We start from the raw sequence: 144,179 nt of genomic DNA, 5'->3' as shown, positions 1-144,179 counted from the left end.
TTTCCTAACACATTATCCAGTCCATATCTATATAGATATCCAGCATTATATTTTTTTGCCCAGTGAGACCTGATGTGTTTTCAAAGTGTTCCTTTAATTATATATATATATATATATATTTATATTACATTCACATCAGTCCATAACCCTCAAGTACTATACTATCTAAGGTTCCAATTCAGACAGGAACCAATTAACCTACGAGCATGTCTTTGGAGAGTGGGAGGAAACCCACACAGGCACAGGGAGAACATGCAAACTCCAGGCTGGTAGTGCCATGGTTTGAATTCAAACCAACGACCCTAGTAATGCCAGGCTGAAGTGCTGACCATTTAGCCACTGCTTGTTCACTGCCAGTTACATAGGCAAGTGCCAGGAAAGTAGTATTTTTGGAAGGAGGCAATATCGGCAGACATATTTCACCCAGTACAGCTTTCTTTAACACACTTTTTTCCCTTTTTTATAAATGATCGCATACCCTGTGTTCTAGTGTTCCAGGTTGCACATATAGTTTGGGGAAGAGAAACAGCAGAATACTGATTGTCCCAGTGAATGGCTGTGGGGGGGTTATGAGCAGATGTTTGGATTATTGGAGTAGAACAGAGTTCTTAGCAAAGCTAGAACACTGACCAAGCTGTGCTCTCCTGCCTAGTGTGGTCAGTTTTTAATAGGAAAGCAGAGGAACTGGCAGGAACACCAGAGATTTCACACAAAGGAAGCAATGCAAAGAGAACAGGATACTTTTTCATATAAGTACATGGTACAGCGGGCACATATCAGGAATATTAAATGTTGGGTTTACATACTCTAAGATGCTGTATGTCCAAATGGTGGTTGAGCCATGGTACTGCCTATCAAACTCACCCTTTCAAATTATTATGGCCACAATGCAAGTTCATGCCAAAGGTTTAGGTACATTCAAAATCACCACACAGCAAAGACAAAAAAAAAACACAGACATTCAGGAGACAGCAGGATCACAAATAGAATGTAAAAGTCTTCCTAATCAGTGACATTTCCAGAGAAAAAACAGGAAAGAATGAGATAAGGACAAGTATTTATAATATTTCTGCCAAACTATGCTCTGTTACAAACCTAGACGAAGGGAGTAGGCTTAGTTTACATCTCAGCACATTCCTTTCTTTTCATGGCCTTGCAGTTTCTAGAACACTGCAATAAAAAGGACATGGACTGGCATTTCCAGTGGTATTAGATTGACTGTTGAAGATTGATGTTTTTTTAATACACTCTTAAAAGGATATTCTACCTTACAATATAACCTGCTGTAACAAATTTGTATTTTTTTTTTAATGCAACTTTTGTAGGTTTAAAGGTGTACTCCTTTATCCCTTTCACTGCCAGGGCTGTTATTGTGTCTTTTGCACACGTTTAAAAAAATAATTTTAGGTCTGAAGATTAGTCAAAACCTCTAAACAGTATATATTTTCTGAAAGTACCGTACCTTTCACTTCATAAGACTCATCTGACAATAAGACGCACCTAGATTTTAGAGGAGGAAAAAAAAAAAATTCTGAACCAATGGACTGCAGCTATAGTACAGGAAATGACCAGAGACTGCGGATGTATGTACTACAGTAGCTGACCAGAGACTAAAGACATACTACAGTAGCTGACCGGAGACTGCGGACATACTACAGTAGCTGACCGGAGACTGCGGACATACTACAGTAGCTGACCAGAGACTGTGGACATACTACAGGAGATGACAAGAGACTGCGAACATAGTACAGGAGATGACCAGAGACTGCGGACACAGTACAGGAGATGACCAGAGACTGCGGACATAGTACAGGAAATGACCAGAGACTGCGGCTGTACATACTACAGGAGATGACCAGAGACTGCGGACATAAACAGGGGATGACCAGAGACTGCGGACATAGTACAGGAGATGACCAGAGACTGCAGACATAGTACAGGAAATGACCAGAGACTGCAGATGTACATACTACAGGAGCTGACCAGAGACTGCAGACATACTACAGTGGCTGACCAGAGACTGTGGACATACTACAGTAGCTGACCAGAGACTATGGACATATTACAGGAGATGACCAGAGGCTGCGGACATAGTACAGGAGATGACAAAAGACTACGGACATTTTACAGGAGATGACCAGAGACTGCGGACATAGTACAGGAGATGACCAGAGACTGCGGACACAGTACAGGAGATGACCAGAGACTGCAGACATAGTACAGGAAATGACCAGAGACTGCGGATGTACGTACTTCAGGAGCTAACCAGAGACTGCAGACATACTACAGTAGCTGACCAGAGACTCTGGACATATTACAGGAGATGACCAGAGGCTGCGGACATAGTACAGGAGATGACCAGAGGCTGCGGACATACTACAGTAGCTGACCAGAGACTCTGGACATATTACAGGAGATGACCAGAGGCTGTGGACATAGTACAGGAGATAACCAGAGACTGCAGACATAGTACAGGAGATGACCAGAGGCTGCGGACATAGTACAGGAGATGACCAGAGGCTGCGGACATAGTACAGGAGATGACCAGAGACTGCGGACATAGTACAGGAGATGATAAGAGACTGCGGACATAGTACAGGAGATGACCAGAGACTGCGGACATAGTACAGGAGATGACCAGAGACTGAGGACATATTACAGGAGATGACCAGAGGCTGCGGACATAGTACAGGAGATGACAAAAGACTACGGACATAGTACAGGTGAGGACAAGAGACTGCGGACATAGTACAGGAGATGACCAGAGACTGCGGACATAGTACAGGAGATGATCAGAGACTGCAGACATTTTACAGGAAATGACCAGAGACTGCGGATGTACGTACTTCAGGAGCTAACCAGAGACTGCAGACATACTACAGTAGCTGACCAGAGACTGCAGACATACTACAGTAGCTGACCAGAGACTCTGGACATATTACAGGAGATGACCAGAGGCTGTGGACATAGTACAGGAGATAACCAGAGACTGCAGACATAGTACAGGAGATGACCAGAGGCTGCGGACATAGTACAGGAGATGACCAGAGGCTGCGGACATAGTACAGGAGATGACAAGAGACTGCGGACATAGTACAGGAGATGATAAGAGACTGCGGACATAGTACAGGAGATGACCAGAGACTGCGGACATAGTACAGGAGATGACCAGAGACTGCGGACATAGTACAGGAGATGACCAGAGACTGAGGACATAGTACAGGAGATGACCAGAGACTGCGGACATAGTACAGGAGATGACCAGAGACTGAGGACATAGTACAGGAGATGACCAGAGACTGCGGACATAGTACAGGAGATGATAAGAGACTGCGGACATAGTACAGGAGATGACCAGAGACTGCGGACATACTGTAGTACAGGAGATGACCAGAGATTGCGAACATATTACAGGAGATGACCAGAGACTGCGGACATATTACAGGAGATGACCAGAGACTGCGGACCTACTACAGGAAATGACCAGAGACTGAAACATAATAAAAGAGATGATGACCAGAGACTGCAGACATAGTACAGAAGATGATGACCAGAGACTGCGGACATAGTACAGGAGATGATGACCAGAGACTGCAGACCTTTGGGGAGCGGAGGGGGGGAGTGGGTACCCGCTCCCACTTGTGCAGAGTTGTCCTCCCCCTCCCTCCCCGTAGTCTTGTGGGACACGTGACAGGTCCCAGAAGACTACGGAGCCATTCACAAAGCGCAGCGCTACTCGCACATGCACAGTGGGCACCCGGCTGTGAAGCCGCAAGCTGTCACAGCTAGGTGCTCACACTGAAGTTGCCAGCACACGGGAGAGAAGACGGCCGATGGAAGCAGGACACTGCTTGAACAAGGAACAGGTAGGATGGGGAGTGAGTTCTTCTACACAGTAGAGCCAAGCTGCCCAGTATTCTAACATGGTGGCGGTGGAAATACTGGGCCGTCCGCTCCATATGGCACAGACATTTTCCCCCATCTTTTTGGGGGAAAAAAGTGCGTCTTATTGAGCGAAAAACATGGTAGATACCCTGGAGAATAAAATAGTAGTAGTTCTAATTTTTTGATGACACACAATAGTTGTCCATCAGTTTATCAAGTGCAGATTTTTAGTTAAAGATACACTAAAACTAATTTTAATGCACACAAGCGCAAAATGTCCCAATTTTTGTTGGTAAAGTATAAAAGAACTGTACATGACAAACCTTGGTACCCCAAATTTTCAGCAGGCAACATTTTAAAAGTTCCTACAGGACATCAGTTTGGTGTTAACTGTGAATATTGACCCTAAAATTATCGTTGTTTGCATATGTAGGCATGCTAACAAGTTTGTTTATGTTCATGTGCGTGGGGGTGGGGCAGGATCTTTTTTTTTTTTTGGGGGGGGGGGGGGTTAAGTGCTTGGATGTAACATTATTTTTTCACAATGTTTTTTCCACTAAAACTTTATTTATATCACACCAGGGAAAAGTTTTGTTGAATCCTTGATTCTTTTTGTTCATTCACACTCATTATTTATTTATTATATGTATCTTTACCTTTTCCTATTGGCCCTGTAATGCTCCATGTGAACCCATAATGCTCCACAGAACCAGGCTAACGTTTAAGAAAAATGTTGGGCCTTATTTGTGCAAATAATTTATTTCATGGTGACATACAGTACACCCATATTAATGTAACTACCTCATAAGTCACTGACCTAAAGCAAGGCAGGAAAATTCTCCAAAGCAAACATCCTTCCTCTCTCTTCATCTTCATAACACAAAGGGAGGTGTTCTATAGCCCACGGAGCTGAACTGGTCAGGGCTGATAACACTTTTTGAGATTATAGAACAGCAGAGGTATTATGTTTTCATTACAAACAGCAACACACTGGATTTCTGGCAAATCAATTGTTTTTTGTAGTTATTGAACAGATATAACAAAATATATATGTATATTGTAAAGCGCTGAGCAAACTGTTGGCGCTATATAAATCCTGTATAATAATATTCAATGGAATATTCAAAAACTCCAAAAGGTAACAAATAAGCTCATTGTTAGCATTTACATGCACTTTAAGCAAGAATAAAAATTACAGTTTTAACATAAAACGTCTAAAACAAATTCCACAAATGAAGCTTCCATAATTCTGTGCAGACAGATTCCCATTACATACACCCCTGGTAAGTACAGAAGAGATGATTTCTAAGAGTTGGTGCAAATAGCTTGTAAGAACAAGGATATAAATAGCTGAAAATGGTATACACAGAAAAGAAATAAAAGAAAATAAGTAGAATAGAATCAGAATAAAAAATAAAATAAGAAAAAAAAAGGCGGATAAAAAAATGAGATTAAGAGATACTCAGCTAAAGAACAATGTGCAAATGCAATCAAATAATAGAATTGCAGTCAAACTTTGCCATCTAGTGGTAATGCTACAAACGAAAAATTTGGAGGTCAGCTCCATAGCACTGCAAACAGCCCAGGATTTCTGAAGCCAAATCTCACACATCTCGTTACTATCAGGAACACATCCAAGATAATAAAAGGTTCCAAGTTGTCCCCCTGTCTGCCAGTACCATTTGGCCAGGTCCCACTGCTGCTTTGTCTGCATGATTTGTGCTTTTAAATTGGTAGTATAATTGGGGAGAATTTATCAAAACTGGAGCAGACAGAATCTGGAGCAGCTGTGAATGGCAACCAATCAACTTTGTTCTTCAGCTTGTTCAGTTAAGCTTTGACAATGAAAGATACAGGCTGATTGTTTGTTGTGCAAAACTGATCCAGATTCTATCTGCTTCAATTTTGATAAATTCCCCTCAATGTATACTTATGGTTCATCCACTTTGAGTCCATAGACCTAGAACCAAATCGCTAGCAGAGTAAATCAACAGTTTATATTCCAGTGATAAGTTCTAAATGTAACGATACTGAGAGGGCTCACTGCGGGAGATTTACTAAAACTGGAGAGTGCAAAATCTGGTGCATAGTAATCGATCAGCTTCCAGGTTTTATTGTCAAAGCTTAATTGAAGGTGAGGTTTCTACCATGCACAGCTGCACCAGATTTTGCACTCTCCAGTTTTAATAAATCAACCTAAAGATCTCTTTAGTGCCTTTAGAGAATAAAATGTCTGATTAGTGTGATGCTATGAGTAGCCAGTTAACTGTGATAGGAAGGGAGATGACACACGACAAGTTGATTGTATTGGGGTGGAGGGAACACCATGAGGCTGTCCAAAACCAAAATCAAACTCATTTTTCTAAAAGTATCCAAAGGCTTTACAGCCTGCCTTTTATTCAGAAAGGGACAAAAACAAAAACATATAGGCTTTTATTATAATTGGAGAGTGCAAAATCTGGTGCAGCTCTGCATGTAACGATACTGAGAGGGCTCACTGCGGGAGATTTACTAAAACTGGAGAGTGGAGTGCAAAATCTGGTGCATAGTAACCAATCAGCTTCCAGGTTTTTTTTTTTTGTCAAAGTTTAATTGAACAAGCTGAAGTTAGTAGCTGATTGGCTATCATGCACAGCTGAACCGGATTTTGCACTCTCCAGTTTTAGTAAATCAACAATATAGCAAACTCCAAAGTCTGTTTTTTTTGTTTTTTGAGTGTGCAGGCTGAAAGACAAAAAAGGAGAGGTCAGCAAAGTTTATGACTGTAGCAGGCAATGAAGCCTGTCCAAGTTGTGTCCTAATGTAAGCTCCGAATAATAAACTAGGGATTACATACAATTGTAAACTCAGTATGGTAAATACACTGAATGATACTGAAGACTTTATTAATGAAAATATATACAAAGTTACTTCATGTCAGGACTAAAAATAACATTTCTAAAAATATAGGTACATATGAAATATGGTATATGTTTCATTTGTATTTTACTTTTGAGCCAATAGGTAGATCTTGCATATCTTCAAGGTGGCCATTCATCTTTAGCTACATCTTCAGACCAGTTAAAGTATATCTAAACCCTCACCTTGTAAAAAAACCTAACATTTTAAAATAAGTAATCGCATACGCTCTGGTTTCAGCTGCATAGAGAGGTGATGGTGGAGAAACAGCAGCACACTTGTCTTCTCAATGAATGGCAGTGGGGGGATGTTTACAAGTACATGGTACAGCAGACACATATCAGGAATATGAAAAGTTGGGTTTACATATTCTTCTTTACATATTCAGAAAATCATGTGTGAAAGCATAACTGTCCAAATATATTAAGTGATAAAATTCAGTCTGTCTAATGTACCAAAGGAAAAATGAAATTATACACTGTACCAAAGAATAGGTAAATAAATTATAATTTTGACTTGCAATAGAAGTCTGTTTTAAATGGGATCAACTTTACCAACAGTTCGGTGGCTGCCTTAGCCGTACCTCTATGGACAGAAAATCCACCTCCACCATGACCATAATTATGTATTGTAGGAAGCTGTTGCTTATTTTTGCAAAGGATCTCTTGTTCTATTCTCACTGCTGCCCTTGTTGGTCTCAGACCTACTTTCTCTTTGATTACTGCAACACCATGCAGAGAAGGTTCAAGATTAGAGCAGCGATGTATTATCTCTTTGCTGGTCTGTGCAACCGGTAAGAGACTCCAGTCATCTACTTCTCTGGTTCCACCAAGAGTTACACCATCTTGTCCAGGATAAATGTAAGTGCTGCCATCCACATCTCTGATGAAGTGTTTAAGCCAGGGGGCATGGACCTCCAGTACTTGTCCTCTTACAGGAAATACTGTCATATCACCAATCAGATCCCGAGCGCCTAGCCCAGTGCAATTCATAACCACATCATAACTGCCATGTAGCTCCCAGATATCATGTACTTTCCTGGTTTCTATATGTCCACCGTTCATTTTAAATCTATGACAAAAAAGCATAGAGAGAAGAAGAGTTTGATGTACAGCACATTTAAATGATCAGACCTCCAAAAATAAATATTTTGTTTGGGCGTGGCCTGAATCAGGTCTGGCATCTCATGACTCAGGGACTCCAGGGGCAAGATCTAATATCAAAATTTGCAGCTCTGACAAAGACCAATTACAACATAAATGAAAACTCAAAAGCACAAGAGATCAACATTTTAGGTGCTTTAGGGCTAGGACAAGGGTGGGGGCAGAATGGCAATTGCCCTGGGCACAATGTTGCCATGTGTAGAGGGAGGCACTGAGAACTTGTCAGCACCCTATTATTTAGCTGCTTGAATAACAGGAGTGAGGCTGCGGTCACTCCTGTCATCGAAAACGGAGCACAGTGCAGGGGCTGAGATAGCTTCTCAGGATTCTGCTCTCTACTCCGTCCAAACAGCGGTGTAAAATGGGCAGGATGGGGCAGTGCATGTACTGATAACACAGATATCCCCTTTTCGGCACCTGCTGGTCAGTATCATTTCACATGACAGGGAGAGGGGAAGAAGACAACATTTTATTCCCAGGCAGGTGCTGCACTTAAGAGGTCTGAACAGTACAGAGGAGCAAGTTAGCTCCAGAGCTCCCCTCTTCCTCTTATAGTCAAGCTACTTCTCTCAGGGTTCACTTAAACTTGTGGTTCGGAGGTGGTAAAAACATGCGGTTCAGACACGTTTACTGCCCCCCTACTGCTCCCTTTTACGCTGCAAAAGCAAAGGCAAGGAATAAACCTCCTGTTACTTTCGATGGGCAGTAGCACCTGCAAAACTAAACCCATTCACTGAATGGGGTCACACTGCACCTGCGTGCAATGCATGCAGTTGCGCTGCGTTAGTGCAGGATTTTAGGGGTTAAAACAGGCACTGAGGAGACAGAATGCCTCTTCACTGCTGGCCAACTGTCCTCTGAAAAGGGATCTACTGTAGATCACTGTTCAGTGACTCTTCAGCGTCCCTCAGACTCCCTCTTCCTCAGACTGATACTATATATGCAGAGAAATGTTCCCATTAGTGACACCACCAACACAGAGATATTTTCTCCTTTTAGTGCCACCACCAACAACGTTGCAATTTTTTTTCTTACAGTGACACCATGGACACAGGGACATTTTTTGCTTTCAATTAAACCATTGATGCAGGGAAATATTTCCTTCCAGGGACATCACTGATCCAGAGAAATCTTTTCTTTTTAGTGACATCCCCAGTGCAGGGGCTTTTTTCCATCCAGTGACACCACGGACAAAGGGGACTATTTCTATTCAGTAACAGCACCGGCACAGAGGCATTTTTCACCCTCGAGTGACACCTCTATTGACAGTACCGGTGCTGGGACAATTTTTTTTTTTTTTTTCAGTAATACCACCAATGTTGGGGCATTTCTTCCCCTCACACTGATGCCGGGGCATTTCTTTCTACAACACTGTTAGCTCCATATTTTACTGCACGGAATAGAATATGTAGGAATCCTATAAAGCATTACATCAAATGCATGGGGCACAGTGTTTCATCATTGCTAGAGGGGGACCTGCACATGCTGCACAGTCCTGAGACAAGGATGGCTGCTCACTGTCACCTCACGCAACATACCCAGCTGACTTGTCACCAATCTCCCTTTGGCTGCTTTAACTCATCACTCCCTGGCCTCCTCACCCCTTTTCCCCTACTGACACATATCACCTATTCCTCTCTGACTGTCTAACACATACCCACCCCCCACCCCACCCCTGTGTTTCGACTCACATCCCTCCTCAGCCATGTAACTCTGCAGAGAGAAATCTGATGCTGCCCAACCTCCCTATATTGAATGCTTTCTGAAAGTACACAGCTGTGCCACCGATTCCCACTTCGTGCCACATCTAACACTGCACAATCCATCTCCTCAGCTACACATACTGACATACAGCACATACCCTCAGTCATGCCCTCTGAACATCTCTCCTGTACATACTACCTGCTGTCACACCCTGCATACTTCTCTCCTGCACATACTGTCTGCTGTTCCACCCTCCACACTCCTCTCCCACATATACTGCCTGCTGTCATAATCTCTATACTCCTCTCTTATACATACTACCATACCCTCCACATTCCTCTGGAAGGTATGACAACAGGCAGTATATGAATCACACTCCTATACATAGTGCCTGCTGTCATACCGTCCACGCTGCTCTCCTGTACATAATGCCTGCTTTCATATCCTCCACACTCCTTTCCATTGCATAGTGCCTGCTGTAATATTCTCCACACTTCTCTCCTGTACATACTGCCCACTGTCATACCCTCCACACTTCTTTCCTGTACATACTGCCCACTGTCATACCCTCCACACTCCTTTCCTGTACATAATGCCTGCTTTCATACCCTCCACACTCCTTTCCATTACATAGTGCCTGCTGTAATATTCTCCACACTTCTCTCCTGTACATACTGTCCACTATCATACCCTCCACACTCCTCTCCTGTTCATACTGCCCACTGTCATACCCTCCACACTTCTTTCCCGTACATAGTGCCCACTGTCATACCCTCCACACTCCTCTCCTGTACATAATGCCTGCTTTCATACCCTCCACACTCCTTTCCATTGCATAGTGCCTGCTGTAATATTCTCCACACTTCTCTCCTGTACATACTGCCCACTGTCATACCCTCCACACTTCTGTCCTGTACATACTGTCCACTGTCATACCCTCCACACTCCTCTCCTGTTCATACTGCCCACTGTCATACCCTCCACACTTCTTTCCTGTACATACTGCCCACTGTCATACCCTCCACACTCCTCTCCTGTACACAGTGCCTGCTGTCATACCCTCCACACTCCTCTCCTGTACATTCTGATCACTGTCATACCCTCTACACTCCTCTCCTGTACATTCTGATCACTGTCATACCCTCCACACTCCTCTCCTGTACATTCTGATCACTGTCATACCCTCCGCACTCCTCTCCTGTACACAGTGCCTGCTGTCATACCCTCCACACTCCTCTCCTGTACATTCTGATCACTGTCATACCCTCTACACTCCTCTCCTGTACATTCTGATCACTGTCATACCCTCCGCACTCCTCTCCTGTACACAGTGCCTGCTGTCATACCCTCCACACTCCTCTCCTGTACATTCTGATCACTGTCATACCCTCCACACTCCTCTCCTGTACATTCTGATCACTGCCATACCCTCCACACTCCTCTCCTGTACATTCTGATCACTGTCATACCCTCCGCACTCCTCTCCTGTACATTCTGATCACTGTCATACCCTCCGCACTCCTCTCCTGTACACAGTGCCTGCTGTCATACCCTCCACACTCCTCTCCTGTACACAGTGCCTGCTATCAGACTCTCCACATTCCTCTCCTGTACATAGTGCCTGCTGTCATTCCCTCCACACTCCTCTCCTGTACATAGTGCCTGCTGTCATTCCCTCCACACTCCTCTCCTGTACATACTGCCCACTGTCTACCTCCACACTCCTCTCCTGTACACAGTGCCTGCTGTCATTCCCTCCACACTCCTCTCCTGTACATACTGCCCGCTGTCATACCCTCCACACTCCTCTCCTGCACATATGGCCCACTGTCATACCCTCCACACTTCTTTCCTGTACATACTGCCCACTGTCATACCCTCCACAATTCTTTCCTGCACATACTGCATACTCCTTTACCAACTAAAACACATTGTTAGTAACATCCCCAACCTTGTCCATCAAATGGAAAAGAACACACTAGACAAAAAGACAGCAGTTGTAAAAAAAATTTCACAAAATGGTTTGACATACCCAGAACTGCAGTTTGAGCTCCTTACAATAAATACAAAAAACTCACCTTTTTTCCATCCATGGCAAATAAAGTGAAGATTGGCATTTTAGTGTGGTGAAGGCCTGCCCAAATGTATAAGATGGGAATTTTGCCAGCTCCGCCTCTGTCATCAAACGAAAACCCAAAACCACACTGCCCCAAAATGGAAAGGCATCCTTAGGAGGCATCTTGAATACTTGCCATCTGATGAAAATGATATCAAATATTTTTATAACTTAAATCCTGAAACACAGTTATATACAAAGTGCAAATATCTATATAAGTGCTGATATACCTGCCAAAAGGATTTGTATTTCTGTCCACCAAATTCTGTAATTTACACAGCTCTGCACAGCCAGCCTAGTGTACCAACTTTTTTGCTGCCATTAACCCCAAGCCAGGAATTCAAATGTAAAAACAGGTATCTCTGAGCACCCTGTGTTATCCCTGAAGTTGGGGTAACCATTTTAACAAGTTAATTTTGGGAGTAATGTTCGAGGTTAACACTAGGAGCTCAGGATAGCACAGTAGTGTTAAGGATAGCTGAGTGAAGAAAGACCGGCAAGCCTCCATTATCCGTTCCTCCCGCTTTTTTGTGAATTTGGAAGTACTCTTCTCTGGGCGCCACTGTCAAATTCTGGTAGCTGACAGTCAGGAATGTTAAAGCTGAGCACTGCTAATATTTGACTTGTTTGTAAGCAGTGTAAGGGAGACATCAGGGGTCTTATAGACTCCAGATGTCTCCAAAAACAAGACCTGTCACTGGACAGTGTATTCCATATGGGGGACTTGTAGCCCCCTTGTGATAGCAAAAAAGTGAAAAAAAAGTTGAATAAAATAACCTCTTTTGTTAACCTCTTGCCCACATAATGCGTACTGTATGTGTAGCGGCAACAATGGTGGGCTTTAGCACCCACACGCTGCACATACATGTTTATGAGTGGCAACATTTCTGTGCTGAGAACATGCTCAAAGACAGCTCTTGATCTGTACCAATGACTGGGAACTGGTAGGACCGGCTCCCGATCATATGACCACCACAATAGTCAATCACAGTGGTCACATGATTAAGCAGATCTTCCCGTTCGCACCCCCCTTCCCCCCAAGTCTATAAACCCAGTTAATAAGGATGGCAAGGCGGGTAGAAAGGGTTTAAAAAATAGAATTTGAGGGATCCACACACCCACCGCTATGCATTTATATAAACTTACATACTCCCAGGACGCACAAAAAAACTAAACAAAATTGCGTAATACATATTTGATATTGACATATGTGATATCTAAGTCTCATCTTTACATAAAGTAGTGACTGAAGAGCATATGACTTGTTCTGCAGATGATCACAGATCAAACAAATATTAAAGGAAACATGTCACAACAGAAACGGGGAGGCTGTCATTGACTTTCATTAACAAAATGTTAGTTTCTTGGCTATCATTCTTAGCTTCAAGAATGGCCATCTGAGTAGCTGGCCTGATTCAAGTATGTAAATCAGGAATTCCAACTTCAGTTAAAGAAGATTTAGAATCCCTGGCAATTTTTTTTTATTTTTTTTATTGCTGTGTCTGTGTCCTGGCTAGGTAGATTTAACCACTGTATTTGTCCAGGTGACCATTATGACTGGGACAGAAAGTGATGAAAAATGAAAAAAAAATTACAGTTGTCACAAAAACAAGAAGTGAAAGTAAAACTTCCAAAGGGGACCCCTGTTGCAGTAACAACAGTCTTAAAGGGAAGTTTCCCTAAGCCATCCTCTGATTTCCTGTAGTGTCTTCAGAACAGGAAGTGAAGGAAACTCTTTCTAGGGGTCTGTCAGGACCTGCTGGTTGCTCTGTTGTTCCCAGAGATGAGGAGCGCAGTTTTCGTGGTCACCGGAGAGGTCTCGTGGTCTCCAGCAGCCAGCAGATCCCAGTAATTAGACTCCACTTGCTGCTGGCTGCTGGTAAGGTATATAACTCCTCCCCTGATTTGCATAATTTCTTCAGTATTTTGCCTGTTAGCCATGTGTCCAGTACCCTGTATCCTGTTATCCCCATCTCTGCTCCCCTTGTTCTGCACATGCTCTGTGTATGTCTGCTCCTATCTATTTGTATTTAGTGTATATAGTCAAGTTGTTGGTTTGGATTTGCTTTACTTATGGTCTGTTGGTGTTGTTTTAGTGTTGTGTGCATTAATAAACTTTAATATAATCATACACAGTCTGGTTTCAGTTTCTTAAGTACAGCTACACTGAACTCAAATCATATAGGATTGGCAACAAGGTGAAGATGAAATAGTGAAAGCTTTATTCAAATGCGGAGTATAAAATAGTTCCAGAATACAAGCAACACTAACGTGTTTCAGTCAAACAAGACCTTACTCATAGTGTGTAAGGTCTTGTTTGACTGAAACACGTTAGTGTTGCTTGTATTCTGGAACTATTTTATACTCCGCATTTGAATAAAGCTTTCACTATTTCATCTTCACCTTGTTGCCAATCCTATATGAATTGATTTACTGGTTCAGCAGATGGAAACCGCAGGAGTCACACAGCGAGATACATACTCCCTTTGGAATATGCTATGAGGGTTGCAGCACCTATCTTCTGTATGTGTGACTTAGCTATGCTGAACTGGTTTGATCCTGCTGCCATTGGATACCTGCACTTGGTATCCCTTACAAGGTCTTTAGACTAGGATGTCCATCCACACCTCCTCAATTCACAGAAAGCCTTGCATTCAGTGAAAAAGAGTACAAGGCCTTTTCTGACTAGAGAAAGTAATAAGTGAGCGACCTCCTGTAATACCTGTACTGCAGCTGGAAATATGAGTTTTGGTGTTGGATGTTCAACACTGAAGAGAGACTGCAGGCTGATTAAAATAAATGTTTTAACAAACACTGTATCAGCCAAAAATGAGGCACACTTCATTGGAGGTAAGTTTCACTGTGAAAATATACAAAAATTGTTTCTAGCCATACCTCATCTTTAAGTTAATACAACAAAATTGCATGGAAAACACAGGCAAAACCATAGACCAGCGTTTCTCAATTGGGGTGCTGCAGCACCCTGGGGCAGCATCTGGGTTTCCCCAGGGTGCCGCGAGCATGGCACCCTGTTTGCTCTAAATCAGTGTCATGTGTTGCTATGGTGCCGGTGGACCGGCCGTCAACACCACTATAATAATGACGCGCTAGCGCCAAGACACAGAGTGTCATCTGTTGCTATGGCAGCCAGCACACCTGCACCATGGCAACACATGACTAATCCTGGGCAGGTGGCATGCAAGTTCACACCCACCAGCTATCAAGAAAATATGGAAGTCTGCTTTCTCCCAACCTCCTCTTCTCCCCCTCTGCCGTGCCACTGAAGCTCAAAGGTAGGGATCTGATGTGAAGAGGGGACTGTGTGATTGGTGGGCCTTTAACCCGATGGCATAACCCCTGATGCGATTGCTGTGGGCTCCTGATTTGAAGCTAATTCCATCATGGAGCTTGTTCAGCTTTTCTTATTGATAAGTTTCTTACAATTTAGACTGAGGTGCCTCGAGATTCTGTGTACTACTGAAAAATGTTCAGAAATGCTGCCACAGACTGACTGCGCAAGCACAAATTACAGTTAGGCAGTGACATAAAAACAGATTTTGCTTTTGTTGGAGTTTCTCTTCACAAATATTTCTTTCAAGAAAAAAAAACTCTATATTTTGCATACTACAGAAATACGCACTTAATATTTTGGAAGGTATTTTCTTACCCAGAAATTAAGCTAACACCAGCCACAGCAGCTTCTGGAGAGTTAGCAATTTTAAAAAGATAATCAAACGTCTCCTTGAACCAGTCTTTCTGATGATGAAGTGGGGTGTCTTGCAAAACAAAAGCATATGTTAAAAAGGCAATGTTATTTGCAGATTTGTGTTAAAAACAGCAGCAAAATAAAGTCTAAATATACTTACCAGGGTAAGTGTGAGGTATGAGACTTCCAGCAGCCACATCCCCAGTGGTGTTTGGAGAGAATTTCTCAGAAATGACAGTGACTGTACATTGTGGAAGGGACTCAGTGATGTACAGAGCCGTTGACAGACCAACCAGGCCTCCTCCAATTACTGCAACTCGCATATTTTGCGTTGACCTGATGAAAAATATGGTGCAACAGCTTTAGTGTGTAAAGTGCAGCTTTAACATTATTACTGTGATTTTAGACACAACAGGGAGAATGAACAAAGATTGGCGCCAAGTTCTATATGCATACTGGTGTTTCAGATTTAACAAGTTAATAAAAGTGGAACATGGCATGTCATGTTTTATATGACTGTTCATATTGACTGTCATATGCCTTTTAAGTGTTTTCTATATTTTGTCTCTGCTCCTCCTTTTCCTTTGGTTTAGTTAATGCTGTATAGATAGCCCACCCCTTTTCCCAGTAAGGCATTGCAGCTCTAGTCTCATGTCATGAAGCAGGACACATTGTGATCTTTTGACCTATCAGATGTTCATTGTTGTAAGATTCTCTCAGTTTATGGAATAAACTTCACAAGATCTACAAGATGTCATCTTGATTGCGCCACTGACTGTGGTATCCAAATGAGATTGGAGTTATCATTATCTCATCATAACTGTAAGTTATAGAGATCACATTTTCAATGCTTAGATTGGAGAGACAGAACACGGCACAATGGTAATGTGTTGCATGAAATAGAAATATGCTAATTTTTAAAATTTATTTCAGGTACTTATATAGCGCCATCAATTTACACAGTGCTTTACATATATATTGTACATTCACATCAGTCCCTAACCCACAAGGGGCGTACAATCTACGGTCCCTAACTTACATTCAAACCTACACATAAAAGGGCCAATTTAAACAGGATCCAATTAACCTACCAGCATGTCTTTGGAGGGTGGGAGGAAACCGGAGTACCTGGAAGAAACCCACGCAGCCAGAGGAAAAACATGCAAACTCCAGGCAGGTGGTGCCGTGGTTGGGATTTGAACCATCGACCCTAGTACTGCCAGGTGGAAATGCTAACCATTTTAGCCACTGTGCTGCCCATGGGCCAGATTCCTCTGCACAGTCCTCAAGTGTGCCAACATTTTGGGTGCAATTCTGACATACTCTTTTGCTAGGATCAGCCTAAATTTATTTAATGAATTTGGACTATATAGTCGATTGTGGTTGAGTATGACTGCAAATGCAACAAAATTTTAGTTTATTTCAATGTTCTGTTCCTGCAAACATGGTGGACTTATTTCAGAAATTTGTCAAAGCCCAACCCTGGAAATTAGACAAGATCTACCCCCACCCTGCAAATGGTAACTGCTCGGTCAGTCTATGGGTATAGGAATAAGCAGTAATGCTTATTTTATTCCTTGCTCCAGGACAGTCTCTCCAGCAGTGCGGCCAGCCTCTTGAACTCCACTTATCTAAGGTGCTCTTGGCCACACTTGCACTTCTACCTGCTCTACATACATTGCAGGGTTAACAGCCTTGCATTGTATGTGATGACACAAAAGGGCCGCCAACAGCCCAGAGCACTATGGGGAGAGGAGGAAAGAACTGGAGCTGGCCAGAGCGAGGGAAAGGTAAGTGTTATAGCCTATTGACTGAGCACAGTGAGGGTACGTTTAGTCTAATTCCTGGAGGTGGATTTTAACCACTTCACGTCTGGACACTTTCACCCCTTCTAGTCCAGGCAATTTTCAGCTTTCAGTGCTATCACACTTTTTTAAACAGATAAAACTTTATTTTGGTGGTATTTATTCACCACTGGGATTTTTATTTTGTTTGTTATATAAATTAAAAAGTCCAAACATTTTGAAAAAAAAATGTGTTTTTCTAATAAAATTTTCCAAATAAATAATCTTTCTTCATAAATCTTGGCTAAAATGTATTCATCTATCTTTTTAGTAAAAACAAAATAACCCAAATTAGTTTATAACCAAAAATTATTTTTCAAATTTTTTTTTACATTTTTATATTATCATTTATGTTTTTTTTTTATAACATACTGTCACCCTAGCAGTACATTGTCACCATAGTGACACTACTACTTATGAGGGGTGATGATGTTTTTTTCTTTTTTTACACTGATTGCTTTTACACCCATAAAGGCTGTAAAAGTAATCATTTCTCTTCCTCTCTGGCTGCATTCCTGCAGCCACTGAGAAATACTGTGAGAGCTGTGAATAGCCTTGTACCATGTGACCTCTGTGATCATTTACAGATTTCACAAGTAGTAAGCAATGATGTCAGGAAGTTACATCTTGTTTACTACTATTCATGTGATCACTGACTGGCCAATCAGTGATCACATGAATCGAGACCTGACACAGAGGTCCCGTACAGTGATCTGTGTTCCGCTGTGTCCTCCGGACACAGCGGGCACCTATCGTGGTGCCGCACGCTACCAGGGCAGCCACAGGCAATGGAGACGGGGGGAAGTTTAGAAACGTCCACCCGCTTCGGCAGCACTCCCGTCCGGCCGTTTATCTACATGGGCCGGACGGGAAGTGGTTAAAGACAACATTGCTATCAACCAATATAGCTGAGATTTGGAGGTCCTACAGAAGAAGATCTCAGCCAATGTTCATGTCAGTGTTGTTCCAGTTCTTTCCTGCAGTGCTACTCCTTGCTGTTCATCCCCTCTAGCTTCCTCCTGCAGTGCTGTTCCTATGTTTCCTTCACTTCCCTCTCTCCTCATCTGTCAACTCTGAGGCTTTATCTCTGTGACATTCTAAGCTTATTAACATATTATGATTGCTTTAAGTGGTTCTAAAAGCAGAAGGTTTTTTTTACCTTAATGTATTCTTTGCATTAAGATAGAAAACCTTCTGCAGGCAGCTCCCACCCAGCCCCCCCTTATACTTATTGGAGCAATCACAATCCAGTGATGTGCACAAAGTAGAGGCTCTCTGTCTCCTCACTGGCTCAGACATAGCAGAGGGAGCCATTGGCTCCTGCTGCTGTCAATCACAGCCAGTAAGAAGGAAGCAGGGGTGGGGCTGAGCCCGCCCCAATCTGTGCCTTATGGGCACACAGAGCAGGTTTGGGAGCGAACATGCACAAGTACCCCCATAGCAAGCGGCTTGCTATGGTAGGCACTCGGCAGTGGGGAAGGGCCAGAAGCACTGGCAGGGCACCCTTGAAGAGGAGGATCGAGGCTGCTCTGTGCAAAACTATTGCACAGAGCAGAGAAGTATTATATGTTTGTTTTGTTTAAAATATAAAATTTTAACCTTTAGGCCTCATGCACACTGGACGTTATAAAAACTCCAGCAGTGTTAGCTGTAGAATGCAGTGTTAAATATGCGAGTTTTGTTGCTTTTTTTAGTGTTTTTGCATTAATGTTTTTCAACAATTTTCAGCAAAACTACATGGCAACAAAAACTTGAATTTAAGCTTTCAGAAATGCCAGATAGCCACATTTTGCAGTGTTAGAACATTTTTACAGCTGAAAAACTCCTCTTCAAATGCAGTAGTTCTGGCTTTTTTCCAGCCTGAAAATGCCCCTGCCAAAAAACACTGATAAAAGTCTGTGTGTGCATGATCACATACTGAAGGATAACATGCTGTAGTTTTATGGCTGTGGAAAAACTCCTGATACCCAAAACAGCAGCTGTAAAAATGCCCAGTGTGCATGAGGCCTTGCCGTCATTTTAACCACTTGTCCTCCTGAGGATTTACCCCCCCTTAATGACCAGGCCACGTTTTGCTATTCAGTGCTGCACTACTTCAACTGATAATTGCGTAGTCATGCAATGCTGTACCCAAACTAAATTTACATCCTTTTTTTCACACAAATATAGCTTTCTTTCTGTGATATTTCATCGCCTGTGTGCTTTTTATTTTTCGCGCTATAAACAAAAAAAGACCGAAAATTTTGAAGAAAAACAATATTTTTTACTTTCGGCATAAAAAAATATATAGTAAACTCAAAGTTAGTCATAACTTTAGGCCAAAATGTATTCTGCTACATGTTTTTGGTAAACAAAAAATCCCAATAAGTGTATATTGTTTGCTTTATGTGAAAGTTATTGCGTCTACAAACTATGGTATAGATACTGCAATTTACAAAATTGTTTTGCTGTAGAGCTCTGCACTAGTTTAATTGACAATTGCGTGGTCATACAATACGGTACATAAATTAAATTTATGTCCTTTTTTCACACAAATAGAGCTTTCTTTTGGTGGTATTTGATTACCTGTGCACCTTTTATTTTTGGCACTATAAACAAAAAAAGTTTTAAAAAAAATCATATTTTCTCAATTCGGTCATAAAAAATATCCAAAAAACTCAAATTTCGTCATAAATTTAGGCCAAAATTTATTCTGCTACATGTTTTTGGTAAAAATCAATATATAAATATATCATATATAAAAATCAATCAATATACGCTTATTGGGATTTTTTTTTTTTTACCAAAAACATATAGCAGAATACATTTTGGCTTAAATTTATGACAAAATTTTAGTTTTTTGGATATTTTTATGACAGAAATTAGAAAATATTGTTTTGTTCAAAATGTTTTGTCTTTTTTTTGTTTATAGCGCCAAAAATAAAATGCGCACAGGTGACAAAATACCACCGAAAGAAAGCTCTATTTGTGCGAAAAAAAGGACATAAATTTAATTTATGTACCGTATTGCATGATCGTGCAATTGTCCGTTAAACTAGCGCAGTGCTGTATAGCAAAAAAATGGCGTAAATCGCAGTATCTATACCATAGTTTGTAGACGCTATAACTTTCACACAAAGCAATCAATATACACTTATTGGGATTTTTTTCACCAAAAATGTAGCAGAATACATTTTGGCCTTAGTTTATGACTAACTTTGAGTTTACTATATATTTTTTTATAGCAGAAAGTAAAAAATATAGTTTTTTTCAAAATTTTCCTTTTTTTTATGTATAGCGCAAAAAACAAAAAGCACACAGGTGATGAAATACCACCAAAAAGCTCTATTTGTGTGAAAAAAAGGCCGTAAATTTCATTTGGGTACAGCATTGCATGACCGCGCAATTATCAGTTGAAATAGTGCAGCGAAAAAAGGCCTGGTCATTAACCTTCTTAGCGGTGTTCCCGAGTGTAGCTCGGGGTAAAATTTCTATACCAAGAGCGGTAACCCCGAGCTACACTCGGGCTTACCATGCGGCGTTCTCTGGGGGTCCCTGCAGCACTTACCTTGTCCTTCGCTCCCGCGATCTGTCCCCTCCAGTGTCCCCGGCCATCTCCTCCGGCCGATGCCGGCATCCGGCTTCTGTGTTCCGGTCCCTGTGACGTCGGGACATACGGGCACCGGAACCGGCGGGAAATTTGAATTTTATAAAAAATTTCATTTTTGCTGTCATTGCTATTTCAATGCATTTCACATACATTTTGTCCCTAGTGCTTTGTCCTGTGCCCTGCCTGCATTTTGAATGTTCTTTCTGCCTGGAAACTTAGAAGAGTCCATGGCGTCCAAAAAGCGTCCCTTTACGTCAAAAGCGGTTTTAGAACAGCAATAGTAAATCAGAACCACTTGCAGAATTGAGTGATAATGATTCGTGGGGAAATTCGTCATCAGACACTGAAAACAATTTTGCGACTTTGCTCAGCGATGTGTGAATTTGCCTCTGTATTTCAAATTTCAGTGTTTTTGGTTTGATTATATTATTGAATTAAATTTATTATTTTTATATTATTATTTTTTATGATTATTTATTACATTATAATTTATGATTTTGTGTTTCAAATTTTATCATATCCGGAATGTTTAATAGATTCTTGTTCGGACAGATTTCAGTGAGTTATTCCTAAAAATTACAGCCTACAATAAAAAACTACATATTTCCATGCAAAAAAGGGTAAAAGGGGTAAATCCTCAGGATGGAAAGTGGTTTAACTCAAAAGCAAACATTTATTCTATTGCAGCAGAGGATCCGGTAAGTAAATCTTTTCCATTCCCCTCCAAGACCTAAAGGAACAGTTAACTCTTGCAAGAGCAGCACCAATACAAGAGGGAATTTTCAAGCTTCTCGGAGTTTGGCTCTAAGAAAGCTTGGTTTCTCCTTTACCACTGCATGTTCAGCTTATATAGGGTGGATGTGAATGAAAAAAATAAGGATATCTATGTATTAAATTAAAATAGAACCGTACCGTACGGCAGCGTCGAGTGTTTGTTCTCAGCAAAGTGTTCGTACCTGAAGGGTGCAGCGTGGCGAAAAGTGAGACATCAGACTTGGGCAAGGGTCAACCTGGAAATAACTGATCTACCATGGCACACATGAGTCAGAGATTTGCTAATCAACATCAACTGTTATTGTTTCTATCCTATGTCTGCTGTGCTGTGTGACAACGCCTGTTTAGATTTACAAATGATGATAAAATATAAATAAATAGGAACAGATCTCCCAGCACTAGAAGAGTAAGCACCTTCCTATTAAATCCGATTTAGCTGAGTGATGTCCCATGTGCAAATCCCAGCTCTGTGCACAATGTCAGGGGTCTCAGAACACCGTGTCCTCCTGGCAGCACCCAATACTTACATCATCCGAACAGCTGACAGCAGCCTGGGCCCCGGAAGTGACGAGCAATCAATTTTATCCGTGTGACCGCAGGAGCTGCCAATCATGGCGCCTAGGCAGTTCCAGTATCCTCATAGAGCACAAAATGAGACAGAGGGAAAAATAGCGTCAGTAACGTAATCCTCATTAACGGATCAGCGTTCAACGGTAGAAATATTTGTATGAAAGTGTAACTGGTAAGCAAATACGGTGATTCGTTCTTCGTAATATTTAATCGGTATTACTAGATTTCTACCATTAGGTGGCAGCAGATGACCAACTTACGAAGCTCGTTATGCAGATGTGGACATTGCAGTGCAGAGTAGTATAACGGTGCAGCTGCACTCACAGAAAACGGCTTATACTGGGCTGTTTACACTCCAGTTAATCAGTACACGCAAGGCCGCCATTAGAGATAACAGCCTACCTTGCAGCTCTAGTACACCACTATCAGCAGCCTTGGTTATCTGGCTTTACATTCCACCAGCACAATACCACATGCTGTGCCTTGTCTATCGTTTCCATACCAATCCATATCCCTGTTTATTCTTCCATCGTTTCACACTACACCTGTGTTCAGAAGTTTTCTACCTTCTCTGACACTTTCATTTCTATTTACTACTGTACATTACTTTGTCACACCACTTTTAAATCTCAAGTATGCCCCCCATAACTCACTCCAATTACACGTCACCCTGATCATGTCACCCTATTTATAAATCTCCTCAAGTATGCCCCCCATACTTCACTCCACTTATATCCCACCCTGCCCATGTCACCCTATTTCCAAATCTCCTCAAGTATGCCCCCCCATACCTCACTCCAATTACGTGCCACCCTGCTCCTCATGTCACCCTATTTCTAAATCTCAAGTATGCCCCCCATACCTCACTCCAATTACACGTCACCCTGATCATGTCACCCTATTTCTAAATCTCAAGTATGCCCCCCATACCTCACTCCAATTTCACGTCACCCTGATCATGTCACCCTATTTCTAAATCTCCTCAAGTATGCCCCCCATACCGCACTCCAATTACACGTCACCCTGCTCATGTCACCCTATTTCTAAATCTCCTCAAGTATGCCCCCCATACCTCACTCCAATTACACGTCACCCTGATCATGTCACCCTATTTCTAAATCACCTCAAGTATGCCCCCCATACCTCACTCCAATTACACGTCACCCTGATCATGTCACCCTATTTCTAAATCTCCTCAAGTATGCCCCCCATACTTCACTTATATCCCACCCTGCTCATGTCACCCTATTTCCAAATATCCTCAAGTATGCCCCCCCATACCTCACTCCAATTACGTGCCACCCTGCTCCTCATGTCACCCTATTTCTAAATCTCCTCAAGTATGCCCCCCATACCTCACTCCAATTACACGTCACCCTGATCATGTCACCCCATTTCTAAATCTCAAGTATGCCCCCCATACCTCACTCCAATTACACGTCACCCTGATCATGTCACCCTATTTCTAAATCTCCTCAAGTATGCCCCCCATACCGCACTCCAATTACACGTCACCCTGCTCAAGTCACCCTATTTCTAAATCTCCTCAAGTATGCCCCCCATACCTCACTCCAATTACATGTCACCCTGATCATGTCACCCTATTTCTAAATCACCTCAAGTATGCCCCCCATACCTCACTCCAATTACACGTCACCCTGATCATGTCACCCTATTTCTAAATCTCCTCAAGTATGCCCCCCATACTTCACTTATATCCCACCCTGCTCATTTCACCCTATTTCCAAATATCCTCAAGTATGCCCCCCCATACCTCACTCCAATTACGTGCCACCCTGCTCCTCATGTCACCCTATTTCTAAATCTCCTCAAGTATGCCCCCCATACCTCACTCCAATTACACGTCACCCTGATCATGTCACCCCATTTCTAAATCTCAAGTATGCCCCCCATACCTCACTCCAATTACACGTCACCCTGATCATGTCACCCTATTTCTAAATCTCCTCAAGTATGCCCCCCATACCGCACTCCAATTACACGTCACCCTGCTCATGTCACCCTATTTCTAAATCTCCTGAAGTATGCCCCCCATACCTCACTCCAATTACACGTCACCCTGATCATGTCACCCTATTTCTAAATCTCCTCAAGTATGCCCCTCATACTTCACTTATATCTCACCCTGCTCATGTCACCCTATTTCCAAATCTCCTCAAGTATGCCCCCCCATACCTCACTCCAATTACGTGCCACCCTGCTCCTCATGTCACCCTATTTATAAATCACCTCAAGTATGCCCCCCATACCTCACTCCAATTACACGTCACCCTGATCATGTCACCCTATTTCTAAATCTCCTCAAGTATGCCCCCCCCCATACCTCACTCCAATTACGTGCCACCCTGCTTCTCATGTCACCCTATTTCTAAATCTCCTTAAGTATGCCCCCCATACCTCACTCTAATTACACGTCACCCTGATCATGTCACCCTAATTCTAAATCTCCTCAAGTATGCCCCCCATACCTCACTCCAATTACACGTCACCCTGATCATGTCACCCTATTTCTAAATCTCCTCAAGTATGCCCCCCATACCGTACTCCAATTACACGTCACCCTGCTCATGTCACCCTATCTCTAAATCTTCTCAAGTATGCCCCCCATACCTCACTCCAATTACACGGCACCCTGCTCATGTCACCCGATTTCTAAATCTCCTCAAGTATGCCCCCCATACTTCACTCCACTTATATCCCACCCTGCTCATGTCACCCTATTTCCAAATCTCCTCAAGTATGCCCCCCCATACCTCACTCCAATTACGTGCCTCCCTGCTCCTCATGTCACCCTATTTCTAAATCTCCTTAAGTATGCCCCCCCATACCTCACTCCAATTACGTGCCACCCTGCTCATGTCACCCTATTTCTAAACCTCAAGTATGCCCCCCATACTTCACTTATATCCCACCCTGCCCATGTCACCCTATTTCCAAATCTCCTCAAATATGCCCCCCATACATCACTTCAATTACATGCCACCCTGCTCATGTCACCCTATTTCTAAACCTCCTTGTGTGCCCCCATACTTCACTCCACTTATACCCCACCCTGATCATGTCACCCCACTTCTAAACCTCCTCATGTATGCCTCCCATATGTAACTCCACTTATAACCCTACCTGATCATGTCACCCCACTTATAAACCTCCCTATGCATGCCCCCCATATATCACTCCACTTATACCCCACCCTGCTCATGTTACCCCACTTCTAAACCTCCACATGTATGCCCCTCATATGTCACCCCACTTATATCCCACCCTGCTCATGTCACCCCAGTTCTAAACTTCCTCATGTATGCCCCCCATACATCACTCCACTTATACCCCAGCCTGCTCGTGTCATCACACTTCTAAACCTCCTCATGTATGCCCCCCCCCCATACATTACTCTATACCCCACCCTGCTCATGTCACCCAATTCTAAACCTCCTAATGTGTGGCTCCCATATATCATTCCACTTATATCCCACCCCGATCATGTCACCCCATTTCTAAATCTCCTTGTGTGTGCTTCACATATGTCACTTCACTTATACCCCACCCTGATCATAACACCCCACTTCTAAACCTCCACATGTGTGCTCCCTATTTACACTCCACTTATACCCCACCCTGCTCATGTTACCCCACTTATAAACCTCATATATGCTCCCTATTATGTCATCCCACTTATATCCCACCTTGCTCATGTCACCCCACTTCTAAACTTCCTCATGTATGCCCCCTATACGTCACCCCACTTATACCCCACCCTGCTCATGTCACCACCACTTCTAAACCTCCTCATCATGCCTCCCATATGTAACTCCACTTATACCCAACCCCGATCAGGTCACCACATTTCTAAACCTCCTCACGTGTGCTTCCCATATGTCACTCCACTTATACCCTACCCTGATCATGTCAGGCCACTTCTAAACCTTTCCATGCATGCCCCTCATACGTCACTCCACTTATACCCCACCCTGCTCAAGTTACCCCACTTCTAAACATCCTCATGTATGCTCCCCATTACACCATCCCACTTATTCCCCACCCTGCTCATGTCACCCCACTTCTAAACTTCCTCATGTATGCCCCCATACATCACCCCACTTATACCCCACTCTGCCCTTGTCACCCCATTTCTAAACCTCCTCAAGTATGCCCCTCATACCGCACTCTAATTACACACCACCCTGCTCATGTCACCCTATTTATAAACCTCCTCAAGTATGCCCCTCATTCCGCACTCTAATTACACACCACCCTGCTCATGTCACCCTATTTATAAACCTCCTCAAGTATGCCCCTCATTTCGCACTCCAATTACACACCACTCTGCTCATGTCACCCCATTTCTAAACCTCCTCAAGTATGCCCCTCATACCGCACTCCAATTACACGCCACCCAGCTCATGTCACCCTATTTATAAACCTCCTCAAGTATGCCCCTCATTCCGCACTCCAATTACACGCCACCTTGCTCATGTCACTCTATTTATAAACCTCCTCAAGTATGCCCCTCATACCGCACTCCAATTACATGCCACCCTGCTCATGTCTCCCTATTTCTAAACCTCCTCAAGTATGCCCCTCATTCCGCACTCCAATTACACGCCACCCAGCTCATGTCACCCTATTTATAAACCTCCTCAAGTATGCCCCTCATTCCGCACTCCATTTACACGCCACCTTGCTCATGTCACTCTATTTATAAACCTCCTCAAGTATGCCTCTCATTCCGCACTCCAATTACACGCCACCCTGCTCATGTCACCCTATTTATAAACCTCCTCAAGTATGCCCCTCATACCGCACTCCAATTACACACCACCCTGCTCATGTCACCCTATTTATAAACCTCCTCAAGTATGCCCCTCATACCGCACTCCAATTACACGCCACCCTACTCATGTCTCCCTATTTCTAAACCTCCTCAAGTATGCCCCCCATACCGCACTCCAATTACACGCCACCCTGCTCATGCCACCCTATTTATAAACCTCCTCAAGTATGCCCCTCATACCGCACTCCAATTACACACCACCCTGCTCATGTGTCCCTATTTCTAAACCTCCTCATGTATGCCCCCATACCTCACTCCACTTAAGGCCCCATTCACATTTGCGAATGGAGTTGTTAGCGGTTAGATGTGGGAGACCCAGCAGGGGTTCCCAGCAATTAACTGTGAGTTGAAGCCCCATTGAAAAAGTAGGCTGACAGCTCCCACAGCTAATCATGGCTGGTCGCATGATTGCCTGGGAGGGTATGAGCATTCCATGCTGAGGATATGGACATATGGAGACACTCTGTCCCCTTAATCCTTCAGCATTCATGTTGGATACATATGGATACATTTTGAGACAATTTGCTAACATTTCATTGAACTGGTGTACTGAGTTTAGAGACTTGTTAATACCTGACTCTAGAGATGTGCACATTAGAAACATTTGTTTCATTTTGGATTCATATGTTAAGTTAATCATTTTGTTTTGTCATATTTGTTATATTAGAACAATTTGTTTTCAGAATTCGTTACGTATATTCATTATTCTGAATTGATATGTATTTCGGAAGTTATTTCAGAAGATTGCCCATATTCATTTTAATGTGTTAATTAGCTATTTCAGGAGATTATTTATGCACTCTGTTTGGGTTGGATGGAGGTGGATCCATCAAAATCTCCAAATAATTCCATAACAAATAGAACAAAATTATTTTGGATTCAATTGTTATGTTATGGTTCAGGTATTCTGATGGATGCACCTCCATCCAACCCAAACACAATAATTAGGAATCATCATCTTGTATTCACTTTTATAACTTACTGTATTTAATGCGCTATGTTTCCATTTCATGTGTAGTGCATTTTTTATAATAATGTTAATATGTTAATGCAAAATATAAACAAAAAGGATCTGAATTAGTTCGGAGCATTGTTATGTTGTTACGTTATTTCGGATGCTTCAGACATTAACAAAAGTATCAAACTATCGCATCATGTCATTCTAATGAAATGAAATTAATGATTACAAATTCATTTGTTGTTTTCATTACAATTTATTTTGGATTCATAGAAATGTGTTACTGTTTGTATCAGGGCAGACTGACAACTCATGGAGCCCCCAGGCAATAGGAAATCATGGGGCCTCCTGTGTCCCTGCCCACACTCAAGCCACACCCACACAATCCCCCATCTACATATTGCACTGCCCACATTACATGCATTTATCACAGAATTTCTCTACACTATGTTCAAAATAAATGGTTATTAAATTAAGAAAATATAGAAAAATAAACTGACATTAAAGAAGGACTTTCAGACTGTCTGTCACTCGCTACAGGTCTATGCAAGTATACAGGGTGTGCTGGATCATCATACAGGTATACAACACAAGATGTCATATAGACAATGATCAGATGTACATGTAAAGTTTCCTCACATTCCAAATAATACCCCTTCACAAGTAGCACCCGAACCAAAACAACTATACCACTCCTAGGTAACACTGGACCCCCTATACGCACCATTCCTAGGTAACACCAGATGTCCTGAATCCTCCACTCCTAGGTAACACCAAACCTCCTATACCCCTCACTTCTAGATAACACCAGACCTCCTATACCCCTACTCTTAGATAACACCAGAACCACTATACCCCCACTCTTAGATAACACCAGAACCACTATACTCCCCCATTATTCTAGCAACTATGGGGAACACGTGCCACCTTGGAAGGGTCCTCAGTTCCCCCATTGGTTAGTGCCCCCTGGCATTATTCTTTGTGCCCCCATTGGGTTGTGTGTGCCCCCCTCGCAGGGTTGTCAGTGCCCCCCTGGTAGCATTCTCTGTGCCCCCTGGCAGGTATTTCTGTGCCCCCTAATGGGTTGTGTGTGCCTCCTAGCAGTGTTCTTTTTGCCCCATTGGGTAGTGCCTCCTCTCTTGCAGAAATATCTATACAACCATTGGGTTGTGTGTGCCCCCTGGCAGGGTTTTCTGTGCCCCCATTGGGTTGTATGTGCCCTCTGGTAGGGTTCTGAGTGCCCCCATTGGGCAGTGCAACCGCCCGCCTCTTACTGTCAGTGTTCTCTCAATCACTGATGTGTTGCAGGTTACAGCTGGTGTCCTCCCTGCTCAAGTCCTGCTCTACCCTGTAGGACTCCAGGCTGGAGTGGGCATTTCTATACAGCTTGGGACTGGAGGAGACACAGGAGGATGTGGTGTTCCCCATGAGGGTCCCCCACCTTCCCTTACTGATGAGAGTGGTGATGGGGGGAGCCCCCACTGTGTACAGATCTTGGGCTGGGCCCGCTAGTGGGACATGTTCATCAGCTCAGATCACACAATGACGGCAGAGCACCCACAGTACATCCCACACCCGGCCATTCGCCCACGTTCACAATCACCATCTACCCAATCACTGTTCCCTGTACACAGCATCCCCTCCTACTGATCCTCCCCAGATCTCTGCACACAGCCCAGGGCTGTCACTGCTAAAATGTTCCAGTTCAAAGGGGGAAGAAGAGAGCCGAGTGATCATTGTGGGGGCAAACACATATTGTAGATACGGCATCAAAGTGATTGGGCATATCTGCCAGATGCACCCTATACGTCACGTCATGCAGGATCTGGCATCTCTACCTCCAGGCAACCTGCCTCTCTTCTGATCAGAAAAGAATCCCACAGCAATGCATGCTCTATGCATCCCCAGATGGAGAGCAGGTGGAGACAGTTTATCACCCTTGGATTTGATGAGAGGCTGCTGGCCATACCTACCTAGGATGTGCTACAACACCCTACTTACGTAAATGAACAGTATTGCTTTCTGAGGACAACATTCAGACACCTAAACCTGGGTTCGTAGGGACTTAATTTTGAGTGCTCCAATGCCAGATTTGGGCCTGAAAGTACTGACCAGTAGGGAAGGGTTTGAAAAAGACAGCTGAACCATTGTCATAGCATCGCCCTCTAGACAAGACCTTTCCCAGAATAGGGATTATGGATCAATCACGGGTCTGCTTGTTCATTACCAATTGTACTGTACAGTATACAGTATGTTAATATGCAACTGTTTCACATATATTAAATGTTTATTAGTTATTGTAGTATTGTGTAGCAACCTCTAGTGTGCCATTAGTGTTAGTGTAGGTAAATTTATTATGATATGACTCATGGTAACTGTGTGAGTTTATGATTGGGACGGGTTACTGCAGGTCAGGCTGGGTGAGTCAGCAGGTTGGGGCTTTATCGCCTCCACCTGGTTCTGGAGGCCCATGGAAGCTTCCAGAAGCCAGTGGGCGGAAGGGGTGGAGATGTAAATTTGTGATGTTTATGGGAGTCTGACCAATCCCAGGCTAACAGACCCTGGTAGTATGGTAAGGCTAGCCCATAAATATGGAAGAGCCATGCTAGTGGGGGAGCTGGGTGGAAGATAAAGTGCTGAGGAGGCTGTCTGGGGCCTGGGAGTGTTCCCTATGTCTAGGGAGGCTTTTGCCTCCAGGCTGGGCATGGGCTGTCTCAGGAAGATCCATTCAGCATTATGGTATGAACAGGATCATTGTCTGGGAGTAGTAGGAGCAAGAAGGACAGAGTGAGTACATCAGCACACCCATTCACAAGGGGAGAGACTACCACATGTAACAAGCTTTCAAAGGATGGCGCTGTGCTTAACACTTTATGCTTGTCCTGGGAGATCTTCAAAGCATCCAGGAAACTAGTAGAGTCTGCATGCTGTGGAGCTGGGGGCAGTTCTACAGGGGAGAGGAGATTTTACATGTAGTTTGCAACAAACTGTGCTTTCAGAGGGTCCTGAGAGCCCCTAGCCCTTAAGGGTTTTTGTTACTGATCCGTAAAGACTGACTGTATCCAAGGAGAAGAACAGTTCAGGATCTTTCTCTGTACACAGGAAGGAAGTTATTGCTGTGCATTTCTTCAGTCACGTTGGGCATGCCATAATTCCTATTACTGCATCCAAATTTTTTCCCCTAAAAAAATAACAAAAACACATGAACTGTTCACTCACTGTGGATGCAAGTGTGGAAAAATGCATGTTGCCTGGCTGTGAAAAGCTTAGGGGAACCCAGAAATACAACGGCCCTCAAGAGGGTAGTGCTACAATTGTATATATTGTTGTAATAAATATCCCCTCTTTAGCAAAGGTGTGTTGGAGAGGGTGGGGCTGCTTATAAAATTGTGAGCTCTGGGAACAGGGGAACTGAGAAAACAGTGGCTTTTTTGGGGGTACGCGATACATAATGTCAGGATGTTTGAACGATTAATTGAGTCAGCTATTGTTTAATCGAATGATGTATAACAATGCCTTCAATATAAAAATTGATTATTAAAAAGAATTAAAGTGAACAAATTATATTCACAACGCATTCACTCAATTTACCCAGCTAAAACATATGCATATATTTGATTAAATAAAATAATCAAATAATTAATTTCCTCTCTCTCGTAGATACCCTAACTAGTTATAACTAAACTTGGCCGAAAATAATCTGCATTTCACTGACTATGCCCGGTATTCCACTGTAGCCGGATTAAAGTGCAGAGTCTGTCTGTGAGTTATGCCAATACAACTAAAATATAATAATCTAATCTCTAGGTGTTAGGGCATCATGAGGGGAATATCAAATTATCCCCCTCTCCAAAAAAAACATTATTAGTTTCCCTCAGAAGTAATAGACCGCTTAGGATAAATGGATAGGGCCTTAAGATGGCTTCTGACCAAACCCTCAAAATGTCTGCCAATGGGTGGAACTGGATCAAGCAAAGAGGAGACTGTCTTTCCAAATGGAGTCGATCTCGGATGGATATCAATGGTGTACAGGAATGGTGATGAGTCCCCAGAGATGGATGAGATATTTTATATTCAATATGGAATATGTGCTCTTCTCAATGTGGAAGCTCCCCCTGTCTCCCTGAGCTCCCTTATTTATCTACCAGAGGGTGTAGTTTGTAATATTTACTCACTCATGATTTGTGGTTGAATGTATTGATTAACTATTGGTTTTGTATAGCCAATGCTTAACTTGACCACCTGGTGACAAACTGAGACTAGAAATCCCTATATTCAGGTTTTCAGCAGTGAATGAATTTGTTGGAGCCTATCTTTATATTATCTTATTTAGAGGATATATACAGTAGACATCTTCTTCTGACAGTTTTGTGGCATTATTAGTGATGTTTCCTTTTTTTTTATACATCAACATCTATGCAAGATCCTTGGCTACAGGGATGTAATTTTTTTATACAGTGATCTATTTTAAAATATTTCCTAAAATATTTTGTATATACTTTACTTTTTTCACTGCCATTCCATACATTGTATGGACCTGACAACGGGGTTTTACACACACTCCCAGTGGCTGCATCCTTTGGGAAAATTTACGGATGGTTGCCAAGCAGCATGGCTGGGAAAGAATGTAATGCAGTGGGATTTGTACAGCATTAGATTCAGTGTAGCACAGGGTAGATATCCAAGGTCTTTTAGACCTCCAATGTCTCATTAATAAGAAGTAAACATTTTTTTTTAAATTGTAAAATTATAATAACGCAAACGCATGTGTCCGCGGTGCCTACGCATGAATACATTGATTGCAATACGCATGTCACACATCACTGTACACACTGGAGTGAGAGCAATATTTCCAGCACCAGACCTCCCCGTAATGCTAAACTGATGGCCTATAGGGGGGTTTCAAAGCATTATATAGAATATTGACGTTTGTCGCCATTTCATGGGCACATGGAAATTTAAGGGTTGACGTGTTGGGTATCTACAGTATTTACTTGATGCACCCTGATCTTTTATATTCTATAAAAAATTGGTTTATTTATTGCATTTGTGTGCCTTAAAATTAACTTGTCTTAATACCTTAACCTTTTACAGTCTTCTTCTAATGTGTCCTATGAATATCAAGTATTTTATCTTATAAAATATTGCCACATTAAAGTAATTTCTCCTATAACTCTAGGATACTTATAGAGGTTATAGAGTGTTGAGGCTTTTTTTTAGATGTCCTTCACTTCCATGAAACAACAGAGGAGCTGTCAATGACTTGGGTATACAAGAATATCGACTCTCATTCACCTAGGACCTAGATAAACAGAAGGTGGCTTTTTCACAATAGGACTTTTGTGGCCTCTGAAAGCCTTGCAAACATGGAACAGGAGTTTTATTTAACTTTCACATTTTGTCCATAGGAAAGAAAAAAACATGTCCACCTGTCTGAAACTAATTCAGTGTATCAGGACTTATTCCTCTTTCAGGGTTATTCACTTATTAAACTCACTCCATTGTTTTGGGATATTGTACTCAGCAGTATCTCCTTGTTTTTACGAAGAATTCCTCAAGGTACTTTTATCACTAACTGGGATATTTCACTGACATTGGATTGCGCCCTATCTGACATTTCCCAGTTTCTTTCACAAACCCTCTTTTATAGTTCAAAAATAGAGAAATTATATATCATATAATTTTTAATTCAGAAAGGCTCTGACAATAAGTATGCAAAATACTTAAAGTGTTACTAAACCCAGGACCCTGCATTCTCTATATCTGGTCTCTCACAGTACACGGAACATGGAAATGCAATTATTTTAGTAAATATAAACGGTTAAATATTTTTTCTCATCAGCAGTTAAAGTTGTCTTATGACTTCAGTGTCCAGCAGAACACTCCTCCTGTAGGAGGAGTTTTCATTCTCCTCTCACTGTCCAATGAGACTGCAGGACCCCTGGCCTCTGTCTGGACTGTGCTGATCACATGCACTCTCCCAAGAAAATAAAATTTAGCAATACACACCAATCTGAGCATGTACAGCTTGCCCCCATGGCTCTGTTTTATCAGCAGATGGATAGGGGAGAGTAGAGGAAAGGGAGGTTTAGAGAAATCAGGATCAAACATCCTTTTTACACCAGGCGAAGGATTAACCCCTTAGGTTCCACATTGCATATAACAAGCATGCTTTACTGCATACACAGATTGATTTTACTGTTCTGAGTTTAGTAACACTCTAATTCCTGGAGTTCTGCTTTAATTTCTGTAAACATCTGACTTTTTCAGCATATGTAAAAGTAATACAATGTTTCACATAAGAAAAAGAAATTAAGTTTCTACCTGATGACTGGATAGATGACATAATATAACATAACATTAATATGCAATATTTTATATTTACTGGGCATATCCCCTGTTATAAATAATGAACTATTTACTGATACACTGAAATCTAACTGAGGGCCATAGTCCTCCATCAGTATTACTGAAGTTCCAAATCACATAAGCACATAAGAGGCAGGATATAAAAAGATACAAATGACACCAGTTTCAAATGTAATGTAGCTCTTCCTTAGGCCAGAAATAGATCTAATTACACTGTAACTAAATTAGCTCTTGATAGCCAGAAGTGTCATCAGTTACTAAGACGACAATATTTTATATAGTGTAACATTAGTGTTAAAGATACCATACTGTACATATTATAACCATGTCACATAGTACAATGCAAGACTTAAAGGATAAGTTCACCTTTGAGAATATGTAACATGTTCCCATAGCTGCAGCCCACCCCCCTCTGACAGATAATATGGGGAGAAGTTTCCCCATAATATCTTCCAAATTTGAAAACAGCGTGGCCATGCGGGGCTCTGCCCACACAGCGCGTCTTTCTTTCACGGCCTTAGCGGCTGTGGGCTTGTAGTTTTCAATTAACTACCACGCCGTCATGATAGTTCATTGAATTTTCCTGTCAGTGTATCTGCTTGACTGTACATCCCGTATGGCTAGCAGATATTCTGACAGGTCTGCAGGAGACCTGTGTGGTATCAGCGATCTACCAGGCTCCTGTATACAAAAATAATAAATGCACATTTTTTTACCTGCAAAAAAATGTGCATTTATTATTTTTGTCTAAAAGGTGAACTTATCCTTTAAAGGAGAAGTACAGCCAAAGCTCTTTTGGCTGTACTTCTCCTGTGGATCACAGGAGTGCAGTTCATTCTGAACGCCTGTGACCCGTTTTCAGCTGACAGCAGGCTGAAGCCCTCTGTCAGCTGACATCACTCAGCCGGTCCAGGCTTGGGAAAGATCCCGACTTTAAAGGATACTTTGTTTGCTAAAACTTGGTGCGGGGTTTCCCCTCAAAATCTGTATCAGACCCAAAAGGGCTTGTCATAGATAGGGGGACCCCACGCTTTTAAAAAAAAAAATGTAATTGCCAGGCAATGTTGACAATTCTTTTTACATTCAGCTTTCAGCAGGGAACCCCGCTGACAGCTGAAATATTAAAGAATGTTTTTAGCAGCTGTACGGCATCTTACCGCATGCTCAGATACGGTAAGATCAGGGGCAGACTGACAACTCATGGGGCCCCCGGGCAATAGGGGATCATGGGGCCCCTGTATCCTCACCCACACTCAAACCACACCCAAAAAAGCCTATGAAAGGTACCAGGGACATCTCATGGGGCCCTCTACTGACCCCGGGCCCTCGGGCAGTCCCCAAGTTCCCAAATGGTCAGTCCGCCCCTGGGTAAGATACCGCTTAGTTTGAAGTTCGCTGTCGAACTTTCGTTAGGTTCGAATGTTCGACTGTCAACTGAACAGGGGGGCAATTGTCCCGTCACTATTCTGCACATAATATAAAAAGTTTGAACCACAATAATGTGTACACAACATAAGCCTGAACAGTATCTTCATGTGTACAAATTCATTTTCACTTCAAGTCTCTGTATATTATCATAGACAAAGAAATATACATTTGAAATTGTGTAAATATGCATGTTTAGTTTAACTGAGTCTAATCTAATTTTTAAAGGAAGCCTGTGATCCCCAAAAGTTTCTAAATTGCTGATAGTTATTTTGAGATGCCTACATGCATTCTTACATAGCTTGCATTCAATTCCAGGAGAAGCTTTGGAAGCTTTATTAAGCACATTATAACTTAAGGAATTGAACTTTAGAGTGAGTTATCAACCAATAGTGAGGCACAGATGGGTAGAAGGTGGTGGAGCTAAATTTGGTTTTAGTACCTGAAGTTGCTATTTACCTAGAGCAGCCTGAGCTTCCAGGTTGCTCTATTTGCTACATTAAAGCCCAACGTGGTGGAACTTATTCAATTCAGTGGGGCTTCACCTGCACTGCTAGGGTTGACTGTTCAGTTAGATCTAAAAGTCTTGTTCAAAAGATTTATGTACCCGATCCTCTGCTCTTTCTGAATGCTATACCGATCCCTGCACGTCTACTTCCCTTGCTCCACCATTCTAAGGTCCTGACATCATCAAGACTAATGCATTGGACATGATGATGCCGAGGGAGAGTCCACTGCCAGAGCAGCTCCAGCTGTTGGGGGGGGGGGGGGGTGAGTTAAGTTTAGTGCTAGAATACCAAATAGGCAGAGAACACACCGACATAATGGCCCCACACCATTTAAGGGCCCCACAACAATGGAACAAAATAATATTGATTGATTAATGAATAATTGATTATTGATTGACCTTGAAAGAAAATTATAATGAATGTCTCTTAAATTGTTTACAAAAGATAGAAAAAATGAATCGACTCAAAGAAACTATGACTTTACATTAAAGACTGTATAGAGAAAATAATGTAATGTACCCAATAACAATTTAAAGTACATAAACCATAGACAACAGGTTCACATTATGGTTTCCTTAATAAAAGGCCATCTTTCAGCTCTCTGTTTGTAAAAAATGTTGGTGCAACCTACGTATGTGCAATGTGAAAACCTAAATGTATGCAGTGCCAAAAATGGCAAAAGTGCTTCAATAAACATATAACAATGTTAAAATAACATATAAAGTGACCTGTGAATAAGAAGGATTTATACTGTAATCCAAAGTGGGTTTTGAAAGCTCTTTAGTGCCAATATACACAAAAAAACTCACAAAAGTCCTTTAAATCAAAGTCCATTCAACTGCCTGCAAATTTTGAATCCTATGAATCCCTGAAGTCGTGCTATTGGGTGAAATGCGTCGGTAAGAGACGTGCTGGCGTCAGACCACTGCACAATCCTTGTTAGCAGTGGCTTTACATATGAGTGACAAGTGGTTCTCTGTTTTACTTACCTATTGTTTTTATATGGATATGCTATGGGACTGTTTAATAAAACTGAAGAGTGTAAAATCTGGTGCTGCTCTGCAAGGCAGCCAATCAGCTTCTAACCTTAGCTTATTCATTTAAGCTTTGACAAAAAAAAAATGGAAATTGATTGGTTTCTTTGCAGAACTGCACCAGATTTTGTGCTCTCCAATTTTAGTAAATCAACCCATATGTGTGATATATTTTGATAAATAAAAATACTACACTATTGCTGGATTTGTCTGCTCCTGGGTAAGCTTTATTAGCTACAGCCTTGATCGATCTTCTGGTACCAGAAAGAGGAGATGACTGTGGGTTAGCATATATAGTATCTGGGATGACTCTTACCTGAAAGGATATGTTGTATCTGCTACGCTTGTAGCATCCATTTAGTTTTTGGTGCTGCATATATTTCACTTTTCACAGTTCTCTTAGAGTTTTTATATCAGTCTTTCTTTACTATCAGCCACGTTCTCACCACAGCACAGACTAGAAATGTATATATTGTGAGCATATTGTGTACGTGTAATGTACAGTAGTGATGGTCATCTCCATCTATCGGCCGACAGGTACACTACTTATTTTAATGTTATACTACTTAGTTTAATGTTATTCTCATCATTTATAGGTAAAGTTGATCCAGGGAATATCCGTTTGCCTCTCGGGGGGGTCAGGTAGAAATTTTTTCCCTGCAGGAGTAAATTGGATCATGCTTAGCTGGGTTTTCTTGCCTTCCTCTGGATCAACTGTGGGTATAGGATTATAACTTTTTTTTTTTTTAGTGGTTGAACTGGATGGACTTTTGTCTTTTTTTCAGCCAGACTAACTATGTAACTATGTACTAGAGCATGCACATGAGAAACCTTCAGAAACCTGTGAGGGAGGCTCCAAGGTTTCACCTGCCAAAGGGGCCTTCACAGAGTTTAATCCAGCACTGGGTAAGTTAAAATTCTCCTCTCGCCTAGAGAGAGGGATAATATTAACATTTTACAGAGATAGGCTTTAACATATTGTATATGCAGGCATCTTTCAGTGCCTACTTTATAACCTCTTTCAGCAGTCTAGCAACTTTATGGTGATTAAAGCAGAAGTCCACTTAACCGCTTAAGGCCTGCCCACAGTATATTTACTGCTGCAGGGCAGGCCCTCTGTGAAAAATCACGTATACATACGTGATTGTGCATTTCCAGGTAGAGGGGGTGCGCAAGGTGCATGACCGCCCTACCCGCGCCACTGATCACAGCCCCGGGTATCACTCACCGGGTCCTGGCCAGTGATTACTTGCCGGCGCCTGGTGATTACCGGCGATCACTGACAGGGAGGAGGGCTGCATTGTTTATCAACAGCCCTCCTACCTGTCAGTTTGGGCACACTGCTCTGAATGGCTGAGCACAGCCATCCCTGTCAGTGTGCTTTACAGTGAAGCACACCCCCCCGCCCTAGTAAAACACTCCCATCACACAGTTAACCCTTTGAGTGCCCGCCCCAAATGTTAACCCCTTCCTGCCCAGTTCCATTAGTACAGTGTCAGTGTTTTTTTTTAGCACTGATCACTGTATTGGTGTCACTAGGGATGTCAGTAACACCAAGTCAGTTCCCCCCAGTGTCAGAATGTTAAATATTTTTACTGGACGTGTTTTATAGCAAAAAAGTCCAAAATATTGTTTTTTTTCTCAAAATTGTCGGTCTTTATTTTTTATAGCGCAAAAAATAAAAAAAAACACACAGGCGATCAAATACCATCAAAAGAAAGCTCAATTCGATGAAAAAAAGCACGTAAATTTAATTTGTGTGCAGTGCTGCATGACCTCGCAATTGTTAGTTAAAGTAATGCAGCTCCATAACACAAACCGCTTCTTTAACTGCTACCTGACCACCCTATAGCAGAAACACTGCTACAGGGCAGATGCGCAAAATCACATATATATATATATATATATATATATATATATATATATATATACGTGATTCGCACTCCCACCTAGATAGTATCAGATTGCTCGTCAGTACACAAGTAATCACATTGAACCCCTTGATTGTCAAGAACACGCTCATACACAATAAACCTCCATTGCTAGTATAGTGTCTGAACGGATCAATGTCTTTGATCAGATCAGCACTATACCAGTGTTCACATTAATATAGTGTCCCCCCCCCGTCTCCCCCAGCAAATGCAGTGTCAGTAGGTCACTGTCACTTGATACATTGCACACAAAACCGCAGTGTTCGCAGAATCAGGCCTGATCTCTGCTAGCACTTGCCGGTACATTTTGATGACTCTCATATGCAGCAGAGTGCCAGTACTAGTGCCTATTTACCTTTTGGTGAACTGGTGAGCACCAGCAACATAGTACATCTGATCTTTCACACACCAGCACTGTAGTATCACTTGGTGACGTGGCAAGTCCAATAAGTGCAGTACAAGTTGGTGCGGTGGTGAGCACAAGTAGTGTCCCACAGGCACCAAGAATTCGCACACAGGCCTGTAGAGCCCCTAGTATCCTTCCAGATGTGCTTGCAAATCCTGATTGGCAGCCCACAAATTCTGCAAAGCCCATACTTCCCCCATTCACTGCCCAACCCAGAATTCAGGTGGAAACAGCGAATTTAACTACTCCCCTTGATTTATTGGAGCTGTTTTTCACGGAATCTGTATGCATTGATTGTTGATGCATTGATTGTGGATCAAAGCAATTTATCACCGCCAACCCGAATTCAAACCTTGCAAGACCATTCGCATGGAAACCCATTACTGTTTATGAATTTAATTATTTTTGGGGCCTAACCCTCAACATGGCCATTACTGAATTGCGGTTGTATTGGTCCACAGACCTAATTCATCATATGCCCGTGTTCTCTGCTGCCATGGCCAGGCATAGATATGAGAGAATAATGTGTTTTCTGGATTTCCATGACAATACACTCTGTCGTCCTTGGGGTGACCCTGAATTTGACTGGCTTCAGAAAATTTGGCCCCTCGTAAATCACCTTAACCAAACATTTGGAGATGTCTATACTCCCCAGCAAAAAAATCTGTGTTGATGAGTCCTTCATTAATTTTTCTGGCCGCCTTGCATTCAAACAATTTCTCCCCAGCAAGCGTGCCAGATATGGGATCAAGATATATAAGACCCGTGAGAGGGCAACAGGCTATACTTATAAGTTTCGGATTTACGAGGGAAAATGGTATGGGCATTCCACACACTTTATCTGGCAGAAATATCTGCTCTTTTTTTCATTCAGCCCACAGGCTGCATACAAAAAAAAAAGAACATAGCAAATACACCCAACAAGGACCAGCAATGTACTGGTACATCACTGGACTTTGAATGGTTTTCAGGATGATGCCTACAGCTACAGGCATCATTCTTGTATCGTTTTTTTCAGCTGGAAATCAGCTTTCATGTAAAAGCAATCCTAGTGGCTAATTAGCTGCAGGGTTGATTTTACAAGCAGTGGGAGACGATGCTCCCCTCCCCCACTGCCTTCCACAACCTTCTCGGGCAGTTCTGTGCCATCGGGGGAACCTGAGAATGCAGCCGGTGTTTCTGCCAGCTGACCATAGAGCTGAGTGGAGACCAGAATGGTGCCAATCATCTCTATAGTCTAAGAAATCGGAAGCTATGAGCATGTCATCACTTCAGTTTCACAGGATATAAACAGCGCCATTTGTAAATTGGGAAAGCATCTGATCACACTGATCTTGGTGAGCTTAGATAATGCAAGGACAGAGGAGATATCTGGAGTCTGATAGACCCCAGATTTCTCAAAAAAGAATATATGGCAATGCCTATTGAAGTTATAGGGGATATTTGCATTCCCTGTGATAGCATTAAAAGTGATAAAAAAATAAAAAAATGAAAGGGACAGTGTAATAATAATTAAAATCAAAATAACTTAAAAAAAAACAAAATAAAAGCACCCTCGCTCACCTCCCCAACCCATCCTCTTCCCCCCCCCTCGTGCGCAAGGGTTGACCCTGTACCGGTATGTAAACAGCGATTGCACCATGCATGTGAGGTATTGCCGCAAATGTCAAATTTAGAGCAGTAATTCTAGCATTATACCTCCTCTGTAAATATAAAATGGTAGCTTGTAAAGGCTTTTAAAGCACTGCCTATGGATATTACAAATGTATGCAGTTTATCGCCATTGCACGGGACATGCAGTTTTAAAGCATGTCATATTTGGTATCTATTTACTTGGCATACCATCATCTTTTATAATTTACCAAATAATTGGCCAATATATTGTGTTTTTGTGCATTAAAAGTAAAAAAAAGTATTTTTTTTTAAAAATTGCATTTGAAAAATGACTGCGAGTACTATGTGACATAAAAAAAGCAGCACAAACCATTTTATTTACTAGGGTGCCTGCTTAAAAAAAAATATAATGTTTGGGGGTTCAAAGTAATTTCCTAGCAAAAAATACTGATTTTTTCATGTGAACAAAAAGTGTCAGAAAAGGCTTGGTCTACAGGTGATTAGAAGAGCGAATGATGTGTGGCATAGAATGCCCCCAAGCCCCCAAAAATGACCCCTTTTTGGAAAGTAGACACCCCAATCTATTTGCCGAGAGGCATTTTTTTTTTACCACAAAATTTTGGAAAATGACAAAAAAAACCATTTTTGTTTACACAAAATTGTCACTTAAATGATATATTGCTCACACATGCCATGGGTATATGTGGAATTACACCCCAAAATACATTCTGCTACTTCTCCCTAGTTTGGGGGTACCACATGTGAGAGACGTTTTGGCAGTCTAGCCAAGTACAGGACCCCAAAATCCAATAAGCACCTTCAGGCTTTTAAAGGGCTTTATTTCCTCATTACACTTCCTGACTACCTATCAGTTTCGGAGGCCCTGAAATGCCAGGATAGCACCAAACCCCCCCAAATGACCCCTTTTTGGAAAGTAGACACTCCAAGGAATTTGATAAGAAGCATGGTGAGTATTTTTCAGATCTCTTTGTTGCCACACATTTTTGGAAAATGAAAAATGAAACAAAAAACACATTTTTTCTTTTCTTTTTTTATATTTCAAAACCTTGTGAGAAAAACTGAGATCTGCAAAATATTTACCATGTCTCTTATTAAATTCCACGGGGTGTCTACTTTCCAAAAAGGGGTAATTTTGGGGGGTTTGGTGCTATCCTGGCATTTCAGGGACTCCTAAACTGTGAAAGGTAGTGAGGAAGTGAAATTAGGAAGTTACGCAACTTCAGGCTTTCAAAGTGCTCATTGAATTTCAGGCTCCTGTATGTGGCTAGGCTCCCAAAAAGTCTCACACATATGGCATTCCCATACTTGGAAGAAGTAGCAGAATGTATTTTGGGGTGTAATTCCACATATACCCATGGCATGCGTGAGAAACATATAATTTAAATGACAATTTTGTGTAAAAAAAAAATGTTTTTGTCATTTTCAAAAAACTTGTGGCAAAAAAATAAATCTTCCATGGACTCAACATGCCTCTCAGCAGATAGCTTAGGGTGTCTACTTTCCGAAAAAGGGTCAATTGGGGGTGTTTGTACTTTCCTGGTATTTTACCACCTCAAGAAATGTGATGGACAGTCAGAAAGTAAAAGCTGTGTAAATTCCATTATCTATACCGTAGTTTGTAGATGCTATAACATTCACACAAAGCAATCAATATACACTTACTGAGATTTTTTTTAACCAAAAACATGTAGCAGAATACATTTTGACCTAAATTTATGATGAAATTTTAGTTTTTGGGATATTTTTTATGACAGAAATTAGAAAATATTGTTTGTTTTTTATTTTAATTTTCTCAAAAACTTTTTTGTTTATAGCACCAAAAATAGAAAGTGCACAGGTGATAAAATACCACCGAAAGAAAGCTATATTTGTGTGAAAAAAAGGACATAAATTTAATTAATGAACCATATTGCATGACCGCGCAATTGTCCGTTAACCACTTGCCTACCAGGCACTTATACCCCCTTCTCTACCAGGCCAATTTTCAGCTTTCAGCGCTGCCGCACTTTGATTGACAATTGCGCGGTCATGCAACATTGTACCCATATGAAATTTTGATCATTTTTTTCTCACAAATAGAGATTTCTTTTGGTGGTATTTAATCGCCACTGGGCGCTTTACTTTTTGCGCTATAAATAAAAAAAGTGCAAAAAATTTGAAAAAAAAAGAAAAAGTTTCTTTGTTTCTATTATAAAATTTTTCAAACAGGTAATTTTTCTCCTTCACTGATGTGCATTGATGAGGCAGCACTGATGGGCACTGATAGGTGGCACTGATGGGCACTGATAGGCAGCACTAAAGGGCACTGATAGACAGCACTAATGAGGTGTCACGGATAGGCGGCACTGATAGACGGCACTGATAGGTGACACTGATGATGGGTACTGATAGACGGCACTGACTGGCATCACTTCTGGGCACTGACTGGCAGCACTGACTGGCACAACCCCCGGGCACTGACTGGCGGCACTGACTGGCACAACCCCTGGGCACTGACTGGCGACACTGACTTGCAGCACTGCTGGGCTGCACTGGTGGGCAGCACTGGTGGGTGGGCACAGGTGGGTGGCACTGGTGGGCACAGGTGGGTGGGCACAGGTGGGTGGCACTGCTGGGCACAGGTAGGTGGCACTTCTGGGCACATGTAGGTGGCACTGCAGAGTGGCACAGGTGGGTGCACTGCTGGGCACAGGTGGGTGCACTGCTGGACACAGGTGGGTGATCTGCTGGGCACAGGTGGGCGGAGCTAGTGGGCGCACTGCTGGGCACAGGTGGGCGGAACTTGCGGGTGGCACTGCTGGGCACCGATCATCAGGGCACTGATCATCAGTGCCCTGATGATCGGTGCCGATCCCCGCTCTGACAACTGCAGTACTTTCCTCACGATCTGACAGCGTGAGGAAAGTACAGCCGAGAACCAGCACTTGCATTTCCCTCTGATCAGCGTGTCATTGGACACCGCTGATCACAAGGTAAAAGGCCGCTGTGATTGGCCTTTTACCACATCACGTGATCAGCTGTGTCCGTAGGACACAGCGATCACGGAGATCGCCGGGCGCGCAGGAGAGCGCGTTCTGGGATGACGTCATATGACGTCCACTAAGAACTGGCCGGCCGCAGTGTAGCCATCATTCGGCTATCTGCGGTCGGCAGCTAGTTAAACTAGCACAGCGCTGTATAGCAAAACAATGGCGTAAATTGCAGTATCTATACCATAGTTTGTAGACGCTATAACTTTCACACAAAGCAATCAATATACACTTATTGGGATTTTTTTTACCAAAAACATGTAGCAGAATACATTTTGGCCTAAATTTATGATTAACTTTGAGTTTACTATATATTTTTTATAGCCGAAAGTAAAAAATGTAGTTTTTCTTCAAAATGTTTGCTTTTTTTGTTTATAGCGTGAAAAATAAAAAGCACACAGGTGATCAAATACCACTGAAAGAAAGCTCAATATGATGTTGTTTGTGCCACTATTGTAGAAATGATGTCAGTATATGAAAATTGTTTATGTACTCCATTATAAGCTCTGTCATATCATGTAGTTGTTATATATTGAGTAATGTAAAGGCTATAATGCTGCTTTTTTATCTTTAAACAAATCTTCAACCACTGCCACTGACCACTTTTCATTTGAAGGTCAAGGCAAAGGATTGTTTTGGATGCTCCCGAAAGAATCACAAAACGAACAAGTGAATATTCAACCTTGTTTAACTATAAGTGTTTTACTAAATAACTGATGTTGACAGGCTGAACAAGAGTTCTGAACTTTATGCTTGTAACATTTTTGGCTGGCCTTTTATCTGTTACCAAGATGTACCCAAGATAAAATTATCACATTGTTTATGTAAGTCTTTAATCATCTGCCCAACTCAGCCTTTCCAAAAGGACAAAACTAATTTGCAGGCTAAATGGGTATTTGAATCCAAATGTTAATAGAATACAATACATTCACATATAGAACTGTAAATGTATTGTATTTTTCTATGTATAAATTAAGGTATGAGAGTTCATTCACACTTTTTTTTTTCAAATTTTATTTCAATTGAGAATGCAACTCACAATAAAAAGGCCGCAACATTTGGCCAAAAAAATAACAATAACATTGCATCATAGAAAAGAATAATCCTGCTAAGAATGTATGATCCATTGAATAAAAAGATGATTGGTCATTCAAGTAAATCAACCAACCACTCACTTATATAGTTAATAAGAAGTGGTCAGTCTTACACTCAATTACACCTTAAGAGGAAGAAGCCTCAATCAAATGTTATTTTGTATGATTTGTGCGGAAAGTTTCAACTGGGGAGTCATTTATAAGAAGTCTAGCTAAATACCATTGAGTGTAGCAGAACAACCATTCAAACTTTTTATTGTGTGCCAAAAAGTGTAAAAGTTTGATCGAGCCTCAAGGTCTTTAGCACTTGAAATGTTAAAAAAAGGAAGGTAAATGGAAAGTAGTAAAGGATGAACCCAAGAGCTTTTTTTTTTCTCAAAAACAGTAAACTCAAGCATTTTAATTTTAATATTTTCTTCTTCCTGGAAACCATTTTATAATTTATCTTGGGAAAGTGCTTTTTTCTAGTACTTAGGCAGATTCTGTATTGCTTCTATTGCTGTAGTACGTTTGCTACTGGAGTTTAAGCCATACTGACCCTACGGTAATGCCATGGGTATTTATAATGATGACCAAATTTAGGGTCATTCTAGAGCAATCTAGATAATGAAAGTTGGCATATACTTGGATGCTATAAATAGCAGCCCTACTTTGGTCTAATCATTATTCCCTATTATCTCATAGCATGCAGTTACTGTCACCTATTATTTTTATTACAGGCACTTATATAGCACCGTCAATTTAACTTACTTACAATGTACTCCTCCCTAACCCTCAAGGAGTGTACAATCTAAGGTGCCTAACTCACATTCATACATACTTGGGCTAATTTAGACAGGAGACAAATAATCTACCAGCCTGTCTTTGGAGTGTGGGAGGAAACTGGAGTACCCAAAGAAAACCCACACAGACACAAGGAGAACGTGCACACTACAAGCAGGTGGTGCCATGGTTGGGATTCAAACCAACAACTCTAGTGCTGCCAGGTGGAAGGACTAACCATTTAGCCACTGTGCTACTCAGACTAAACTGGATGCTGATCTATTCATTAACTGCTCAGGCATTGGTACTGTTCAACAGCAGTCTTTTTTGTTTTGCACTGTTAATTTGTAAAATAATAGGGAATGTATATTATTATAAGGCCTCATTCACAATGACATATACCCATGGAGGGCCATGTTTGCTTGCACAAGGATGCACATTTGTTCCGTACTTCCACATGCAGGCAGTCCTATTCATATAAATTAAGACATACAGTTGTGATAAAAAGTTTCTATACCCTTGGAGAATTGGTAATATAATGCACCATTTTTATAATGCACATTTTTAAAGCAAACATGGGTGAGCAGGCAAAACACATTCTATATGGGATTCGTATTCAATTGTAGGTCATAACAGAATGGCACAATCCTAAAGCAAAACATGGCAACAAGTAAACAAATGAAATTACCCCTGTTCAAAAGTCTGCATACCCTTAGTCCTTAATACTGTGTTTTGCCCCATTTAGCATCAATCACAGTGTGCAGTCTTTAGTAATAGTTGTTTATTTGGCCCCAAATTCTTGCAGGAGGTATAGCTGTCCATTTGTCTAGACAAAATGTCTCCAGGTCATGCAAAGTCTTTGGTCGTCTTCCATGAACCACACGTCTGAGACCTCCCCATAGTGGCTCGATTATATTAAGGTCAAGAGACTGTGATAGCCACTCCAGAACCTTCACTTTTTTTGCTATGACCACTGGAGGGTCAACTTGACCTTGTGCTTAGAGTCATTGTTACACTGTAAAGTCTAAGAGCATCCCATGCGCAGCTTTTGTGCAGAAGAATGCAAATTATCTGCCAGTATTTTCTGATAACATGCTGCATTCATCTTGCCATCAATTTTCACAAGATTCTCCATGCCTTTGGAGCTCACATACCCTCAAAACATCAGTAAGCCACCACCATGCTTCACAAGGGGGATGATATTCTTGTTACTATAGACCTTGTTGTTCCCTCTCCAAACATAACACTTATGGTTGTGACCATAAAGCTCTATTTTGGTCTCGTCACTCCAGATTACAGTGTGCCAGAAGCTGTGAGGCGTGTCAAGGTGTTGTCGGGCATATTTTAACTGTTCTTCTTTCTGGCAACTCGACCATGCAGCTCATTTTTGTTAAAGTATTGTTGTATTGTGCTTTTAGAAACAACCACACTGTCTTTTTCCAGAGCAGCCTGTACTTCTCCTGAGGTCACCTGTTTTTCTTTGTATCCCAATCAATTCAGTGCATCCATGTTAGAAGCTAACAAACTCACTGACTATTTGTACAGAGACACTAATTGTAATTTAAAAAGCAACAGATGTGGAAAATTAACCTTTTATTGCACTTTTAACCTCTGTGTGTTACCTTGTGTGTCTGTACCAAGTCCAAACATTCCACGGTATGTAAACTTTTGATCAGGTTCATTTGGGTGATTTCTGTTATCATTATGATTTAAAAAGGAGCCAAACAACTATGTAATAATAAATGGCTTCATATGATCCTTAAATAAAAAACAGTTTTTTGTCATGAACTGTCATATATTCAATATCAGTGCGAAAATTTCACAATTACTGCCAGGGTATGCAAAATATTGAGCACAACTGTAGTAGCTGCACAGACACTACTTCTAATCAGACAGCCGTGCAGGTGAATGGCCTTTAACGCAGGCACTGTGTGTTCGAGGCGAGTTACTCACACGGCCCTCAAATTGGGAGCAGCGGCTGTATCCGTGCGGCTGCTGTGTCACAATTGACATGAATGGGACTGCCTGCACAGGGATGCACAGAACACCTATGCATCACCATCGAGGCAAACATGACCCTCACATGGGTGTAAGCTGTATGAATGGGGCCTAAATGTCTACTGGCATTATTAAAAGTGTTCACTGGTTTCACAGCTTCGTAAAACAGACAGCCATATGGCTCAGCAATTTTTTTTTTCTTAACCGTTTATATTCCCAGGTCTTTTTCTTCAGAAAATGCCTTTGAGTCCCAGAGAGTTTTTTAATTCTTTTTTTCCTTTAAGAGAGCTTTGTTTCTCTTTTGATGCTACACTGCGACGCAAGCAAGGGAAAAGACAATTTGCATAAATTGTTAACTAAACATTTAGATAACATTGCGTTAGGTTGACAAGGGCATACATTAGCACAACTTTGACTTTTTCACAGGTTTGTGATTACTAAGAATTCAAATTCCATTGCATTTACTTACAGTATGTTATTAGTTGATGTTATCCAGATCAGCCAACATAACTGTTGTGACATGAGAATAAGAGTCTGGATCTGTACAGTAGGGACCAGTTCCAGTCACCCATGGAGCTCTGCAGCAACAAATCACTTGTAACAGATCATCAGTCAGCAATAGATTACTATAGCAGTGACCTACTGCTGCAGGAAGAAGTTGGACAGAGCTCCAACAGCTATGCCTGATCCTCCATACTAACAAGATGCTCCGTGATGTCACTCGTGACACAGAGCAGTAGATTTAATAGTAGCGCATGTGTTTTCATAAACCATAATGGACCCACTTTGACCAGAAGATAGACATTTGCCATTAGCTCGCTGTGGCTGTCCCTGTTCTCACTGGTGCAGAATTGTCCTACCACTGGCCAATTTCTATCAAGCTCTCATTAAGAATTAAGAGACAGCAGAAGATGCAGCAGTGTAAAACTGGCCTATAGCAAGACATTTTTAATTAAGAAGATTTGGTAAAGAAAAATTACTAGAGGAAAAGACCACAAATAAAAAAGCAGTGTAAAATTGACAGGCAGCAGGACAGTTTTAAATAGTAAGGCTACGCCCCAATGCAAAAGCACAGATTGGAACTTTATGACAAAACCGATGATACTGCTGAGGATACAGCAGTGTAAAACGGGCAAGTAGCAGGACACTTTTAGTTAAAGATAGTGGGCCTAACTGGTGTATGCCTACATTTTATTTTATTTATGGGTAAGTTAAAGTAGATATGAGTGGTATATTGTAAGTCGTTTAGGATTTCACAGTTAATGAGGGTACCAAAAAGCAGGGTAAAAAAGACTTGCTTTGGCATTTTATACATTATTGGAAATGAGAGTGATTAGTAACCACTTACACAAAGCCCATCACTTTGATTAGCAACCTAGAGCTGATGTTTCAGTATTTAAAATATGTTAAATTAATAAAATCTTTATAAAATGTTGTGCGAAAATTGTCCCTTAGTAGGAGTGTTTGCACTAGGGATAGTACACATAACTGGTGTATAACTAACTTTCATTTAAACTATGGGCATAGGGGGAGTGGTGAAGGAGAGTGATAAATGTGATGTGGTTTAAATGCACACTGTTCTTGCATGTTGTGAACAAAAGGCAGTTCCAAGAAAAGATGGTCAATAACAAGTGAATTCACTTCTTTCAGAACATCTTTCCTAAAAAGCCCCTATTATCATAAAATAATAAAAAAAAACAACAAAAGAAATGAAAAGAAAACCCTCAAAAAAACAAAAGTCCACTTTTTTTTAAAGGAATCCTTGTAGCTTAAAAAAAAGTTTGCTATGGATGGGACAGTAGCTAAAAGTGACTGTCGACCTCAAATCATCCACAAAATGAAATGAAACACAAGAAAGCCCACAATATTAAGAAAAAAATATTGCTCAAAGACCTAGTAGCAATCAGAAATAACATAGTTTCCCAACTGACCCTAATCTCTCCATTTGCAGTTTGCCCATTTTTCCCTATGCTTTTTCTGTAACAGCTGCAAAAACCTTAACACTGTGGCTACTCTAAGCCCCCCCCCCCCCTTTTTATAGTGAGTGGCCTATCTTAAACAAAAGCCCCCTTATTGACACTTATACTGTAAGCCTGCTGGCCATAGTTCAAATTCCATGTGGTGTCAGAAACATTGTGACAGGCATCAGGCTAAGACTGTCTAACTAATGTGCTTGCGCATAAGTATAGGTGTGCACATTCCTATGAGCATAAAAGATGGACTGCATATTCGTCATTGCCCACATTTTTGAGCATGTGCACACGCATTCTTTCTTCTGTTACTGACCTGACTTCCTCTCTGACCTTGCTCTAGGATTACCCTTGCATGCTCATGTTCATTGTCTGCCCCAGTTACTGACCCTGGTGCAGACTACTGACCACACTTTGCCTAATGAATCTGTACCTTACTGCCTGATTGTTGCCAACTTCTGCCGGATCCTGACTCTGATTCTGCTTATGTCCTGTGTCCTTTCATCCAGCTCCCATTTGACCAGGAGTGGGACCTGACTCCGCAATCAACTGGACTTTGCATCTTCATGGTGTATCGCCATCTGTACCTCATCAGACACCAGCGCTCCCCAGTTCCTGCTCACAATGTCTACACTTCAGCATATTTGCTTTTCCTTTATATTTGCAGACTATGTCTCAACATCCAAGGGTGCTCAGACAGGAACTGTGTGAGAGGCCACCCTTGTCATCTCAGGCTCTGCATGCAGGTATGTGACATACAGTGTAATATGGTTTTCAAAAATTCTCCTGGGCGAGTCTGCACATACAGTAAATCTTCCACAAATCCTGAACTGCAGGATTTGCTTCAAACCCATGGTAGCAGCAAACTCAAATCTCATCTCTAGTCCTAGAAAATTATATTTGGAAAAGGATTGATTGAGCAACAAAATCACCTTATACACAGGAGGTTATATATGTTTTGTTCAAAAGAACATAATGTAGATCAAGTGTGTCAAACTGGCCACCCTCCAGCTGTTGCCAAACTACAAGTCCCATGAGGCATTGCAAGACTGACAGTTACAAGCATGACTCCCAAAGGCAGAGGTATGATGGGACGTATAGTTTCACAACAGCTGGAGGGCTGCCAATTTGACACCTCTGATGTAGATCATGGTTTAATATGTATTTAGCTAAGATTGTTACAGTTAGAAGACAAGCCAGATTTTACATAAAGAGGATTTGTTTGAAGAGCTCAGGAAGAATTTTTGTTGGATCATGGGCTAGCTACAGTTTTTCCTTCATAAGAAAACCAAACCAAATGTAGTAGGCTCCATCCACCAGTGTGAGTCTAAAAAGACAACTGTCCTGGCTGTCAATCAGATTCGAACTGTAAATTTTTCAAAGCAGGTATGGGATACAAATTAACAATCTGATTGACTGCTGTGGGCAACATTTTTTTTCTTTAGACTCCTTCATACATTCTAAGTTATTGAAAATTGTCACAATACACAATGTTCAACAAATTAGAACACAGGTAAATGTCTCCAATGTACATGATGTTGGAGTTGATATGCCCTAGAGTACAACACACATACACATTTCATAATACATTTGCTCATAGTATTTAATCAATACCAATACAACAAGCTGAGGTCATAGTTGGCATTTTCGTTTTCGGACATAAAAAAAGTATACATAATAAAAAGAATCTTACAATTTTGTGTAAGTGATTTTTTTAAGGCTTGTTGTTTTCAGCATCTATATGTTCTTTCTAGATCATTTTTAAAATAGTTTTTAATTTGCAATAATTTGTAAACACAAACCTACAAACTGAAAGAAGTAATATATCATAAGAAATTGAACTCCACTCCACAATATTTAAAATCACTAATAAGAAAATATTTTATTGGTTGCTACTTATGTTACTTTTATAACTATTATTCAATAATTCTTTCTATAATGATTTCACTGGGCATGCTAAGGGCTCCTTGTGACTGTAATAGCAATCAATGACCTGTAAAAAAATTCAAATGATGCAATTCTTCATTACTAAAAGCAAAAAGTGTCAGTACTAAAATAGGTAGATAATAAATCAGGAGAGTAACATAAATGTTGGCATTGGGGCCAAACACAACCAACTCATTCTTTCAAGGTAGGGATAGATTTTTTAGAATAAAGGAAGTGCACCATACATAGTGTGCCATGATGCCACAGTGATTGGTATGTATGGGTGTTCCTAAAGAGCATGATCTTTCTACATCAGCCATTTCTTCTCTCAGAATTTGGTAACATGACATCTCAGAACTGCAAAGTAAGTTGGTGCTGGAAGACTGTGCTCTGTCGAAAGCTGTGCTTATACGTCTGAAGAGGAAGCAGTTTGGTATACAATGCCCAACATGTCACTGTCTATGGATTTCATATGTGATGTCTGAATGGTGAGGTATCTGCTATCAGGGGCCACTAGCCCATCATATACTATTAGTATTGTTCCAGGGGCAATCACCCCCCTCCCCCCCACCACCACCCAGCAGGGGCCTCCCCTGATGGTGATTTAATTAATCATTCCATTCATAATCAAATACAGTAGTTTGAAGAAAGACTGTCCAGATTGACATATTATGCACTTTTTAAGCATAATGCCATGATTCACTATATAATTCTTTATTCAAGACAGTAGTATGCAGGCATCTCTGTATAGTACAAGTTATACTGATGGTAATCATTCCTGTAAACCAGGGTTTCTCAACCAGGGTTCCTCCAGAAGTTGCCAGGGGTTCCTTGAGCAATGAGCAATTTCTGCCTTTCAGATAAGTTCCCACTGACACCGTTGATCTTTTTAGCTTTTTGAAAGGGGGCAATTCTTCCCAATGACCACAAGTGTAAGGAGCATTATTCCCACTGAATATAACACTAATGTATCATGAGTTGTAGATATAGTAATTTTTAGTAGGGGTTCCCCAAGCCTGGAAAGTTATTTCAAGGGTTCCTCTGTGTTGAAAAGGTTGAGAAGGGCTGCTGTAGACCAAGAGAAATGGGTAAGCAGAGACTATAGGGGACTATTTATAACATTTTTAATTATCCTAACTTGACACTATGATGTGTTTCTTACCTCACTTTTCAAGTAATTTGTAATTTATAATACCTTAAAATGTAATTAAATATGCTATGATAAGTAAAAAATGGCAGTATAAATGTATAAAAGATGTTTAAAAGAGGCATAAATTGTGAAAAACAGAGTGGTGAAATTGGCTGATAAGTGAATTATACCACTTCTTCAGGAAATTTTGTTTACTGTTTCCATGCGTTGAAAATTAAAATCTATATCAAGTCCAACATCCTGAACCCTCCTGAAATGGAAAAATAACAACTTCCTTTATACATGGGATGGTATCCACTGTGGAATGGATTTCACAGTGAAATTGGACACACAAAAGTAGGGCCTGCACTATACTGTAGGTCTCTATGAAATACACAACAACGAAGCTTAAAAAAAGCTAAAACAGAAATGAAATAAAAAAAAGACTTTTTTTTTAAATATCTGGAATAGGGAGTGATCATTAACCAGACGCTAAAAGCTCATCATTCAATTGGTAACTTTTATAGTCTGGCATCATGGCCAATTTGTTTTTCAGTCTCTGCACTCCGAACTGATATTTCAGTATTTGAAATATGTTAAATAACTAAAATCTTGTATCTTATGGGAAACAAGTTCTGTAGCTGTAACATGGTCTTTCCACACTCCTTGATGAACTTAATTTATTATATGGAGAATGAGTGGGGACACTGCTGCTGAAGAAGAGGACATTAGACTGTAAAGCAAGAGCAGAGCTGTGGGCTATGGCAAGGAGATCTTATGGAGAGCTCATGGAGTTTCCAAACGATATCAGAGGCCATCAGATTGCTTAGCCAGCCAGGTAAATCTGTGCTAAAAAAAAAATCTTATCATTGGGTGGTTTGATTTGTTAAAGCTGCTACTTTCAGCTAGCTGACAGGTTAACTGACAGGTTAACTATGGTCATAATCTTTATGATATGCACTGATATCAACAAAGTCAAACAACATGATTTTCAGTGAATTTTCCATCTTTGCTTCCCTATAAGGAATAATATTACTTGATATTTTGCTTTTCTAAACATCAGGGTCATCTGTTGTGGCAGAATCTAATTTTTCCATGGCAACCCCATTGGCTTCTGCTAATGGTTTTCTTTTACGTTCTGTCTTTCTTGCCATTTTTCCAGCTTCCTCCATTGTGTTCATGAGTGGCTTCCCAAGTGTTTCTGGGAGCATAAGGGTTAATATTCCAGTTATTAATGCCATGATTCCAACTAGTAGCTGAAAATAAAAATAAAAATGTAAGCTTTCCTAAAAATAAAAAAAAAATATTTATAACTTGCAAGCATATCTCACTTTTTGCTTTTACAGCAGTGTGGAGATTTATAGGTACTATCTAGCGCATACAAACCCCATTGCAAACCAATCATTTATAAACAAATTCATCTGCACCTCATATGCAGAGTGTTAAATCATTATACTACACATGGTCATTTTGGTGCCCTCCCTATTTATTTTAAAATAATCTCAAATTTATTTTACACTGTGAATATTTCTAGTTTGAACAAGCAATGGAAGGGGTCTTCATTTAATAAACTACAAACCTTAGTTGATAGTGCCCAAGTGTTACCTACTTTATTAGTAGGAAGAAGATTGAGTTCGGTAATGCTCACCCCATTAGAAGAGGTTTTGAAGAGCAATTTTGTTTAGTTCAAAATGAAAATAAAAATTAAATTTTTTATATAATGTGGATAGATTTTAGTTTAATGGCTTGATCACTCTTTATTTAATTTTATTTGTTTCTTGATTTGTTACACAATTGTATATTCAGGGATCACATTTTTATGTCACAAAGACAAAGAAACGTGGGATGTGGGGAAGGTTATGACTCTAATGAATGTAACTTCTTGTTTTAAGATTAGTGTGCAACAGGCCTTAACTCATCTACGATGAATACTGAAAGCTGTATCACAGTCTATAAAGTATTAGATCTGAAGCTATCTCTAAAATATTTGCAGAGGTCTGAATTTTTAAAGTTTAACCAGTCCTGGTTTTTGTATTTGTCAGCCCTTTGAAGATTTGTTACTTATTAAATCAGATGTATCTTACCCACTCTCAGTATCCACTCTACCACTGATGGTGTTAAAAAGCTTTAAAATATTTCAGAATTAGGCTGGTAGGTATAGGAAAAAGGGATGAACAAGGTTAGAAAGACAATATCAGCGGGATGTCCAGCAGGTCCAGATGTTCAATCCAGTTGTGGAGCTTGGATGTCTAGCACTAGACAAAATTCCTGGGTAGGGTAATATTGTGGCTCTGCCTTCTTTGCGTGTAAGGAGGAAGGAGGGGTATGCCTAGAGGCAGGCGGCCCCCTGGTTGCAAAGTTTAATAGGGGTTTCCTGGCAGGAAATGTTTCCTGTACCACATCAATTTAAGGAATGCCTATGATCTTTTGGAGGATCAGTTCTGTCTTTTCATAGTAATGAAGGCATAAAAGGCATATCACTTGGTGGTAGCGGATCTTTCCAAGACGGTTTTTAATATTCCTTTGATAGTATCAGCTAGGTCAGAGTCTCTAGTAGATTCAGGTAAGAATCTGTTATGTAGGTTTTTGTGTTTAGACCAGTTTTCTTGATCCTTCATTTTGAATATAAGGGATCTGAGAATTGTTATTTGTTGACTTTTTGTTATGATTACTGAAGCACTTGGGCAGGTTGGTTTGGGTGGTTCCTATATCTTCAGTTCTTGATATTAGGTGCATCAGCTAATTTCTATTTGAGATTACTTCTGATTTTAGTGTGGGTTGATAAGATTTTGTTTAGTCTCCCTTGAATAGGTTATAAAGGGTATGTGTGGATGGAAATGACTGCCATGGCCTACCTTCTTTGTCTTCCTTCTTTGTCAGATCCCTGCATTGAGGTGTGTAGCCGATTGTCTCCTGTCCTGGAATGCCTGAGTATGCTCAGTGCAGGCTGTCAGTGGATGTATGCTGCTTTATCCATTCTCTACTCTGGTCTACTTCTGCCAGGGTTACTCTGGACTAAGACATGGTCTGTCTGCTTATACTGTAGCCCTCTGCAGTGAGGTATTGCACTGAGCCTGTTAATGCAGGGACAGAGAGAGTTTTTCTTGTTCTCCCCATGGTTACTCTGGACAAAAGTAAGGCTGCCTGCATTGGTGGGGAAGGATTTGATGTTCAGTTTGGCTGCATTTCAGAGTGGGAACGCTTACTACTAGTGCAACTCCACCATCACGGTCTGACCACACTCATTATTATTATTATTATTATTATACAGTATTTATAAAGCGCCAATAGTTCGCTCAGCGCTGTACATTACAAAGGGGGACAGAACATGTGACAAAACAATACCAATACAATGCAAAACATGAGGGGATTGAGGGCCCTGCTCTTTCGAGCTTACAATCTAGGAGGGAGGGGATGGTGGCACAGGAGGAGATAGCTGTGGGGGATGGAGTGGTAGGAAGAGTGGAGGAGGTTGGCAAGTTAGCAGGGGGTGGGGTAGGCTTCCCTGAAGAGATGGGTTTTCAGGGTGCGCCTAAAGGAGAGGAGAGTAGGTGATAATCTGATGGGTTGGGGCAGGGAGTTCCAGAGGATGGGTGACACCCTGGAGAAGTCCTGGAGGCGGGCATGGGAGGAGGAGACCAGGGAACTAGAGAGAAGGAGGTCTTCTGAGGAGCGGAGTGTGCGTGCTGAGCGGTACTTGGATATTAGGTCAGTGATGTAGTTTGGGGCAGTATGGTGGACAGCTTTGTACGTCAGCGTTAGGATTTTGAATTTGATCCGTTGCGCAATCGGAAGCCAGTGGAGGGATTGGCAGAGGGGGGTGGCGGAGACAGAGCGGTTGGAAAGGTGAATGAGTCTGGCTGCCGTATTCAGGATCGACTGAAGCGGGGATAGCCAGCGGCGAGGCAGGCCAGTGAGGAGGGAGTTGCAGTAGTCGAGTCGTGATATGATGAGGGAGTGGATGAGCTGTTTAGTGGTTTCTGGGGTTAGGAACATGCGTATTTTGGCGATATTGCGGAGGTGGAGTCTGCACGAGTTTGTTAAAGATTGGACTTGGGGTTGAAAGGATAGGTTGGAGTCCAGAATGACACCAAGTACTCTGGCCTGCAGGGCGGGTTTGATGGTAGCGTTGTTGGATGTGACGGAGAAGTCAATGGGGGGTGGTGTCCGGGCTGGGGGGAAGACAAGAAACTCGGTTTTGGAGAGGTTCAATTTAAGGAAGTGGAGTGACATCCAGTCTGATATGTTGCTCAGTAGGTGTGTGATTCGGGCTGAGACCAAGGGGGTGAGGTGGGGGGTTGAGAGATAGATTTGTGTGTCGTCGGCATAGAGGTGGTAGTTGAAGCCGTGAGAGTGTATGAGTTGGCCAAGGGAGGAGGTATAGATGGAGAAGAGAAGGGGCCCGAGGACAGAGCCTTGAGGGACCCCAACAGAGAGGGGGAGTGAGGGGGAGGTGGTAGCATTATAGGTAATGCTGAAGGAGCGTTGTGACAGGTAGGATGAGAGCCAGGAGAGAGCAGAATCTCTGAGGCCGAGGGAGTGTAGTTTTTTGAGGAGGAGGGGGTGGTCGACTGTGTTTTACATTGGGAAGTATTTGAAAATTGGGTTTAGCCACTTACACACATCTGCCACAATGCACAGCCAGAAATATTACTCTATTTTTTCTTTTATTTAAGTTTATTATTTCCAATGTCACCCACCTGCATAGGGGGCAATGAAACAGCAGTGTAATGATGCTGCTTCTTTATCATGTTAGCAGTCTAGAGCTAACATCGGAAGCTCCAAAGCTTAACCAGGAAAAACAGGTATGTCCTGCCAGACTGTGCAGTATAACTAGAGTATGAAGTCCAGGATGTATTAAACAAAATTACAAGTCCTCCCACAGGTAAAGCAGTTAGTGAATGTATTTTATGTAATGTAATTCTGAAAATGAAGTTATCATATTTTGCAGTGGCTGTCTAGATAAAATCACTTAAAGTGCTAGAGGTTTTTTGAAAGTGAACTGCATGATTTTCTGTCCCTTCAATTTATATTTACAGTTTATGAGCAAGAATCTAATCATGTTATTCAAGAGGCCCCGTATGTATAGAATTTGGTAAGAATTTATCTGGAAAAATAAAAGTACCTGTGGCATAAATATCCAAACATCCTTCAGGTACACACAGAATGGGGCAACCACACTACCGATTCGACACATCATACTGCCACTGCCAACAGCCAACGACCTAGAGTAGCAAGGGAAAAAAGTTAATGTCTGAGAAAATATGCCAATTCTAGCGTGGACAACTTTAAAAAAAATGGTCCCCCGCTGGTCCCTGAAAACAAAAAAGCAGCTAAGACCACTATACTCACGTGATCTTGGGTGTTGCTCCCCGCAAACTCACCACTGTGGTTCCCATCTGCCCTTCCTCTTTCAGACTGAATGATGCCTGCATCATTCAACTCACTTCCGGTGAGCCCAAGGCTTCAAGACTTTATCCCCCACACCCATAACTAACAGAAGGAATGCTGGGAGCATTTAGAGGAGGACCTATGCTGACAGATCAAAGTAAATAAGTCTTTTGTAGTGTAATTTTGATGCTCCATTGAGGAGGATGGGAAGGAATGGGGCCTTTGTCATGTCCTGAGATAAGTTTTAAAATGATTTCTATTAATCTGAAATAAATAAACATGGTTATGTAGCTTAATTTAACTTACCTTACAACAGTTGGATATAGTTCAGCTGTGTACAGGTATATCAGGCCAAAGGCAGTACCAATTGAGAACTTCCCAGCCATACTCATAATGATGGTTACAGTACCGTGTCCCTGGAAAACATAATGCATAGTTTAGTCTAGTATCTTGTACATATATAAATGTGCTGTTAAAACAACTCAAATGGTCTACTGAAAAAAAAAACTTAATGGGTAACTCAAAGCAAAAATGTTATTCTTCTACCTATTCTCCAGGTCTGTGTAACCCCCTAACAGTAAAGTTCTAACTGTTGTTTTAACAAGTTGCTTGAAGTTAGTCCAACCATGCTCTGCTTGTTTGCTTGCCAGCCTCTTATATATACAGTATGTATAAGTGGATATGATTGTACAGTAGATATACCTCAGGTATGAGCATAATCACAACACAAATAACAGTGCTTAGTAAAAGAAATGGAGCCAACGTATTTCTCCTTCCAAGATTGTCCATGCCCAGGCAACAAACTATATAGGAGGGAATTTCCACAGCACCTGTAAAATACAAAAAAAAAATAAAATAAATTTTTAAGTCAAAAGTGGCTGAGCTTACATTGTCTCTGAATTGCCATGTAGCCTTGTAGCTGCTTTTATACTCTCTACAAACAGAAAAAGAGACTGCATTCAGATTGAAATGGAAAACTTTTTTAGGCCTCTGATTTTAACTCAATAACAGTCTATGTGTCCATGTTCAGATAGGCTTTTACCAGTTTAGAAGCAGCAGAGTTTAGGGGCAGTTAAACATTCCTCTCCTGAAAGCAAAAGAATCGCATGCAGGAGAGAAGCATTTTGGCCAAAGAACACTAAACGCAGTAAAAATACATGTAAATGCATGTAAACACGTCTAAACACTAGCTGCATTTAGCGCTTGGGTGTTTATTCATGTCACTGGAAAATACTCTGGCCAATCAAATGAAAAAACATCCAATCGGTAAACATGGCTAAACATGGTTCTGCGTTTACACGCGGTTTTGCCTCCTTTAGCGTTTTTCTGCTGCCAGGAGAGCTAAACGTCCAGGGGAGTTCATGTGTACATGAGGCCTTAAGTCTACAGAATGAAACACTATCTTCTTTGGTATAAATAGTGAATACTTGTGAGCTATTATGAATGAGGCATTCAGTGGGTAATATAAAGTTGTCTGCTGATTTAATGTGCTTGGTGCTCTGGCACTTGCACAGACTCACTTGCTAGTGTATATACAATATTATAAATAAATGTATAGTGCCGCGCTCCTATTTACTTGTATATGTAACTTAATCCTTGAGGTACATGAATTAATATCTGAAACAATCCATAAATCACTGTGACTAGTGAATAAAAATAATCAATAGTAAATAATAAATAATGATAAATCGATTGTGAATCACTATGACTGGTGAAAAAAAATAATAAATAAATTTAGATATGAATAAATCAACAGCTTTCATAAATGTGACTAATGTCAATAAAAAATCCTTAATTAAATGTGACTGTAAAAGAATAAAACTCAGATAAATACAATCCTGAATCTGTGCCACTCTGATCTGATGTGATTAATCCATCTATAATGTGCAAAAGCATACATAAATGTGCAAGTGCAAATACATAAAATAAAATAAAATACAATAAAAAAAAGTCTTTCAAATAAGTGCAATGTGCAGGTGAATTCCTTATTCCCTCTCGCCGAGTGCTTAGTGGTCTCCTTATGCGCTCACCTTAATATTTGCCTAAATAAATTCAGGCAAATAAGCTTTTAATCCTTCCAGGATTGATGGGATGACACTCTTATGTAAGATGTTCCAGAAGACAGGTGTGGATCTATAGGGATTCTCCTGTACTCTCCTCTTTCCCCTTGTGCAGCTGCTCATAAATGGATATTTTGACCAGCTCTCTAGGAATCTCCTAATTCCCCTCCTGGGGTCACCACCTTCTCAAGTCCTCCTTTCACCAGCATGGGGAATGTGGGTCAGTTGAAAGAGAGAAGAAAAAATACCATGGTGCCTTATCCTTTTGTGTAAAGGAAATTTATTGCTGCCAGTTGCGGTATTACACAGCGGTATATGGCTCTTATGTGATCCAGGACAGCATAGATGATAACATACAGTGAGTGAGTAATACTCTGCCTCTGCCTCTGTTATGCTGCCTGCCTCCGTCTGCACTGGAATCACCGAGCCTCTCCGATGCAACGTCGTGACGTCAGAGCCCCTCCCCTACGCGTTGCGTCACAGGGTCACGTGACTTCATCAGGGGGAAATGATTGGATCCAAATTTCCTTTACACAAAAGGATAAGGCACCATGGTCTTTTTTCTTCTCTCTTTCAACTGACCCACATTCCCCATGCTGGTGAAAGGAGGACTTGAGAAGGTGGTGACCCCAGGAGGGGAATTAGGAGATTCCTAGAGAGCTGGTCAAAATATCCATTTATGAGCAGCTGCACAAGGGGAAAGAGGAGAGTACAGGAGAATCCCTATAGATCCACACCTATCTTCTGGAACATCTTACATAAGAGTATCATCCCATCAATCCTGGAAGGATTAAAAGCTTATTTGCCTGAATTTATTTAGGCAAATATTAAGGTGAGCGCATAAGGAGACCACTAAGCACTCGGCGAGAGGGAATAAGGAATTCACCTGCACATTGCACTTATTTGAAAGACTTTTTTTTATTGTATTTTATTTTATTTTATGTATTTGCACTTGCACATTTATGTATGCTTTTGCACATTATAGATGGATTAATCACATCAGATCAGAGTGGCACAGATTCAGGATTGTATTTATCTGAGTTTTATTCTTTTACAGTCACATTTAATTAAGGATTTTTTGTTGACATTAGTCACATTTATGAAAGCTGTTGATTTATTCATATCTAAATTTATTTATTATTTTTTTTCACCAGTCATAGTGATTCACAATCGATTTATCATTATTTATTATTTACTATTGATTATTTTTATTCACTAGTCACAGTGATTTATGGATTGTTTCAGATATTAATTCATGTACCTCAAGGATTAAGTTACATATACAAGTAAATAGGAGCGCGGCACTATACATTTATTTATACTATCTTCTTTGGACAAGGTTTCGGACAAGGTTTAGCAAGCCCTACACAGCAGCTATGTGCACGTGTAAAAATTGACAGGAAACAGAGTAGCAGGCAAAAGGGTATAAAAGGTATTCCTTAACAGTTAGAATAAAAGCTAAATGAAGACAATTTGTGAAATCAGAATCAATTTACATTTATCTTATTTATTTTACATTCATGTACCATATTTAATTCATCCAGAAATATAATATGCATTTAAATCATATGGTAAAAACATAAAGGTTGTATCACAAAACTGGATTTTTTTTTATAAATTTTATTTTTATTGAGGTAACAAGGCTTATGTAATGTAAGCTTAAAACAGTAAATGGATGTTAATCTTAGGCATCTCCAGATTATAAATATTTATGGCTTCACAAACGCGTGCAGCCTTCAAATCACCCAAAGTTTGCAAACCTAGGCCTGTTAATTTTTGTATTTTAAAGCGGTTGTCAGGGCTGAATAAAAAAAAAAGACATTTGCAGTACATCTGTGCAATACATGCACATTTCCCCATATTTTATATCTTTACTATGTAAACTGTGGCCAAAAATTACATCACTTTGGGATGTCTTCAATCCAAAAAGAGTAATTTTGAGGACTTTCATACTGTTCTTGCATTTTTATTTGATATGTTTTATAACAGAAATGAAGCAATTCCCCCTATAGTAAAATGACGGCCGGGCGGGACTTTCTTCAATCCGGGTGGACATCATATGATGTCCTCCCTGATCACTGCCTCATGCGCACTCGTAGGGTCGCTCTGTGGCTAGATCTGTCTATCAGGCACAGCTGATGATTGATCTGTGTACTGGCTCATTTCTAGTACCATATGACTACTGTAACCAATCACAGTAGGTCACATTACAATTGTAAACAATGGATGGCTTCCTTTCATGCCATCCATTGTATATAATTGTGTTGCTAGCTGTGATTGGTCACAGTGATCACATGGTATAGACTGGGCCAGTCACAGCCCATCTGTGTCATGCAAGCCTGGACTGGGACATAAATTAGGCCTGGGCATTTTAGACTGAGCAGCCAATTTTTCAAGGGGGGAGGGGAGGGTAGCGGGCATTCACGGGTGAGGTTGGTGACGGGATATTCACGGAGTAGGTCCTTAGGTCCTCCGCACTGTAATGTAAGGGGGCACTGAAATGATTAAAGGGCAGTCCCCTTTATATCACAGTGCCATTTGCAGCCATGCCCCTGCCTCTTTTTTCTGTCATCACTGTGTCCCTGTTATGGACCAACTGTCCAGGTTCGGCAATAGGAGATCAAACATACAGGATTAGACAGGAGAATGGTCAGGCAAGCCAGGGATCAGAGCAGGAGACAGTCAACGAATCAGGGTCAGGCAGGGTCGGCACCAAAGCAATCTCTCAGGACACAGGATACAGGAAAAGACCATACGGCAACTTGAGCATATTTAGTGTCTGCTTAAAGGGGCGCCCTGCACTCTCATTGGTGCCAGGCGCGCGATCACGAGTGCGCATGGATGACCGCCGTTGCCATCGCGGGTGCCCAGGTCCTAGTGCCCGCACGCTAGTGCGCCTCGGCATACCGTGCACCGCAGTACAGCCTGGGGTCCCTGAGAGTCCCCTTTTTACACTCTGCCTCCCCCACACAGTCCTGCTTCAGCAGAGCAGAGGCAGGTTTCAGCCTGTGTGTCCTCTTCAGGATCTCCTGCCCCTCCAACAATGTCATTCTATCAGCAGAGCAGGGGTGGGAGGAGCTGCAGATCTGGATCATATAATTGGGTGATAAGCTTGTGAATTTGAAAAGACTCCCACTCTCTGTGCAGCTCCTCCCACCCCGTGTTCTGCTGATAGGATGGCATTGTCGGCGGGACGGGATATCCTAGAGAGATCTCTTGAGGACTCCATATCAGATCTATTCAAGTAGATCACTCTCTCTCTATATATGGGATTCCTCTATATATATCAGATCTCACTCCTTCTATTTCTCTCTCCTCTTCTCTCTCTCTCCCTCTCTCTTTCCTACTCTCTTTCTCTCCTTCTATTTCCCTCTCCTTCTCTGTCTCCTTCTTTGTCTCCTTCTCTCTCTCTCCTCTCTCTACTTCTCTCTCTATTTCTCTCTCTCTCCTGCTCTCTCTCTCCTTCCATGTCTCTCCCCTATTTCTCTCTCGTTCTTGCTCTCCTTCTCTCTCCTCTTTCTCCCTCTCTTTCTCTCTCTCCCCCTCTCTCTCTCCTCTCTCTTTTTCTCCTTCTCTCTCTCCTTCTATTTCTCTCTCTGTCTCCCCCCTCTCTCTTTCTCTCTCTCTCTATTTTCTCTCCCCCTTCGCTCCCCCCTGTATCTGTTTCTTTCTCTCTCCTTCTCTTCCCCCCTTCTCTCTCCCCATCCCCCCTCTCTCCCCCCCCTCTCTCTCTCTCCCTCTCATTCTCTCTCTATTTCTCTCTCCCCCCCTCTCCCCTTCTATGTCTCTCTCCTATTTATCTCATTCTTGCTCTCCTTATCTCTCCTCTCTCTCTCCTCCCTCTCCCCTTCTTTCCCCCTCCTCTCTCTCTCTGTCAGGGCTCCCAGGTGTGACCAGAGGTGTGTGGCTGACGCAGGGAAACGCAGACCTCAGATATGTTATAAACAATATAATTTATTAACACTAACAATACAAACATAAACGCAGTGCAATACTAAAACATAATACAGTGCAACCAAACCAAACCAAACCAACCACCTACAGATAACAGTACATACAAGCAAGCGTCGTCAGGCAGGCCAGGTCAATATCAATAGGGCAGGTAGGTACAGGGGGAGCAAGCGGAGATTGGTCGGGGTCACAGGCCAGGTTCAGCAGGTAGCAAGCAGCGTAGTACAGAGGGTCAGGCAGAGGGATGGTCAGGGTCACAAGCCAGGGATCAGAACAGGTAGCAAGCAGCGTAGTACAGAGGGTCAGGCAGAGGGATGGTCAGACAAGCCAGGGATCAGAGCAGGGTCAGCAGAGAATCAGACAGGAACAGAGAGCAGGAACAGGATACAGGGCCCAAGAGAACACAACACCAAGGCAGAGTCTGCAAGTCTGGCCATCCCTTAAATACCCCAGCATAATCAGTTCCAGGTGTTAGCTGGCTGCAAAGTTGAGTCTCTGATTGCTGGGAGCCTCCGCTGGCCAGCCCTGGTACTGCAGATCAAAAAGGCAGGTGAGTCCCACCATTGCTGGCTAGTCCATTCCTGACACTCTCCTTCTCTTTCTCTTCTATTTCTCTCTCTCTCTCTCTCTCCTATTTATCTCTTCTTTCTCCCCCTCTCTCTCCTTCTTTCTCTCCCTCTCCCTCCTATTTCTCTCTCTCCTTCTTTCTCTCCTGCTCTCTCTCTCTCTCCTCTCACTCCTGCTCTTCCTCTCCTCTCTCTCTCCTTCCTCTCCTTCTCTCTCTCTCCTTATCTCTTTTTCTCATATATACATACACACACTTATTGAACTCTCTCACTCTCTCATGGGGGGGGGGGGGGGGGGCAACATTTTTGTGTTGCCTAGGGTAGCACAAAGTCTAAATATACCACTAGGTAAAAGTGGTTAAATATTTTTTTTTCTAAATGTTTAATCTTTTTTCCTTTATATAGTGAAAAAAAAACAATTTATTAACCAATTTTGTACCATTGTATGCTTTTCAGCGGTGGATTGACAGCCCTTTATTTAGTAAGTGTCATTTATGGACAGCACTAGATAAATAGCCAGGTGGCTGATCCAGCCAATGATCAGTATGTACCAAGCTGTCAGACAGCTGGGTACACAGAGACACTGTACCCAGGAGCTTGGTATCATGTGATCGCTATGATTAGTCATCACAGAAATCACATGGTACTGTTTACTGTGTTGAGCCCTACACTTCCCTTTACAACAAGGGGAAGGAGAGAGGTCATAGTAATTGTGAATGGAAACAGAATAAATGGATCAGCAGCTGCTGATCCACTTATTCTGTTTCACTGACACAAGGATAGTTTTTTTCATGTGACCTGTATATTTACCCTTCCTCTCCTCTGTGTATGACCTGTACATTTAATGTATCTGGTGTACCATTCTCAAGCTCCGTGTTTTACCCACTCGGTACCTGCATGTTTCTTCATTTCTAAAAAATTGTGGCAAAAATAAGATCACTCTGGGGTTTCCATTTTTTTTTAAAAAAGGGCCATTTCAAAGGTTTTCATACTATTCTCTTATTTTAATTTTAACAGAAACTAATGGAAAATGTCTTTCAAAATTTTTGGTTGTTTTTCCTCTTTATGGTCAAAAATAAAAAAAAATGTACTTATTAAATACTCCAAAAGAAAGCACTATCTGTCTATAAAAAAAAACCTGTTATCGTACACGGTGTTGCATAATGGAGTAATTATCAGTCGAGCTGTCACAGCACCTTTTTGTTAACAGGCCAAAAGGGAGCAAATTTAGGAAGTTAATTCTTAAGGTTTAAATACACTTTAAGTTTAAATTGTTGGTATTTAATTAATAAACATCAAGTTGGCATGCAGTACAAAAAGGTGTCTACTGTAATTACTAGAAATTGTAGCTTGCCATATACTCTTAGTAAAAAGGTTACCTGTACGTACCTGTAAGAAAAAGATTCAAGTATTCATTTCCTCCTAGATTTACAGAATTTAGGGCAAATACGTAGTATCCCAAACTACCGGTAAACCAAATGAGCCAAACAGTAATGGTCCTTCTTGCAAAACTGCAGTTGTGAAATAGGTCAAACACATTATGAGTTTTAGATAACTGGACATCTTCAGCATTATCACTTTTCGTTTCCTCTACCGGACACAGCTCAGAGAGTTTGCAGGGACTTTTTACTCTGTTCCACTTCTCCATTGTGGCAATGACCTTTTCTACCTCTTTGTATTTTCCCTGGGAATGCAGCCAGAAAGGAGTCTCAGGAAGCATCCAGCAGCATAGGAGAAAGGGTAGGGTGGTGACAGAAAGAATGATTTGGTATATCCACCAAGTGCGCACTAGGTAACCAGCCAAAGCAACGATCATAACTCCTATGGCAAAGAAGGCATGAATGTGCATAGAGGCCCAAGTGCGAGCTTTGATCCCTATATATTCTGTCACATATACAAACACTACTACGAGGTAGCCACTGGATACCTGGAAAGAAGGAGGAAGAGTTCAGACTTTTTAATTTACTATTTGCATTGTTCGTTTCAATAATACCTAGTAAATTTATGCCAACATTGCTTTTCTATTTAATGTATCCTATTTGGATTGGTGAGCAGCATTTTATCCCATATCAGTTCTTTACAGATCTTCAGGGCATCAGAAAGAGATATACCACCACCTTCACCATGTAAGTACAAATGAAGAATCTGCTAGAGGGTGAATAGTATAGCTTTCCATTGTCCTGTACCCCATAGTAGCTTTTCAATAGTGACATATGAGACATTCACTAGAAATTACAACTAACCATCATATGAGGTCTTTTAAAGCACAACATTTAATGGCATGGTTAATATTACAACCATCTGACAGGTTTCAGAAATAGGTATATTAGAGGTGCACCCCAACAACAGTAATATTCTTAATGCACATCATAGCTTTTCATGTGTTGTCTTTCAGCAAATGGCAACAGTACTTGTTGTAGACAGGTTATCCCAAAATCCTCATCCACCTGCTGCTGTAAGTAGCTCACTGGCCTTTTAAGTCTGTACATAGTGTAAATTTGATCTGAACTGTCAAAGCTATGTCTAAAAATGGCAAGAAGTGGACAAAGGGCCAGTTACCAGTACTGCATATAGACTAACTGAATCTGATCTTTTCCTATTAGTAATTTACCCTGGATTGTTCTACATCCTGTGTACAGTTGCAAGAAAAAGTATGTGAACCCCTTGGGATTACGTGGAGTTTTGCATGAATTGGGCATAAAAACTAAGAGGATATCAGGCACAGGTGTTACAAAGCTCAATAGCTCAAGCTAAAATTTACACACACAAGTGAATGCGTCAGAGGAGATCTCTGGGAATCCTTTATTAGCTATTGTGTTAAAATATTATATTTTAATGGTAAAAAAAACTATTTGTACACCTAACATAACATATATTTTTTTGTGATTGGACAGCATATAATGTACACACACACACACACACATATGTATATGCAGCCCTCAACATTTCCACTCGCCTCTCTAATTGAGTGAGTGGAAATAAGGTGTATGGGGGGCAGTGACAAGCAGCGATCTCCCTGTATGTCTTTCAGTGAAGCAGCTGAAAGCCGCGGGAGGGAGAGGATGAGAATCTGCTTGTCACTGCCCCCACCGCTGCACTGATCATCCTGATCATTCCGTTTCTTTTCTGGCCCCCCCCACTGTGTGCTCCTCAGTGCCCAGCCCCTCCACCCATCGTCTGCAAAAATAGAAGAAGGGAGAGGGGCTGAATCTGCTCTGCCTCCTCCTGTGCCCACCCACACTGCAGTCCAAGTAGCTTCTCAGAAAAGGATTTGTGAGCGGGAAATTGTACACAGAGCAGCTGACAGCTTTGATACTTCTGACTGAGCATGTGAGTGCGACCTCCCTTCCTTCCACCCACCCCTCCATTCCTTCCATCCACCCCTCCCTCCCTTCCCTCAACCCCTCCTTTCCTTCCTTCCGCCCACCCCTCCCTTCCTTCCTTACACCCTTCCCTCCCTTCCTTCCTCCCACCCACCCACCCCTTCTTTCCTTCCTTCCCTCCCATCCTCCCTTCCTTCCTTCCACCCCTCCCTTCCTTCTGCCCTTCCATTCAACTCCTCCTTTCCTTCCACCCCTCCCTCCCTTCCTTCCACCCCTCCCACCCTTCCTTCCACCATTCCTTCCATCCCTCCATCCCTTTCTTCCACCCTTTCCTTCCACTCCTTCTTTCCACTTCTCCCTCCCTTCTTTCCACCTCTTCCTCCCTTCCACCCCTTCCCTTCCACCCTTCCACCCCTCCCTCCCTTCTCCCTTCCTTCCACCCCTCCCTCCCTTTCTCCCTTCTTTCCATTTGATTTTTTTCTTCCCTTCCTTCATTCTGCATAAAACATTTAACAGTGCCATCTCATGAGATAATTTATGAGGGCCTGTGTAGGGGTGGAATTAAGGGTGGGGCAGGGTAGGGTTGGGTGGGGCAACTAGTGTCGAGTAACTCTTAAGTCCTGGCTAGTAGTAAATTATTTTTGAACTACATGCAGCTTCTTGCCCCACTTTGGTTTGGGGCATTGGTTGCTTGTTCTGAAGACCTGCTCTGTATACTACTATTAGTAGTAGTGTAAAGCTTTTTTTTAAAAAATAGCAAACGTGTCATACTTACCTGCTTTGTGCAATGGTATTGCAGAGAGTGGCCCCGTACCTACTCTGGAGGGTCCCCCACTTGCACTCTCTGCTTCTCCTCTAAGTTTGCCCCCATAGAAAGTCACTTCCTATGGGGGTGCACCTGCGGGCTTGCTCCCAAGCCGTTCTGGGTGTGTCTATAGACACATCCAGTGCAGCTTGGCCTCACCCCCCACTTCCTAGTCACTGGCTTTGATTAACAGCAGCACAAGGTAAGGGGGATACGCTGTGATGTAAGGGAAGGTGGGGAACTCTTGACTTCCAGTCTATCAGTCAACTCACCCCTTGACAACGCACTGCCTTGACTGATATCTCAGTAGTTGTTAAGGGGATGGCAGAGTAGCACTGAGCTTCTGTGAGCTATCACTAGTGGTATATCTACGTATCCCTGTATTTATTACAATTCTGTATTTATTACAATTACAAAATATGGAAGATCAAACGTATACAAATTTGTAAAAACTCTTATTAAATTCCTGCTAACAGTGCAATAATATCTTATAATACGCATTTATAATACACAGTTCTTTCCTGACAGCTACATGTCAGCACAGCTGGGTACGCCTCTTCCCCCCCCCGGTAAGGGCCCCCATGCTTTCAGGACCTCATTCATAAATTTGAGCCCACCTGTAGCCTTAACATTCTTCTTTTTTCCTCCCATGTGCAGGACCTAGGTGTGCTCCTCTACCTGGCTGGTCTAAAGGGCTGGCTGTCAGTCTATGATTGTGGGTTTCAGCTGGATGCAGTCCCTGGTGTACTGGCTAAATGACCCATACTCCAGGGAGCTCCGCTGCTGGTCCTCAGGGAGGCTTTTATCACAGCTAACAGCCTTGTCTGGGGTCCGCTGGGTCCACGTGAACTGGGCAGCGTTGTCAGCAAAGTCTCCCCCCGGCATGCACACCCACACAGTGTCAGTGTTTACAGTTGGATGATGGAGGTTGGGTGAGCTAAATGTAAAAATGCTTTGTATCAAAATGCATGCTGCATTGCTGGGTATTGATGTGCCCTGCTCCCTGCTGCCGCTGTGCATACCCTGAGCTCCTCCACAGATTGTACTTTGCATAACAGGTGCACAAAGTACAACTTTGTCTGTTCACACATGGCATTATCTGTTGGTGGTTTCTCATGTTTGCTTTAATATTGTGCCATTTTGCCAACCCCCTCAAAAGATCAGCATTTCCAGAGAAAGTAGGGGAGTCATCTGTGGATGACTACTGTAGCCAGCATTGCCTGTTGGAATATAGAGCATCCTTGTATATTTTGTTTGTGGTCTCCAGTTTCTCAAAAAAAAAAGAGAGAGAGTAGGTTTTTATGATGTCAGCAATTCCTTTGGATGGTTTGTGTACATTGCAGAATATTGTAATTCTGTTACAGATTCCTACCTTTTTGTTGCTCTTCTTAACAAAACATTTTCATTATCTCCTGCTCTCTGGCAAGGTAAAGTTTGGTTCATTAACCACCTAGTGAAATCTGGCTGTGGTTGGAAGATGCAGTATCAATCTCCATGTAGCAGTTGTTAACCCTTTAGGGTTTGTTACTAAGCGAGCTATTTTATACTTCATTACATTAATGTCATATATTTTTGTATTCTAAGTGGCAGGCAAAACCCTGTGAAAGGATTTTCTAGTCTGGCAATGAGCAGTCTCAGAGCTTTCCCAAGCTCGGCAACCCTCTTCAGACTTTTCAAAAAAGAAGACGCAGATGATCATGACTGTGTGATGAACATGAATGTGTTTCACTCACCCTGTAAAGAGGTTATATTTTCTAGCAACGAGCAGTCTAATATCCTTCCCAGGCAAAACAGCTTCTTCAGACAGAAGAGACAGGTGAATATGACAGTATGACTCTTGCTTTGTTCAAGCAATCAGAAATGAGGATGATGATGTAACAATTGGGTACAATAGAGACATGGAAGCTGTACACGACAGTCATCTTGTTAAGGTCTCAGCATTTTGGTTTCATGAGCAGTGTTCCTATTCTTCCCTCTACCCCTTTGCAAACTATGGAATTTGTAGCTGTAACTTGTAATGAACTTCAAAAGAGCCTATTATCTTAATTAAAACACAATAGACCCTAGAGCCTAGGCCTGGATGGCAGCTGTAAACAGCTAATTAGTCTTGGCAGGATGTCTGTTTTCCAGGAACCATGAAAATCACTTTCCTTTGCCCTATCATAAAACAATAATAACTCTTTCAAGCAGTCACACATGACCTGTAAGGCCATCAGAGCTCTAGGAATGCAGAGCATGCCATAAAACGCATATTCCACATGTAAGAATTCCACATACAATTCATAGAATTCAACAGGAACAGGGCACATTAATATTAGGTATATATTTAAATCGTGAATATCATACCAAACAAATCGAGGTCATACATGACTATGTTAGCTCATAGGAAAGGGGAGAAAGCAGTCTCTTCCCTCCTTTGTAACAGTGGTACGCTGTGTTTGGTATCCCTGGATTCAGAATATAATTCTGAATATTGATCTGCCAGTTGCTAGAATACCACCTGCACGTATTGGAGGTTATTAATATTAGTGTAAAACTGTATTTGGGAATTGGTCGTAAATTTGGTGACCTCCTAGTGCCCATCCCTTAAACTGGATTATTGGTCAGTTGGTCTCTGTCTACACCCTCTTGCTATCAGAGAAAAGGACTGACAGGGCTTGTGAAGGGGGAGCTCTCATTTAACATCAATCAAGGAACATCTTAACAGACTTGAGAGCCAAGGCAACATTTTTGCTCGGACAATTGGACTCTGCTAAAATCAGGGCTTTGCAAGTATTCTTCCTTCTTAACTCCTTTCCTTTATTTCTCTGTTGCTTTATTGTTCTCTTTATAACATCCCTTTCTGTAAATATTTAATTGCACCGTTTTGACCTTTTTAGTAATAAACCCTATTTTGAAAAGTGTTGAAACTGTCTATAAAGCTTTTATTGCAAACTAAAGAATCCCTGTCTCTTAAAGAGTGCTACTGTATATAATAGTCCTATGAATATACTTGTCTATGTTGACAGTGTGTGTTATAGACATTTATTGTTCACATTTGTTCTTGCTAACATTGTGAAGGGTTGATAGGCCCAAAGCTATCTGGTGGCAGTTTGGAGTTTAAAGGGTTAATTGCGTAATTAATTAACCCAGTGACAATCGCTCTCCGGCTGCTGGCACATAGATTGTTGTCCCACGAGCTGGAAAAATCTTTGTGCAGGGTGTAGCTGAGAGTGGCAATGTTATGCAGGTGACAGTGCGATATGAGATTGGCTGGTCCATTATCATGAGTTGGTTAGAAAGGCAGTGGTCAGGCACTGTGTTGTGTCACAGATGACCCCTAACATGTTGTGACATTTATTAAACAAGTGGCCAGTACACTCAAAAGGAGTCGTTTCCACTCACCCTTTGAAAGGGCTATATGTTCTGGCAATTAGAAGTCTCATAGCTGTGCCAGGAAAGACAGCCTCTTCAGACTCTATTAACCGAAAGAGGTGGACGAGCATGACTGTATGTATCCTGCTGGTTTAAGCAGCCAGGAATAGAGATGATGACACCTAACAGGAAGTTACATTCAATAAACACATTGTCAATAGAAGTTGTGGTTTCAAGTATTAATGAAGGAAAGAAAGCGGGAGATGGAGACCCATGCTAGAGTCTCCGATTACTTTCTAATAGGATTTACTGTGCCACGCCCCTTACTGATAAGACACTGCAAATAATATCCCTAACTGAAAAATTAATGGGGTTTTGAAGGTACCATCCCACAAAATTGATTATCATGGCTATCCTGGAGAGAATTGATAGTACTATTTCTTTCAGATGAAGAGTGTCCCTCTTTGTTATTAGAGATACCTTGTCTATTTGGAACTTTTTCTTGGAGCCTTTTGGACCATATAAGTTCCGCTTTGGACCATACAAATACCCTGGTTACTGTGCTTCCCACTATGGATTGGTAACTTTATTTAGCTGGCGGACATCAACACTCTTGATTGAGGGACCTCTTCAATTTGTGTTTGGACCTAATGCTCATGCTTTTTCATTGGCTTTCCATAGAATCATTGATGTTACCAATGGAATTATGTACTTTGTCTCCCTGAAGAAGCGGGCTGTGTCCCGTGAAACGTGTTAAAGAAACAAAGTATCAACTTGGAATGATTATGATAATTATGATATTTATGCTTCCAAAGGCCAGATTTTGTAATGTTGTTTGTCAATTATGTTTGATATAAGCATTTTATGCTTTTTAAGAGTGATGTCTATGTTCACATGCTATTTTTCATCACTACAATTGTGGTCCAATTTTATCAATAAAATGGTAACTGTCATAACATTTGAACTATATCAGTTTTGTGGTATGGTACCTTAGAAACCCCATTAGTTTTTTAGTTAGGGATATTATTTAAAGGAGTGGTTTCCACTTACCCTTTGAAAGGGTTATCTGCTTTGGCAATGGGAAACGGTCTAGCCTTCCCAGATGAAACAGCCCTCTTCATAGATTCCAAAGAGGATGATGCGGTTGGACATGACTGCATGAATACTGCTTTGTTCAAGCAACCAAGGATAAACCTAACAGGTTGTCATATGATGCTAATACACTCTAAATTAATGTTTCCACTCACACTGTGAAAGGTTTATCTGTTCTATCAATGAGCAGTCTCCTAGCCTTCCAGGCAAACAATCCTCCTCAGAATCTTCCAAAAGAAGATTCAGTTGAGAATGACTGTGTGAGCCCTGCTGGCTTAAGCAACCAGGGATAAAGAAGCTGATACCTAACAATTTATCACATTCATTGACCATGTGATCAATACATTTTAAAGAAGTTGCTTCCACTCACCTTGTGTCTCAGAACCTTCTCAGTCAAATCAACCCTTGCCAGATTCAGCCAAAGAACATGTGGATGAACATGACTATACGATTCCTGCTTTGTTCAAGTAGACAGTGATTAAGATGATGGTGACCAAGTTGTCACAATTAATTAAGCATGTGGTCAAACCACTCTAAAAGAATTGCTGGATTCACCTCCTGCAAGGTCCATCTATTCTGGCAATGTCCAGTCTTCCTTTTAGGGCCATTTTACCTGGTCTCAGAGCCTTCTCAAGCCAATCAATCCTCATCAGTCCCTTCTGAACAAGAAGATGAGGACAACCTTTGTCCGGGTTGTTGATTCCTCCTTTTGTAAGGTTGATGCAATTCCTTTAAATAGAATCAAAGCTGTGAAAGTATTTCAAGTGTCTCCAAAGGACAGCTTGACAATTACCTTATGCTGACTGAATCAAATGCCTGTTCAATAGATTGGAGCATGTTGTCACAGCAGGATGTCAAAGGTTTTGAATCACCCCTTTGGTCGGTGTGCCCCTTATGGGATTGGCCAGATATATGACTTTACCATTAGAAGATGCTGAGGCCTTCAAGGACTTACTCAATAACTGCATTGTTCTGGATCTAGGAAGATGAAGTCTGAATTAATAGTGGTCAGTTTGGCTTCCTGCCTCAAGATGAAAATCTGTTGCGTTAAAAGAGACTGAAGTTCAAGAGTCCACTTCCATGCTCATTCCAGAGAGTGATGCTTCTGCATTTCTGGCTGGGAGTCAAACAAAAAGCCAGCACATAATCCAAGAAGTCAGCAAAGAGCTTCATGTCAGGATGCTTTCTGGTATTTTTTAAATTGTGACATCTATACATGTTTTATGGGCACTTGGTGGTTCCTCTTTGGACATATTTACAGCTGTGGTGATGGACACATAGTCACCCAAGGCAAGCATTTCAGGACATATGTGGGAGATCTTTCAACCTTCACGTCTCAGATCCAGCAGGTCAGGTAGGCTCAGTTGAACTCTCACCCCCTATCAAGTTGGGTTTCTGGACTAGTAGCAGTCAGAGGGCCTAGGTCAGAAGATATGGATTACGCCCTGTATGAAAGTGAGCCAAAACTTGTAGTTGGAGAAGCAGAATCTTCTGCGATGTCATTCCCATCTGATGACCTAGTGGCTGGTGGTGCAGCAAGACACCAGCAAAGTAGGAGTTAAGAACTGAATTTAAGTCTCTCCTAGCCTTCAGTGACCTCATCCAGGGCGGACCTGTTCTGGTGAAGTTAGACAGCACAATGACTGTGGCCTACATCCAGTAACAAGGGGGCACTTAGTTTCTCCCCCCTGAAGGAGGTTCCTCTGATTCTAGAGTTGGCCCAAGTCAATATCCTGCATCTATCTGCTGCCTATATGCCCGGTCAGAAGAATCTTTAGGCAAACAATTTATCCAGGACAATCCTGGATGACAATGAATGGCCCAGACTGCTGCAAGTCTTTCAAGAGCTAAAGGTCTTGGTAATCTCTTCCAGAGGTACACTTGTTCACATCCTCAGTCAACACAAAGTTGCTTTTTATTCCAGGGTCCAGCATCCACAAGCAATTGGGGTGGAGGTGCTGATCGCAGAGTTATGCCTTCCTGCCTCTCCCTCTGATTCTCAGATTCCTGCTGAGGCTGTGACAGGGGAAGGTGATAGTTCTGGTGGTGATCCCAGATTGGTTGAAGGGGCCATGGTACCCTCTGCCCCTCATAATGAGTGCCAAGGATCCACTCCCTCTGCCGGTAAGATCGGATTCTCCGAAGTCCCATTCATCCAACATTTGACAGGCTCAAGCTCATGGCTTAGGTCTTGAGAGGCAGAGGCTAATAGATCTTGGGTACTCTGTAAAGGTTGTGAATACGCTTATGAAAGCCAAAAAGAACAGCACTAACAGTGCATATAGTAGAATATGACATAAATTCACAGGATTGCTGCTGATCAAGGTTTTACACTGGGCTCTTCACAAGTCTGTCACATTCTGAAGTTTCTGTAGGCGAGGCTTGATTTAGGTTTATGTGTAAGTACGCTATGGGACCACATTTCAGCTATCTCTGCATTCACTGACATACAGTGGGCATCCGACACTCAATTATACTGTCCTTCAAGCTGCAACTTGGTTGAAACCTACCTAAGGGATTGTTTGTGAAGTGGGATCTCCCATTGGTGTTGGACTTGTTTGCATCAGATGCCTACAATCAAAGTGGCCTCTTGCTGAAAACTGCTTTTTTGGTTGCAATTACTTCAACCAAAAGAGTGTCCGTATTAGCGACCCAGAGGCTTAAAGAACCCTTTCTTGTGTTCATCCCAGATAGAGTGGTACTCATGCTGATGCTCAAGATCGTGCCTAAGTGGCCTTCAGAGTCCTTATCACACAAAAAGTAGTCCTCCCTACATCCCTCTTCGGAAGTACCAAAGAAGTTCGTACATCAGATCTGGGTCAAGCTTTAAAATTTAACATCAAGCTGACATCTGGCATCAGTCGGAGCACTTGTTTGTCATTCAAGGTTTAGCATGTAATGATTTTATGGCTTCCAACAAGTTTATTGCCTCCTGGTTGGTGAAGCTCTTCTCCTTGGCCTACAAGATGAAAGGGTTGGCTGTGTCAGGGGGATCACATCACTGTCCACCAAAAGGGTCTCAACCTTGTGAGCGGCAGCAGGCTGAGTGTTCCCAGACACTATCTGCAAGGCATCTACGTGAGGGTCAATATATACGTTCATGGCTCATTATTGTATAGAAGTAATCTTAATGACAGTTCAGTTTGGCAGAGGCATCCTGGCTTCTGATTTTTAGTCAGAATTGACAAGTGTGTAGCATTATCCCTCCCTGTGGGGCTAGTTAGTTCCCAAATGTGCAGACATGGAGCTGTCAGGTAAACGGAAAATTGAATGACAGATACTGTAATTTTCCTTTCCTGGTGAGCTCCATGTCAGCACAATTTCCACCAAGCTTGGTAAGACTAGTTACAGAACACTGAGGCTTCAGGTGGGCTCAGGTTTATGAATTAGGTCCTGGACGCATGGGTGGTGGGGCCCTTACCCAGCTTTGCTGACATGGAGCTCACCAGGAAAGGAAAATTACATTAAGTATCTGTTATTCAATTTTCCGTTTTCACCCCAAATACTTTAAAAACAATTTTGTCATGAAAACACACCAGTCTGGCTATTCCCATAGTGGTTTCTGATGGTAAGTTGCAGAACAATGGCACATAATTTAACATAATTGTGTATGTAATTTATTGTCTGACCACCACCTCCTCACATTCTCCATCTCCCCCTCCCTCAACTCCCCCCCCCCCCCGAAGCGCCTAACCATCACCCGCAACCTCCGCAATCTGAACCCGACCCATCTCCACCCGGCAGCTGACCGTCTGTATGACAGTATCCTCCCTCTGTCATGCCCTGACCTGGCCACTACTGCATACAACAACTCACTGTCAGCTGCCCTTGACTCCCTGGCACCCCTAACCACATGTAGCATTAGACCCCGACCGCTTCAACCCTGGCAAAACGACCACACGAAATGCATCCCCTCAAACGTTCTCCCTCTATAAAGCCGCCTACCTTGCCTACACCAATTCCCTCCACGCCGCCAAGCAAGCCTATTTCATAACCCTTATCAACACCCTCTCCACCTGTCCTCGTCAGCTCTTCTCCACTTTCAGATCCCTGCTCTCCCCCCCCCCAACCCCACCCAGCACCTCACTCACCGCCCACGAGATTGCCACTCACTTCCAAAACAAGATTGATGCAATCCGTAAGGACATTGTCAACTCACAATCAACCTCTCCACCCAGCCTCCCGCCCTCCTTCAACCCCTCAACCCTCCCCTCCCCTGACCTCATAGTCGCACTACCCCCCACTATACCTAATGCTCCGCACATCATCACCGCCCCAACACTCCGCTCCTTCAGCCCAACTACCCCCGAGGAGGTCTCTAAGGTCTTCACTGAAGCCCGCCTCACCACCTGCCCCCTGGACCCTATCCCCTCACAGCTCCTCCAGTCACCCCCCCCCCCCTCCATCATTCGCTCCCTCACCCACATCTTCAATCTCTCCCTCTCCACTGGCACCTTCCCCTCCCCTCTAAAGCACGCACACATCACCCCCATACTCAAAAAACCCTCCCTTGACCGCACTAACCTTAACAACCTTAGACCCATCTCCTTGTTGCCCTTCACTTCCAAGCTCCTTGAGCGCCTGGTCTACAATCGCCTAAGCGCCCACCTCACTGATAACAACCTCCTTGACCCCCTACAGTCTGGCTTCCGTCCCCTGCACTCCACCGAAACCGCCCTACTTAAAATCACCAATGACCTGCTAACCACCAAAGCCAATGGCCACTATTCTATCCTCCTGCTCCTCGACCTCTCCGCGGCCTTCAACACTGTTGACCACCCTCTCCTCCTTGCCAAACTGCACTCCCTTGGCATCAGGGACGCTGCTCTCTCCTTGTTCTCCTCCTACCTTTCCCAACGCTCCTTCAGCATCACCTACAACACTGCCACCTCCCCCTCTCTGTCGGGGACCCCCAAGGCTCTGTCCTCGGACCCCTCCTCTTCTCCATCTATACCTCCTCCCTTGGCAAACTTATTCACTCCCACGGCTTCAATTAACACCTCTATGCCGGCGACACCCAAATTTACCTCTCCACTCCCCACCTCACCCCCTCACTCTCTGCCTGCATCGCCCACCTCCTAAATGACATATCAGACTGGATGTCGCTCCATTTCCTCAAACTTAACCTACCCAAAACCGAGCTCCTGGTCTTCCCCCCACCCCGTGCCCCCCCCCCATCCTCTCCATCACTACTATCAATGCCACCATCTCTCCCACCCCACACGCCAAAGTCCTGGGTGTCACCCTGGACTCCCACCTCTCCTTCCTACCCCACATCCAACTGCTATCTAGATCTTTCAGGCTCCACCTCCGCAACATCTCCAAGATACGCACATTCCTCACCCCAGACACCACCAAACAACTCGAACACTCCCTCATCATCTCACGCCTGGACTACTGCAACTCCCTTTTCACTGGCCTACCCAAACGTACGCTATCCCCACTCCAGTCGATCCTAAACTCAGCGGCTAGACTCATCCACCTCACCAACCGCTCCACATCTGCCTCCCCCCTCTGCCAATCCCTTCATTGGCTCCCGATTGCCCAACGCATCAAATTCAAACTGCTAACTCTGACCTACAAAGCCATTCACAATGCCGCCCCGAACTACATAACTGACCTGATACCCAAATACTACCCTACCCGTGCCCTCCGCTCCTCACAGGACCTCCTACTCTCTAGCTCCCTGGTCTCCTCCTCCCACGCCCGATTGCAGGACTTCTCCAGGACTTCCCCCATCCTCTGGAACTCCCTACCCCAATCCATCAGACTGTCACCTACCCTCCTCACCTTCAGGCGCACCCTGAAAACCCTCCTCTTCAGGGAAGCCTACCCCAACCTCACCTAACACCCGACCTCACCTAACAACTAACCTCCTCCACTCCTCCCACCACTCCATCCCCCACAGCCATCTCCACCTGTACCACCTTCCCCTCCCTCCTAGATTGTAAGCTCGAAAGAGCAGGGCCCTTGAACCCCTCGTGTAGTGTATTGTTACTGTCTTGTCTCATGTTCTATCCCCCTTGCTACTGTACAGTGCTGAGCATACCCTTTGGCGTTATATAAATACTGTATAATAATAATAATAATATTGTTTAGATTATTATCAATGCAAGATTATTCATAAAATTACTGGTAACCAGAAGTGTACACATTTGTGGACTTATTCACTGCACAAGGTATATCTAGTTCAGAAAAAAACATAAACATTATCTGATATTTGGATGCTTCAATTACCTAGTTTTATACTTGTAGAGCTTGTTATACTGTAACATATAATAAAACATGAACACACCGTAGCCAGGAAAAAACGAACAATGATAAAGCTGTAATAGTCGAAAGTAAATGCCACAGCAACACCAAATAAAAACTGGCATGAACTTGTGATCCACATTATTGGTCGTCTTCCCACTCTAGAAATTAGGAGAAAAATACAATTGTTTTATAATTTTTAAACAAAATGTTCATTGCAAACATTTTAATTCTAATTAATTTGAACATTATAAAAATAAATTGATCAGATAGGTTTTTCAGCTACCTATCAAAAAGACGTTTTTATACATTTATTATTCACATATCTGTTTATTTTGCTGGAAAGTAAGACAATTTAGTGGTCATGTGTATACGAAATACCACTTGTAATAAAAAATGTCACAAATACACCTTCTGATTAGGTGATGATGCAGAATAAATAATTTAGAGAAATATTACCCATGTTCATGAACACTAAGGAGATTATTTGGATGATGATGTTTTACATGTTAGGACATACCTTGGTTATACCACTCATTTTTTATACATACCTTTTCAGTATATTTTACATTTGTCAGTCTTGCAGATGTTCCATACTTCTTCTCTAGACTTCTGTTAATTATCAGTCATACATCGCACTCATCCAAACCTCCTCTGAACCTGACACTCATCATTTTTTGTTACATAGTAGACTAGAAGTATGCACATTGGTGGACTCTGATAACTATTTTGGGGCAGACTGTGACCTAACTGATCTAGGTCTCTTCTAGAGGAGAGACCAGGTGTCACATGCCTCCAGTGTTGTTTCAACTCAGGAGGATCATTAGGGGAATCACAGTGCAGACTGAACCTGTTCTTGTTTGTGGACTTCAGCACCTATTTTTGTGTAGTGCCAATCCCATAGAGGCTACTGGTTCTTCCATAATATTATATGGGCTGCCCACTTCCACAAGCATCAGTCCATGCATACTGTGTCCAATAACTGAGTCTAGGGATTGATTTTTTGCAATGTATTGCTTGAAGAACTTTAATCAGGAGAGGGGTTAGGGCATAGGATACTCCAAAACACTTGCACAGTAATAGGGGCACTCTCTTCTCTATGCTGGCATGCAGATTACACTGGGGACATAGGGAAATGGCCAATACTCTGAGACTGCTTGAGAGTTGTCTCAGTCCTTTGCTAGCTCTGGCACTCACATTACAAAAGCACACATTCTCCAGGGATCACAATTCAGGGTCAAGTCCCCAGGACAGCTGCGCACCTCCAGTTTCCTCCTGATCTGGCGCAGGGAGTGAGACAATCCTTCTCCAAACCGGATCCCTTACAGTAAAGTCACACTGACAGCCCCACAGAAATAACACTTCAGATCTTCACCTCTGCCATAGCTGAAACCTCAAAGAACAGCAAAACAGTCCACAGGCTGCCTCAGGGGGAACCCTCCCTGCTAAGGCTTCAGACTATTTATCACCTCCCCAGCTACCTTCTAGACACTACTCCCAAGAACTGGCTAGGCAATGATAAATATTCATTTAACTCTCCAAGCTCCATATTCTGGAAATATCTTCCAGAAGCAGGGGAAACTCTAAGCCTGTGAAACCCTGAACAGACCAGAGCAAACAATCACTGCTTCCTTGACTACAGAAGGAGCCAAAAACTAAATTTGCCCAGCATCCTACACTAGGAGTGAAAAAATTAAAAAAAAAACGGCGCTGGGAGAGGACCACACATGAAAAGTCTAGATAGGTTAGTGACAAATGACGGATACAGCGGGAGAAATACAAATACAAATAGGGGAATAAGCGTACGATAGTAATGAGTTCAAAATGGGGTGGCGATGAAACGACAAATGGAGACGGGGAAGTCCATAGTCAAAGGGTCCTAGGTAGTGGGTAGATGGTGAAGGCAGCTCCCCATAGAGCGAAGCAGAACTCTATAGAAAATAAATGGGACACAAGGGGGGCCAATCTCTGTAGTTTTTAAACCTCTTGTTACCAATATATCTTTAACCCTCTACACTGAGATTGGCGCCCCCTTGTGTCCGATTTATGATTCTACCCTAGGAGGGTACTACATCTGAAAAAAATCTGTCTAAACAGCACTTAGATACAATTTTTAGAACATTATTAAAAGTAAAAGCTTTCACAAATGTCAGAGGTTTTTCAAGATCACTTAAAGTGGTATTGAACCCTTACAATAAGCCCTCTGAAGTGACTACACAATGATGAAGCAAATCCTTCCACATAAGCTGTACCTGTTTATCTGTAGCCATCTCTTCTCCAGAGCCTTCTAAAGTCCATAGATCAGATGGTAGTCCTTATCTTCCAGAAGGCAGGGGATCTGACATCACACATGACACAGCACAGAGCAGAGAGCTGAATGTAATCTGGCACCTGAGTGGAGGTAATGGACACACCCCCTCTACACAGTCTCACAGGAAAACATGCACATCTGAAGCTGTTAATCACCAGCTGGGTGTTAGAGAGGGGGGCGGGCCATCACCATGAATTGCTCGGTGTTGGTGAAAACTTTCTAAAGGGACCCATGCAGATTGCAGATGAAGGAGAGAGCAGCCAGGATCCAAATGAAGTGCTATGGATTGAGGCAAGAATACAGTATATGTATGTATATTTTGTTTATATTTCATTTGCAACCTCTTTAAAGTGGTAGTAATTCTGCACCACATGCTAGCACATTATGACAGACTTGCCTGTAAAGCTGATCCTTCCAGCGGCGTGTTGTCACTGCTGCCAGGGCTTCAATCTTCATTTGGTCTTCCTTCCGGGTTCATGCACCCTGGTACATGGGAGTCATGATCGTGGCACAACACTCTGAATGGACGGTATACTCAGTGTGCCGTCCATGCAGAGAGCAGTGCACATGCACCAGTGACATCACTGGCTGCTGCAAATTTGATTACCTCCTAAATGGTGCACTATTACAACAGGTGGAGTCTATTACAACAATTGGGGGTGCACTTTATGGCAAAAACCCACCGAATATTTTTAAGTTCCAATATAATGCCATAAAAAACATTAAATGCATGCATCAATTAAGTTCATTATTTATATCTAAGATGTAAAATGATTCCTTTGCATAACTGTGAGGAGCAATTACTCTGCTTTTTTACTGCATTGGCGCAGCAGTCCATTACAACCAATCAGCTTCTAGCTTTCAAACTGATTGATTACTATGCACATCTGTTCCAAATTACATCTGCTGCAGTTTCAGTTAGCCCCTGTGTTATTGTTGGTCTTGTGTGGTGCCATTTTAGGTAGTATGGATATATCTTGAAAGCCCCGGCCTAGTTTTTCCTGTGTCTAATTAATTGCTAAAGTGTTTTCTACAATGTCTCTTTAAAATTCAAAAGAATTGGTTGTACCAATGTGCAGCCTGGCTTTGGCGATTTAAAGTACAGCCAAAGCCAGAACCATGAAGAAAAGGCTTAGTTAAGGTGAAACTATGTACACAATGTCTTGGCAGAGCTGACCGCTTGATTGAAGTTCGAGAAAACACACTGAGAATGTGGAGGCTCCAGTGGGGAAGTTACATGCAATGCTCTGTAGCTAAGCACAATTTAAAACAAAAGATGTTTATATATAATAGAATTTACTGAGCTTGCCAAGGTAAACTAATGAAGCTTGCTGCCCCCTACGGACCTGGCATACACTAAAACACACTAGGAATACATTCTGTGGTTCAGTTAATAGGAAAGGGAGAGATCTTGGAAACAGAACATTCATTTGAAGTTCTTTAGAAAATTAAGAACAGTGTTTTCCAATCTTGTTGTATAACCTTTGATCATACCTACAGGGGTTCAGACAGAACAGTCGAGGCCATGGGGCCCAGGTAGTATCTTACCAGCTGTGTTTTAACAGTACATTTTCTACAAATTATTGCAACATTTAAAGATCCATCACAGTTGTATTTTCCTACTGGGCCTATTTTGGAAATTTCCTTTATGGAATTAACAAGTGTCAACACAGTAATTCAGATTTGGTTTTAGCTATTTGTATATATCTTGTATTTTAATATATATATACATATATATGTATATATATATATATATAGAGAGAGAGAGAGAGAGAGTTAGGTCCATGTATGTTTGGACACAGGCACAATTTGCATACTTTTGGCTCTGTATGCCACCAGAATAAATAAAAAAAAAACAATCCAAATGAATTTGAAGTGCAGACTTTCAGCTTTAATTCATGGGTTGAACATAAATATAAAGTACAAATTTTAGGAACTGCAACCATTTTTATACACAGTCCTCCATTTTCAGGGACTCAAATGTAACTGGACAAATAAATATAATCATAAATAAAATGTTAATTTTTAATATTTTGTTGAGAATCCTTTACTGGCAATGACTGCCTGAAGTCTGTAACCCATGGACATAACCAGAGAATGGGTTTCCTCCTTTCTGATGCTTTGCCAGGCTCTAACTGCAGCTGTCTTCATTGTTCTTTGTTTGTGAGTCTTTCTACCTTTAGTTTTGCCTTCATCAAGTGAAATGCATGCTCAATTGGGTTGAGATCAGGTGATTGACTTGGCCATTGCAGAATATTCCACTTCTTTTCCTTCAAAAGTTCCTGGGTTGCATTTGCAGTGCGTTTTGGATCATAGTCCATCTGTACTGTGAAGTGCTGCCCAATCAACTTTGCTGCATTTGGCTGAATCTGAGCTGACAGTATATCTCTAAACATTCCAGAATTAATCCGGCTGCTTCTGTCTTCTGTCACATCATCAAAAAACACCAATGACCCAGTGCCACTGGAAGCCATGCATGCCCATGCCATCACACTGCCTACACCATGTTTTACAGATGATGTTGTGTGCTTTGAATCATGAGCTGTTCCAAGCCTTCTCCACACTTTTTTCTTCCCTTCATTCTGGTACAGATCAATCTTCATTTCATCTGTCCAAAGAATGCTTTTCCAGAACTGATCTGGCTTTTTTTAGATGTTAATTTGGCAAAGTCTAATCTGGCTTTTCTATTCTTCAGGCTTATGAATGGTTTGCACCTTGTGGTGGACCCTCTGTATTTGCTCTCATGAAGTCTTCTCTTGATTGTAGACTTTTGACAATGATATGCCCACCCCCTGGAGAGCCTCCTTCACTTGTCTGGATGCTGTGAATGGGTTTTCCTCTACCATAGAGAGGATCCTGCGATCATCCACCACTGTTGTCTTTTGGATGTCCATGTCTTTTTATGTTGCTGAGCTCACCAGTGCATTCTTTTCTCAGAATGTACCAAACTGTTGATTTGGCCACTCCTAATGTTGTTGCTATCTCTCCTATGGATTTGTTTTGTTTTTGAAGCCTTACAATGGCCTGTTTCACTTGCATGGACAGCTCCTTTGAACGCATGATGTAGATTCACAGTAATAGTTTCCAAATGCAAATACCTCACTTAAAATCAACTCCAGACCTTTTACCTGCTTAATTGATGAAGAAATAATGAAAGAGTTGCCCACACCTGGACATGAAACAGCTCTTGATTTAATTGTCCAGTTACTTTTGGTCCTTTGATAAAGGGGGGGGGGGTGGCTACTCTTAAGAGCTGTCATTCCTAAACCCCTCTCCCAATTTGGATGTACATATCCTCAAATTAAACCTGAGAGTGTGCACTTTCAGCCCATATCCATTATATAACTATAGCTTGAATATGTTTTGGTAAATATCTGAAAAGAAAAAACTAAACTATATATATTGAAAGATACAAAAAGGATCCCCGATTAAGATATTTTTGCAGCACAGCTCCATGACTTTTGGTATGATTACTTACCTTATACTTATCTGAGCCTGATCTTGATCCAACAATGTGCATGAGAGCAGCAGCTCTCTATGTTCTCTCCCTCGTCATCCTCATTGGCTTAGAGACAGCAGTGGGAACCATTGGTTCCTCCTGCTGTCAATCACAGCCAGTGAAAAGGGAGAGGGGGCGAGACACACAATGGACACACAAGCAGCTTGCTATAGGGGTAGGGGGAAGGAACCAGGAGTGTTGGCAGGGGACTCAAAAAGAGGAGGATCGGGGATGCTTTTTGCAATGATTTTGGTAAGTTTGACATGTTTGTTATTTTAATAAAAAAATTGCAGCATTTACAATCACTTAAAAGCATATTTATACTTTTGCAGTCAAATTTGAGAGATTTGGTAAGATTACAGTTTTGCTATGGACTAGGAAAAGTGTGCAAAGATGCTGGATTTATAGCCCTGCGCAGTTTGCCCATTTTCCACAATAGCAAAGATAGCATTTTTTGTTGCATACATCAAATAGAGAGGATAACACAAACACTTCCTGCTGTGGTTTCACATGCCTCTACTAAGTCAGAGCCAGAGCTCTCCATCAGCAGGGTGAAGTAATGGCCCGTAGCAGGAGAAGAAATAGCACTAGGAATAGCAACATAACTGAGTACCCTTCATGAGCATACACACTTAATCCAAGGTATCTGTTAGCTATCAAGTGGCTTTGGTATAAAGTACCATATATCATTTGAAATGATCATTTGCTGTATTTTTTTGTGTGTACCTAAAAGGAAACCCCTTTTTTAAAACAGCCCCCTACATATACTGCAAGCAATTTAGCAAACATCTTTGCAGATTCATAGCTCCCGTTTTGCTGGTAGAAATACAAACATCCTTTTTCCCTTTGGCTTCTATAATAAGAGCCAAATTGGAGACAATATGTTTGCAAGTTAAAGATAGATCTGAATGTCTCATCCTTCATTGCTCCTAGGTTGCTCAGTGGGGAAGTGAAGAATGTCATATTATTAGCATTCCTCTAGGCAGTGAGTCAGCTACAGAGATGAAAATAGGTATACAGTATGTGCTTTGTGCTGCTTGTCAGCACTGCTATGTCATTTGTCTCATATGCAACTATAAGTCTACCAGGCAACCTTTTGGGGACCCCTGGAAGCCACTCACCACTGTGAGTTTTTTAGATATGGAAATTTTTAAAAGAGATGGACATTGAGATTATGTTTGAGTGGCTGCTGATGGGCCCCCACAAAGCTTGTCTGGTGGACTTGTAGTTGTATATGAGCACACATGGGAGAGCTGGAAAATTCAAAGGAGAGGTTCTGTAGGGAAGGTGAGTTTATCAATAAATGTATGTATGTCAGAATGAATGGACCTGTGCCAACATTCCTTTTTAGTCTGATGCTTTTTTTTAGCAAGGAAGCAAGAAATTCTCTATTAGCTGCATAAAACTACAGTACAATAGGATACAAGGTAAATGCTTCTGTGAATTATTTGCTATAAAAGAGCCATCAGTGTATTACAGATGTCCACACTAGTGTCTAAACAACTGCTCATTGTAAAGATATACAAATTCATCATTTGGCATACCTTTAACACTGTATATTTAAAATGTTATATTCTGAATTATCTCTGCCCTAAATGGATCATGACAAAACTGTACAGTTGTTTTCAAAATGTTGAAAACATGATACATACCTATTGACTCTTGGCTGGATCAACACAATGAAATGCAGTAGCAGCCATAAGCTTGTATCTACGTATTTTCTTCAGCCGGCTTTCAACTGTCATATAAAAGTGACCTGGGCAGCAATAGAGCTGCTAGGTCACTTTTGCATTGCTGGCTTTGTGGTGCCCCCCACCCTGCCACAGTCCAATAAAGCTGAATGAAAAAAAAGTTTTAAAAAAAATGTTCTAAAAATAAAAAAAACTTAATGTAACCCCATTATGCTGCACACAGACACACAAATGCGCAAACACGGTGCACATGTGTATGTAAATAGCTATTGCAGCATACGTTCCACATAGCCACAAATGCCAGCATGAGAGCAATCATTTTAGGGACATCATTTACAGTGTACTGTAAACTGATGAACTATAAAGGCATTTAAAGTGTCGCCTATTGTTAATTTTGGGTACTATAATTTTTTTGCCATTTTTCAGGTACACGCAGTTTGAGGCTTGACACATTTGGTATCTATTTTCTCTATACCATCCCATTTTTTATTATGTACAACAATTGAGGAGTAATTTTGTTTGTGTATAGTCAAATTAATTTAGTGTATTTTTTTCTTGAAAATATAGATTTGAAAATTGGTTGTGCCAATATTGTGCAACACAGAAAATTGCAACTACTATACTTTTATTCTATGGGGCCTCTACTTTCAGAAAAAATATATTATTCTGGGGACTTTTAATAATTTATATCCAAGTTTTTAACATGCGAAAATTGAAACAAATTGTTCTAGAGATTAACCAGTTCCTGACCACGCTATAGCCAAAAGACGGCTACAGCTCAGTCATCTAGTTCTGGGAGGGCATCCATGGATGTCCTCACAGGACCAGGGGCGGACTGACAACTCATGGGGCCCCCGGGCAACAGGAAATCATGGGGCCCCTGTGTCCTCACCCACATTCAAACCACACCCAAAAAAAGCCTATGAAAGGTACTAGGGGCATCTCATGGGGCCCCCTACTGACCCCAGGCCCTCAGGCAGTGCCCGAGTGGCTAAATGGTCAGTCAACCCCTGCACAGGACCATACCCCCCATGCGCCCCCTGGGGCACGCACCATGCGGGATCTGTGATTACTGTGTCCAGCTGATCACATGTCCAGGTAAACGCCAATCAGAGCCACCTTTTACCTTGTGATCAGCTGTGTCAGTCACAGCTGATCACTGTGTAAATAGGAAATGCCAATTATCACGCTGACAGCGCCGAGAAAGGAGAGCCGGTAAGTGGCATTTCTCATGGGGACATCTACACTGATCATCAGGGTACTGATCATCAGCGCCCTGATGTTCAGTGTAGCCCCATCAGTGCCCATCAGTGTGCCCAATAGTGCCCATCAGTGTTTGTGTGTGCTGGCTATCAGTGTCCATCAGTGCTGCCTGTCATTGCCCATCAGTGCCGCCTATCAATGCCCATGAATGCTGCCTATCAATGCCCATGAGTGCTGCCTATCACTGCCCATGAGTGCAGTCTATCAGTGCCCATCAGTGGCGCTTGTCAAAGCCCATCAGTGCCGCCTATTAGCACCTCTGACAGCGTCAAGAGAGGAGAGCCAGTAAGTGGCATTTCTCAGGGGGACATCTACTGATCAGGGTACTGATCTTTAGTGCCCTGATGATCAGTGTAGCCCCATCAGTGCCCATCAGTGTGGCCAATAGTGCCCATCAGTGCTGGCTATCAGTGCTGCCTGTCAGTGCCCATCAGTGCTGCCTAGCAATGCCCATGAGTGCTGCCTATCAGTGCCGTCTATCAGTGCCCATCAGTGGCGCCTGTCAAAGCCCATCAGTGCCGCATATCGGGGCAGCCTCATCAGTGCAGCTTATCAGTGCCCATCAGTACAGCCTCATCAGCGCACATCAGTGAAGGAGAAAAATCACTTATTTACAAAACTTTATACCATAAACTAAGGAAAACTTTTTTTTGGTCTTTTTTCATTTGTTTATCAAAAAATAAAACCCCAAGTAGTGATTAAATACCACCACAAGCTCTACTTGTCTCAAAAAATTAAAACAAATTTTGCTTGGGCACAGTGTTGCATGACCGCGCAATTGTCATGCAAAGTGCGAAAGTGCTGAAAATTGGCCTGGGCAGGAAAGGGGTAAAAGTGGCCAGTAGGCAACTGGTTTAAGAGCTTCTAAACTGGATAGCATCACTGTTTGGAGATGCTTTTTGGGCTTGAATTTAAAATACAGGTCATGTTTAAAATGAGTGTTTTAAAACATCACAAGCACCAATATTATATTAGATAATTGTTTAGGTTATATGTTTTGGGATATAAGCATAATATTATAGGGTCCCTTTAGAGTTAATTAGTATTGTAACATTTGTTCATTGTTTAACTTTTATGTTATATGAGGGTCAAGCCTACGGTAGATTATTTGTAAAGCTGTACCTTTTTGAAAAGTGGCATATTTACTGAGGGAAATTACACCATATATTAAAATTCCAACATTCATACCTTTATTTCAAATAACTAACTTTTACTTTTTACAGTCTATTAACTTGTATATATTATAATGAAGAAGAGCAAGCACAGTTTTACTGTTGTTTTACTTATAAAATATCTAATTTTATATATTTTTTTTAAATTGACTGGCTGATTAGTTGTGTCTATTAGCCTTTTAATCCATGAGAAAAAAATAAAAATAATGCATTTTTATTTAAGAACAGCATGTATGTTCTGGTTAAATAAGATGGGTGAGTAATGCAAAGGGACTATTCAAGGTAATTTCAGCCCAAATAAACTTATGTTGAAATACTGACATCACAGATAGTGGAAATAAATCTCAGCTTCATGCAACTGTTTCTGAGCTTGGCCAAAGCCTCCTGTTAGCAGTTTAGATTGCATCATACATGAAGGTATAAGAACATATAATCCCTGCTTCCCTGTGGAACATGACTTTGTTTGCTTGTAGAAGATGTTTGAACTTTGAAGAGCTGGAAATCTGACAGCTAAACAATTAGCAAATCTGTTATTTGCTAGCAAAGTGGTGTACAGAGTGAACTTTAGAAAGCTGGTCTGGGTTCTCATACTTCTTTAGTGGCCTTTGTATGTTTGGTCTGCCTCAAATTCTTATTTTAATAAAATAGTTTAAGTGGAACTCCTGGAAAAAATCCCAGGGTCTAAATTATGTGTTCCATATGTATGTCCTATCTTACTATAATATCTGAAAGCATCCTTTCGCTTAACAGCATTACTTTTCTGACATTTTGGTAATGACTTTCACTACAGGAAAAATGGCTGATGGAGTTTTGCTTCATAAGTCACATTGCCTCTCTCTGACTGTGTCTGGACAACAACGGCTCAGCAGCACACTGATGAGGTTATGCCTGTATTCTCCTTTTCTGTAAGTGTGTTCATTGTTGGCTTGTCATTGGCTGATTTTTTAACCTTTTCCCTGCCAGAGCAGTTTTTGCATTTTTTTGCACAAATATTTGGAATACCCAAAGATTACATAAAACCCTTGACACCCTAGGGAATAAAATAGTGGTAGCTCCATTTTTATATGTCACATGATATTACTGCAAAGGAATATCATGGTCTAGGAAATGCTAAATTTCAGTAAAAAATGCACTAATGTTAATTTTAGGGCACACAAATGCAATTAATTGCCCAATTTGTGGTAACATATAAAAGGTTGCACTGAGTAAATAGACACCCATCATGTCAAATTTTAAATTGGCGTGCACCTGTGGCGACACTTTAAAAGCCCCCTATAGGTCATCAGTTTAGTGTTACACAGAAGGTCTGGTGCTAAAATTATTGCACTTGCCTGTAGTACGATATGTAACATGTGTATTTCAATCAACGTTTTCATGAGTAGGCACCCCCAAAGCATGTATTTATGTTCCTATGTGTGTATATGTAGGGGCTTCAAAAAAATTTTTTTGGGGGGGATTTTGTGTGCTTGGATGTAACGTTAATTTTTTACAATTGAAAAATGTTTCTGATTCTTTGCTTCTGGGTCAGTAACAAGGGAGAGGAGAGTGGATGTGTGTTTGCTAAGCTCCCTCCCCTCCACCCAGTGGCACCTGCTATATCAGCCCCTAGCCCGCAGATTGACAAGCATAGCCCGTGATACATGGCGAGGGCGTGTGCATCTTACCTAGCGTATGTGGAGGCAATCGGGCCCTGCAGGAGGCTCTTGACTGCTTCCATCTGACAGGCAGGAGTCTGCTTGTCAGTTTTACACACAATCCTGGTGGCTGCAGCCATGCACTGTGTGTAAAACCCGCCATTGTCAGGTCCGTATGATGTATGGACCTGGCAGAGAAAGGGTTAAACTGGATTTTCACGGTTGCACTCAAATGTGAGAAAACCCCACTATGTGTTTGTTATTTGTTCCAATTCACAATCATACTAAAACAATTTAAAAATATATATATTTCTTACCTTTTTTATGTTTTTTAGGAGAAGGCTGAGTTTAAGGATTTTTGCCTGGCCATAGATGGAATGTTTTGTTTTTTATCAGCCAGGCGACTGATTAAAAAAAAAAAAGGAGCAGATTCCCCTATCTACAAATTCAAGGTGGATGAAGGAATTGCCAGTGCTGCGTTATTGTATTCTGACAGTGGGACACCTCTGTTGTCACTTCAGCCTGTTGGCTGCAGACATTGATTGCATGAAAAATGCCCAGCATTCCTGTTCGAGATAAGCCGATCCTTAGATTGACTTTTTTCTAGCAGGATCAGCTATAGATACAATAAAATTTGACCAGTCCCTGTTGAAGTCTCATCCTATTTGCATACACTGGTGATAGCCAGCTTCTAAATATTTAACCCTCTGTTAGAACAGACAGTGTTCAAATCCAATTTACAAAACTAGTAGGATTTTACAGTGCTGGAATGTTGCAAATAAACCATCTTAAAAAGCTGCTATGTGAATGAGAATGTCAGTAAGCTGCTACAGTGCCTTGAAAAAATATTCATACCCCTTGAAATTTTCCACATTTTGTCATGTTACAACCAAAAACGTAAATGTATTTTAGTGGGATTTTATGTGATAGACCAACACAAAGTGGCACATAATTGTGAAGTGGAAGGAAAATGATAAATGGTTTTCATAAATGTTTTTTTTGTTACAAACAAATATGTAAAAAGTGTGGCGTGCATTTGTGTTCAGCCCCCCTAAGTCAGTACTTTGTAGAACCTCCTTTCACTACAATTACAGCTGCAAGTCTTTTTGGGAATGTCTCTACCAGCTTTGCACATCTACAGAGTGACATTTTTGCCCATTCTTCTTTGCAAAATAGCTCAAGCTCTGTCAGATTGGATGGAGAGCATCTGCGAACAGCAGTTTTCAAGTCTTGCCACAGATTCTCAATTGGATTCAGGTCTGGACTTTGAGTGGGCCATTCTAACACATGAATATGCTTTGATCTAAACCATTCCATTGTAGTTCTGGCTTTATGTTTAGGGTCGTTGTCCTGATGGAAGGTGAACCTCCGCCCCAGTCTCAAGTCTTTTGCAGACTTTAACAGGTTTTTTTCTAAGGTTGCCCTGTATTTGGCTCCATTCATCTTCCCATCAACTGTGACCAGCTTCCCTGTCCCTGCTGAATAAAAGCATCCCCACAACATGATGCTGCCACCACCATGTTTCACAGTTGGGATGGTGTGTTCAGGGTGATGTGCAGTGTTAGTTTTCCGCCACACATAGCGTTTTGCTTTTAGGCCAAAAAGTTCAATTTTGGTCTCATCTTACCAGAGCACCTTCATCCACATGTTTGCTGTGTCCCCCACATGGCTTCTCGCAAACTGAAAATGGGATTTCTTATGGCTTTCTTTCAGCAATGGCTCTCTCTTCTTTCTTCTTGCCACTCTTTCATAAAGGCTAGTTTCAGTGAGCTTAGTATAACTTTAATAAGAGCGTTTTTTGCTTTTGGAAACCAGCCCTGGCTTTAGCTAATTCAGCCAGTCAGGAACAGACCCAATGGCTCCACATTATCCTGAGGCAGGAGTGCATCAGGGGCGTATTTACCACAAGGCAAACAAGGCATTTGCCTAGGGCGGCATTTTTCAGGGGGGCAGCACCTGCCCCCAGGAAGAAGGGACAGGGCTGCTTAATGATGTATGAAGAGCCCGACTCTTATTCCCAGGGATGTCCAGAGCTGTGAAGGTGAGTGTCTTTCTCTCTGTTGCCTGGGGGTGTGTGTGTGTTAGTGGAAAGTTCTCTTGGTGGGGGGCAGGGGTGTTGTTGGTGGTCACTGTCAGGCTCTCTGGGGGGGGGGGGGTATTTTTGTGTTGCCTAGGGCAGCAAAAAACCTAAATACACCACTGGAGTGCATCAGAAGGATTTTAGCTGAGAGTGGATAGTGTACCCAGCTGTGTTTTTGCATGGCTCCCTGTGCAAGCTCACTGCACAGGATTGAGGAAGACTGGGGCACTACTACTGATTTTGGGAATGCTATTAGGAGCACTCATGGGAATAGGGAGTGCACTGAGGATGGGGGGAGTGATTAATATGAAAACACTATAGAGTGGCAGTTCTGAGCATGGCCACACAAGGTAAGAGACACTGCTGAACATTGGAGCAGTGTTAATCATGATGCTCTACTGCAGATTTAAGCCTTTAAGGAGAGAAATACTGGGTGAGGGGTCACTATGGTGGGGCAGGTCTAAGCTTGGTGAACACTACTGAAAAGGAGAACACTACTATACAAACATGGGGAATTTTTGGAGGCACTACTGGGTATGGGAAACAACAGAATGGTCAGTATAGAGATGGAATTACTGCACTGCTAAGTATTGCAGTGATGCCATGTACAAACCTAGCTGTTATGATTTAAATCTTTTCCCCTTTATCCACCCCAGTTTGGGCACCCCCACTTCCGTTCAAGTGTCTTTTTTCCAAAATTTGAAAGCTTGAAAGCATGGTGTTCAAAACAAGCCATTATAGGCTCAGAATGCTAATGTAAGTAGTACAATGCAAGGGACTATAAGAAGCTGATATTAAGGCACATTGAGTTACATAAGCAAGATGTATGTAAAAATACATTTATATCTCACTTAAAGCAGTATTAAATCCAAAACCAAAAATGTGATATATTGCAGCTTACCAATCATATGTGGTAGCTGCATTATATTTTCCCCTCTGTTTTCACCTGGTGATCTGACCAGTACTATACCCCCTGAATTAGATTACCCTCACTCTGGATAAAGAATCTCAGGGGAACCTTTGGACAGTACCATTGTTAATATGCAGGGAGGGGAGTGTTAGTTGTACTAGCAGATTTAAGTGCATTAACAAATTAAAGCCAAACTCCAGCTAATACTTTATAAGAAGTTACAGCAAACAGTTTTTTTTCCCTTTTGCTATAAAGGTTTTACATAAATGACTAAAGGCTGATTATTGTAAGCTGTCATGTCAGTGATAAATTGTTGCATTTATCCTGACTCTGGTTGCTTTTTGTTGCTGGTTTGTGATTTAATCAAGCTGGATACACCTGTGGCGCATGTGGGAATTTTTTGATCTCTTTTTAAGCTGCAGTGTAATAAATGCTTGAAAAAATAGAAACAAGAGCTCACTGGCCTACAGCATTATCCCACATAACAGTTTATTGAATTGTGATTAAAATATACTCACAAACAAGAGGTGACAAATCATATAACACATGACAGTCACTGAAAACATGCACCATATGGCACGAAGGGCCCCAACATAAAAGAAATGTCATCCAAGGGTCTTCCTCAGTGCCAAGAGAACCAGACCCTGTTAGATCGGGCTTGCTCTCTCAGTGAGGATCACCACCACAGCTGCACTCACTCCCAATCTCCCTGGTTGCCTTGGCTCTGAGGAAGAGGGTTTCTTGGGCCCTTGGATGGCACTTATTTTATGTCAGGGCCCTTGGTGCCATTTGGAGCATGTTTCCAGTGACTGTCATATGTTATGCGATTGGTCACCTTTTGTTTGTGAATATATTTTAATCACAATTCAATAAACTGTTCTCTGGGATAATGTGCTATGCCAGTGCGCTCTCGTTTCTATTTTTTCTGCAGTTATATCTGACTTAACCTGTCGTATATGGGAGCAGCAAGGCTTGGCCTATCCACTTGTAATTTTGCATACATTTGGGTTTCACCATACTTCCCTGTCTTCAGCCCCCTACATCCATGTGCAGGAGCTTTTGGCATATTTGACTTTTGTAATAAATGCTTGTTTTTGGATTTAATACCACTTTAAGGGGACCCTGCCCTTGACAGAACTTATTTATAAGAACAGATCCTCATACAACCCCCCACTTTCCAGGCAGTAAACAAAAAACAAAATCCCTTAGCTTCAATGCTACAAATTAACAACTGTGTAAGCATTGATATAACTATAACTTGGTATTACAGCTTACTTAACCCAGTGTGAGGAGTTAAATAGAATATAGAACAGTGACCCTCAACAGTGTGATCATTTGTCAACCTATATCCAGAATGCATAATTTTGTGTACAGCTTCACCTATCTATAATTATCATATAGTGTCACTTTTTTCTATTAAACTCCAGATATTCCCTCTTTTTTATTTTAGTAATTCAGGCAGGCTGCCTATACAATAATACACTCACCCCCACTTTATTAGGTACACCTGTTCAATCGCTTGGTAACACAAATTGATAATCAACCAATCACATGGCAGCAACTCAATGCATTTAGGCATGTAGACGTGGTGAAGATGACTTGCTGAACTTCAAACTGAGCATCAGAATGGGGAAGAAAGGGGATTTAAGTGACTTTGAATGTGGCAAGGTTGTTGGTGCCAGACGAGCTGGTCTGAGTATTTAAAAAACTGCTGCTCTATTGGGATTTTCACACACAATCATCTATCTCTAGGGTTTAAAGAAAATGGTCCAAGAAAGAAAATATCCAGTGAGCGGCTGTTGTGTGGAAGAAAATGCCTTGTTAATGTCGGAGGTCAGAGGAGAATGGGCAGACTGGTTGCTGCGACATTCAGGTGGTAGGGTCAGAATTTGATATAAACAACATGAAAGCATGGATCCATCCTGCCTTGTATCAATGGTTCAGGCTGGTGGTGGTGGTGTAATGCTGTGGGGGATACTTTCTTGACACTAGCAATGTGTACATAATAAAGTGGCCAGTGAGTGTAAATATACCCATGTTTTTGCTTTTTTTCATACTAAACATTAGAGTACTTTAATATACCCTCGGCTGGCAGCATGTTGGGATGGCAGACTGCAGCCCGCACACACAGTGCGGTGGCCTGACTCTCCAGCAGTCCGACATACCTCCCTGCATACTACTCCAATCTGCAGAACTGCTCAGAGAGCATAGAGAAAATGATGCCATGGGAATCAAGACAGAAAGATTAAAGCAACCTTTTCTTTGCCAAAATGTACAGAAACTGCTATTATATTATTATTATTGTTATTATTATTATTATTAGCACTTGTATAGCATTTGAACTAATCTGCTAAAAAAACAACTTAATGGTACACAGTGAACAAAACCTCTGCCCCAGTCTATTCTGAGACCTAGTTATTGTATTGCCTCTGACCAGGGCCGTGTTTAACGCTGGGCAAAAGGGGCAGCTGCCCTGGGCCCAGTCATAGCTGTGGGACCCGAAGCAGCTGCCCCTTGAGCCCGCGCCAGTGTAGCTATACATCTGACATTCTTTTGTTCTTTGTGCCACAGTGGCACTACTGCAGTCACACCTCCTGGCTCCTGCTCACCGCTGCCAGCTTTAGAGGTTGGTTGCTAGCACAGCTCGGCGACTAGCAACCAACCACATGGTTAGTCCAACACCGCCCCCGGCATTATATGGAGACTTGAGCTTTCTCCTCCAGTCCTGGCTGCTACCACACTTCCCAGCTCCCTCTTGCAGCTTTCAGTATTAATGGTTGATTGGCTGCCCGGCATTTAAAAACCAAACACATGGTTTGTCTGACTCCTCCCCCAGTGTTAAGTGAAACTTCCCCACCAGACCTGGCTGCTGCCAGTGCCCCACCTCTCTCCATGCTTCATATGTAGTTAAGGGCTCAGTGAACTTAAGAAAGGTAAGAAACTTCTGGGGGCTCTGATTTAGAGGACGAGGAGCTCTGGGGTCCCTATTATAAGAAGGTGGATGATACTAGGGAGGGGATCCTGATGAAAGGGGGGGGGGGCTCTGGGGACCCTGATGTAAGGGAAGATGGACCTGAATACCCTGATTTAAGGAGAGGGGGCTCTGGGGACCCAAATATAAGGAGGGGGGCTATGAAGACTCAAATATATAGAAGGGATAACTCTGGGGACCCTGATGTAAGGAGGGGAGCTCTGGGGACCCCGATGTAAGGATAGGGGCTCTGGGACCCTAATGTATACAGAGGATAACTCTGGGAATCCTGATATAAGGATGGTGACTCTGTGGACCCTGATGAAAGGGGGGCTGTGATGACCCTGATGTAAGGGAAGATGGACCTGAATACCCTGATGTAAGGAGAGGGGGCTCTGGGGACCCTGATGTAAGAAGGGGGGCTTTAGGGACCCAAATGTAAGGAGTGGGCTCTGGAGACTCAAATGTATAGAGGGGAAAACTCTGGGGACCCTGATGTAAGGAGGGGGGTTCTGGGGACCCCGATGTAAGGAGGGGGGCTCTGGGGACCCTAAAGTATACAGGGGATAACTCTTGGAATACTGATATAAGGAAGGTGACTTTGGGGACCATAATATAAGGTGGGAAAACTATGGGGACCCTGATGTAAGGAGGGGGGCTCTGGGGACCCTAATGTACACAGGGGATAACTCTAGGGACCCTGATGTAATTAGGAGGGCTCTGAGGACTCTAATGTATAGAGGGGATAACTTTGGGGACCATGATGTAAGGATGGGGGCTCTGAGGACCCTGATATAAGGAAGGTGCCTCCAGTGATCTTAATATAAGGAGGGGATAACTCTGGGGACCCTGATGTAAGGAGGAGGGCTCTGAGGACCCTAATGTAAGGGGTGGCTCGGGGACCCTGATGTAAGGGCAGTGGCTCTGGGGACTCTGATATAAGGAGGATGATTCTAGCGAGGGGACCCTGATGAAGGGGGGGGGAATGTGTGGACCCCGATGTTAGGAGGGGGTGGATCTGAAGACCCTGATGTAAGGAGGGGTGGCTCTGGGACCCTGATGTAAGAAGGAGGGCTCTGGGGACCCTGATGCAAGGAGGGGCCTTTGGGAACCCTAATGTCAGGTGGTTGTCTCTGGGAACCTTAATGTATAGTGGGGATAACTCTGGGGACCCTGATGTAAGTATGGGGGCTCTGAAGACCCTGATATAAGGAAGGTAACTCTGGGGACCCTGTTATAAAGTGGGGTGACTCTGGGGACCCTAATATAAGGAGGGCATAACTCTGCGGACCCTGATATAAGGGGCGGATGACTCAGGGGACCCTGATGTAAGGGGGTAGCTCTGGAGACCCTGGAGTAAGTGGGAGGGTGACTCTGGGGACCCTGATGTAAGGGGGGGTGACTCTGGGGACTTTGACGTAAGGGGGAGGGACTATGATGAATAGAGGGGACTCTAATGGAGATTTATGATGTAAGGGGGGAATTTGATGGAGACAGGGGACTCGTCCTGACTGCTGCACTCGATATGTTGTTTTGTCCTATAGACCGGTTTCTGATGAACAATCCTGTATCTTTCGCCATGCCAGTACAGTGAAGGGGGAGGAGTGGAGAAGGTCTCCATTCTGTGAGGAGACCCACCTAAGGACACAGAGTGATGAAGACACATGGAGGGAGCCAAGAGCTTGCGTACAGGTAGGGGAACCCATGACTGATGGGACAGCAAGTGAGTGTCACTGATCACATCCCAACGCAGCACTGCCACTGATCCTATCAACCCCCCCAGCACTACCACTGATCCCTTTCCCCCCACTACCACCACTGACATTGATCCCACCTCCCACCACCCCCCTCCAGCCCCGGCAACCAATGGGTGAGCGGTAATGATGTACAGTAACTGCTAAGGAAACAATCAGTGAGTGGTAAGGATGTGCAATAACCTCTAGCAACCAATCAGCAAACATAAATGATGTACTGTTACATCTACCAACCAATTAGTGAGTAGTATTGATGTGCATTAACCTCTAGCAATCAAGCAGCAAGCAGAAATGATGTGCTGTAACCAATCAGACATAATAATATGCTGTAACTTCTGGCAACCAATTGCAATTGCTGCCTGATCTGCTGAAGCAAACTGATTTTGAGTCTAGCTGCTATTTATCGTCTCAGAGCAAGTGGACAGCAAAATTGCATGGGGGAAAGGGAGGGGGCCCAATAAAATGTCTGCCCAAGGTCCAATTAATATTAAAACGGCCCTGCTTCTCACACAGCATAGAGAAGGGGAGACAGGTCTGTCAATCACAGTCCACATCAAAGCCCATAATCACAAGCACATACAGTAAGACAGTCTGTGACAGTCATGAGTGTCACTGTTCTCTGCATTCATCAAAATTAATGATAAATAATAAATCTGTCTGTTTAGGCTGTACATTTTTGGGTGGAGAAGGACTGCATTTAAAAAACTAAGATGGAGATACTGGAGAATGAAAAAGGATTTAAGATGGTAATAAGGCATTTTTTTGTTTGAAATTAAGCCCTTTAAAGCGGTATTAAACCCAAAAGCAAACAATTATTACATTGCAGCCTACCAATTCTTAGATGTGATGGCTGCATTAATTTTCTTTTTAGGCTTTCTTTCTCTTATTTCATTTATTTTGATCCAGCTAGCAAGTCTGTTTTTTCAGAAGCTCAAACTCTCCAGCAGAATATATCAGTTTACATTGAAAAGACAAACCATTTTACACTGGCAGGAATGATTAAAGTGATCAGCTTTTATTTATTCATCTAAAACCTTTATCCTAAAAGGCAAAAAAACATTGTACAGTTGCAAGAAAAAATATGTGAACCCCTTGGGATTATGTGGAGTTTTGCATGAATTAGGCATAAAATGTGCTCTGTCTACAAATGGAGAAAGTTTAGCACTGTTGCTACTCTCCCTATGCGCTGTCGTCCTGTAAAAATGACTGCAAGAGCACAGCGCAGAATGCTGCATGAGGTGAAGAAGAATCCCAGTGTCGGCTAAAGACCTACAGAAATCTCTGGCACATGCTAACATTTTTGATGACACCTACAATAAGGAAAACATTAAACAAGAATGGAGTACATGGGAGGACACCACGGAGGAAGCCATTGCTGTCCAAAAAGAATATTGCAGCACGTTTGAAGTTTGCAAAAGAGCACCTGGATGTTCCACAGCACTACTGGCAAAATATACTGTGGACAGATGAAACCAAGATTGAGTTGTTTGGGAAGAACACACAACACTATGTGTGGAGAAAAAAAGGCACAGCACACCAACATCAAAACCTCATCCCCACTGTAAAACATGGCGGAGGGAGCATCATGGTTTGGGGCTGCTTTGCTGCCTCAGGGCCTGGACGGTTTGTTGTCATTGATGGGAAAATGAATTCCAGAGTTTATCAAGACATTTTGCAGGAAAACGTACGACCATCTGTCCGCCAACTGAAACTCCGCAGAGGATGGGTGATGCAACAGGACAATGACCCAAAGCATACAAGTAATTCAACAAAACAATGGCTGCAAAAGCACAGAATACGCCTTCTGGAGTGACCCAGTCAGAGTCCTGACCTCAGCCCGACTGAAATGCTGTGGTATGACCTTAAGAGAGCGATTCACACCAGACATCCCAAGAATATTGCTACACTGAAACAGTTTTGTGAAGAGGAGTAGTCCAAAATTACTCCAGATCATTGTGCAGGTCTGATCTGCAACTACAGGAAACATTTGGTTGAGGTTATTGCTGCCAAAGGAGTGTCAACCAGTTATTAAGTCCAAAGGTTCACATACTTTTTCCTCCCTGCACTGTGAATGTTTACATGTTATGTGCAATTAAACCATGGCAACATCTAATGTTTGTGTAGTATTATGTTCAGCAGACGGTGTTCTTCTATTGTTGGGACTTAGATGACGTTCAGAGCACATTTTATGCCCAATTCATGCAAAACTCCACATAATATCAAAGGGTTCACATACTTTTTCTTGCAACTGTAACTGATTACAAAGTGTGAGCTGGAGTTTGGTTTCAATTTGTTATTGTATTTAAATCTGATGGTACATTTAACACCCCTCCCCCTTCCACCAGACTGACAATGCCATTGTCTGTTGTGCCTGCTAAATTCCCCCAGAATTGTGTCTCGCTATTACAGGAGGTATGTTACTGGCCAGATTACCAGGTGAAAAAAGATAAAACTAATTCAGCCACTACGTTTAATGATTGGTAAGCTGCAATATATTACATTTTGGGTTCTAGGATTAATACCGCTTTTATTTGAAGATTCAGAAATTAGTACCAGCCATGCTCTGAAAGCCTTTACTTTGCTGTTCCTATAGTATTTGTCATTATGACAAATGGTTCATTGGAAGCTAATTTGCTATCTGAATAATTCACACTAGAAATTGTGGGAGAAAAATACTGGCATGACATGTTATACATACAGTAGTTGGTGAATCCTATAACTTCCAAACCTCAGCTAACACACATGAACTTTTACATGAATTGTTTTGTTTGCATGCATACATGCATATCATACCTGTCTGCAATGTCACCAAAGAATACTGCTCCAATGAGCACTCCAAGCATGAAGGTAGGTTGAACTAATTTAGCGAGCCATTCATGGTCACAAATCAAATCCCATTCAGTCACTATGCTACTATCCAGATTTGTAAGATCATAATGAAATCCATCAGTACAGGAAAAGAGAGTCTTATTTCCATCAGACTTGTACATTAGATCTATGTTATTTTCACGTTTAAACCTGGTACAATGCTGCAGTTCCCAGATGTCCCCATCTTCCTGCTGGACAACAAGATAATCATTTGGTGATGTCCACAGGTCCCACATTTCACGGAACCCATAGAAAGAGTCATTATGGAGTAATATCAGACTGGCATTTCCTGGAGGTCTGCAGACATATTTTGGTGTAACAGCAATGAACACGGAGGCCAGATAGTGAATTCCACATGAGATTGCTTGAAAAGCAGAAGCAAAGTATATGTATGCTTGGAATCTGCAACAGACCATAAAACATATGTTACACAATAGATTTAGAGATAAAAAAAAACAATTGTCAGTAAAGTCTTTAATCATTTAAAGAACTATTGTCAACAGGTTTTAAATTTGATTAAACTTCCCAGGAAACCAAGTGCATATAGCAATTACTTCTATTCTGATTGCCCTGTTGGACCCAAAGCACACCTCATAATGCTGATTGTAGCTCCACCCCCTTCAGAATTCCAAATTATGGGCATTCCTGTGGGGGAGGTACAGCCGCCACAGAGCCCACCCCCAGATGAGTGACCTGTCACTATTATGATTGAATAATCAGCACTGCTTTTTCATTTGTAACAGTAAAATATTACCCAGAGCTATCGATTTGTGTATAGTATCTGTCAATGCCCTGTATGAAGTAAAAGCAGTCGCAGATAGATTACACAGAGCTGCAGCTCTGAGTGATTATTTTACAATTATGAATAAACAAGCAGTGCTGATCTTTCACCTATAATAATGATAGATCACTCAGAGCTGCAACTCTGTGTGTCTATTAGTGGCTGCTTTTACACATACATAGCCTGGCTGAGCTTTCACTTGTAGCACCCTCCTAGATAGTTGCTAGGATTTGTATAGTTAGGGTAAATCAGAACTCCATCCAAAAGGGGAATCTCTGCTTTAAAGACTGGTGCCCCGAAATTGACAGGTACCCTCTCCCACTTCCGCTGCGATTGACTAGGCGATCGTAAGCGTAAGTTGTCCTCTCCCTTTCCTCCCCATAGTCTTCTGCAACATATGACAGGTCCCAGAAGACTATGGGACCATTCAGAAAGCGCAGTGCTACTCGCGTATGTGCAGTGGGCATCCTGCTGTAAAGCCACAAGCTGTCACAGCCGGGTGCCCACACTGAAGATGCCAGCCCCTGGAACACTGGGCAGCCCATAAAATGGGCTGTGGGGAGGACACTGTGGGATAGAGGGACAGGTGAGTGGCTGTTTTTTAAAAGTCAGCAGCTACAGTTTTTATAGCTGCTGACTTATTTTTTTGCAGTGTGACTGGAACTCCGCTTTAAGTATAACTGTGTTTCTTTGCTTAACAGAGAGGCTGTTAGGAAAATCTATTTGGGCTCTCTGCTTAACAGAGTGCTTTGATTGATTAAAAAACAAGAAAAAGAAAATAGGTTACACACCCATAAGGCTATCCCTCAAAATAATTTATTCACAAAATCAATAAAAGAGAATAATGAAAAATACAATCCTTAGCAGATGTGAGTACCAAACCCCGCCACACAGAGTCCCCTTAAAAAGGCACCCCCCCAAAGTTAATAAAGGAGATGGACAATCCCACCCCAGTCCCAGACCACACCACGCGCACCACCCTGCTGAACCCTCCCCTAAACTTTGCTTTGATTGATTAGACAGGTCTGCTCATGATGCTCTGGTGCTGCTGAATTTGCCTTGAGTTCTGCCCGCCTTCAGGAAACTATGAGAGCCTTCCAGAACCTGGGAGGGAACTAGGCAAATGAGCAGCATGAATATGGATACAGCCCTGGCCAGTTGCAGGGGAGAAGAGTACCATTGCATGCTGGGAGTGGTATTTATGTTCTGTGAGCACATGGGTTCAGCATCTTCCCCGGGAGAGGATTGAACCAAGCCAGGCTGGAGGAAGGCTTGCCTTGCCTGGCACTGGCTGCCAGGTGGCCTCAGGTGGGTCGACTTGAGGGCTTGAAGCTAGAGAGAGTGACCCTGGTTCTTTAGTAGGCTGACTGAGGGGTCTGTCTGCCAAAGTGCTGTCTGGTATCACTGGAGGATTTTGCTTGGAAGATTGGAAGAAGGCAACCATTCTGTCCTTGGGCCTTGTGAGTACAGACATTGAGGGTGCTTGATAGTCAGCATAAGTCTGAAAAGGAAAGGGAACACTGGCTAGTGTCCTGAAGAGCTTGTCCAACTGTTGCTACTGCAAAGGACTTTGCTCAGCTATGTTACCTTTGGCTGTCGCAGTCTGTTGTAACTGTCTTGTACCTGAGGAACTCAGCCATGTAACTACTACTGAAAAAGCAACTTTGCTCACTCCTAAACTACTTGATGCTACAAAGTAAAGAGAAGTCTGCTTTCTGCTTTTAGCCAGGACTTTAAGAGCGCTCAACTAAGAGATCAGCTAGATGTCCTCAGTGTGATTAATTCTAATTTTGAAGTATCCTACTACATTCCCTATCCTTATCCCCAGTTCTACACTAAAACTCCAAAAACAAACATCCCCTAGACCTACAACGAGTGTAGGTGTGTGTGTACCTAGATGCAAAAAATACCTGGTGCATGGCTGCAGGGTGAAGACGGGGCAAAACCTGTGCAAAAATTCAAGCGGCCCTTATGAGGGTGGCACTACACACTTTTATGCATGAACAATCAGCAACGTTGGACTTGTGCAGTGTATTTCACAGACATAAAGAGCTGATTGCTGATTCATAAAACTGACTGATCAATCAAAGCTGTGTAATCCATCAACTGAGCTGTGTAAGTGTAAAAGCAGCAGCATAGAAGGCTGTGTGATTTTATTTGGCAGTGCTAATCTCCAGAATTGCTCCTGCTGAAGAAGACTCCCAGCACAAAGAGAGAGAAGCATATGTTTGGCCCCAAAGAAAAAGACCCACTTCTGCTAAATGAGATAATGATGGAAGGATTAGCCTAGGATACAGGGCACAGGAATCCATGCACATACATGAAAGACACATAGGTGTATCTATAGATTAGACGTATATGTTAGATGTATGTAGTGTCTACTATATGTCCAAGCTAAAATAATAAACAGAACTGAGTATTCTGAAGATGACTCATATAAATTCTTAATAAAGTATTATTTTGTATATACTCTGTTAGTCATCTGTTACTGTGATCCAAAGAAAATGCTAAACTCTCTAGGAAAGAACTGAGTTCCTGTTTAAACAATGATAATAATAATAACAATCATCATACTTGAATTATGTGCAATATATTGGTGCCATGACAGAAATGGCTTTTGAAATTACCGAAGAGCCAAATGACCTCATCAGATCTGAGGAGACATCTAGTTTGTAATCCAAATGAAAGAATTTGGAGTGGACCAGGTGACTGTCCTGCAGACAGTTTCGGCCAAAACTTTGGAATGGACATGAATCTCAGTTGGAGGAAAAAGACCCAGACAAATATGAGAGCTGAAAGATTTTAAAGAAGTATGCCGAAACGACTTTGAAATGAACTGCCAAACCTTTCCTGGAACCTGCCACACAGACACATTTTTTGCCTTCCTGAAACTGCTGGTTATTTGAAAGTGATTTTCTAAAGTCCAACTTGGGAAGGTCTTCATCTGCTATTTAAGCTTTATCTGAAGAAAATGCTGGAAGTACTATTTTAGATGGAAGTAAGATATAACCAATTGTAATAAACATGACAAATATGTTGGGATATTTGTATGCCATAAAGAGTAGGTCTCAGGAAAATCAAACGGAGGTGTCAGAAGTGCATGCAGTACTAAAGTCAGATCCCTGGCTCCTACCTGTAAATGCAGACAGAGCAGAAATTTGTACAAGTAACAAGCTGTAGCTCAGACCCTTCTCCAAAATCCAGGAGGTGAGACACCGAAGGTGACAGAGGATTAACCTGTCTAGCCATGGCAAAAGTTTAGGAAAACATACAAAATTCTGCAATAAGTTGAGTTCATGGACAATTTTCTGGCCTTTAACAAAGTTACAAAGACTGTGTCAGGGATCCTGCAGCGGTAGCCTCTAGCACTCCACAGACCGGAATCCCCCAAGGCGCGGAATCTAAGCTCCGACCTGCTTGTTCACCAGAGCCCCTGATGGTGGGGATGGACTTGGAGCAGGCCGAGACCAGGTCGCGGCCCCTGGGTTCACCCAGCTGTGGTAGAGGCACCGTTGAAGGTGTATAGCGGGTAAGAGTCTGATGTGAGGATTTAACTGAAGCAGCGCCAGGCAGGCCGGGTCGGTAACAGTGGTGGCGGTGTAGTACAGAATCAGCAGGCAGAGGGATAAACAGGTCACAAGCCGGGATCATCAACAGGAGGTCAGAACGTATGGGGTTAAGCAGGAGAATGGTCAGACAAAGCCAGGGATCAGAGCAGGAGAATGGTCAGACAAAGCCAGGGATCAGAGCAGGAGATGGACAGCAAATCAGGATTAGGCAGGGTTGGCAACAAACAATCTACTCACAGGAACTCAGGAACCCAGATAAGACCACACAGCACTTGAGCATTGCAAGAGCCGGGTTTAAATAGTCCGCCCGACTCCTGACAGGCGCTCCTGGGTCCTAGTGCTTGCCCAGTGCCGTCATTTGTGACAGGCGCGCCTGGGTCCTAGTGCCCGCCTTCCTGTACGTTTTGTCAGGATTCTACGCATGTGCAGATTCAATCGCTGCGGCGATCTTCCCATTCCCTGACAGACTGCCTCAGAGATACAGTATCTAACCTTTTAAAACACCACCTTTTAATTTTTGAGCAATTGGGTTGAGGCATTTTTGGTGTTCAGATGCCCGAGCTCACTCATAGTAGGAGATCCAGAATTATCAGCAATGGAATCAGCAATTCAACTTTTGGACGATTCATTGCAATTGCAAAAAAACAGCTTTCAGCTTTTATGTACTGGGCTACTGTCATTGACTGCAGATATTGCTTTGTTCAAAAGAAAATTTTCACAGAGATCTGTTACAACTGAAGACTATTGGTTCCCCTTGTCTGACCACATGGGCCGCCACCATCTTGATGTCTGACAAGATCTTAACATGTTGGCCCAGCAACTGGCTCTCAAAGGACCTTGAGAATAAATGCTAGCTCTAGGTGACTGGAAGTTAGGGGCCATGGTTGCATCAAGCGGTTCTGTGTCTGTTTTCCCAGGCAGTGCACACAGTGTAAACAGTCTACGCTGTCCGTTTGCACCTGGCTACCTCCAATCTGGTCTGCAAAAATGGAAGAGGCTGGATTAGACCCTTGAAGGCATTTACACAATGGCACAAGTCAGTTTATACCCACCTGTCCATGTATGAACCATTTGATAAGGTCTATATAAAAACGGAAAGGGGCCTTACAAAGAACTTTGATCGAGCAAATCAGTTATTTTTTTATGAAAGCAATTGTATTAACAATTGGATTGTGAGAGTTAGCTGGGCTGCCCAGAGGAATCTTTAATATCAGTATTTCCTAAATGCAAAGAGCAAGTAAAGCCTAATTTATTCTAATGAGTAAGTGTTTGTGTGAAGGGGAGAGCAGTGATGGGAGGAGGGAACCTATAATTTACCAGGTTATGTGGCAGGGCTCTTCTTATATGCCAGATTTTTCTCTGCAGCACTATTTGGCAAGTACTCTGAAGGACAGCTCAGGCTCACGCTGTGCTTTGTGCCTCATATGTTTTTAAATGAAGTCAGGAACTGTGTGTAATATTCACTGTGAAGTCTTGTGGTTTGCTTACAACAGATACTCTTCTCTTCCATAAACAGGGCCCATAGTATTCATCGTTTTGTTTTCTCACAGTGATTCTAACCTTGCCACCATACATATTCACCCCAAAAAAATGTAATGCTAAAACGATTACTAGCACATACTAATGCATTACTATCTGTAAAATGTCTATTTTAACCACTTGGCCTGTAAAATATTTACCCCTCTTCATGACCAGGCCATTTTTTGTGATACTGCACTGCGTGACTTTAACTGACAATTGTGCGGTCATGCAAAGCTGTACACAAATTAGTTGTATATTATTTTTTCCCCATAAATAGTGATTTATTTTTACATAGGCAGAGCTGTGTTCTGTCAGTCTCCTCCGGCAATCAAGGGGTGACAGCACTCATCCATAAGCTGGCACCTGTTGATCAGCTTCTGCTGTAACCAATCGCAGCAGAAACGGCGCTCCGGCGGCGCACACGCCCCCTGCAGCAGAAGTACAAAATCACATTTATTTATGTGATTTTGCACAGAACGTCCACCCGGTAGCAGTAAATCTGCTATAGGGTGGACTGAAAGTAGTTACACAATGGGGGAAAACATCAAGTAAATAACAAAAAATAAGTTCTTAAATAAGGTACACATAACTAAGCTTGAAAGAAAGATGTTTATGAAGTTTATGAAAGATGTATTATTATCCCTTTTTTCAGTGTTATTTCGTTTGTCTAAAGATGACTCCTGGATTCAGTGGTAAAGGATTCTCTGAGGTATGATAGTTGCTGCCCTGTCAGCTTTCTAAATTTAAGCTGATAACACAGCCTTTTGTACAGCTCATAAACAACCACGCTAAAAAAACAGAGCCATGTAATTTTATATGTCTTCTAACTACATGACTCTGCTATGAGATATTGTGCTGCATATTGAGGAAACAGCAGGTTGTTATTTTGAGGTCAAGAAGTTGGCAGAGCAGCAACTTTAGGTGGTCTCTCTGTACTTGCACACAGGGCCTAGAGTCATTCTCCTGTAGATTTACCAAAACTATAAGGCATGCCTAAACAATTTAATCAAATAATAGCCAGTCAGATAGACCCCTCTGTGACAGATTTGTAAAAACAGATTTTAATGATCAACTTAACCCCTCGGTCACATTGGGTGCGACCTGGCATGCGATTTGCATGCCATGCGAAGTGCAAATCGTATCCCAAGTCGCATGCTATTGTCCGTTATTAGAGCGGTCATATCGGTGTGGTTCCGACTTGGTCGTAGCCGCACCGATTTCTAAAGTAGTGCATGCACTACTTTTGTTTTGATTTGCATAGACATCTGTGAAATCGCAATGAAATCGGCAGGTCACCTGATTTTAAAATCGTACGACTTCACTGTAAGTTGCACGATTTCAAAATCGGCGTTGATGTGAACGGGGGCTAAATCAGAGTTACAGTTTACCTCATCTGGCTTTAAACATTTCAAGAAAACAATACTGAATTGCAGCCAATGTATGGTGCCTGCAAGTACATTTTAGTCTGAGAATTGATTCATATGCCCCTGTGGGGCTCTTTTGAAAACTGGGGCCAGGCTGTGCATGGAACCTCCACCTTTGCTAACGGCAATGTTGAGCCCTGCAACCTTTCCACAGTATGTCCTACCCTGACATTCAGCTGTTGAATGCCAGAACTAAAGTGGACAGTACTGCCTCTGGCATTTGACAGTTAAATGACAAGACTCAGGGCTTAGCATTAGGAAGGTAGACATTTGGGACCCATGGCCTAGGATCCAAGGGGCTCCACATAGATACAGGAATTAATTTGAGAACTAAAATCTTTAGCACTTTAGTTCAGTCTGGTTCTCTTTATACTAAAAAAGAAAACCAATATACATTTTCATGAGTAGACATGCACATCATTAAAAAGGAATATTAAGACCAATAATGACTGGCTCCATTTAGCAAAGGGCGCCCAGTGTATACAGAACTTGTAACTTGACCTTAAAAGTAATCTAAGCCAAACTTTTTTTTTTTTTTTTAGATAGAATGGTAAAGCAAAAGACATTCTACTCATTTCCTGTAAGCCCAGCCTATCATTGACATGCCCTCTAACTTCTTCGTGATGCCCCTACTAGAAATGTTTATCACAGGAACAGGAAGACACAGTTATAACCATTGGAATCAGCTGAAATTCTAAAAGTGCATGGCCAGCTTAAGGGGGAATCTGTCCTCCAAGGAACACAGAGAGCAATGAAAATCTGACCTAGGCTCTAATCCTTCAACATACTATCCAAAATAAAAGAATCATGTTTGACCAGGGCTAGGTTTTAACCCTTTTACTACCACTGATATACTGTATTTACAATGTTGTAGGCATTAGCAGCATGTAAAAAAAAACTACAGCCACAATAGCAGCCATAAGTTGGTTTATTGTTTAAGAACAGACTGCTTGAGATATTGTGGGTTAGCTAAAACATAGATGAGTCAGTTCAACTTCGAGGCACATTCTGTGTTGCCATTAAGGTTAGTACAAATGGTCTATGTAGTTATCTGGTACCACAGCAAGGGAAAGTGTAGCTTTTTCAGTGTTCAGGGCTGGATTCTCACTGTCCCATGCTTGTTTTCATTTATGTTGATGTAGCGCTACCCTCTTGAGGGCCGCTGGATTTTGTTGGGTCCCCCTAAGTTTTGCACAGTCAAGCAACATGCATTTTCCACACATTTTCTCAGAGTCAGAAAAAAAAGACCTTGAGCTAGTCTTTGTTGTTTTTATTAAGGTTTTTTTTATTAGGGGTTAACAACTTGGATGGGTTCTAAGGGGATATGGCATGCCCAAGGAACTGTAAAACTTAAAGGACAATGTCTTACCAAACACTGTAAAAAATGTGGAGCAAAAATCAGCAACAGTCTCTGTAAGGAGCACTGAGTCCCCTATGGTGTACCTCCTCAGACCACAGATGAAACTCTCCTCATCCACCCGGCTGTCCTGTGGGTATCCCTGGGCAAGGGATTCTGGAATATATTGTATAGCAGTCCCAGATGAGAACTAGTTGGGTATTGCACCTGACCGCCCTCTCCCTTTGGTGGCCCAATGGGTGTAGAAGTACTCACACTGTCCTTTTCCTGTAGCTTAGTGGGTTTTAGCTGCTTTCAGGCCTTATGCTGGGCTGGCTCCTTCCCTGCTGACAGGCAGTCCTCCCTTGGAGACTGTGGTACAATCCTTCTGTCTGCTTTGGCCTGTAGATAGGCCCCCTTCCCTGGGGCCCCCTTCCAGGTTCCACGCTCCAGCACCTTCCTTCAGTCCATCTTCCATCCGAACACAACACTATTACTGCTGCACAGGCTTTCTCACATTTAAAGTGTTACTAAACCCAGGACCTGTGATTCACTATATCTGGTCTCCCACAGTACACAGAACATGGAAATACAATTATTTTAGCAAATGTAAACTGCTAAATACCTTTTCTCATCAGCAGTTAGAGCAGTCTTGTGACTTCTATCAGTGTCCAGCAGAGCACTGGATAAAGCTTGTAGCAGTTTTCATTCTCCCCTGATTGTCCTATGAGGCTGCATAACCCCTGACACTCTGTCTGGACAGTGCTGATTGGCCCTGTGCTGATCACAAGAAAAAAAAAAGCTCTCCAGCAATACACACCAAACTGAGCATGTGCAGCTTGTCTCCAAGGCTCTGTTCTATCGGGAGATGGATTGGGGACAGTAGAAGAAGGGGAGGATCAGAGAAGACAGGATCAAACATCCTTTTTACACAATGTGTAGGATTAACGTTTTAGGGTTCACATTGAACAAAGCAGATACATATTTTAGTGCACTATATTGGCAAAATAGATCAGACAGTTTTTGGTCTGTGGACTTGACCAAAAGGAAATGGGCCCATGTTACAGAACACTTGTCAACATGCCAAAAAATCATGCATTAACCCATGTCGAACAATGTGAATGGCCTTTAATATTCTAAAAATCCAGTTCCTCTCTAAAACGTGTGTTGCATATCTACAGCTGTATTTGCTAATTATATACTGATGCTCTGTTACAAATGCACTCCCTCTGTGGCCAATATCTTATCTCAACAGTTGGTAAAGTGACTCTATCACTTTAAAAACCAAATAAAACATGCTGACAGGTGTAAAGTTCTCACAGCCAGGACTGCTTGAATGTGCAGTTTGTGATATTGTAAATTTTGCTTGGTAAACATATGGTAGGAATGGAAAAATGTGCACATAGATCGTACATTGGATTAGACAGGGTTGAAGGCCAACACTACCAAATTCAGATTCCAGATGCATGGCTGAACAGCATGTAAGGCATTGTACTGCAGTCCTCCTTATACCTAACACAAAACAAAAGCCTCGGTTAGCGGTTTTGAAATTCAGACTGTTAATTGAAGGAGACAGCTCATGCTTGCCCAAAGTAATCCCTCTCTGGCAAGTCCCTACTCCACTCTTCAAAATGCAGATGACTTCATTGCTTATAGCATGCTTCAGTAGATAGTAGCCAGCCAATATGAGGCAGATAAAACATAATTGTAAAGGATTGTTGATCATTGTATTGCAATGTATATGAATTATACAATTCCTGATTTTATACAATTTGCTATAAATATATAAAGGTGTATGAGTGTGCAGAGGGTTGATTAAAATTTATTTGTCTTCATGTGGTCTGATAGCTTATATACTGTATGTGTGTATATGTATATGGATATGTGTATATATATTTGTGTAAAGCTATATGGATTTGAACACAGACATACCTTACGTCTATTGCAGTGCAGGTTAGTGACCAGATCTGAGGCTGTATCTCTCCCACAACTTATCTGCCCCATATTGCACTATATCCACTGAAGTGTGCCATAAGCTTCTGCTTGTTGCCTTAAAAAATGAAATTATTATGAAACTACGTGCAAAAATGACTATTTTTGCATTGACTAAAGCTGGCCATACACTAATCAAAATTTGGCCAGGAAATATATTGGCAGGTGTAGTGTGCTTTACTTGTTTCCCCTCTTTTGGTGTTCTAGTGAGTAGAGCTGTTCCCTTGTTATAGCAGCTGTGTGTGGAGCCTGTCAGAGTTCAGCTATAGAAATGTCACCAGCAACATGTAGGTCTGTGTCCTGTAAAGAGACTGAGAGGGGCCCACCAGAACCACCAGAAGAACCAGAAATGGGCACATAGGGAGAAGACTGAGGAACCTTGACACCTGTTACTTCACTTAGCAGGTCTGTGGCTTGGTTTAGGATGGCCTCAAGGCATAAGTTTGAGGAACACCCTGTATGTGGAACTACCTGTGAGGACTGTCTGGGAAGGTGGCTGATTGCAACAGTTCTGTGTACTACACTGCGTACTATAAAGTAGATGTGTTACCCTTGAATTTAAGTTGATGTAGTGAAGCATTAAAATGCTTTTGAACTGGACATTCTTTATTCCAGGTAGCAGGCCTCAGGCCAGGAATATGTGTGGAGGTGGGCTTTGGAGAAGAAGTGGGACGGAACTTGGGACATCTTGGCAAACGCATCCACCCAATCCAAGCCCCCTATATAAATGGCCAAATTTTTTTTTTACATGAGATCTTATTTATTTGGTTTTTGAACATGTAGTTTGTTTGTTTTTTTTTAACAAACAAACGCAAAACGTGTGTGCACCACACTAAAAACAAAACAAAGACACTGGTCATACAGTGATAAAACAACAATTAGTAAATAACACACATACAAAAAACAAAAAACAAAACAGTGGGTAATTTTGTATACACTGTATGAACATCTATCCTACAACAATAAGATTATTGAACCAGCACAGGTTGACCCAAGTCAGTTACTCCTTCCTATTGTATCTAGCTGCACTTGTCTTTTCGGCAAATTTGTAAATGCCAGCTGCTTTACCATACAGTTAAGGGTCTCACGAATTTATAAAGAGAACAATCTATTTGCTATCATATGGAGCAGAGCCAAAACGGGTGTTGCCAGCCAGGAACCCCATATAATTTCAAGTTTTCGAATACAGTTTCTGTGTTGAAATATTAGTTTTTCTCTGGAGATTACATTAACCGGAGTATTCCACTCTATTACGGATGGAGGGCTGGGTGATATATTTTTGTGCTATATAGAGTAACCTAGTGACAGAAGACATCAGCTCTTTGGTTCAAATGGCTGAATTTTGGTCAATGTGTGGCTGTCCCTACTCAACAGAAGTCAGTTGTTTGACTGATTTCTGTTGAAAGGATACATTGAGCTGCAACTGGCTGCAGCCTCTGATCAGTGTGCCAGGTGCCGCTGTCAGAATACAATGTCCCAGAAGGAGGATTCCTCCACCCACCACATTCTTTTGAATGGAGGAATGTGTCAAATATTTAAAAAATAAATAAATAACCGTGTATGGCCAGCTTTATAAAAGAAGTAAAGTTTATGCACATCAGCTAGTAAAATGTAGCAGATTAACTGACAGTCTAAAAGGGGCAATATTAGCACAGTATTAAAAAAAGTGCTGCAACCTACTGCAAATGAGAACTACAGTCAGTGATACTACTCTTAGATAAAACTATGAGCTTAAAATAGTGTGCCAACCTGTTACAGGGGGTTTTATTCAAGTCAGCACTGGTTAATAAAAACTGGTCTTGAATTATTCCCTGCTGTATTTGTTCTGGTCATATGGGGTCATCATTTCATGAACAGACTATATTGTTGTACACCAATAATAAAGTAGTCTGTTTTTAAATAAATTGCCTGTCTTTGAAATCTAATCTTGTGATTATGATACTCTAATATTTATTTCCTTGTTTTACAAAACAAATTATCTGGCTAAAAGCCTCTTACATTTCTAGTCAATCGAATAATTTTGCAGAATTTCTGTGACGTTTACATTTTGCCAGATTACCAGATTAGGATGTAGAAGGAATCACTTGCCTATAGGACTAAGGCTGGCCACAGACGGGCCGTTTATCGGTCGACAATTCAGCCGATAAACGGCCCGTTTATTGGTTGTTGCTGCCATGGATGCTGCCACCGATGCTCGCGTGAATATCGGCCTTCTATGGCCTGCATTAATCATAAATTAGTTGTCTTAAAAACTCAGTTTCTCCTAAAACCCAGGATGAGTATTCCTTATCATGGTCTAAAATAGGTAATTGTTATTTTATTTAAAGGTTACATTGCTTTGTTGTTTGTATTTTCTTTTGTTGCAATGTAACTTTTGTTTTTCATCTGTACAGAACAGAAGTACCTGACTGGAATATTCTTTTCTTTGAAGAAAATGGGTTTCCTAGCTGTCGTCATATTAACAGGTGGAGGGAGGGCTTTGGGGATAAGAGTTTCATTATTGGGCTATTTATTGTCTGCTTTGGACCTTGTTCTTTCCCATGTGAAATTTTTTTATTATTTTACGTTTTTGGGGGGGTTGGGTGTTTGGATGAGGACTTTACTGCTCAAAAAAATTATCCTGCTTCCTTTATTGATTATTTATGATGTTTGCATTTAAAGTGGTTCTAAAGGTTCAAGGGTTTTTACCTTAATGCATTCCACGCATTAAGACTAAAAACCTTCTGGGTGCAGCTTCCCTCTCCCAGCCCCTACTTACACTTACTTGAGCCCTATCTCGATCCAGCAATGTACATGAAAGCAGCGGCTCTCTGGGTTCTCTCTCTCCTCATTGACTCACACAGCAGCAGGACTGTATCAGTCACAGTCAGTGAGCCAATGAGGAGAAAGCTGGAGGTGGGGCCAAGCCATGCTTTGTCTGTGAACGGACACACAGAGGAGGCTCGGGAGCGAGCCTGCTTGTGTGCCCCCATAGCAAGAGGCTTGCTATTGGGGTCACTCAGCAAGGGGGAGGAGCCAGGACTGACAGCAGGGGCCCCAGAACAAAAAGAGGATCGAGGCGGCTCTGTGCAAAACCATTGCATTTAGCAGGTAAGTATGACATGTTTTGTAATTAAAAAAAAAATCCTTTAGAATCCCTTTAAGCAGAAGGAAAGGAGAATTTATAGACCAACTTTTAATTGTTGCCCTTTACAATGCTCCCCATTCCCCTCACATACATTTTGTAATAAATTGCAATATAAATATTTTAATATTTAATATATTTTAATCTGTGCAGTCACGTGACTGCAAAGCTTCTGCTTGTCTCTGTGATGTGCATGGCCAACTACAGGGCTAAATTCCATAAAGCCTTGATGTCACCTCCCAGCATCCATTGCTCTAAAAGCCATTGTCAGCGGGGAGAGGATTCCATCCCACCAACCACAGCAGCTTCTCAGAGCAGTGCGAGTCACAGCTGGAGGTCAAACATGCATTCCTCTCATCAGCTCCTTTACATGCCCCTCCCTATTAGATTGTAAGCTCATAGGAGCAGGGCCCTCCTTACTCTCTTCTATTAAACTGCATCATTGCTGTATTGTCTCCCTTTATAGTGTAAAGCACTGAGCAAATCCTGTATATTACCATGGGGAGTTAGTAGTTTACTAAAGGAAGATGACATTGTTAGAGCTTTTAGTTGAGCTCACAGTAATTGATAAGGACATTGTACAGTCAGGTCCATAAATATTGGGACATCGACACAATGCTAACATTTTTGGCTCTATACACCACCACAATGGATTTGAAATTAAATGAACAAGATGTGCTTTAACTGCAGACTGTCAGCTTTAATTTGAGGGTATTTATATCCAAATCAGGTGAACGGTGTAGGAATTACAACAGTTTGCATATGTGCCTACCACTTGTTAAGGGACCAAAAGTAATGGGACAGAATAATAATCATAAATCAAACTTTCACTTTTTAATACTTGGTTGCAAATCCTTTGCAGTCAATTACAGCCTGAAGTCTGGAATGCATAGACATCACCAGACGTTGGGTTTCATCCCTGGTGATGCTCTGCCAGGCCTCTACTGCAACTGTCTTCAGTTCCTGCTTGTTCTTGGGGCATTTTCCCTTCAGTTTTGTCTTCAGTAAGTGAAATGCATGCTCAACCGGATTCAGGTCAGGTGATTGAGTTGGCCATTGCATAACATTCCACTTCTTTCCCTTAGAAAACTCTTTGGTTGCTTTTGCAGTATGCTTTGGGTCATTGTCCATCTGCACTGTAAAGCGGCGTCCAATGAGTTCTGAAGCATTTGGCTGATTATGAGCGGATATTGCCCGAAACACTTCAGAATTCATCCTGCTGCTTTTGTCAGCAGTCACAACATCAAAAAATACAAGAGAACCAGTTCCATTGGCAGCCATACATGCCCACGCCATGACACTACCACCACCATGCTTCACTGATGAGGTGGTATGCTTAGGATCATGAGTAGTTCCTTTCCTTCTCCATACTCTTCTCTTCCCATCACTCTGGTACAAGTTGATCTTGGTCTCATCTGTCCATATGATGTTGTTCCAGAACTGTGAAGGCTTTTTTAGATGTCGTTTGGCAAACTCTAATCTGGCCTTCCTGTTTTTGAGGCTCACCAATGATTTACATCTTGTGGTGAACCCTCTGTATTCACTCTGGTGAAGTCTTCTCTTGATTGTTGACTTTGACACACATACACCTACCTCCTGGAGAGTGTTCTTGATGTGGCCAACTGTTGTGAAGGGTGTTTTCTTCACCAGGGAAAGAATTCTTCGGTCATCCACCACAGTTGTTTTCCGTGGTCTACCGGGTCTTTTGGTGTTGCTGAGCTCACCGGTACGTTCCTTCTTTTTAAGAATGTTCCAAACAGTTGTTTTGGCCACGCCTAATGTTTTTGCTGTCTCTCTGATGGGTTTGTTTTGTTTTTTCAGCCTAATGATGGCTTGCTTCACTGATAGTGACAGCTCTTTGGATCTCATCTTGAGAGTTGACAGCAACAGATTCCAAATGCAAATAGCACACTTGAAATGAACTCTGGACCTTTTATCTGCTCATTGTAATTGGGATAATGAGGGAATAACACATACCTGGCCATGGAACAGCTGAGAAGCCAATTATCCCATTACTTTTGGTCCCTTAACAAGTGGGAGGCACATATGTAAACTGTTGTAATTCCTACACCGTTCACCTGATTTGGATGTAAATACCCTCAAATTAAATCTGACAGTCTGCAGTTAAAGCACATCTTGTTTGTTTCATTTCAAATCCATTGTGGTGGTGTATAGAGCCAGAAATTTTAGAATTGTGCCGATGTCCCAATATTTATGGACCTGACTGTATTTCTTTTACCAAAGATTTTATTGAAGCATGTTAAAAGAAACCTAAAATCCATGACAAATTGTATGATACAAAATGACAACAAACAATAAAGGACAGGGAAACATCACTCAACAAACACAGAAATACACATACAAGACTCATGCTGGGGTCCAGATAACACTTATGAAAGGTCAAGGGCCGCAAGGCCCGCAACCACTTTCAGAAATATAAAAGCTACATACAAGAAGGCAGCAAAAAGAAAACACACATAGAGCCATGCCCTCATGAGGCAATGTTGTCCCTGAGAATCATAGACCTGTGAGATGATAATACTAAATGATAAACAATTGGTCCCAATATAAACAAACCATATGAAAAAGGAGAGAAAGAAGAAAAAAGAATGGAGTAGATCCAGAGAGGGCCAAGGGGTCAAAAAAAGCCCCATACCCCCCAATTCAAAGAAAACAAGAAAACAAAAGGGGGAAAAAGAGCAGACAGAAGAAAGAGACAGGCCAGCAAAGAAGAGGAGTTTGCCTGGGGGGGGGGGGAGCCGGGAGACACGATCCCCACATAAAGGGAGTGGAGAGGCAAAACTCAACACATCATAGATTAGTAAGTTTCATGGTAAAACGAGAAACCAGTTGGTAATCCACCCACGGTTACCAGGCAGTGAGAAACTTATGTTTTCCTCCAACACCGCCGTCAATTTTTCGTTGCGAAAGAAACTTTGGATTCTGGACCTGACCCCCTCAAATTGTAGAGTAGGGGATTTCCAAGAACCGGCAATAGTCTGTTTAGTAGCCATAAAAAAAAAAATTGACCAATGAGCGGGGTCTATGAGGTAGGCCATGAAGTGGCTTAAAAAGTAAGGCCTCAATAGGATCTTTAAGGTTAATGGACGTAATTGAATAAATAAGATTATAAGACTAGCGGTGGGCCACTGGACAGGTCCACCAAATGTGGAGCATCGTACCCTCTAGAGAACAGCCTCGAAAACACTGAGTTATAATCCGGTATAAATTTAGATAATTAAGATGGGGTACAATACCATCTTGAAATCACTTTATAGGAGTTCTCTAATGCCGGTATGTTATGAGTGCAGCGGGAAACCCCTTGCCACATAGACCCCAATCCTCAGCAGAAATTTCTGTCTGAAGCTCCACATTCCAAGCAGGTAAAGGTTCAGTCATATGATTCTGGATTGACATAAATTTGAGATAGGGCACCTTTAGTGGAAGGCGACGCCTTACAAAGCAATTCAAAACCTGAAAAGATGCAAGGGGAATCCCGTCTACGAATCCAAGGTACAACAAAATGACATAATTACAAATAGCAAAATAACTCAGAGGGAGGAATAAAATTACTCTCTTGAAGCTGCGCGAACGTACGCACACCGTAACCCGTAATTAACGAGTGAACTGTTGTAAAACCATGAGTTATCCACCAATGAAAGGCCATCTTATCAGAGTCCCCTGGGGCAAAAAGCAGACAGTCGAATAATTGTAAGAGAGGTAAATGCGGGGAAAGCAGACCCACCAAGTACTTGCATGAGTCCCAAATTTGAGTGAGTCAAGACAGGATTCTACTATTTAGGCCGCGAGGACGGAGGAAGCCAAGGCAAGGCTGAAGGCAGAAGGGGATGTGTGTCAAAAGTATCTATCAGTGCCCACAGGGGTAAGTCCTTGAGAGAAAAAAGCTGAATGAGGGGAGTAACTTGGGCCGCAATATAGTAATGATGAACGCTCGGAAGACCAAGATCACCCCAAATACATGGGCAGTAAAGCAATTGTTTAGACAAATGAGGACGTCCAGAAGCCCATAAAAACTGTAAAATTGGGCATTGCAAGATACGGAGTATATGAGGTGGAATCCGAACAGGGAGCACCCAAAAAGGATAAAGTAGCTTGGGAAGATAAGTAATTTTAATCACTTGAGCCCTACCAAACCAGGATAAGGACATAGACTGCCAAGAAGAGAGCAACTGGGTTAGCTGAGAAAGTAGAGGAGGAATATTCGCCTGGTACAACAAATCATAAGAAGGTGTAAGTTTAACTCCCAAATAAGGAAGAGAGGAGGTCCATTGAAATGGAAATTGAGATTGAAGGTGCGTGACAAGCAGTTGGGGCAGGGAAACGTTCATAGCCACTGACTTAGTAGGATTTACATGTAATCCCGAGAGATGAGTGAAATTAGTCAGAAGCGACAAGAGATTGGGGGAGAGGAGAAAGTGGAGACAAAAGATACATCAGAATATTGTCTGCAAAAAGGGCAATCTTATGGTGCAATCCTGCCAACTCGAGACACAAGATGTCCGGGTGAAGCCAAGGGGTCCAAGGGCCATGATAAAAAGAAGGAGACGGGACAACCTTGATGTGTGCCACCCTTAAAGCTGTTGCTTAGCCTGTCTTGGCAATTAGGGATTATCTCTTAGCACAGAACTGGATAGATAAGGTATGGTCTTTTACTTTAGTTAATTATTGAGTTATACTGGCCTGTGCTGTTTAAGAAAAGTTAATTAATTAATTAATTAATTTAGTAAAGCTATATTTTATAGCTTGATATCTGTCAAGTTTGGGTTACCCCTAACGCCTTTAAAGCCTAAAGCACCACCTCAAATATAGATGTTTAAATATAACATTATATGTGTGTGACCTAGTTATATATTTATCAATTTATATTGTAGATAATTTGTGTCTTATTTAAATCCTGTATACCTTCCTATTGTAGGGGGCCATATCATATAGGCAGGCACCTCATGGGATGGTACCATGTTCTCTTTTAACTGTTTGTGCTTCTTTTAGATTTTTCAGCCTGAATTCACATTGACTTGTGATAAAAAGCAGGGAAAATTGATGTACTTTTCCATCCATTTTATGTGCATTTTAACTCATGTTTTGATGTGTGTTTACATGTGCTTTAGTGTTAGTTAAAGTGCTCTGTATTTTGAAGGGTTTTCTGTGAAATCACATCCTGTGAGTCACAAAATAAAGCACAAAGCACACTTTTTTTCTTTACTTGCATTGCATTGCAATGTGCTACAGTATGTATTTTACACACGTTGACCTGCGTTGCTTTGTGTTAAAATGCATACATGTTGCATTTTAACACAAAGCAGGTCAACAGGTCAACGCAGCATTGTAGTGTGAACAGGACACATAAAAAATGATTGTTTTTTAGGTGTCCTTGCGTTGACCTGTGTTTTACAGCTGCACTAAAACACAGACCAGTGCACTAGTGTGAATTAACCCTCAAGAAACTGCTTTTATGCCCTGTGACCACTGTGTTTCCATTGATTACTGTATATACAATTGCTGTACTTGAAGGTGTACATCTGTATGCTTACCCTAGACACCACATCTTATTTGAGGATCTGAGCAGGCTTTCTTGCCATACACATTCAACTTAATTTACTTTAGCAGTGGCCTCCCCTCCCTGCCTCCCTACTTTAAAGCTAAATTCTAGGTATGGATGGTTTTGAATAATTACATTGGTTCAGCTAGATGCCATACCTGTGGGATTTTTTACTGGCGTATTTTGATGTCCACAAAACCACATGGCTGCTGCCCGCATTTGGGGTGCCATTAACAATGAATGGCACTGCAAACACAACATGCATTTTTTGCGCGCTGCGTAAAAGTACACAAAAACAAGTGCTTTTGCATGTGCTCATTGAACTCTTAGATGTGAATGGAGTCCTAAGACATCTGTTATGAAGCACCTAAATTGTATTTAGCATTTTTAAACTAAGGATTCAAATTGGGCTTTAAGGTGAAATTTTACAGTTTGATATGACAAATTTGGGTTACCCCTAATAATGGGCTTTTAAAACACATTAAAAAAAATATTGTGTGTGTGTCTTATTTATATATTTATTTTATATTGTGTATTGGTATTTTATGCGCATCCTCTGTACCATCTCACAGACAGTGGGGTTGATGTATAGCACAGACACTGTGCTTAGAATTACTGTACAGATATAGGAGCTTGCACATATAGGCAGACAAAAAATTTACTAAAAAATTGCAGTGCTAATTAGAACATAAAGTCCCATTCTCAATAAGATAGATAACAACAAAGTCCATGTAGGTTTCCCATACACAGAAATGAAGAGCCGTGCATAAGAAAGGGGTTCCAATCCGAAAAGGGGACCACCACCATACACCGAAATAAATTGGCCTCTTACTAAAAGTGTTGACCACACCACATGTCAGTCAACATAAGCAGTATCATAAATCCAGCAGGTGCTGCAACTGGTTCTTGTATAGGAAACGCTCACAAGGTCATCCAAGATATTTCTCCAAACAGAGCTTCAAATGGCAAACTCCCCATAAGGCCACCAAAGCACCACCTGTATGTCTTTTTTTCCGCGTCAGCCTTTTTCGGAAGCTATTTCTCCACAACTCATATATCACATTTCCTTAGTTCAGCACATAACATGTTTCCTCAGCAGGGTCTTCTGGGGTTGATGTACTAAAGGCAAAAAGGCTGTTTACTTTGCAAGGGAATTCCACCCAGAGCTTTGTGAATTATGTGAATCTCTGCTGACATCCATCATCCAATCATGTGCAAGTAAACATTATGATGTTTTTTAACTTTTTCTTGCACATGATTCAGTCCTTTTTGCAAAGTAAAATTTCACCACATTCACTGAGCTGTGGGGCAAATTTCATTGCAAATAAACAGCCTATTTGGCTTTAATAAGTCAGTCCCATTGAATCAACTCTGTTCAAATCTTACTAATGAACTCTGCAAGTTTGACAGCGCTGGAAGGTCATTCATATTGTGGTTGAACTAGGTGATTCCAATAAGTCTAATAAGTCTGCCTGCTAACATCAAGTTTTTCTGTAAGGGTTCATTCACACTTGTCCATTTAAAAACAAAAAAAAAACGTTATGGCTGCAGCTGGGCTGTCAGTAGGCCTGTTGAAATTAATAGAAAATGCCTTTTTGTGCATTTGTAAAGTATCTGCATCATGGGAAATCTCTCTTCTTGTTCTCTGTATGACTTAGTTACTGAATGTTACATAAAATACCTACTTAACTGAATGTTACATAAAATACCTACTTATGAGGCAATCTTACACTCTGAAGAGCTGAATGAGTACATTATAGGCTAAAGTTCTGAGATTATTTTATTATGTAAGAGTGGCGGTGGGAAAAAATGACTGGAATTTTATATTTTTTATTCTGTTTCCTAATTAATCACATAAATAAGAGCATATCATAGTCCAGTTGCACAAGGACGTAATAATTTGTTGATGTTGATACTCAGGATCTCGTTGAAAGAAAGATAGTTAGAAAAATGTTCGTAAAGACCTTGCGTAAATGTGCGTATGTGTATACATGAACACAATTCTAGTTGCCAGTGTTGCAATATACACATATATAGTGTATATATATACAGTTGCAAGAAAAAGTATGTGAACCCCTTGGGATTACGTGAAGTTTTGCATGAATTGGGCATAAAATGTGCTCTGAACGTCATCAAAGTCACAACAATAGAAGAACACAGTCTGCTGAACATAATACTACACAAACATTAGATGTTGCCATGGTTTAATTGCACATAACATGTAAACATTCACAGTGCAGGGAGGAAAAAGTATGTGAACCTTTGGACTTAATAACTGGTTGACCCTCCTTTGGCAGCAATAACCTCAACCAAACGTTTCCTGTAGTTGCAGATCAGACCTGCACAACGATCTGGAGTCATTTTGGACCACTCCTCTTCACAAAACTGTTTCAGTGTAGCAATATTCTTGGGATGTCTGATGTGAATCGCTCTCTTAAGGTCATGCCACAGCATTTCAATGGGGTTGAGGTCAGGACTCTGACTGGGCCACTCCAGAAGGCGTATTCTGTGCTGTTGCAGCCATTGTTTTGTTGAATTACTTGTATGCTTTGGGTCATTGTCCTGTTGCATCACCCATCCTCTGCGGAGCTTCAGTTGGCGGACAGATGGTCGTACGTTTTCCTGCAAAATGTCTTGATAAACTCTGGAATTCATTTTCCCATCAATGACAACAATCCGTCCAGGCCCTGAGGCAGCAAAGCAGCCCCAAACCATGATGCTCCCTCCGCCATGTTTCACAGTGGGGATGAGGTTTTGATGTTGGTGTGCTGTGCCTTTTTTTCTCCACACATAGTGTTGTGTGTTCTTCCCAAACAACTCAATCTTGGTGTCATCTGTCCGCAGTATATTCTGCCAGTAGTGCTGTGGAACATCCAGGTGCTCTTTTGCAAACTTCAAACGTGCTGCAATCTTCTTTTTGGACAGCAATGGCTTCCTCCGTGGTGTCCTCCCATGTACTCCATTCTTGTTTCATGTTTTCCTTATTGTAGATGTGTCAACAAAAATGTTAGCATGTGCCAGAGATCTCTGTAGGTCTTTAGCTGACACTCTGGGATTCTTCTTTACCTCATGCAGCATTCTACGCTGTGCTCTTGCAGTCATTTTTACAGGACGACCACGCCTAGGGAGAGTAGCAACAGTGCTAAACTTTCTCCATTTGTAGACAGTCTGTCTTACCGTGGACACATGAACATCAAGGCTCAAGGAGATACTTTTGTAACCCTTTCCAGCTTCATGCAAGTCAACAATTCTTGATGGTAGGTCTTCTGAGAGCTCTTTTCTGCGAGGCATGGTTCACATCAGACAGTGCTTCTTGAAACCAGTAAACCCAAAACAGGTGTCAGCAACACATCCAATATCATCACACTGATTGGAGTCAAGGTTGGCTCACTCCTGGCTCCAATTAGCTCTGGGAGAAGTCATTAAGCTAGGGCCTCACATACTTTTTCCTCCCTGCACTGTAAATGTTTACATGTTATGTGCAATGAAACCATGGCAACATCTAATGTTTGTGTAGTATTATGTTTAGCAGACTGTGTTCTTCTATTGTTGTGACTTAGATGACGTTAAGAGCACATTTTATGCCCAATTCATGCAAAACTCCACGTAATCCCAAGGGGTTCACATACTTTTTCTTGCAACTGTATATACATACACTATATTGGCAAATATATTGGGAAGCCCCTCCAAATCATTAGATTCAGGTATTCGAATCACCTCTGTGGCCACAGGTGTATAAAATCAAGCACCTAGGCATGCAGACTGCTTCTACAAATATTTGTGAAAGAATGGGTCGCTCGCAGGAGCTCAGTGAATTCAAGCTTGGTACTGTGATAGGTTGCCACCTGTGCAATAAGTCCATCCGTGAAATTTCCTTGCTACTAAATAGTCAACTGTTACCTCACAAATATACAGAATGGTCAAACATTCCCATAGACACACTCCTAAACCTTTTGGACAGTCTTTCCAGAAGAGTTGAAGCTGTTATAGCTGCAAAGGGTGGGCCAACTCAATATTGAACCCTACAGACTAAGACTGGGATGCCATTAAAGTTCATGTGCGTTTAAAGGCAGGCGTCCCTATATACAGGTGAAACTCGAAAAATTAGAATATCGTGCAAAAGTTCATTTATTTCAGTAATGCAACTTAAAAGGTGAAACTAATATATGAGATAGACTCATTACATGCAAAGCAAGATAGTTCAAGCTGTGATTTGTCATAATTGTGATGATTATGGCTTACAGCTCATGAAAACCCCAAATCCACAATCTCAGAAAATTAGAATATTACATGCAATCAATAAAACAAGGATTGTACATTGAACAATATTGGACCTCTGAAAAGTATAAGTATGCATATGTACTCAGTACTTGGTTTGGGCCCCTTTTGCAGCAATTACTGCCTCAATGCGTTATGGCATGGAAGCTATCAGCCTGTGGCACTGCTGATGTGTTATGGAAGACCAGGATGCTTCAATAGCGGCCTTCAGCTCTTCTGCATTGTTCGGTCTCATGTCTCTCATCTTTCTCTTCGCAATGCCCCATAGACTCTCTATGGGGTTAAGGTCAGGCGAGTTTGCTGGCCAATCAAGCACAGTAATCCCACGGTCATTGAACCAAGTTTTGGTGGTTTTGGCAGTGTGGGCAGGTGCCAAGTCCTGCTGGAAAATTAAGTCAGCATCCCCATAAAGCTCGTCTGCAGAAGGAAGCATGAAGTGCTCCAAAATCTCCTGGCAGACGGCTGCGTTGACCCTTGACTTAATGAAGCACAGTGGACCAACACCAGCAGATGACATGGTTCCCCAAATCAACACAGACTGTGGAAACTTCACACTGGACTTCAAGCATCTTGCAGTGTGTGCCTCTCCATTCTTCCTCCATACTCTGGGTCCTTGGTTTCCAAATGAGATGCAAATTTTCTCATCAGAAAAGAGGACTTTGGACCACTGAGCAACAGACCAGGTCTGTTTTTCTTTAGCCCAGGTAAAACGCTTCTGACATTGTTTGTTGTTCAGAAGCGGCTTGACAAGAGGAATACGACATTTGAAGCCTATGTCCAGGACCCATCTGTGTGTGGTGGCTCTTGATGCACTGACTCCAGCCTCAGTCCACTCCTCATGAAAGTCCCCAACACTTTTGAATGGCCTTTTCTTGACAATCCTCTCCAGGCTGCGGTCATCCCTGCTGCTTGTGCACCTTTTCCTTCCACACTTTTCCCTTCCACATAACTTTCTATTAATGTGCTTTGATCCAACTTCTTTTGCAATTACCTTTTGAGGCTTTCCCTCCTTATGGAGGGTGTCAATGATGGTTTTCTGCAAAACTGTCAGGTCAGCAGTCTTTCCCATGATTGGGATTCCTACTGAACCAGACTGAGAGACCATTTAAAGGCTCAGGAACCCTTTGCAGGTGTTGTGGCTTAATTAGCTGATTAGAGTGGGATACTTTGAGCCTAGAATATTGCACCTTTTCACAATATTCTAATTTTCTGAGATTGTGGATTTGGGGTTTTCATGAGCTGTAAGCCATAATCATCCCAATAATGACAAATCACGACTTGAACTATCTTGCTTTGCATGTAATGAGTCTATCTCATATATTAGTTTCACCTTTTAAGTTGTATTAGTGAAATAAATTAACTTTTGCACGATATTCTAATTTTTCGAGTTTCACGTATATATATATATATATATATATATATATATATATATTTAGAGAGAGAGAGAGAGAGAAAGAAAGAGAGAGACTTGTTTATATGTGTAAATTACTGCACTCAATTGTAACATTTTCTATTTATATTTTATGGCTGTAGATTCAGCGCTGTATTACTGATCTTTACCCAGATGAGCACATTGTTCCATAGGCAACAATGTACCTGTGCTCAGATAAGTTAAAAAATGTGGTTGGTTTTGCAAGAGGTCATAAACTTAAAGCTGAACTTTACTCTCTCAACCAACATTGGCTTTTTTTAATTCATTTGCTGCTAGCATTAGTAAATAGATAGGGAAGAATCCCATATTTACTTGTGTTAACCACTTTGTTTATATTTTGTCAGGTACTTCTTGGTTTCCAGGCCTAGGCAAATTATTTCATTCCTAGGCCCGAGTCTTCAAGGGGTGAAGAGGTGTTTTCTCAGGTAAGCACACCCTCCTGCCTGCATGCCTGAGCTAAGGGCAGATGGATTCCAGGAAGAAAAATCTACATGGATCATCTGCCCTTACTCAAGTTGGCCACAGCCAGAAATACTATGGGATGTTGTAGTAATTTTTTAGTACTGTTTTGTAATTTCTCAGCAAAATAAAGCTTAAAGAAATGGATGGGTGGGTGAGTTTGCTTTGAATATTAAAAATGAATTAAATAGCATTTTTGGTTTGTGGTGCTCAGATGCATTGTAGGTCCACTTTAAGTCCTATCTGCCTTGAAAGACTGATAAATAATTCAAGTTGTGTACAAGATGGATACTTGTATTGCTGTTTACATTGATGGTTCTTACAGTGAGACCCGATACATTATAATATATTAATAGTCAGTTGTTGTTCCCACCATAGTTACTTGAGAATGGATATTATTTATTGGTGAGAGTCAGCAAAACACTAAGAGTAAATACTTGATAGGAGAGAAACAGCTGTTCTGTTTTTAAAACCCTTCTGTCTTTTCTTGGGTCATTCAGCTGCAATGGCTACCAACAGTATACTCTGCAACCTCAGGACTGAAAGTGAGTGCACATAGGAACAGCCCTGGCATACAAAAGGCACCCACCCACATCTGTGTAAATGGTCAGGGTTCATGAGTCCAGTAAATTGTGTTTGTGTACTTCAACTATAGTTAAGTAATAGAGCCTGTCTGCAGAATATACGAGGTGTAAAAAGTTTGGTGAATGGTATCAGAAAACAAACAAAACAGAAGGTACAAACACATTACATTTATTGGCCTTCAAAATAATAACCATCCTGCACAACACATTTTTGGCAACGCTCATAAAGCTTCTGGCAACGGTCAGCAAAGACCTCTTTAGGAATCGATCACAGAACCGCTGTCACACATTCTTAGATTGCTGCCACGTCTGCAAAATGTGTGCCTTTGATGACACTCTTTAGGCAGGAAAACAGAAAGAAGTCCGCAGACACCTGACCAGGGGAGTACGGCAGAGGATTGATAAAGGGTACTCTGCGATGAACCAAGAATTGGCTCACACGAATCGCACAGTGTGCAGGTGCATTATCGTGTAGCAACATCCACTATCCAGTTCTGTGCAACTCTGGTCGAACACGGCAGATGCATCGTAGCAACCGTCCCAAAACGTCCTTGTAGAATGCAGCGGTTTGACCCGCAGGAATGAATTCCATATGGATGATGCCATTGTTTTCGAAGAAGGCAATCAACATTGTCCTTGGACTTTTGCAGGTGACTTTTTGGGTTGCGGGGAAGACAGTGAATGCCATTCCATCAACTACCACTTGGATTCCTGATCGATCTGGTAGCACCAGGTCTCATCCCCTTTGATGATAGTTCACAGAAAGGAAGGATCCTGGTCACACATGGTAATGAAATCTCCATAGACTTCCATACATTTTGCTTTCTGTTCATCTGTCAGCTTGTGCGGAAAAACCAGGAACACATTTTCCGCTTACCCAGATCTTCTTGAACGATGGTGCACACTGTGTCCTTGCTAATGCCCAATTCCTCCGCCATCATTCATAGAGTTAGTCGCCGATCTCAAGGCCAGCATTTGCTCAATCATGTCTGGTGTTCTGCTTGTCGACGTCTGACCCAGACGTGGCTCATCCTCAGTCATATCCTTCCCATCGCCAAAGCATTTGAACCAGACATAAACACATTTTCTGCTCACGACTTCTGTCCCGATCACTTGTACCAACATTACATGAGTCTCTGTTGCCGTTTTCCCCGATTTGTAGCAGAACATGATGTTCATTCATTGCTCCATTGCACTGTGATCCTACCTCTCACACTGATTACATTTGACTGTCCGCAGTGGCTATATGCTGATGGTCACATGTACTCCACATTAGGTGGTGCTTCTCGATGGGTCTCTGGATAGCCATGTGCATGCTAGCAAACTTGGCCCATGTTGCTGTTGAGATATCAGACTATTCACCAAACTTTTTAGACACACCTCGTACTGTGCTTTTCTGTTTTATACTGCTACATTGATTCAGAGCCGATTGCACTGGAACCCAAAGCAGCCCTCATAACTTCTCAGACACACCAGTCCTCTAAATAATGACACAGTTTTTAGACTGGTAGTTTTGACCTAACCACTCTGTAAAAAATATGTACGTGGATGCCTTTAGGTCAGCACAGAAAAATCGAAATTATAATTCCTAACCCTCAGACTGGGAAATCTCCATGTAGTAACTGCAAACAGTCAGGAAATCAAAGTAGCACAAACCATTCAAAGTAGCACAACCAACTTTAAGTGGAACTTCAGACAAAATATTTTATATTTCTGATAGTGGAGGGAACCGTCAGTATTCCTCCTTGTGGAGATTTTCTCTCCCTTCTTGTTCCAATGACATTTGTCACCAGGTGTTTGAGGTGAGGGGAATCCCACCATTGGCAGATGTACCCAAAACAGGAAATCTTCCACCCGTCAATTGACTTCTGTCAATAGTGAGTTTTCCCACAACTTCCTGTTATTTCAACAGGACAAAACATACTGTAAATATTATGCAGGATTTATATAGCACCAAGTGTCTGCAACACTTTGTTTTTTTAGACTTCTGATGTTGTCTGTTTGTCGGGGTTGTACAAGTCAGGGTCTAATTCTGTGTGTAGTGAGGGGAGCAAGTGTATCCAGGTAGGATAAGAGCGAGCAGGACAGGGGTAAGATTCTGTCTTAGAGGCAGTCCATAGCAACAGAGATAAGGGTTAAAGGATAAGTTCACCTTTGGGAACATTTTATATGTTCCACCCATTTTTAGGGTGGAACATGTAACATGTTCCCACAGCTGCAGCTGCCACCTGCTGTCCTCTCTATGTGCGATAGCAGTACAGGGAGAGCTTCCCTGTACTAGCTGTCACTTTTTGAAAACAGCGTGGCTGTGCGGTGCTCTGCCCACACAGCCACATCATTCATTCACAGAGTTCTGTAAATGATTGAACTACGAGTAGCGACATCCTTTACAGATGTCAGCTTGTAGTTCTCAATGAACTACCACAGCAGTATTGAGCGCTGTGATAGTTCATTGAGTCTTCCTGTCAGTGTAAAACTGCCTGCCTGTACGAGGTATGAGCAGACAGCTTACACCCAGACTTCTGGAGTCCTGCGTAGCACCAGAGATCTGCTCATCACTGTACAATGCTTTCCAGGCTCAAAAAAAAAGAATAGCTATTATTATGAATATTTTTAAAGTGAATGTATCCTTTAAAATGACAAAGGTTGCTAGGGGTAACTGTTTGCTGGCTGGAACGATATTAGGTTGAGAAATTGAGAGGTAGCCTGGGCTGCCTGAATTAACAGGAATGTTGAAGTAACTAACAAAGATAGCAGTTATTCCAGAGGAGAGAAAGTAGCCAAGCAGAGAAGTCATCAAGGAAGCATGACAGTGGTCCAATAAATCACAGCAATCCTCAGAGAAACAAAGATGTGCACAATGAGCTTCAAAAGAGGTGAGGGATAGAGAGGGAGAGGGAGATGAAGGAAAACCTTGAAAAGTACTTTGTCGGGATAGAAGTATTTCCAACACCACCCTCCCTCACATTGTCTGGGTGACTAAAGCTGAATGGGCTGATTTTGATCCATGTGTGGCTGCTCCTGCATGACAGAATTCGATCTAGCATTTGACTTCTGTCATATGGAATTGTTGGAAATTTTTTCTTGATCAGTGACTGCAACCAACAAGCTGCAGCCAACTATCAGTGGGTTCTGAGAGTGGAAAGTCTCTGCTTTTAAACTACAATGTCTCTGCACGGAGAATTCCTCCATCCACCTCAATTGCATGGATTGGGGAATCTGTTCTTTTTTTTTTTAATTAGCCTGCTGGCTGAGCAAAGAAAAAAAAAGATCCATCTATGGCCAACTTTAATCCAGTGGAAACCACCATAGGAGGTCATCCGGAGAGGCAGAGTCTGATTCCTGAAGACAGTAACAGCAAGCAGGTTAGAGTTAGAGATAAAAAAGTCATAGACAGGTATGAGCTTGTTACAGAGCAGGCATTCGGGGGACTCAAGAGAAGGAAGAGGGCTGCTAGAAGAAAAAGAGTGAACGACAGGCAGATGAGGACCACAATTAAAGATATAATCCCCAGAAGTTAGAGGAAGCATGAGGGTGGGAGAAGTAAGTATAAATGCGCACACACCTCAGTGTCCTGAAGGTTATGTTTTCGTGTGGTTTGTGGTTTCAGAATTAGCATGAGGTGATGACTGCAGTAATAGATGGTAGGAGTGAGAGTGATATATATATATATATATATATATATATATATATATATACATACATACATACATACAAGCTGTAGGGTGGAGAAGAGAGGTAAATGAATGAGAATTTAGGGAGAGAGGTCACTATTGTGAAGAAAAAAGACAGAGCGTATTACAGGGTGTTGAGAGCAGAAATCAGACTTGGGAAGAAAGAGCTAGATGGGGAAATATAGGTTTACTTGCAGTCTTTTCGAAGTGGAACAGTTTGTAGATATGTTCTGGTTTCTGCCTTAGTTAACCTGACATTACACTCATGTAGAATTTGTGACTTTGGTAGAAATTAATCATTTTCTTAAACCTGTGGTGTAAATAGTTAAATCTCTAGACATGTATTCCACTTTAGGTATGATTATTCTCACACTTTCATTGAGGCTGGATAGTATTGCTCTCGCTATACTTTTGGCACTGTGATTATGAGAGCTGCGACTTTCAAACACAGGAACCACAGTGTGGTTTATCTGCCCCTTTCTCCCCATTCACAAGATGTTTTATACTGTTTAAATAGTGCTCTCTTTTGATAGTATTGGTCTGTCCTTAAAGGTGTTTCTAGGCAGAACAACTTATATGTTGCCTATACCATGGTGATTTGAATACATTATTAGAAATAGTGATCAGAAAATTCACTTTAAAAATATTATGTATATATTTTGCTATGCTGATAGCTACAGTAAGCAGTTATCTTAAGTTGGCCATACAAGTGTCCAAATTTGGCTGGTTCTGCAGGGACCAATCCAACTAACTGGGCTTGGGACGGAACCGGCTAGGATGGGCTAGCTGTTTGTACACAAGTCTTTCTATCGATCGATTTGTGTACAACCAGCCTGTCGGGTTTCTCCCAAATGATCAGTGTCTTCCTCTATAGCTGGCAAAATGAATCATTGTATTCTGCCAGTGGGGAGCCTAATACAATGCTCAGCATAAGTGATTCCCTCATCCACATTGAATGTGTGGATAGGAGGATCAATTCTTTTTTTTTGTTTAACCCACTGGTTAAATGAAGAACAAAAATCATGTACAGACTGCCTTAGTCTGAATCATATAAATATGTATCTGGCCAACTGTGAAATGTCCATGAAAATTACATTAATGCACATACATGGCCTTCTGAAATGTCAGGCTAAAATAGTTATTTAAAAGTAAAAGGTAATAGATAAAATGAAATAATGTATCAGGGAAAATACTTCATTATAGAAACAGTAAGAAGACAGTAGTCAATAGTATTGTATTGTTAAATGATAATACAGGTTCTAAGCAAGTTATTTTGTACTTTACATAGTAGATCTGACAAATACAGAGCCTGGATTAATATTATGCAGCATCATAGTGGCATACTTTCAGGTTATTTTCTTACACTGCCTCTCTGTTAACTGCCTGCTAATAGCCCCAAATCCCTGAGCTAACAATAGTCCTCTTTTCTCATATAAACTGGTACTGTGTGGTTACAGCATTGCCTCTTACAGATCATTCTATCATACAGTGAGCACTCTTATAAAACTTTCTTGTCCTAAAGTAAGACCGTTTGAAGTCTTTGCAGCAAAATTGCAGCACTAATCCCCCTCAAAAAGTTATATAAAACCAGCTTACCTTCCAAAATGGCCCACATGATCGAACAAACCCTCCATGCCCTGGCTGCAGCAGCAGTGATGTGGCGTACAGCTTGTGAGTTAATTCTGTTTATTCAGTTGGCATGATTCTTGAGCCAAGTTTTGTAACTAGGTTGATTGGGGGGTGATCTCAGTTCGCACTAGGGATATAGTTCTGTCGCAGAATGCCTTCTCTTCTTCTAATCGTACCACTTGAGTAAATTATAACTAGACTTGTTAATACAGTTGTAAGTCAAAGATAAATGAGTTGTAGGACAAGTTAGTGTAGCCTTGCAGTGTGTGATTGTAAGCGGGTTTCACATGAGAATTTGCAGATGGACATGTGTGTTTGTTATGAGAGGGTCGTGTGGAGACAGGAGCTCCTCCTCCCCCCCCCCCCCCATTTGTTCAGACTCTTGCTAAAAGGAATGGAAAGAATCACAACATTGGAATGAATGTAAGTGCAAAGAATCTGTAGTGATCGTAAACAGGTATAGGTGATGATAGGAGGTCTGTTGAGCCCCACACTGTGTAGAGAAAATAGAGAAGTGGGGCTGAACACCATGTCATCCTATTTTTACCCCCAATTCAAAAGTCAGTAATAAAATGGTAATATTAAAGTTTCCTGTTTGTACTTAAGCAGCCATGGAAGTCAGCGCAAACGCCAATTTAGAAGGGATGAAGAGGCATCATAATCTTATTTATCCAAGGGTCTTCAAGGGACTTCTGATGAGGCCCTTTTGTAAATGGTCACACCTAAATGGCCTGGTAAGCAGTTTAGGAACACACATCTGTGAGACTGGGTTTTTGGCCTACAGCTGAACTCCCACAGTCAACTGTATATTTCTACTGTAATTGTGTAAAGCGCTGCGCAAACTGTTGGTGCTATATAAATCAATAATGGGGCACTATTCCTCCCACTGACACCAATAATGGGGCATTATTCCTCCCACTGACACCAATGATGGGACACTATTCCTTCCACTGACAACAATAATGGTGCATCATTCCTCCCACTGACACCAATGATATGGCATTATTCCTCCTACTGCCACTAATAAAAAGGCACTATTCCTCCCATTAACACCAATGATGGAGCACTATTCCTCCCACTCAAACCAATGTTAGCACACTATTCATCCCATTAACACCAATGATGGGGAACTATTCCTCCCACTGACACTAATGATGGGGCACTATTCCTCCCACTGACACCAATGATGAAGCACTATTCCTCCCACTGACACCAATGATGGGGCACTATTCCTCCCACTGAAACCAATGTTAGTGCACTATTCCTCCTACTGACACCAATGATGGGGCACTATTCCTCCCACTGATGCCAACAATGGGACACTATTCTGCCCATTGATATCAGTGATAGGGCACTATATCTCCTGTTAATACCAGTGAAGAGCCACTGATACTAGGACATTTTTTTCTCCCACTGGCCACAGTCCATCCCCCCTAAAGTCTGCAGGACAGTAAACTGGCCCTTTGTTTACAAAGCTTGCAGACCCATGCTGTATAATAATAATAATAATAATAGAGTTAACTTCCTAAAAGGTGATTACATGAATGTAAAAGAAGATACAACTATGTTAGACACCAAATACGACTATATTACAAGGTCCAGAAGTCTAGTAAGATACACTAGACCTCCTTGGTGGCTTACAGATCAAATACTTGTCATGTTTGATATCAAACAAATCATAATTTTCTGCTGATAAATGGTATGCTGATTTATGAATATTAAACTTTGTTCTATGGAAATATAGATATACCCTAAATAAACTGGCATTACCAGCAGTTTTTTGCTGGGCATTTAAAACTCTCCAGCACATATACAACATACCCCTCAGACCCTTTTATTGGGTGGGGAGGGTTAGCACCACCCTGCTCAGGAACAAGTAAAGGATATTCTGCTAGCATGTTCAGATCCGGTTCATAGGTAGTGGGTAATAGGTAATCAACTCAGAAGGACTTTAGAGGCTTCAGCCCAGGGTCTTCAAAGGAATTCTGAGGTTCTGTTGTAAATGATCATGCCGTAAATTGTCTGGTTTAGGCATACACATTTGTGAGGCTAGCGGTTTCGACCTGTAGTTCCCAGAGCCAATTTTCATACATATTCCATAATTTCTACTGCAATGGGGTGACCCTCCTAAAAGGTGGTTACATTCATGTAGAAGAAGAAGATTCAACCAATTGATTGATTTGACAAAGGAGTAAACTGGGCATACTCCGAAACGCGTTACCACCCCTTCCGATGTGATTTTAATTCCTCCTTGTCCTTCATGCTGGTCCAGGAAGCTTCCAGGGTGGCCATCTTGCCGGAGTGCATCTGAGGCTGCTGGTCAGCTATCAGGATTGGGTGTCCCCTGCTGCATATAGGGGACACACACCTAGCAGTTTTATCCCACTGACAGGCACCTTTTCAAGACACATACTTGTGAGTGTTTTTAATCTCTGTCCCAATAAACTTCCTTTGGCTGTTGCACTTCTCCCTTCTTGTATGTACTATTGCACCATTCCTGTCTATGGCATGGCAGCGAGTAATACAGACATTTTTAAAGAACCGCAACAGTGGATGCTGTTTCTGGGTTGGGGTGAAGGGGGGTTACAAACTGTCAACATACCTTACTATTATTCTCTCCAGATAGTTTTGCTTGGCACACTTCTGTACCACGAGTCATGATCCAGAAGTGATACCTGTCAATTATTTCAGATAGGGCAGAGGCAATGCAGGAGTGAACAGGGAATGATAGCACCCTATGTCTCTATATGGTTGTGACGAAGTGCACATACACTATATTACACCACTGTTTCTGTTTTTCAGTCATGGCACCCTTTAAAAGTATTCAAAATCACAGTGCACCCCAATCCCAAACTGTATTTATTGGCACATCAGAGTCCACACCTTCACATCTGAGTCCCTCCTTTACATTAAAGTCCCCCTATTCACATCAGAGTCCCCCATCACATCATAATTCCCCCATTACACAAGAGTTCCCCTTCACACCAGAGTCACTCTCTTCATACAAGTCCCACCTCTACATTAAAGACCTTTACATTAGAGTCCCCCTCCCCACACACACACACATCAGTGTCCCCACATCACACCTCCGTCACATTACAGTTCCCCATCACATCAGAGTTTCTCCATTACATCAGAGTCCCCACATCACATCAGATCTCCCTTTACATCAGAGCCCTCCCCTCATATCCAGTTCCCACATTCACACTGAAGCCCCCCCCCCTTCAAGTTAGTCTTCCTACACATCAGAAACCTCCTTCACATTACAGTCTCCCATCTCATCAGTGTTTTCTATTACATCAGAGTCCCACCATTATATCAGAGTAATCCCCCTTCGCATCAGAGTCTCCCTATCAGATCAGAGGTCCTCCATCATATCAAACACCCCTCTTCACAAAAAAGTCTTCCCATCAAATCAGAGCACCTGTTTCACATCAGAGTCCCTCTTTTACATTACAGCCGCACCTTTACATCAGAGTCCCTCTCATTACATCAGGGTCCATCCACCGCATCAGAGTCCCCCTTTACATTATGATCCCATGTTCACATCAGACTCCCCCCCCCCCCCCCCCCATCACACCAGAGTCGCCAAAGCACATTAGAGTAAGCCCAGTACATCAGGGTCTCTTTATCACATCAGATTCTTTCCTTCACACCTGGGCCCCCATCAAATCAGTGTCTCCCCTTTACATCAGTGTTCCACTTTACATCAGAGTTTCCCATCACATCAGATTCACATCATCAAAGTACCCTTATCTCATTAGAGTCCCCTTCATATCAGAGTCCCTCATCACATCAGAATCAGCTCCTACCACATGATAGCTCGTTCCTATTATATCAGAGCCAGCCCCCCATCGCATTAGAGTCCCCCATCACAATTGAGACCCTCTTTTCAACAGGCTCCTTAGCCTCCCATTCATATATAGTTTTCTACCTTCAAATCTTCCAAGAGACAGCAGCATCATGAGAGGGCAGGAGACAGAGTAAGTCTGGACAGAAACAGAACTCCCATCTGTTTTCAAATGCCTGCTCTGGATCAACGTCATCTGTTACTATGGTGTGGACAGGCTGGCTGCCAACACCATAGCAAAGAATGATATCATGTGTGTGTTCTGGTCTGCCCCCATGCAGCATGAAAACAAATTATGCGGTGAGGTGGACAGGGGCAGGGCACAAATCAGCCATGTTGACTTGGCATTGCCAAAGCTAAGCGGTGCCACCCTGCCCCTCACTGATGTCCCTGGTCTTGGGGGGTGCAGCCCTCTCCAGCACCGCCTAAGGTTCAGCTGAGAGCTGTGTAAATCTTAGGACCAAATAGGCTGAAGTACAAAATCCTTGGCAGGTAAACCAGTTCTCATATACTGTATGTGTTTCATCTGTGTAGTTGGCTGTTTGCTTGGCATTAAAGGCTGACAGCTTTTAGCAAGGTCAGCTGGGAAAGCCTGCAGTTTGATCTTGCTGTAGTGCAGGGGGAAGTCCAACAAGGGGCTGGTGCCAGAACCTTCAGCATGGCCTTGCTTAAGTGTGGGGGAAGATCCAGCAGATGATAGGGACAGACAGGATCCAGCAACACTAGATTCCTGAGTCTGCAAGGATCATCCTTGCATCATGCAGTTGCAGAAGCAACATTCCACCTCCCTTAAGCTGTACAATGATACTGTCTAACGAAAATTGTGCCTTATATTGGTTCATAAATTCATTTTGTTATATCCATAAATGTGATAATTGATAATATTGTATTAGGGCTCTTTCACACAGAGCTGCTCCGCTCCATTCAGCAGGGGATTCTTGAGTGGATCCCCTTGCTGAATGGGACAAATGTCAGGTTTTTTTTACATCAATGCCCATTCAGTTTGTGTTCTTGATAGCTGTATGGGCAACCAGATGTAAACAGTCTTGTGTTCATTTACAACCTACATCAGGCTACCTCCTATCCATCACATTTAGGCCTGTTAAAATGGAAAAGGATGCAAACCTTTTTTTTTTTCTGGACCTGGACAGACTGAAAGATAGGTGGGTATCAACACCCGACTGTCTATAGAGCTGCATGGAGCTCCCGATCAGGTCCAACGGAAAAACAGATAGGCGGACCTAATTAGTATGCCCGTGTGAAGGACCCTTACAAACAACTATTGTATCAAAGTTGTTAGGGCAGGAAGCAGATGGACATTTATAACAAAGCACCATTTAGGTGCAACTGCTGACATTGATCATATTCTAGCACCACGTGTTCATCTGGTCTCTGGCCCCTTCATTTTCACCATGGTAGTTAGTTACAGCTCCTACATGCATGTGTTTATTCAGTTTACACTTAAAAAAGGAATAAGTAGCTAAACAGCAAAGAAGACTATTGGGGTATTGTGGTTGTCTTGTTATTTTTCAATTTCTGATTTTTATTGTATCTTCAAAAGTTCAAACAGCTATGCTACAGCAGGTGAAGACAAAGTTATTTAAATGGTTTGCTGTTGCAGTTTTGACCTCACTCAAACTGTTCCTTGGCGCTGCCATTACCGGATGTTTCATATGTGTACATTACTTTTCTGCACTTGACAGTCAAGTAAATGCCTCAGTTTTCTGTTTGTATGGTTGCCTAGTCCTGCCAAAAAAAGAAGCAGGCCGGATGCTCAAGCACGTTTGAAATTTAACACTAGCATTTCACATATAGTTTAGTGGACTCAAGAAAACGTCTGCACAAGACCTACAAATGCATAAATGTATACATATAATAAGATATATAACCATAGATAACTGCGTCCCAAGCTTTCAGGAAACTGTCTATGTGGTATAGTGGGTTACTAATCCGTAAGAATCAAGAGATTTCAGGTGTCTATAGTGTATATTATAAGTGTAATTTTCAAAGTATTTTTCTCTTAACCTCCCTAGCAGTCTGATTATGTCAGTTTTTCTGTACTCAAAGCGGTACATTTTTTTGCATGGAAATATGTATTTTTTTTTATTGTAGGCCTGTAATTTTTAGGAATAACTCACTGAAATCTGTCCGAACAAGAGTCTAGTAAACATCCCGGGTATGTTAAAATTTGAAACACGAAATCATAAATTATAATTTAATAAATAATCATAAAAAAAATAATATAATAATAATAAATTTAATTCAATAATATAATCAAACCAAAAACACTGAAATTTGAAATATAGCGCCAAGTTCGCACATCACTGAGCAAAGTCGCAAAATCGTTTTCAGTGTCTGATGACGAATTTCCCCACGAATCATTATCACTCAATTCTGCAAGTACCGTATATACTCGAGTATAAGCTGAGTTTTTCAGCACATTTTTTGTGCTGAAAAACGGCCCCCTCGGCTTATACTCGAGTCAACGTCTGCAGATGTCTAGCAGGGGGCGCTGCTTCTAAAGCCAGTGCTTCTCAAATAGTGGGGCGCGCCCCCGAGGCTCCGTCAAGGGGGGCGCGTACAGGGGTGGGCAGAGGGCTGCTGTCTCTTACCTGGCTCCCACGATGATCCATCCAGGAAGCGCTGCTCCTTCCGTCACTCCGGCCACTCCCTCACTCCTGCCGCTCGGCTCCGCCTCCTCACCGGTGATTGGCCGCCAGAACTGTAGCTCAGGAAAGGTACACAGGCGGCCAATCACGGGCGAGGAGGCGGAGCCAAGCAGACCCGCGAAAATCGAGTGAGGGAAAAGCCGGTAAGTGTGCAGTGCAGAGGTGCTGCTGCAAGCACATATGCTGGCTGCAGCAGCACCATACTGCAACAGGGGTCAGCAAGTGTCATTGGTGTCAGTGGGAGGAATAGTGCCGCATTATTGGTGTCACTGATATTAATGATGGGGCATTATTCCTCCCACTGACACCAACGATGGGGCACTATTCCTCCCACTGACACCAATGATGGGGCACTATTCCTCCCACTGATACTAATGATGGGGCATTATTCCTCCCACTGATACCAACGATGGGGCACTATTCCTCCCAGTGATACCAATGATGGGGCACTATTCCTCCCACTGACACCAATGATGGGGCACTATTCCTCCCACTGACACCAATGATGGGGCACTATTCCTCCCACTGATACCAATGATGGGGCACTATTCCTCCCACTGACACCAATGATGGGGCACTATTCCTCCCACTGATACCCTCGGCTTATACTCGAGTCAATAGTTTTTCCCAGTTTTTTGTGGTAAAATTAGGTACCTCGGCTTATATTCGGGTCGGCTTATACTCGAGCATATACGGTAGTTCTAATTTACTATTGCTGTTCTCTAGCTGGTCTAAAACCACTTTTGACCTAAAGGGACGCTTTTTGGACACCAAGGACATTTCTCATTTTTAAGGCAGAAAGAACAGTAAAAATGCAGGCAGGGCACAGGACAAAGCACTAGGGACAAAATGTATGTGAAATGGTTTGATACAGTAATGTTATACTATGTGATTTTAGTGTATTTAGTGAATGTCACTTCTTCACATTTTTAAATTTTCCGCCAGTTCCGTCCCCATACGTTATGACGTCGCAGGGAACGGAACCCAGAAGACAGATGCCGGCATCGGCCGGAGGACATGGCTGGGAACACTGCAGGAGGGACATCGCGGGAGCGCAGGAGAAGGTAAGTGAAGAAGAGATCTGAGAGCAATGCTGCTGGGTATTCCTGAGTGTAGCTTGGGGTTACCGCTGGTGGTGCTGAAACTTTATCCCGAGCTACACTTGGGAATACCACCAGGGAGGTCAATAAAACATTGCCATATGCTTCTTTCCTATTTAAATTGCTATGAATGGAACATATTTAAAACAAACCTTTAACCTCCTGATACAAAGAGGGAGATATAATCCTTTGATATTATTTTGTTGGCACAGTGAATATAGCTCTTAAAAAAATAACTATACTCCCTGCTTGTGCTGCAACCCCTCCCATAAATTCTAGAGGAAATTTTCCGCCAAGGGTTGCTCCAGTGTGGCAGATTCCCAACCACAATTTATTTTTTTTGCATTTAATTATGTCATTGTTTTTAAAGATTTAATTTTAATATGTAGTTATATATTTTCAATGTTTTCCTGTCTTTTTTGCTATTGACATGATTGAGCTGCACACAGAAAATAACTAGCACACCTGCAATTCCACTTCTTTGCCAGCCTAATCTCTCTCATACCAGGCACTCAGCCAATTATATTTTTCTATTTACTATAGAATATACATTATATAATTTTATTTCATTATAGTCAAGGCATTGGAGGCATAACTGCAGGGGGAAACCTTCAGCCATTAACTCTGCACCCTTCCACAATGCACAGTGGAGGCGGAGATTCTACAGTCAGGGGAAGGGCAGGCATCAGAAAAAAAATAAATGTGGAGTCCTAGAACCATAAGCTGCCTGCCATTCCCTAAATAGGGTTATATTTCACATCTTCAAGTACTATTTAATATTTAATGATATCATGTATACTTTATAGGTAGAAGTTTACTCCAGCCCCGAGGAAGATATATTTGAAACTCATTGGGCATTTTCCATATATGCAAGTCATGCATGACATTTGAGTTAAGTGTGGAATATAGAGAATTACTGTAATTAAGTTATATCAGCCAATGTTTTTATGTTATAATTATTTTATTATAGTATCAATAAAAGATTGGATTTTGTTTCTATATATATATACAGTTGTGTTCAAAATAATAGCAGTCAGACATCACTAACCTGATCAATCACTGTTTTTGGTAGAAATTATATTTCTACATGGCAAATAATTTACTAGCAGGTGTAGTAGAGTAATAGAAATCCAACAGACCCAACAGTCATGACATGCATGCAGCTGATTCTGTGTAATTGAATCACTAATTGAAAGGGGCATGTTCAAAATAATAGCAGTGTGGAGTTCTATTAGTGACGTCATTCATTCTTTGAAAAACAGGTGGCAATTATTGCCCTTATTTAAGGAAGGAAGGCAGCAAATGTTGTACATGCTGGTTACAGTGCATTTCTCTCTGAAATTCTGAGGAAAATGGGTTCAGAAGAACAGCGTACCTTGATTAAAAAGTTGATTGGAGAGGGGAAAACATATAAAGAAGTGCAGAAAATGATAGGCTGCTCAGCTAAAATGATCGCAAATGCTTTAAAATGGCAACCAAAACCTGAAAGACGTGGAAGAAAGCAAAAAACTACCATTCGAATGGATAGAAGAATAGCCAAAATGGCAAGGACTCAGCCAACAATCAGCTCCAGGAAGATCAAAGAAGGTCTAAAGTTACCTGTGAGTACTGTTACAATTAGAAGACGCCTATGTGAAGCTAAGCTATCTGCAAGAAGCCCCTGCAAAGTCCCACTGTTGAAAAAAAGACATGCTGAAGAAGTTACAATTTGCCAAAAAGCACATTGACTGGCCTAAAGAGAAATGGCACAACATTTTGTGGACTGATGAAAGTAAGATTGCTCTTTTTGGGTCTAGTGGCCGGAGACAGTTTGTCAGACGACCCCCAAACACTGAATTCAAGCCACAGTACACTGTGAAGACAGTGAAGCATGGTTGCGCAAGCATCATGATATGGGGATGTTTCTCATACTACGGTGTTGGGCCTATTTATCGCATACCAGGGATCATGGATCAGTTTGAATACATCAGAATACTTGAAGAGGTCATGCGGCCTTATGCTGAAGAGGAAATGCCCTTGAAATGGGTGTTCCAACAAGACAACGACCCCAAACACACTAGTAAACGTGCAACATCTTGGTTCCAGACCAACAAGATTGACGTTATGGAGTGGCCAGCCCAATCCCCAGATCTTAATCCAATAGAAAACTTGTGGGGTGACATTAAAAATGCCGTTTCTGAGGCAAAACCAAGAAATAGAGAAGAACTGTGGAATGTAGTCCAATCATCCTGGGCTGGAATACCTGTTCACAGGTGCCAGAAGTTGGTTGATTCCATGCAACACAGATGTACAGCAGTTCTCAGAAACAGTGCTTATACAACTAAATATTAATTAAGTGATTCAAAGGAAAGCAAAATCTTCAAACATTTTTCAGTTTATATAGTGAATGTTTGAGTTTGTAAAGAAGAATACAAACACTGCTATTTTTTTGAACAGTCTAATATTCACTTTTCTTCAATTTTTTTAGAGGAACAACACAAATTTGATATATTTTTCTTCATGTTTTGATTTGGAATAGAATGTGTAGTGTTCCCAATGCATTTGTGTGTATGGAAATAAAAGCTATTAGAAGGATTTTGAGCTTTATTCACTTTTTTCAACACACTGCTATTATTTTGAACACAACTGTGTATATATATATATATATATATATATATATATATATATATATATATATATATATATTTAGTTAGTTAGTTAGTTAGTCTGGTTGAAAAAAGACACAAGTCCATCTATTTCAACCAATAAAAAAAAATATACAATCCTATATACACAATCCTACACCCACAGTTAATCCAGATGAAGGAAAAAAAAACAGTAAAGCATGATCCAATTTGCTTCAGCAGGGGAAAAAGTCCTTCCTAATCCCTCATGAGGCAATTGGATATTCCCTAGATCACCTTTACCTATAAATGTTAATATCTAGTTATATTATATGCATTTAGGAAAGAATCCAGGTCTTTTTTAAAGC

The 144,179-nt window shown here is 41.9% G+C and overlaps 2 protein-coding genes across 6 annotated transcripts; both read right to left on the bottom strand.

Annotated features, from left to right (window-relative positions):
• Positions 1-6,744: 6,744 nt before the first annotated feature.
• On the bottom strand, positions 6,745-22,387 carry DDO (D-aspartate oxidase). 4 transcript variants are annotated; one of them, XM_089664604.1, is made up of 5 exons: positions 22,207-22,387; positions 15,633-15,808; positions 15,434-15,542; positions 11,729-11,905; positions 6,745-7,854 (listed from the first exon to the last, which is right to left on the bottom strand). In XM_089664604.1, the coding sequence occupies exons 1-5, from the start codon at positions 22,290-22,292 to the stop codon at positions 7,287-7,289; spliced, it is 1,116 nt and encodes a 371-aa protein (XP_089520730.1). In that variant the 5' UTR covers positions 22,293-22,387; the 3' UTR covers positions 6,745-7,286. The 4 variants fall into 4 exon arrangements, with proteins under 4 accessions (XP_089520730.1, XP_089520737.1, XP_089520745.1 ...); XM_089664611.1 differs by having other exon boundaries at positions 22,094-22,217; XM_089664619.1 differs by lacking the exon at positions 22,207-22,387 and adding an exon at positions 21,818-22,033.
• Positions 22,388-51,809: 29,422 nt separating this feature from the next.
• SLC22A16 (solute carrier family 22 member 16) lies at positions 51,810-137,621 on the bottom strand. 2 transcript variants are annotated; one of them, XM_089664577.1, is made up of 8 exons: positions 137,524-137,621; positions 102,152-102,628; positions 80,117-80,234; positions 66,637-67,174; positions 59,373-59,500; positions 58,977-59,086; positions 58,405-58,504; positions 51,810-54,535 (listed from the first exon to the last, which is right to left on the bottom strand). In XM_089664577.1, exons 2-8 carry the CDS (start codon positions 102,460-102,462, stop codon positions 54,332-54,334), a joined length of 1,509 nt encoding a protein of 502 aa, XP_089520703.1. In that variant the 5' UTR covers positions 102,463-102,628; positions 137,524-137,621; the 3' UTR covers positions 51,810-54,331. The 2 variants fall into 2 exon arrangements, with proteins under 2 accessions (XP_089520703.1, XP_089520696.1); XM_089664570.1 differs by lacking the exon at positions 137,524-137,621 and adding an exon at positions 133,557-133,886.
• Between the last annotated feature and the right edge of the window lie 6,558 nt (positions 137,622-144,179).

This window comes from Staurois parvus, unplaced genomic scaffold, assembly GCF_062004578.1.
Source record: "Staurois parvus isolate SC_StPar_1 unplaced genomic scaffold, SC_StPar_1.0 ptg000048l, whole genome shotgun sequence".
Taxonomy (NCBI): Eukaryota; Metazoa; Chordata; class Amphibia; order Anura; family Ranidae; genus Staurois; species Staurois parvus.
The sequence above is the reverse complement of the archived record's forward strand: the minus strand, read 5'-3'. Positions and strand labels throughout refer to the sequence as shown.

Bases quoted from the DNA above. Each gene is read 5' to 3' on its own strand.
- SLC22A16 (XM_089664570.1), bottom strand. From the start codon at position 133,594: ATGGAGGGTTTGTTCGATCATGTGGGCCATTTTGGAAG. The intron at 59,501-66,636 runs GTACGTACAGGT...TGTATTTTACAG, and splicing joins CTTGAATCTTTTTCTTACAG to GTGCTGTGGAAATTCCCTCC. The intron at 58,505-58,976 runs GTAAGTTAAATT...TTGCTACTCTAG, and splicing joins CTATATCCAACTGTTGTAAG to GTCGTTGGCTGTTGGCAGTG.
- DDO (XM_089664604.1), bottom strand. From the start codon at position 22,292: ATGATTGGCAGCTCCTGCGGTCACACGGATAAAATTGATTGCTCGTCA. The intron at 15,809-22,206 runs GTAAGTATTGGG...ATTTTTCATCAG, and splicing joins CTGTCAGCTGTTCGGATGAT to GTCAACGCAAAATATGCGAG. The intron at 15,543-15,632 runs GTAAGTATATTT...TTGTTTTGCAAG, and splicing joins CATACCTCACACTTACCCTG to ACACCCCACTTCATCATCAG.